Below are 123,032 nucleotides of genomic sequence, written 5' to 3' on the forward strand. Positions count from 1 at the left end.
CATAAATGCAATGCAGATCCACAGTGAAAGGCAAATGTGCCTTACATAGGCAATCTGAAAAGGTCAGCAGAATGTTTGTGGCAAGGATACAAGAATTTCTAACTTTGAACAATGAGACCAAAAGGTGGACAAGGAAACCACTGTGATAGCACCCCAGGGAGTGAATAAATACTGCCCCAGACCATGAATTAACTCTAAACCAATTGTGTTCTCATGAAACCCTCGACAATACAGACACCAATTCACACACCTCAGCATCATCAGTAGAACAGGCTGTTAATTAATGTTTTTCTGGAACACTTTTAAAAGCTGAGCTCTCAAACCATCATTCCTCTCCTGCTCCCTCTGGACAGCCTTTACAAGGGATGAAAGGGAACATCCTGTCCCCAACCACACAGCACTGGAGGAGATTTCAAAGACAAAGATCAATGCCTCATCTTCTGATTTTTGGCATTAATCTTATAATTCAGGGTTATTTCTTACTTGACAATTCCCAACAGCATATTTTACTTATTTACAGAAAGACAGGAATTAACAACAGCTCATGACATTTTTATTTTAATGAAATTTAAAAAGGCAGTTATTAGTTATACATACACACAACTGATTCTGTACTTGTTAGTCATAAATATAGAACATTCAGAAGTACAAAATACACTTTATCCACAGCACAATTTCACATCAATATGAAGAGTTTAAACAGATACGTAGCCAAGTGCCTAACAATGACAGAAGCCCATTTTTGGAGTTGTTTTTTTTTTTTTTTTTTTTTTTTTGTTCCCTCTCCCTTTTTTTTTTTAAAGACCATTAATCTACACAAAGTAATCAGTGCCCACAGTCATCAATATCATGAAATGCACTCTGGTTTAGAGTAGGAAAAGACTGACCTTTTAAAGACAATTAGATGCCATCACCTTTTCTTTGCTCCATTAACAGCAACAAGCCCAAGCCCACATTCTCTTCTTCTCACAGTTAACAACTGTGAAAAATGGGGCTCTGGCAAAAATGACCTGAAGCCAAACTTGAGCACTGCCAGGAAAAGTGAAAATATCTGAACTAGAAATTAGTCCACTCGATACCTTGCAAACAAAGAGCAACAGCAGTATGACACCAATAAGGCATTAATGACAAAATGGCTGTATTATTCTCGAAAAAAGAGTACACCTATGTATAAAAATATATGTCATAGCAATTGGGTAAATCCAACACTATTTAACACTGTGCCAGAAGTAATTAAGAGTTAAAAAGGCAGTTCTGCAAGAAGTATTTACAGTTTCATACTGTACTTCAAAAGAAAAGAAAAGGCAACAAAGCTACAAATGGAACTATCTGGTTAAAGCATCACTGTAGGTACTGCCAGTAGCACTTGTACAAGTAATGTGATGGAGTCTTGGATTGCTTGTCTGAATAAATGAACAAAATATTTTAGTATCTAAAATTGTCTCAGTCTACATGTCTGCTCCTTGAAATAACTCACCCAGACCATCACTATTTGCAGTTTCTTGCTCCATTAGTTTAAAACCCAAAAGACTCAGTTTCAAGAAACACCGTCTTTGCAACAGTCCGATCAGAAACCACAGCTTTATTTCCAGCTTAGGAAAAAAAAAAAAACCACGAAAGAAATCAGAAATCCACCACCTATGAAATTCTGGAAATTGGAAGCCAAAGTGCCAACAAAGCTACACTGACAGCACGTAATAAAAACATCAGCATTCCCAATGCACCTTATAACTGCAGCTATAGGATAAGTTAAGTCGCTTTAGTAACCAAACACGAGATACAGCACAGCCAAGGCTACACAGCTCTGTCAGCCACAGGACCTGGAGCAGCTGTTTGGGAGCAGCAGGCGCGGACACGGCCAGGGCAGCGCACGGCGCCCCGCAGCACGAGCAAAGCCTCACCCGCAGCGTTTGCTTGCTCAGAAGCACAAAGTTGCCAGACTCACTGATTGCTCCCTCCTCGCTGGCTCTGGAATGGCAGCCCAACGCCTCCCACCCAGGGTGGGAGAGATGGGCTGGCCAGGAATGGGAGAGGAGCAGGGGAAGGGTGGAAATGCCGAGAATAAAGCGCTGGCTTGGGATGGCACAACAGAAATGGGGGATGGTAAGGGCTGACAGGGAAAACCCAAACCTGGCACTATCCACACTGCCCTTAACAGAGCAGCCATCGCCTTTCCCAACCAGAAAGGCAGGAGGAGTCCACAAGGTGAGAAGGAGTCCATGCTCTGATCCCTCAGGCGTACTGACTTCAAAAAAACAACAAGAAGAAGAGAGATGTGCTTAAAATTCTTCTAACAGTGCACTTCTAACGGCACAACCAAAATCTGTACACGGGAAGCCTTCTCCAGTAGTATAAAACCCACGACACGCTGAGGAAGTTATCATTGCTGATGTCAGGAGAAAGAAAATTACTTTAAAAACCTTATTTTTAAATTGAATTCAGGAAGCAAAATAAACTATAAATATACTTAGAGCAGTTTGTTGGATAAAATAAAGCAGAGGAACAGCACTTTTTCACTGAATTCATTACTCACTTTACGGAGAAATTTATAAAAATTTCAGAAGAACTGACATTTATCATGTCAACCATCTTCTGTGCAGAGACAAACTGCTCACCTACTGCTCCCTCCCTCACAATCAGCCCGTTTCAAAACCCTGCACAGACACTGAGCACCTCACTCACTGGTGCAGCATCCAGGCACATCTTACAGACACCAGTGAATTTTACTCTGAGGCAGCAGAGCTTTGCCTATCCAATTCCATGAGCAGTCACTCATTTGAGCAGCGTGAGGGGAAAGGGAGATGGCTCCAAGAGAGTAAACATCCATGTATTTAAAAGAAGAGTGCATAAGCACATGGCTTGCTCACCTAAGATGGTATTTTCCTGATCTCTGGGGGAGACGAGATAGGACGATTTTTGTTTGTTCTCAGTGTGATTTGGTGAGGCAAGTGCAGACCAGGAGATCTGAGGCCTCTCCAGTACTTCATCTAGAAATATACAAAACTGTCCTAAAAAAAAAGACTCCCTAGCCCCACTTGCACATAGGGTAAGAGATTGGTCCCAGATTTAGTGAGAGAAATAGTAAGGGCTCTTCCTGGCTACTGAACACTGCATGCTGATCTGGGAGAAGGCTGGGACAGCAGTGTGTCAGATGGGCACAGCCCCACCTGTGCCAGCCATGTCCCTGGGCCACGATCGCCTGAAACCTGCATGGCCAGAGCGGGCTGTGGGGGCAGGGCCTGCCTGCTCTCCAGCACGTTATCCCAAAAATATGGACTGTGGTGATATGCACCATGTCCCCCCTCCTCAGAGACACCCCAGAGAGGGGCTATGAGAAGGCAGAGCTTAATCCTGTGAAGCCTAAGAATCGCCGCACACACTGAGATCTTCTGGATGGGGGCTACACCCTGGGGCTGCTCTTTCAAGGTCCGTGATGGCCCCTGAACGTCCAAAAGCTGAGGCAAGCTGCCCACTCCTCCTCTGCAGAGGCTGGCTACCACCACCCAACCTCAAGGTTATGAACAACCTGCATGTAGGAACTCGGGGCATCGTGAGCAATTCTTTCTCCTCCCATCCCAGAAGACATGATCAAGATAAAATCCTTACAATCCAGCCTCTGTAAAGTCATCATGCATATGAAATAGTGAACAAAAAGATTCCGACCACATCTCTGATGAAGACATAAGGCAGGTGACTTGCCCAAGAGGAAGGTGATTAACTTACCTCTCTGGAAAAGCATACGGCATTCAGAGCAGCCAAGACTCCTCAACAAACTTGGTAAGCTGAAAATCCCATATTTAACGGAATAGGGTTAACAGGGTTTAACAGAAGCATTTGCTTGGGAATCCAAGCAAAAATTCAAGTTATCACTGTGTATGCAGTGGACAACAGTCCAATCAATATCTATTACCAACTCACTCTAAAAAAATTACACACTACAAAACCTTCTCATTGCTTGCAGCAAATGAGCTTGAATGATTTCCTAGTAACAGGCCACCACCCTGCACTGTTAAAATGTGAGGTTTCACAGTATAAAAAAGTACTTCACAGAAAGGAAATGCAGCTAATATAGAAAATGCAATCTCGATGTGTTTACAGTCATTTTTTAAGAGGCAATATTTTTGGGAAAGCAAGAACAATAATAGTTAAAGCAGCCAGTGAGAAATGTACAAGGTTATAGGCCTCAATTCAGTGCAAAACCAGACTAATAGCTTATGTAAGTAAATGTTTGTTCTGAATAGAGAACCACCTGAATTAAAAGTAAGAACACCTATGTGAAGTGATGGAGACTTCCACGATATTCAAATCCTTCACATACATCATCAACCTTTTCAGTACACTCCAGAATGGACCCTTTGTAAAGGCAAAAGAAACCAGTACAGGAAATCACTTCATACAGCACAAGATATACATAAAGTACCAAAATGTACACACATTCAAGTTTAAGTTAGAAAAGGCAGAGCTGAATCTTCTGGTGAGAGAGGCCTACATTATGTTGCTTAATCTCAACATTTAAAGTGACCTAAAACCTACAAGAATCGAAGAAAACAGAATATTGTGTCTGCTTTCAGAAACTTAAGCTTAAAGCAAGGCATCGAAATTGAGCGGTAGGCACTGTAACGAGACATGAGCTTACCTTTTCTCTGTTAGTCTTTGTTACTTTGTTATCTATTGAAAAATTACCATTCAAAGGAAATATTATGTATCATTCACATTCAAATATTTGAGACTCAGAGATTTTTTTTTTTTTAAAAAACAAGCAAAATTTTTATCTCTGAGGTAGATGACAATAAAATAAAAAAAAAATAATGCAGCTGTCAACGAACACTACCAAGTGCTGGAGCTCCTCTGTCGGCACTGATACACCCCAAGGAGGAGAGAGCAAGCCCTACACCACTATCTGAAACATGAGAAATGTGTCTTCTGGTTTAGTAGCTTCTATAGAAATGCAACACAGAAAAAGCAGCGCCAAAATTACACTGAAATGGCCTTGGAGAAGAAGAACTTCCATTTCTGCTTCGCAAGCTACTCGGAAAATGGTGGAAACATGCCCAGGTCAGCAAAATCTTCAATGTTGTAATTGCCAGTACCCTGTGTGGGATCCCCCGGCATCGGCAGCATGTCCTGCACGATAAGGAAAAATCAAAGTGAAGTGTCACTTGCCAACACATTATCCAGACACAAACTGTTTCCCGTTCATCTTTTCAGTGTAAAACCAGAAAAGGCCAAGTTTAGATAAGTAAGGTGAAAACCAGACCTGTGCAGGGGGCTGGGCTAAGGTTTATGTGCTACTTCTGTTTTGCTGCAGTGTTTTTGAACAAGAGGTGGGACTTAAGTAGGACAGAAGTTTTGGATTGCTCCTCTGAATAAAATATATTTGAGCTGCCTCCTACTCCTCCCAGAGTGAAACAGCTCCCCTTGGAATGGGCAGCTACGTACGGAGAGAAGCAAACTCTCTGGTTTCACTGCATGGGGAGTACACAACATCTCACACACTGGAGCTCCAGCTGTGTCAGGATGGCCTTGGGCAAGGTCTCATCTCCTCACCAGCCCTCTCTAGGTGAACGCTGCTCTGTGGAACACCCAACACTGGACATCCACCCCAGCTAACAAGGTGCCCAAGCAGCCTTCATGAATGTACAGAGGCAGAGGAAATAGCAGGAACTCAGGAGAAATGGGATTTCGTGGTAATTGCTCTCAAGGGTCTTGAGCCAAGTGAGGTCTCTGCAGGAGCCTTCAAAAAACACTCAACCTTTCCTCTCAGCTGGAGACTGAAGCCACAGGGAAAAGATATCCCTTGCTGAGAAAACCCGAGTTTACGCTTGCTTTTCCTGTCAGTCCTTACAATAATAAGCTCTTACCACAAAGCCAAGTCTTGTCAGGGATGGCTCATTATCCTTACAATAAAACAAAACCAAAAGAACAAGTAAGAAAGCTCACAGGATCTGCTTTGTGAAAGAACAACCAAGAGCTGCTGCATACTGTGAAGTTCCCCCAAAATAAAGACTGATCAAAATCCATCTGAAGTCTTCACAGCATCCCTGTCAACGTGGTGAGAGAGACGGTGAACACGCCTGGCAGAGTCTGAGCTGCCAGGGTCAGCCTCCATTTTCTGACCAAAACTTGCATTTATTTCATTTTTCCCACATTCCCTCACAGCCAAAGGTAAGCTGTAGATGCCCCCTCCTGTCTACATTTCCATCTCTGAAGGCATTTCTGCTGCTGGGGCCTCTGCGGCAAAGTCTCCTCAGGCACAGATTCAGCAAGGTCTCCTCTCGAGTCTGCCTCTCTCCTTAAGCCCAGCTAACCCACGGCTGGCTTTGGGCACAAACAATCCAAGCAACTTCTTGGAGGCCTTTAAACTCATCCAAGTTTCTTATCACATCCAGCTATTATCCTACTTCCCTCCAAATGCACGCTCGCCTCCAAGAGCTCTGCAGATGAGCCCAGTTCTCCTTTTATCCCACGGTCCTCCTTTCCACTAACTCCATGAGAAGTTTGTTAAGAAACAAGCAAGACACTGTCTCTGCTGGCCATCAAACCATGCTGTCCTCAGCTCCACTGGAATTACCCTGCATATCCTCTTGGATAGCAACTAAACTTTGCTAACACAAAGAGATGCAACAGACCAATCCACCAATCCTGCCTGGGCCATGGCTTAGAGCACGCAGACAGGCAGTTATTCCAGATGAAGTGCTGTTGTTTGATCTTGTGTGGAAGCATTGGTTCATGCACACAGGAATATTCCCATGCTCACATCTCTTCTGCAGCGTTCCTGCGAGCAGCTGCACACGAGCCCAATCTTGCAGGTGAATTTACTTTCCGAAAGATAAGGAGATGCCCCACTTCTAAACCTTGCTTGGGGCTTGAACTGTCTTTCCTGCATTTATCTGCATTGTATTCTTGTAAACTGTCTTCTTCATCTAATTTAAAAACCAGTTAGGCAAGGACAAGTATGTTATTAGCCAACTTCTGAAAGCCTACTCTATATAGGACTTCACTATGTGTAGTCAAGGCTCAGAATTATAGCTAATTAGGTAGATGAAGACGACTGTTTACCACCTATCTGATATCTGACTGGGTTTAACCTTAAAAAATTATTGGTCACTATCTGCTATGCAGTATCAGACTCCTTTCCTGCATGAACTGTCAAAGAGAATGACATTGATACCTAATTGAACCTGAGAAGTCAGAGGCCAGCACCAGAATGAAAAAGACACTTCACTTGGGAATACTTCACGGGTTCTCTGCAAAAGATGCAAGCCCTAAGTACAGGGTGCAAAGAGAAGGGAAAACAGTGTTTTACATCAGCAAAGATGCTGCTGTGTGGCAGAAACCCAAGCCACCTCAGTAGCTAAGGGCAGCTAAGAGCAGTGCAGGCCTATGGCAGCAGACAGCAGCAGGGAAGTGCTCCAGGCCCTGCTGCACCCTGATTCTTGAGGGCCACGGCTCTTCTCTCAGAACTGAAGGGCTCTCAGAGGGACTCTGGGCTCGCTGAGCGCTCCTCACCTGGAACACCTCGGTCTGGCTGGGCTGCGGGTGCGAGTGCTGGTCGCCGCTCTGCTGGTTGTGGTGCTGGCTCTGCCACTGGGACCACACTTCAGAAGGTCTTCCCTGGAACTGCCCACTGCTCTGGCCACCTTCAGCTGCATGGGGAAGGAAAGGGCAGAAGTCAGAGAGCAGCTCCTCCGAAACATCTGCCAGCTTTGGTGCGGCATCCATCAGTGCCTGGATTTGCAAAGGAGCCTTGGAGAAAGGCCCTGAGTTACACCAGCCCCATGAGGAGGAAGCTGGAGGGCATTTCAGCCCCAGAGCAAAGCTCAGGGCCATGGCTGCACAGCCATGAACTGCCCAGAGCAAAACACACAGTGACAAGGTGAGCCAGGCACTGGAAGACAGTTTTCAAGCATCTCCCTGTTGTTTTTTAATCAATAATAAGGAGTGTTTTTTCATTTCACTTAAAAACCAAACTTGACCATCTGAATGCTCTTTCTCTTCAAAAAACTGAATGCTTGCAGAGCAGTGGGTGCATAGTTTGCTACTCATCTAAAAAGCATGTAAGCAGATCCAGGATTTTTTTAAGCAGATGTAGAAACACTATGATCAACAGACAACAGCCTCACTGATTAAATACAGGCATGGCTGGACTGTCTTGTCCTCCAATGATACAGCTGCAAAGTGATTTATTTAATATGCATTTCATAGCAAATTATTATCCTGTCAGTATGGTGATACTTTCTTAGAAGTCTGAGGCCATTTACATTTGACAGAGTAACAAGAATAGCAAGGCTTTATTGTAAATACACTTAAAGTGATGATTTCCAGGAGATTAATTTCTTCTAAGTAGTCTACCAGAAAAAAACCATGTTGCCACACATTAATTTGGTTACCTATTACACATACATTTTTCATGAGTACACAGTAACAGATTACACTTAAGGTGGACTCATTTTACCTTGCATTTCTACAGACTGCCACTGAATTACAATATTTTTGGACAATTTTCCATTCATTAGTTACAGTATCTCCTTCTAAGAATTAGCATTTTAGAAAGCTTGCCACCAGGCTCATGCTTTTCTTCCAAACATTTCCTCCTCTTTCTTCTTCATGTTTTTTTCTCTATAACTGCTCCAGCTATTTTTGCCTGTTTCCCTCTCACAGCAGAGGATCAAGCTGTGTATCTCTGGTTCTTCCTGATCACCAGCATCCTCTGCCAAGGGTGCCAAATTTCCTGTGCCGAGCTTCCACACCTGTGCTGTGCCACACAAGTCTTTGATAGCCAGACTCCATCACGTCAAATCAGCCACTACTCACAGTCCCGACTTCAGAAAATACAGCCACACGTGTTCAACCCCATCCCTCTGGGTACCAGCAAAGCCATGCAAAACTGATAAAGTTTTACAGGAAAGTAAACAGGCTGCAGTGATGCACTTCTATCACATCCGAAGTAGATGACTACAGTTCTTCCCTTACTGACATTACCACAACCAGTAATTCAGCTGACTCAAAAACCCTGCAGACATTTTAAGGGCCAAAATACAATTCATCTAAGCTACGCCATAAAAGAAAGCTGCAAGTTTGTTTTGGATTTTTTTCCCCCTCAGAACAACACTTTGAAATTAACTGAGGGAAACAAATGATGCTTCTTTTCAGCAGAACAGCTCCTGCCAGCCGGCGGTCGAAGCCATTCGTCTCCGTGAGGGCTGTGTTATTAATAGCACCCAAACTGATGTAGGTCAGGAGATGTTTCTCATTAAGTGAAAGGGTTCTTGCCAAGTAGCTTAAGCCTGAAATACAAGGCTGTCTCATAAACAAATGTACAATGCCTGGTGCAAATGGAAATGGAGGCAGGAATAAGCTGTGTGGGAAGAATTCCATCTCAATGCCCTTTTTCTAGGCACCAGCAGGGCCCATCTGCAACAGGTTTGTGCCAGATCTGCTCCCCAGGGACAGGAGGAAACACCACACATTAGCACACTGCTACCTGTGCTTTTTGGAATTGCACATTATCATCAGCCAGTGACATTTTTCATGGAATCCATTAAATTTTTTGCTCTCGAATATTACTATTCTGGTGGAGTGCAGAAAACTTACCAAGGGGTCACCTACTGGGTCACGGTCTGAAAGCCACTAAATTAGCACATAATAGGAAAAGAAAACCATTTCAAAATCTGGCACCTACTCTGAATAGGTTAGTAGCAGTGGGGGTACAAAATAAATCCCGTTTCCAGCCAAACACCAACACGCAATCTCTGTGCAAGAGGACATCACCATGAAAAAGAAGACAAAAACCGAAAAAAATGCAAATTTGTGCCTTTTAAGTGTTATCCTGAGAAGTAGAAAGAAATTGAAGAAGCTGACCACAATTTGGGAGGATGGTTACTAGTGATACGAGCAACTTCTGAATCTTTCAGGACACCATTTACTGGGAAAACATAAAAAAATTCCCTCATACCACAAAATGACACAATATTCTGAAGTGTATTGGATGTGGGGGAGATGCAGCGTGGAGGGAACAGGTCAGCTCTGTCCTCTCTACTCAGCAGCAGAAAGCAAAACCCTTTCACTACCTGGGTTTCCCACCCGACCCACCAAAAGAACCTGCTGGAGGATTTTTAATGGAGTTAATGCTGAAGAGTTTCGTTTTTATGAGCATTTCTGTGTCACACCGTTTAAAACTTACCAAAGCCTGCACTTCGGTTTGCTAAGCTGGAGTAGGCATTCCCACTTGGAGAAGAGGTGGCTGGGCTGGACAGGGGGCTGTAGGATGATGGATCAGCTGGGTAGGTGTGACTTGTTCCAATGCCAAAGGGAGACGACTGAGCCTTGCCAGACTGAGATGGAATTTGCTGCAGAGTAAAGGGTAGAAGAAGGAAAAAGTTTTATTGTTGAGGAACAGCACAGCAGAATCACCTTTTACAACATAAAGCAAAGACTAAATAAACTCTGTGGATGCCAGCAGGCATGTTTTTCCTCTCTCAGCCATATTTCATTTCTGTCCAAGCCAGCTTACTGCTGCAGAAGGAATACAACAGACTATAAACCAACATTTACAGCTCTCCTGCTGATTAGCTCACATGTACTCTATCAGAGGTACTTGGAACACCAGGATTTCCTTCACCACTGTTATGAGGATTAATCTCAAACAGAACAGGTATGAGGAATTCATCCTTATTTTCCAGGTGTATTGATTTTGCAGTGCCACAGTAAAATCAGTTACCTGAATGTCTAGCAGGACACATGCAGGTCTTACATGACCAGAGTATCCAGTGCTTGGGACTAAATGGCCAAAGAAGTTTCAAAACTAATGAGCTGCTTTCTCTTCCTGCCTATGAAATACAGGCAGCAGTTATTTTGCTTTGCAAAAGGCCTGGAAGGGTGAATCACCAAGTCCTGGTAGAAGAGAAGAAACAGTCTAACATTGCTTTAATTGGGCAGCTGAGTTAATTCAAAGGTACTAAAATCCAGCTTGCTGTCATTTCACCTACATAATGGCTCTGTCACAGGATCTTCCAGAATGTTATACAAATGATGAAACACTGCAGAGGCTGCTTTGAGACATGTACAGCTTGAGACTAAAGGGAGTGAAGTGTTCCATCCCAAGTCATGTGCTAACGCACAGACAGAATCTGCTTATAAACCATTTCCCACATTATGAGTAAGTCCAGCAGTCCCAAGAAAAACTCACTAACCAATCCCACAAACAGAAATTAAAAGTGATTACATCTCTGGATGCCTGTAATGATGTGCACTGTTACTGGCAATCAGTGCATGCAAATGAAGCTGGTTTTCCCTGGAAGAGAGGGATAGAACGAAGCCCCCACAATCCAAGGGGAAAAGGTCAGTGACCTGCTACACCACTCATATTACCGCAGGCCTGGGCCCTAGGGTATATCACCGTGTCCCACAGCTGTAGGGAGGAGGAGGAGAGAAGATCCAGCAGGCAGGAACTGTGCAGCAAGATTGATTGATTTAATTATTTTACAAACTCTTTTATAGACTTTTTTCTTCATAATCTAATTGGACAAAGGATCAGCCACCCCTTGGGGGTGATTGGCCAAAATCCTAAGACATCCATTGTCAAAATATTTTTCTACTGTACCATAAACAAGACTTTTCAAGGCTGCAGGTGTTTGGTCGTTTACATAACTCTGCTGCCTCTTCTGTGAGAGAGAAAAGTCTCTCATGGACTTAGAAAATAGCAAGAAAATCCTTGCTAGCAGCACTTTTGTATCCACACACTCAGACACACACAAGTGCATGGGTTGGGCAGGGTCCACCCAAGGGCACTGAGGGAGCTGGCAGAAGTGCTCACTGAGCCACTTCCCATCATTTCTTAGCAGGAAAAATTCCTTCACCAAAAGGGTTGTCGAGAACAGGAAGAGGCTGCCCAGGGAAGAGATTGAGTCACCATCCCTGGAGGTGTTTAAAGGATGTGCAGATGTGGCACGTGGGGATGTGGGTTAGTGGTGGAATTGGCAGCAGTGGGTTAATGGTTGGACTGGGTGATCATAAAGGTCTTTTCCAAATTTAACGACTCCACAATTTTTGGGCAAATGCAGGGGAGCTGGGGGAGGAAAACAGATCCCAATAGGCATATAACGTGGAAGATGCTATTAAATCTTCAGTTCCAAGCTAAGAAATTGTACATTTCTGAAGGTTCCACAATGGCAGTGGGCGCTCTGCATGTCACTTCTGCAAGGCCTAACTCTATTTTACTTTATTTAAGATGGATGAATGAATTCCAATTTCCTTACACTCATATACAAACTCAGTTGACTTGGACAGAATTTGTGCAGTAAGAGGGATGAGTAATTTGTTTTAGTCATTTTCAGCACCTTCCATATGATTTAAAGAAACGAGTTAATGTTATGACTGGATTTGATTAACCAGGTGTGACAGATAACCATGACACACACTGAGGGCTGGGAATAATCAGTGATTAATGTGGAAACACTTCAGTTACTGAAACATTATTTAGTGACCACCCCAATATGCCATTCTGGCCTGCCAAACAATGGGAACTCAGGAGTGATTAAGAGCAGCATTATTAAGATCAAGCTTGATTATTTCATATTATTTGTCTTTTAATAGCATTTCAAAGCATTTTTTAAATTGTTACACAGAACAAGAAATGATTTCTGGGCTAACACTGACAAGCACAGCGCATCTGATGGAGGTACGTGCTGTTTCCTCCAGCACACAACAGTGTGAGCTACACTGGGCAGTGCTAACAGAGGGGCAACAGGCTGAGCAGCCTCTGCTCTGAATCCATGCCTGGATTTGTATGTGCCCCTTCTGCCCACCCTGATAACAGTGGGTAACATTGCCGGGTGCAAGATGCTGCTCCAAGAAAGATTTAATTCACAGGCTTAATACTAAAGCAGAAGATTTGTCCTTTTTTCCTTTATCCAGTGCACACATAAAACAAATGCAGGACAAGACCTTGCACTGGGGTTTGGGTCAGTGCAGCAGCTGCCACCTCAATGAACACCATCCCAAACCAAATGTGGCTGCACGTGGGGCAGCTGCTCACCCCGCCAAGGAACAGAAGCGAGAGACCAGCTCCACCCCAACCACAAATTAATTACACTGACATTATAAATGGGTTTACGAACACTTCTGTAAAAAGCACAGAAAATGCAAATCTTTAATGACCATGAAAATAAAGCACTTGAAACCAGTACCTGTCCTGGAAATGGTGGGCGATTTCCTGTCCAGGCCACCTGGCTCTGGTTGAGCTGCCGGGATATCTGTGTCAGGTTCTGGCCTGTTGAGGAGGAAGACTGGATGTCGTTGACACCAGGCACGTGCACCACAGAGGAACTAAGGGTTCAGAACACAGACAGAGCCTCATTCGTAGGGCGTATTCTCAAGGCACAAATCCCAGATACAGAAATAGCGATGATACATAAAAACGAATTATTCGCTCTATCCTGATGAAAAAATGACTGAAACCATTACAAAACTATGAAACATATTGGCATTCTAAAATGTCAGTTCTAATAGACACAGCAGGCAAAATTACTTTGATTTAGACTTCAGTAATCTCTTCGAAAGGGCTTCTAAGAATAAAAAGTCTCACACACAGTGTGTGCACACTTAGCCCCACACCAGTTTAACATTTAATGCATTAAAAATCCTGCTTGCAGAGAGTATTTGAGCAGGTACTTCATCATAAATTTGTGCCTAAAGTCAACAGTATTTAAGCATTTGCTTAAATGCCATTTTAAATGAAGATGGGCACAAAAGATGATACTTATAAGCACTTCCTTATTTGTTTCCTGCCTGGGAAATGAAGTATGTGCTACATATTAAAAAGAAGGGCTTTTAATTCCTTTTTTCACCAACTGATGCTGAAGAAGAACAGGCAGTTATATACCCAGACAAAAGAATAATCAAGACAGGAAGTTAAACTCATGTAGTAACTTTAGAACACTAATAATAATAAAAAAATAATGTTTTTAAGGAACTTTTTTATATGTTAGCTGTTTCCTAATTACTGAATTTCACTAGAGAGAAATACCCAGAAATTCCTAATTATAAGAAAAAATTTATGAAGGAACAGCTCCACATCACTATTTTATTCTCATGGAAGTCTTGAGCAACAGAATCTACACAACCACACATTGTGACTGTACTTTTATACATAAAACCATACTTTTTACATGTCATATATAGATGAATAAAAATGAAGACAGTACACAAAACCACTTTTGTGCATCCACTGAAACAGCTTGTTCTTTTCTCCAATCCCTTCCCTATTGTTTATTTTCACAATCTTACACAGAAAGAAGAGAGCAGATTGGGGAAAGGAAGTAAACAAGGCTGAACAGAGAGAAAGCAGGAATCTGAATCCTCGGAGAAGGCTGACAGAATCCCTCCCAGAGTGTAAGCAAAACGTGGCAGGCATTTGAATATTGGAGTTGTTATTCTGGATTTCTTAGGCTGCCTAAAAGCAAAGTGTATGTTCAGAAATTCTTTGCAGAGTTTTTCTAATTTTTTAAAAATTTATTTTATTTTTATTTTTTTACTATCACAGAGTCTCCAAAGAGGGAAACGTAGACCAGAAAGTCCATCTAAATCTGGCTGGAGCACACAGCAGCTGCAGGGGAGGGCTGGCCCTACTGCCAACATCTTCTCAGCTGGACTGGTAAGTCCCATCATCTAAGGAGCTTGGACTGTATAAGGAACACGTACTTTGAGAGCAGGATTCTGCAGAATAGTGCCTAGAGACTGCCCAGGCTCAGTGACTGCACGGGCCAGGCTGGAGATTATTCAAAGGGGCCAGTTCATTGAGAGTGGAAGTGCTGGCAGAAATGCAAGCCATTACTTGATGTAACAGAATAGCATTAGGAAAAAAGCTATAGTTAAACATCAGGAATTCACACAGGAAACGAACAGAACACACACCAAACCCCACGATGGCAAGTCAGCCACCCAGTAGTACACAACAGCCAATTAAAAGACATTTTAATTTACTGTCATCTCCCCAAGTTATACTTGGCTCTAATTTGACAAAACACACTCACATGGATCTTACTTCTCCCCACTGAGATTATTAGCAATTACAACTTTAAGAGCACATTGGTTTAAACAAAGTCAGTGTTTGCCAATGTTTTCCAGTTCCTGGAACTGAGAGGCTCTGAATGGCTGTTCCCTCACTTTCACAGCCTTGGCTGGTCTGAACAGGAGAATGAAACTCCAGTAAGACAGTGGTGGTATCGCAAGGCACTAAGGTAAGTACAGTTGCTGTTATCACACTCTCCAGAAGCGACCAGAAACGAAGACAAACTTCAGATTAGGCAAACCTGTACTGCCAGCTGGTAGGCAGTGACACACACAGTAATTCAAAAAAGCCTTGGAACATGCCAGACCACCACCTTATGTGTATTTGGAAGCTGCCTTAGAAAAGCATTCATGCCTCTGTCCCAGTCCTCACCCAGGACTATGGATGCAGCATCCCTCTGTTCCCTTTGATGAGGTACCCACATCAATGCCCTTCAAGGCAGCCTGCAGGAGCAGTGACAGCTGTGAGTGCAAAGCAAATCTTTGCACCTTCCTAGGTTGGCTGAATGTTCCTCAGATCTCTGACCCTGTCACCTCTCAAGAGTTATTTCCCTTCAGGATTTGTTGATGCTTCTTAGCTTTTTTCCAATTACATTATCACAGCAAGAAATACCTACTTACCAGACAATATTTTTAAGAGAGATACCCAAATCATCTCAGCTTGTAAGCCCAGAGTAAGTGATAAGATACCTGCAGCAGTGAAGTGTACACAGAGTAAAATTCATTCATGTAAAGAAAGCTCTTGCACCTTGGGTTGGTTTTGTTTCCACCACACTGAAGGGGGACAGTCCCCCACTCTCAGACAGAAACTGATACACTCAGGATCTGGACTAAATACCTGAAAGTCTTTCCTGAGTGTCCTGGCTGAAATGGGCTTCCCTGTGAGTAAAGCTGCTGGTTTCCAGCTGTGGATGCAGAGGCCATCATTTTTTTATCTGCTACAAGAGAAAAACAAATTACAGAAAAAGAATTTATTTAGGGGAGGAGATAATGAAGAAAAAATTATTTAAAGACAATCGCAGTGTATATATGCAGCAGGAAGTTTTCTTTCCTTCTTCAAGCTCCATGAAGAAGCCCTGTGGAACACATTAGCAATGACACAAAAGGGCTGTATGACAATTCAGTGTGAAACCAGAGGCACAGCTGGTTTGTGTCTCCTCTATACCCTCCTCACAGGCTGTGCCTCGTTAATGCCATTGTTTGCATGGAACGCTGCGCTGCTTGTGCCCTCTGGCCACACAGCCCAGACCTGCTGGAAGCTGCTCCTAACTGGACAGAGCACAACTCTGGCCAGAGTGGGGAGTGAGTGGTGCATGGCCCCCAGCCACAGAGTGGAAAGGGCAACAAAGCTTTTCTGGAAGAAAGGTGTGAGCGTCTGCCCAGGGGGATGGAGGGATGGCACATGAAACAAGCCTGGTCTGAGAAAGGTGTGATGCACGTGCACCTCCGTGGCTCAGGTGAGGGCACATTTCTGGCACCAGGAAAAGCCCTCCAGCCTCACTGCTGTTACCACAGACTGACACCCCACTGGGTTAGAGAACCCAAGGAAGGGTGTCCAAGAGCTCTCTCCTAACCAGCTGCTGATCTTCTTCCCTCGGGACAGCCCAAGCAGCACCCACCTCCCTGGCAGCCTGGTGGCACTGCCTGCTCATCTTGGGGTGACAACCTGCAGCCCCACCTGCATCGCAGCCCCACAGGTGGCTGGAGGCACTCTGCCTCTGAGTGTCACAAGACCTGCATACCTGAGCTGTGGCAAGGCAAAACACAAGTCTCTCGTGGAATGTGCTGTCCTTTTGTGGCTTGGGGGAGCCATGAAATAGGATGGGGAGCCATGAAACAGGATGGAAGCACCCCAGAGGGGTGGAAGACAAAGGAGTATAGTGAGTAACATGCACAAAGAAATGGCATTAACTTTTATAGTCTACCCTTAATGTGGCAACTGGAGATCAATCTCTGATTGAATGAAACAAGATTGGGTGAACAGCACCTTAATTTAATTTTCTGGCACTGGATTATTCCAAAGCCCAGGGAAATCTCACTATTAGTTTTCTTAAAATAATTTACATCACCCTTTATTCACTTTCTCCATCTCCCCTCCAAGTGCAAAACACCCTGCAACTCACTGATGGTTTTGCAACCATGTGTTGCTATGTACCTGACAGGCCTAGAAATCAAGTCTGCCTCCTCATTTTCCCCTTTGCTCTTTTCAGATTCCCACTCATTTCACAAGATGCTCTCTTGGACAAAAGGCCCACTCAACTCATATGTAACAGAAGTATTTTTTAGGTGTTTAAAATTTTTTTAGCTTTCCCTAGCTTTTAGAGACCTCCTGAGCGTGACTCACCAAGGGCCTCCAACACACACCAGCTCTTCTCTGTTACCTAAGTTGTTCTTACATTATGTTCCTAACAAGAATCTAAGCCTGCCTCCCAAAAGAAAAAAGTCACCTCAAATTCCCTCAGAGGAGCCTCGGGGAGGGCTTGTGGATGCCACTGATGCAAGCTGTCATTGCTTGTCCTTTGTAATGCAGAAATTTGTAGAAATTCCTCCCTGGCTACCTACTGGCCAGCACAGAAACCAAGGCTGGGCTGCAAAACTGTGCTCTTGTATTAAAAAAAAAACAACAGGGAGAAATGGGCACAAACCTAGAGAAGGTTGTATATATAGTAGGAAGAACTGAGAATGGGTTGGGATAGCTCTGAGAAGAAGGACAGATGAATCTGTCTTTTTCTGCAGTAATGTCATTCTTGCATGAGATGTCCCATTTTCTAAGTCCACCCTTTGCAGGGACACCAAACTCTCAGGGTTGGAAGAGACTGAGCCAAAATCCTGTGGGTGCTTTAGATATTTGACAACAACTCACCAGAGAAATTGAGAGTGCCCCAAATGAACTGGAATTCCTCAAGTGCAGCAGAGTTGCCATGGCAGCTACCAGGGTCTGTGCCACAGGATGAGGCCAAGACAAAGTGAACAGCTAAACTAATAGCAAGCAGCTAATTCTCCTTCCTGAGTTACCCTGAATGCTCTTTACCCTGAATACCTCTGAATCCGGCCCACATCTCTCCCAGCTGTATTCCTACTCAGCATTTTACACACAATCCTCTGCTCTCACCTTTGGTACAGCACTGAATTTTTTTTTTTTCTTTGGTATGTTCTACTTGTTTCTCTTTAAACTCTACCACTGTACTGGTCAGTGATGTCCCTTCTCCCAGCAGGACCAGTATTTCCAACATTTCTGCCCCTTGACTGAATCCCTCTCTATGAACTGCATCATCCTGTGCTTCAAAGCACTTGCATGAATCAGTAAAGCCAGGCTTCCTCTCCCAGCTTTTAGGGTTTTAATTATGTGTGGCCACTACATGCAATTATGGCAGCAATCTCCCCGTGTTAGCCCATGTTCTTACAGAATGAGATCAGGTATCAACATAATGCAAATGTCTGGCAGGCAGCATGCAGTCTTGTCAATATTGGTTTTGGACAGGGTATCTCATCCCTGACCGTGAACCATCCTTTATCATTCAGAGGAGACCTTGATCACAGCTCCCATGAGAAATTCAGAGAGGGAGAACGTCCCAAAAAAAGCACAGCCTGTAAATTGATAAGAATGAAAAGAGAAATGGCATTTCCAGGAACATAACCTCCCAGCTACCTCACAGCTTGTGACACCCTTAACCTTAACCCCTCCCCACAAACAGCTGAGAGCTGCCTGAAAAAGAGCCAATAAGGCAGCCAAAAAGCAAGATGTTCTTGCTTGGAAAAACATATTCTGGTGTTTAGGGTTGGAGTCCTGCTACCTTCTAATGGACCCCTTTTATGGCCTCAGCTATTGACTCCACTGTTAAACAGACAAGGATGAACAGGAACAGCAGAGAAGTCCTAGCAACAGGAGGACAGAATATCAAGTATATATTGCAGTTACAATGTCTTCTCTCCATTTGAAAAAGCCAATCCAGACATAAGAAACCAATGGAGCGAGGTCACTTTCCAACACCCCTGGAGTCAAACCCTGTGGGTTGTTTCCTCCCTGCACTGCATGACACTTGCACATTGATTTATTTAAAACAAATGTAAAAATTCCTCTTTTTCAGTGAGGACAGTTAAGAACAATAAACAATCAATGAATTCTTCCACAAGCAGTGGAATTAATGAGCCTGGTTTCCTACAGATATATTTCAGATGATCCCTTCAGCTGCCAGCCTTAGTGATTTCTGTCTGTTAGGACAACAGGCAGCACAGGCTGGGGCTACTTTGAGACAGCTCCATCTGTCTGACTGGCAATGGCTGTCAAGCTGGCTGTTTCTTCTTAGAACAGGGCTGGGAAATCCTTTGGTGAGGGCATTATTGAGGACTCTGTCCTCACAGTAATTTCCAAGGAATATAGAACAACATACTGTTCCTGAGACTCCTATCTCTCTTAGTAGAACTTGCTAACAAGTTCAAAAGTTGTGGGAAAAAGAGTAGGGACTCCTCACAACCAGGTAACATGACTGGAGGTGCCTCAACTGACCAGACAACAAGTATATTATGACACTTCAAGGCACCATATGCCCCTGAAAGCACTGATACAAAAGCTGGTGATTTGATAAAAACCTGCAGCCTATCTTAAGACTATATGGTAAGTTTCTTGTCCCTATTTAGAGAAATACATCCCTATTTAGAGAAATAAATTTATATATCCTGTTTAAGAAGTCAAATATACACACTTAGAAATGGAAAGTTCTGCTCAGTATATTTAATATCTAAGAGCAGTGCCTAAGGTGTCCCTGTGAAGCGAAAAGAGAAACAAAACCAGGTGGCCCTGATGACACAAAAGCCATCCTTCCCTCCTTTAATTTGCTGCTATCATCTTTAGGGGAAGCACCAACTAATGACAGATCCTAGGAAATGTCCCAAAGACTGATGCTGCTTAGAAAATTCCCTGCCATGTTGCAGTTTCTCTTCAGTCTCTTGAAGCTGTGCTCTACATCATGTAACCAAGCTTAACACAGTATTAAAAATTAAACATCAAGGACATTCACTTACAAGCAGTTATTCCAGCAAACATCTCAGCAAATCTAGGATCTCTCTCTTGGGAGAAGATAGCATCAGGCTTTTCCACAGACTTTCCACCCTCGTGAACATTAGCTGGTATACTTGGAACAGGCACCTGTTGAGATACACAGAGGAAGGTAATTCCCTCTACTGTATTTGACTAAAAGGAATTCAGGGGGAGTCACAATGTACTTTCAGTATGGCTGAAATCTGCTATTGTTTTACATTTCAAATGATCAGAGGCACAAAGAGAAAAATCTGAGAAATTTCACCTGAGATAAGTCATAGGATGACAGCCCATCTCTTTGATGTACTTCAAGTTCTGCTTGCTGTTGCTGAAGTTGTCTGCAAGGGAGACAAAGTGACTTTCTTACAAAAACCAATTAAGATACAAAAAGGAATAGTCACAGTCCCCTATTTTACAATCCCAGTGAAACGTCTCTCAGATGATTTACTAAATCCTTTCCTGTGAGATCCATCTGGTTTTACAGCTTCCTCACTGAGAAAACCTGCACCACAGAAAGCAAAAGGGCACAGGAAGAATTTTGCTGTGAGAGCACAGAAATGTACGTGGGTAATGGAGGATGGCACACAATCTCTTGAGAAAGGATTTTTAAATTCACTATTCTTCATTCATCGTCTTCCTCGTGTTAACGTCGAACACACCAGACCCCCTCTCTGATTCTGCTGAAGGAAACAGTAAGCTTGCTCTCCAGGAAGATGCCTAATGACAGAACACCTCAGCAGCTGGAAGGTTATCCAGATGTTTTGCACCTCCCATTAACAGTTGCTTTCTGCTGCTTGGTCACAACAAGCAAGAAACCTTCTGGCCTGGAGATGCACAGGTAGAACACTCAGCTCAATTAGCAAAGAACATATAAACCCCTCCAGTCATGCTAGAGCTCAGAGATTAGGATAAGATTGAACTGACAAAATACTTGGATTTGATACTTGTAAATGATCCTTGACATTGCTCACAGTTTGTGTATGTTTCTGGCCTCCTTCTGGAGGACAAATCACCCCAAAAAATGGGAATGACACACTGTGTGCATCTTCCCCCAGAGAGACATGATACTTGGACAGCCAGGAATAGATGAGATTTTGCAAAACAGCAAGATTGTGGATTTGAAACTCTGGAAAATTGCAATATATTTTTAGCCACAGGCTTAAATTTTAGATCTTCATCCAAATCTTCTTTTAAATTTTGAAATAGATTCAAATGCCAAGGGATTGAGAGACAAATTTGCAGACGAAGTCAAATGACGAATTAGACACAAACTGATGGAAACGTGAGGAATCACTCAAACAAGTTAGGGAAGTAAGTAATGGATTTTGCCATCCCTTGAATCTATTCCAGAAGACACTTTGGTCAGTTACTATGCTTCATGGCACAAATCTGTGATCTGCAACACACAGCAGGTCGGAGTAAGTGGCCAAAAGCCTTCTGCAAGCCTTACAGTGTGAGAACACATAACACAAGGAATCTCTTTTGTCCTAGCAGTAACATGCAAAAAAAGGCAGTCCTCCAGGTCATTAGAGAGCCATGGATTTTCCCTATTATTTTAGCTAACAGAAAATTCCTAAAAATTACATCTGGAATGCAAAGACATTCTTTGTTCACAAGCATAAAATGCATACTTTTCCAACAGAACTACGGGAGGCAATTTAATCCTGGGGAATCTATGGGGAAGTTTCTAAATACCACCCCGTGGACAATAAACACTCATTAAATCCCGTTGTTAACGTGAAAGCTAATTACACTGTTTCATTTGTTTTTATTACCACCGACTCGGTGCGTGTGTCAATAAACAGCACATTAGGTCTCCTCTGTTCCCTATAAAGAATGTTTTCTTGATTCAGCCATATACATACAAATGAGCCAAACCAAACAGCACACTCACTCCTTATTTGTTTTGTAGGCACTTCTCTAACTTAGTGCTCCTTCACCCTTCTCTATCTTTCATCTCTAATACTCATTAAGCTGCAGTACAATATAAACACCACATTGTGTTAACAGCACTGAACTTTGGGAACAACCTCCCCAAATCCACTTCCTATAAAAACCACATAGTTGCATGTATCTTTACTGAACTCTGTGCAAGCTATGCTGCACTTAATTAAGACTGAAATGCAAAGCCAGGATAGCATCTTCTGTTGTTGTTGGCTGCTGCTGTATAAATAGTTTAAATGGTGCTTGAAACCTGAAAGGAAATGTGCAGCAAGTCATGGAGCAGCCAACCAGGGAGAGCTCAGTGCTGCTGCTGTGGCTGCTTCAGACCCTGCCCTTCTGACAGCCAACACAGGCAGGTCCCTTCAGTCACCCAACTGCTGGACAGTAAAAATGAAACAGAACAAGGGATTATTACCAGTTTGGGGCAAAACTCAAAGTGCCTTCTGACTTTGAACCCAAAAATTGTCCTTGGTTTCAATTTCAGTTTCAGGGGTTCAAGGAGTAAATGAAAAATTTTTTGGCTATACAGGATAGCCAACACAGCAAGTGAGGCATTGTCTGGGTCAACAGAGGATTCTGCAGTAACTCACTCACAGGTAAATATGAAACTGGAAAAGCCCCTGGCTTGGACAAGGAATGGTTCAGTAAATCAGAAGGCTTTGATAGTTACTTCAAATTTACTTTAGTAAATACACATGGAGGAAAAAGGAAGATATTGTGCAAGTTCTTTTTACATTCGAGATGATGTTAAGCCCTCTCTATGAAGTCACTGGTTCCCTTTTCAAGCATCAGAGTAAAGAAAAACAATTTGAACTTTAAAATTAACAGGCTCTTTGGTGGGAGATAAACAACACTACTGCATCCCTACCAAGCTATTTTTATGTAATACAGGCACACGTGCTTCCTGTGGCTGATTTGGACAAAAGCAGAGTAGTAAAAGCCTTGGGGCTGTGGTTGTAAAATCCTCTTTCAGAAATTCTCAGTATCTCCCTCTATTAGCCTAGAGCTTCAACTCACTCCTGTGAAAGGGTCTGTCTAACACCAGTATCAGACAGACCACAGATGGCACGAGAGCATGAGAAAGTCTTTACCACCACTACCACCAACTGGAATTTCATCAGGATAGTTGATCTCTTTAGTATTTTGGCCCACGAGAATCCAGACCAGAAAGCATCTCTCCCAGAGGCTGATTCATCCAGCAGGCTGCTTCCAGCAGTGACCTGTGCCAGCTCACTCCGACACAGAAAGTCTCAAGACTCAGGACAACCACAGGATTCATAAATTCATACAGTGCAGTGCAGGATTTGGGGCTTCCGAAAATGAAAGATCAGATATTCCACTAAGGTCATAAAACTATGTCTCTTCTTTATTTTGATGTATATACATATAAATAAATAAATAAATAAATATATCTATATAAAAGACCCTTATATAATCTGCCACCACGGCATTATCATATTCAAACACTGTTCTATCTGTATATTAAATAAATGCTGATAACAATTATTTTTTCTCTTTGGAAATCAAACAGTCCCAACTACACAGGAAGACGTGGTCAAACAGGGGACTCTTCAGCTGAACACAGCACAAATGCAAAAAGTTAAATGGTTCATTTCTCCAGGAAGTTTCTCTTGGATGACTACACCCAAGTGAAACTGAGAAAAGTTTTCTTTTCTTTCTTTCTTTTTTTTTTGCAAAGAACTAAGTGAACATTTGAACCTAATGTTTCCTCATCCTTCTGTACCAAAGGCAAGTTTGGACATTTGACTGTGTGAAGCTCCAAAGAAGTATCTTTATTTAAAAAAAAAGGAAAAAAGAAAAAGAAACAAACAGAAAAAGAAACAGAACAACCAAACCAAGCCAACAAATAACAGCAAAAATCAATTAATCCCTCCACAACTGGAATCATCACTGCCCTCTACAGTCTTTTGGGAAAATGCTGTTCACTGACCAACTTGAGCTGTTCCATTAACAGACACACACTGTGTGTGTTATGTTCTGTGGCTTTAGGCTATCTTAAGTTAAACACTGATTTAAACCTAGATTTTTCAGCTACATTGTCTTTACAATTCCATGCTGAATTTTTAACTGCCTCAAGCCTGTATTTTATGGGGCTGCCTCGGTTACCACAGTGATGGGCAGATCAAACCTGTCTCTGTGCCTTCAGCTGGGCAGAGCAAGGCAGCCCTGCCTGGTCTCCATGGGAAGCACCTCACTGGACCCAGAACACCTTCCAGGAACACACAGGGATGGCCACACACACCTGGGCTGGTGCCAAACCACCAGTCCCAGCAGCAGCTTAACGAGGAGTCGGAAATCACCAGCTACACCGTGACGTACAACTCTTCAGGGCAGCTGGAAATCAGAAGTCAAAACATGACCCCAAACTTGGAAAAAAAAAAAAAAACAGGCAGGAACTTCAGTAACAGGCAGGAACTTTACAGTAAGTCCTCTTTGGAAATCTGAGAAGGGGGAGAGAATAAGGGGAAAAACAAAACCAGTCTGAATGATGCATTCTTTCTACTATTCAAAAGCAGGAGTATAATGGGCTGTATCTTGCCCATTTCAGAACATTTTCAACATGACAGGAAAGAGGGAACATCCTCTGTCAAAGTAGCAGCAGGCAACTTCCATATTAGGTCAGCATTTCTGGGTTGTTATTCAAAGCTAGCAAGAGAGAGGGAAGCAGAGCCAGGAGCTGGCACAGTCCTACTCATCACAGCGAGTGCTGTGGTGCCAAGCTGAACTGTACAGTGCAGGCTCAGGAAAAAGCATTCCCAGAGTCAACACAGCATAAGCCTCCAGCCCCACTTTTTCATCCGTGGCTTCTCGGGAACAAAGCACAATTAAGCCAGCCTGGGACAAACCTCAGAAGATGTTTTATACTTTGCAGGCCTGTTTTTGCATATACAAATTATTTGGGAAAATATTATGGGACAGCAGAAATGTGGAAATAGCTATTTTGATGCACAGTGCAGACAAGCTGTCTGATTTCAAGACACAATTGCCTGTTTTCCATGAGCTTAACTATTCGGTTTAAGCTCAACTTTCTGGGTATGCAGGAAAAAAGTGAGGAAAACAATTGTGATGCTGGGTTTCATGTAAGTGAATGCACAGCCCTTCCTTCCACTCCAGGTATGTGCCATGTCCAAAGAAGCAAGACAAGGAACACCCAGAGGCACTTCCAAACTCCAGTGCCAAAGCCCCAGGGGCTTGTTTTTGCAGTGGAGCTCTCAGCAGGCACCTCCACCAGTAGACTGCTCGTTCAGCATTTCTGATATATGGTCTAACAGGCTGAGATCTCAAACCCAATAACTTCCTCTCAGCTGAAGACCTCGCAAAAAATCTCTGGTCAGACCAGAAGCAGATTTAATTTTAGGAATAGATTAAGTTTATATTGGAAAGAAGAAATGTTTATTAAAAAACCCCACACTATAAAGCAATCAAGGCCAGATTAGCTTCTGCAGTTACTGGCTGAGAACTCAGCAGGCTCCAAAAGCATCTCTGCTCAGTCCACAGGGATGAACCTCCACCACACTCTGTTACCTCCTCCTAAGACGCCAAATGAAAGATTTTTGACAATACTAATTCCAAGACAGAATGATTTCATTTCTCTCTTAAGATAAGGAGTTGGATCACCCCCATACTTGGGGATATTCCATCAGACCTAAACTATCAGGAACCCTTCCCACTCAAACCTACTAAGAAATAATTTTGCCAGCTTCATTAGGTCCTAAGAGTAGACACAGCTCAAGCAGAAGAGCCCAGAACTACAGAATGGTATGGTCACAATGAACATGGACATGGAATTTTCTTCTGGCTCAGGAGTCAGGCTAACCTTCCTCCAGTATCAGGACAGCTGCTGTGCTGCTGGAAGCTCTGTGTTAGCTCAAGGTAGCCTGGATTGAGATCAATGGCCTTGTTTAATGACATAACAGATAAGTGACGTTTCCCCCCAGCACAGCCAGGTCCTGGAAGCATCACGGGGTAACGACACAGAGGAACAGCTACACTGGGAGATGTCCTGATGCAGAAAAGCCCTGTTACAGAAACAAAGGTACCTGTTAAAAAATTGGGATGTGCTTCACAGCGGAAAAGAATGGTTACAATTCCCTCAAAAGCACACGGCTGAGCACCCAGGAAGGCACATACTTTACGTTAGTGTTGGTGCAGATGATGTACTCGATCTCATCCGAGTAAGGATTCTGAAACGTGAAGCTGCTGGTTCTGATCAACATCCATTCCCGGTTCTTGGTGCGAAAACGATACATCACAGACAGGACTTGACCTTTCAGTTTCACCACCTGCAAAGCCATTTGGAAAGGTTAATAACAGGAGATTGCTACCTGCTGTGCAAATGAACAGTCAACAGCAGCAACTGGTATGTTTTAAACTTGAATTACAGAAAGCTAAGGACACAGCAGAGGAACTCTTAATTTGGAGAGAATACGCAAAATCCTATCCATGTTTACAGCTATTTCCTTCAGAATGAAATCCTCGTGCTTTGTCATATAAATGCCAATTTCCAGCCTGCTTATTTAAAGAATACAGGACAATCATCAGGTTGTGCTGTTATCCCAGCACAGAAACTTTTAAGAATGTTTAAATGTGAAACACTCATCGAGAGATTGACAGAAACCAAACTGAGGATCTTTTAAATGTTTGTATGTAAACCATAAACCAATCACTGCAGCTGAACAAAAGCCTACAAGAAACACCATTTTGAGGTTGACTTCTTTTCTGCTTGGATACCCAGCTATACAATTAATACATGTGATAAATCAGCATCAAATTTTAGGACAATGCTTAAACACAATGGTGTTTATGTTTTGGTTTTTTAGAAACCATCAGGTTCCCCCTACCCCAAACATATAAAAAGACTCTCTAGGATAGGAAATTGCTAACAAGCAACACTTGGTTCTGGCTTTCAGAAGAAAAAAAAGAGTGAGACAGTGTTTGAATGGAGAGAACACTGATAAGCCACTGTCCATTTTAATACTATGAATTCCTTGCTTGCACAGCCTATTTGTTTGTAACTAAGACTTCAGAAGTCTGGGTTTGGTAGCTGAAGTTTTGTTCAAGTCAACAGTTGGGCACCAAGTGAGCATTAAGATGCAGCCAACTGAAGCACATTCAGAGCAATCTCCACACACTGGCCCTGCAACTGCATTTCACGTGTCATCCAGCAATCTGGGGTTATGCCAGAAGGAAAATTTCATGGGTTTAAGTCATTCAGCTGGCACTTACCTGGCCTATCTCTGTTTATATTTTACAGCTTTTCCATCAAGCTATCTCAGGGCTGCCTCAAGGAAGGAAAGGGAAGGTCTACTGCAAATAAATGCCACATCTTGTGGGTTCTTAATCCTTCACATCTGGAATTTACTTTTTATTAGCTATCTGCAGCCCGTATTCTCTAAAAGTAGAAGTCCCACTATGTACTTTCTGTCTTTACTGACAAGCAATTGGATTAAGAAAAATGTTCCAATCCTGTTTTCTTCAGAGGTTTGCACTTCACATTAATCAATTGGATATAGGATTAAATGGGAAGAATGCAAATAGAACGACAATTCAAATAGGAGACACAAAAAGCTTTAGCAAAGCCCAGGAAAGTTCAAAATCATCCTGAAGTAAATGACTTTCGGTTGGTTTTGTTGGGAGTTTTTTAATGCTTTTATAGGGTTTTTCTGAGTTTACTGAGCGACATTCTTTTATCAGCAATTTTTTACTACCACACCCAGGGTAGAAACCACAGAGCTGGTGTAAAAGTGTGCAATCTGAATAGTATCCTACTGGGTATCCAATAGTTGTATTCTGGACCCTTTGATATTAACCTGTATTTGTTGGCCTTAGCCTTGAGACTATCTTATTCTGGCCTGATTTTTCCCACCCTGATGAATGAATTTATCTTACCAAGGAAGTAAAGCCCTGAGATAGATACTGGCAATTGACCAAAAATTGCAAAACCCTCCCTCCCTTCTCTCTTATGCACCAGCCTGGTTCTGATGCTGTCAGCAAATTAGAAGTGTCAGGTTTTCAGGTTTTAATAAAAAAAAGAAGAGTTTATTCACAATCACAGTTACCTTTTTAATTAAGAGATTTTTAAGTCCAAACTAATAATAATAAAACAAATGGCAGTGATCTATTACCCTGAAACCTTGATTAAGCAAACAGTAATTCTGTAATAATATATAAAGCAGAGAGATTGCTGCTGGGAAAATCCTGAACTGCCTTAAGACAGAGCACCCAAACAAACCAGCACAAAAATTTTCAAAGCTAGTGATTAAACTCTACTTTCTTGTATTCTTTGGAAATAAAGACCACCTGGTGCAAAACTTAACTGTTTATTTCAGTCTTTTACTGCATGATGGGAGTAACAGCCCCAATCACACTGCTACTGTACCCAACAAAAATATACCAAAAAAGGCATAGCCTGCTGAAGAAACAGCACAGTATTGTCACAGACTGGACATAGACTGAGTGGGCAGGAACTTTCACTTCTAACTGCACTTTTTCCTGCTGTCTTCCTGTATGACCTTAAGCAGATCATGAAGGTCCCTGATCCAGCTAATCACTTATGCACATGCCTAGCAGTGAGTGGTGACAGTGGAGTCCCCAGCAGCCGAGCTCAGGGACACACTGGCAGCCTCCTACAGCCTGATCTCCCTCCCGGTGAACACAGGGAGGCCCAAGTCATTAACTGCAATGTTCATTAGTCAGCCCTGCTGAGACCCAGGCAATCCCAGGATGGATTCACTGTAGGCGGATGTTTGATGGGCCATTATCCAGCAGCTCTCTGCCACTGTCTCTTGGACAGATGAGTGGAATCAATCATTTGGGCACCAGTGAAAAAACAGCATATGTGTTCTCACTGCTCCCGCACCGCTGACGCCATCAGGCACCAGCTCAGGGAGCTGAACCAGCCGAAAGCTGAAAGATCCATGCAAAAGGAATTAGTGCCTTAGCCTTCCCAGCAAGTCCATCTGTGCCAGCACCAAGGCAGCAGGAAGGGTGGGGAGGAGGGCAGGCAGGAGAGAAGAGGGGAAGCAGGACCTGACTCCAGGTGACAGGTTGGGAAGGTTCAGCTGCAGTATCACACCCCCAACCAAGGTGGGGCAGAGGAGATGTCTGGGTGTGGTGACCTGTTTAAAGCATTGAACTCTCTCACAGCCTGTGAAAATCAACATCTTGAATTTTAAAAGGCTGCTGTTTGTACTCAGTGTGTGCAAGGGAACAGCTCAGGAGCACTGATATCTTACACTGTCTCCAACGCTTCTGCAGAGACCATAACCTCAGTTTCACAGTCTGTTCTAGGGACACAGCATTTAGTTGTTTTTCCCCAAGAGGCTGTGTTTGTGCATGCTATGCCTGAACAAACAGTTGGCTATACGAATTATTTAGAAGTCACTTCATATTCACGTTTCACAGCTGAAAATACATCTCAGCATCCAACGCAAGGTGGATCAACACAACTTGGTTGAGCTGTTGGCTGTTGTTAGAAAATCTGGAACCACTTAGATCAACTGAGCCTCAGCAGTCGGTTAAACATCCTGTGCTGGGCATTCTGGCGCAGCAGGAAAGGCACTGAAAAGCCCAGCAGTAAGGAGGCAGCTCAGGGAAAGCACTGCTCCTGCATGTCCCAGCCCAAGCTGGAACAGTGAGCTCTGAACGGAATAAATGCCATGGATACAGCTGATGTAAATGTGGCCCATGGTAAAAACATATCCAAACCAGTAGCTCTTCCTGTATGTTGTATTTCTTTTGTTACTTCCCTCCACATTTCAATTTCTAATTGGGAAAAAGGGCCAAATTACACGTTGATGTAAAGTGGCGTAACTCCATGGAAGTACATGAAAAAGCAAATCATCTGTGCTAGCAGAAAACTCAGTTACAAACAATCCAGTGTCACAGAGGGATGTAACACTACTTCCAAAACAACAGCACATCTTGGAAGGCAAATCATTTTGGTTACCACTTAACATAGTGGGATCAATTCAGGCATCTCCAAAACAGCTCACCCTGTGCAGCAAAAAACCGAATATATAACGAGAAGATTTATTTCTGAAAACACTGTCAACCCATGCTGCAGTTTCAACTACCATTTAATATGCAGCTTAACTGATTGCTAACTGACCAACAAATTGATTTGTATCTTGCCACTCCTTCTCCTGCATAACAGAAAAAAGTACCTTGAACTATAAAATAAAAACTACTTCTGTGGTCAAAATAATAACAAAATAATGAAGTGTGGAACAAAAGGAGCAGGACACAGCACCTGTTGGAAACTCTCTCTCAAATGGCTTTGATCTTCAGGATGGCAGAACTCTAAAATATCTTTCCCCAGAAGATCCTAGAATAAAACATAAAGCTATGTAAAAAACCCAAACCACAATACAATTCCACATGCAGACCTGCAAGTAATTCTTGCGAACACAAGATCTACCACCCTTAATGGGGCTACTCAGTTAATCAGGGATGAGCCACACAAACAAGGTTTGTAGGCATCATGCCCCATGTTTTTACAAAAAAAGTTTAAGTGATTTTCTAACACCTGTGAAATGGTATCTTGAAAAGACTGACATCTACTACTACAGCTCATTTTATGGCACTATTTTTTGTAAAAACATTTGTAAATTTAAAATAAAAAAGATATGAATTAGCAAATGAGCAAGGAATTACTTTTGCCTCTAAATCGCAACTGTTGGGAGTTATCTGAGGGAGAGCTGTGGTTCATTTACTATTCTGCTCAGTTCTGCACTAGCCTCCTGTTCAGAGGAGCAGATGTAAGCCTAAAGGAAAATAGATGCTGTAAATTATGTTTGCTTACTGTTCAAGAGATTGGCAGAATCAAAGGTCTACAGGACTAAAACTCTCTCCAAGCACTGTTAACTTTCTATCACAGAAATGTCTTCATTGGAAAGCTGTGCAAGGTTCAGAACACTCTGCTGTTAGCATTTTAATCAGATCTAAAGGTATATAAAGACACCCCACACAGAGGCATGGACAGCAAAGAAAAACGAACAGCATTTAGTGCATGATGCATGAACTACCAGCTACAAATAATTCATGTTTGCAAATGGGATTTTCTCCATTAGCTCAACCCACTCTGCACATTCCCAGTGGTCACAGACCTGGGGCTGGTAGCCAATGACGCTGATGCACCTTGGGTCCACGAAGGTGATGACCCCATCAGAGTTGTGCCTGGACAGGAACTCCGTGGGAACCGACATGCCGTTCATGTCCATGCACACGGGAGAGCTGGTCACCTAGGGCCAAGCAAGTCCACACCACAGTCACCTACAGCCAAATGGGACTCCACAGCTAAAGAACAGAGTCTGCTGGCAGACTGCTAACTGCTAAAGGAGGTCATAAATAAAACAACAGCACAGATAAATGACAGAACAGCCTTTAGGGCAGTTTGCAGGGCAAGCATCTCACCCCATGGCATCTATCAAGGCTCAACAGCACAGCGGAAAAACAAACACACCACAAGTTCCCAAGAAGGGGGGATACAGTGAGGACAGAAGTCCAGCTGGATTCACCTCACTTTGCAGCACATCAGGCATCATGGTTCCTATCTTTGTCAACCAAGAATGAAAGACTTGCAGAGGACAATACTGGCCACTCATTTTAGGATAGGAAGCCAACCCATTATCTGTAAACATAACCAACAGGACTGTTCAGACTAAACACTCATGTTTCAGGTAACATGAACCCCACCTGAAACACCTACAGAACATGAACCAAGTCCTCCAGAGGCTGAGGTAGGAGACACTAGACCAGCAAGTGGCTGCTTATAATGAAAAACACAGTTCTCTAAGTATTTCTCAAATCTCACCAGAGAGAACAATGTGTTTTCAGCTCTCTGCCTGAAATCTGTGCTATAAGGCCACTTCATACCCATTCTTTCCCACTGGAGCTACAAAGGAGACCACTGATTTTCTTACAACTTCCAGAGCTATCTCTGCTAACAATGCAAAATGAGCAAAATCTCATTTTTTTGCTAACTTGGAGTTGATTAGCCAGTTAACTGTACGCAAGATTTCAAGTTGCTGTTACAGAACAAGAGTTTCTAATTTGTGCACCCTGACTCCTTTCTGATTTAAGCCACCCACAGAGCTTCCTCCTGCCCTCCCTCACATACCCCAATGGCTCCTCTCAAGTAACAGACATTTTGACACCACTTGGAAATCATCTTTCTTTGGAAGCTGTAACACACAAACCCCCATAACTTCCTTCTTTCCATTAGTGGAAGATATTACTCTTGATTATGAAAGCATGATTAACCTAAAAACCATCCCAGAGTACTTCTGTAGCTCTTGCATGGCCATGGAGAGCCACTCTGCAGACGTGCTAACGCTTGCAGGCTGTTCACCTTGGGTAAGACAGGTTTGGCACCTGTGAAAGGGTCAATCCACCTTGTCAGGAGGAGTGATCCCCTCCTAGCAGATGGCAGCGAGTGCAGGGGATCATGCAAGAGGCTCAAACATGTTCACCCATGGCAGAATTCCCAGACCAGGAAGATAAAATCTGTCCTCCCTGCTGTGGTGAAGGAGACTCACCACGACTGCTTTAGCTCAGAGCTCTGAACTCTGCTCAGCAATGCACAAAGGAAGGAAATGCACTACAACAATTGCAACTGTCTGCACAAAAAGGAAGGAAAATTCTGTTCTCCCAGTTCCTTCAGCTCGCATCTGATCTGAATGCACAACACAATACAGGCTGAGAAGAAAGCTATGGTTCCTGAAGTGCCTCTTGACTACCTTATCTTTACCATTTTCAGAACAACTCCTGCAATCACAGTTTTTCAAGTAGTTGATTAGCTGGAGAGAGAATGAATGGAAAAATGGCAGGGAGCGCATCACTGGCTTTGGGGGCCACTTTAACCCAGCATCTGCAGCACCTGTACTGCCACGTTTGTCACTACCCACAGTATCCCAGCCCTACACATCCTAAAGACTGGCAGGTCTGTACACACTCATCTTCAGGAGCATCTCTGCTGTTGTTACTGGATTAAGTACACATATGCACCAAAATCAGCTTCATTTTGCTCTGCTGACAAGTTCTAGACAAGTCACTGACTGCACAGACATCAAGGCACTTTATAAACTGGAGGTATATTACAAGTTACAGTCTAGTAGCAAAACAGCGTGCAGATCTTTTACAACTACACCAGAACAATGATCATGCTTTCAGAAATAGTTTGTATATGGAAAGACTGGCATTACCTGAAGCCTTCCTATTGCCACGAGGCAGTATTTACTACCTTGTCCCACATCAGCATCTTCTTCTGGTATCGTCATTCCTGGAGCAAATGATAACAAATACTGTTATAATTAGGAAATTGTGATAAATAGAGATGCTGCTGTCCTGGCTCTGTACTTTTCTAGATGTTCTAACTCTTACACAATAACCTTATTTTCCCCTCTAAGATTCAGTCATTATTTCTGGGTTCAGATCAGATGATCCTTCTCAGTTGTGCTCAATCCTACATACCTCACATGTATATACACAGTACCCATAGCAGCAATTTTGATTGCTGCAGACAAAGCAGATGTTAAAATCCCATCATACACTGAGATGGCCAGTAACACTTCCACGAGTGCTGCTGCACCAGCAGGAACCATGGGGTCACTTAATATGGTCAGTGAATGCATACTATGTTCAGTTTTCTTCGTGAATAATATCTTATAATGAGCCTTAAAAACAAGGCACAGCCTAAATTAATCATTAATTCTGTGCTCATATTTAACAGCTGGTTTTACTTTTTTCTATAATGGCCCAAACGTGCGTCGTTACGTTGGAAGACTGAAAAAATGTGGATGCTTTGCTGACACTGCTCGTTCCAGCTGTGTAACAGGAGTAACTACCATAAACACAGGAACAGTTTCAAAACATACATGTGTACTATTTTCCATCTCAGCATTTCACAAATAGGAACATTCAGATTAGCACTGTTTGCTTGCTTGTTGGCTAAGCCTTGAGTTAAGGCTATTTCCCAACTCCAGTACTGAGATACCAAGCTCGTATGAAACACTTGAAAAAACATCCTCCAGGACTGACACCACTGACCTATTTTAAGTGATCTATAAAACTCTTTCACAAGGGTTTTTAAGGAACTCAGTCATAACAGGCAGTGAATCATTTAAAAGACACTTAAAAGCATTAATGGAATTAATTGCAAAGCAGCTACCATTTCTGAAACAACAGCCACTTCATTCTCTAAATGTATAATCCCCAGTAGAAGTCAATCTCTGGACAGTGCAGAGGATGACAGCACACCACTTTCTTAAATGACACCTCTAAAAACAGCTAAAAATGCTGCTGAATGAACTGAAGTCATATCTAAGGATGTTATTTTGTATCAAAACAGTGGAATCTTATCTGACAATCAGTGTCTAAATAGCACTTTACAGGTGTTTTTTGGTCCTCTGATGCCATGAAGATTTTTTGCCTTTTTATACCCCTGTCATACCTTTTTACAACTTCTGTATTCTTAGTGCTTTTTGCCTCCATTCTTGGACTTGTTTGTTCAGCTAGGAGACTAAACATTTTAGAAGCTTCACAGGTAGGGGTTAGTGTGCCCCAGAGCCCAAGGTCCTCTCCAGAACACATTCTGTAAACCAAGATAGAACCATCCAGGGGAAGGTTCCTTGGGGAGGGGGGCTCACTTGAGCCTCTCATTGGGGAATCTCTGATAGATCTGCTAATTAGTAACACCTATAATGTTATACCCGATCTTTTGGGGGTGCATTGCAGTGTGCACTGAGGTGCATATGACCTGGACGTGTGCACCTGAGGATCCTTAAAATAAATACCAAGGTAAAATCCCTTTTTCCCTTCTAACCGTGTATGACTCTTGATTTTAAGACCAGGAAAAGGCATCACTCACTGAACTATAATAAAATAAAATAAAATACAACAAGTCTGAAAGAAACCCCCCCCATGTTTTTGTATAATATATTGAAAGTTGTTGTGCAATAATTTCACAGTCTGGGGGGCACAACATTATTTACAGTCCCCTGCTGGCAACCAGAATTTTATCAAGGGTTCTCAAGAGCTTTACAAAGGAGGAGCATTATCGTCCCATCTAACAAGTGTTGTGTTAAGGACGCAACTCCTGGCATTTTAGCTGGATAACCTTAACCAAAACATCCCTTTCAAATGGAGTTTTCCATTTGAGAAGGACAAATTTTAGGAATACTCCTTTCATTTCAAAAGCTTTTCCAGTCATTTCCTTAGTGGCACAGAGTATTGCAAAGGACAGCAAAGACAGAGCTGGACAGCTTCCACTTTGCATAATCTTTTTTTCTCTTCAGCTTTCAACAATGCTTTCCTTTTTGGGAACTTGGTCCATGCTTGCTACTGCTCAAATAAAATCAAAGTAACATGAACAACCTCCAAAATTAAACCTAGCTAAGAAACATTATTTCTGATGTCACTCTGTTGACAAAGGGAGGCTGTTGTCCTAATTTTCATCTTTTTTTTTTTCTCTTTTGCCCAAGATGGATTACATTTGGTCTGTATAGCACATTGGAAAATGTATTAGTTGGGTTATGCCACAAGAGACTCTATGAATAAAAACCAATCTGCCTGGAATTAATCAATACATGACCCAGTGGATTGCTAACCCCTTCCCAAAGTGCCTAGAGGAGAAAATATGCAAAATAATTGTCTGCTTCTCTGCAATGTAGGTGCTATTACTGGCAGCATTCCATATAGAGAAATTATTTTCTTTACTCTTCAGCTGATATTTCCAAAGATTCAACTCTGGGTGTCTTTATATGGGAGGGTGCATTTGCAGACGAGATTTACTTTTGCTTTAGCCCATTTCCTACTGAACACACTCCAGTATGGACAGGTAAATAAAGATGTGCACTGCACTTAATACCAGTTTGTCCAGCTCTTAACACAATGTAATATTGCTCCTTAACATCACCAAGTACCATCATTATCTCCAAAAAAAGTTGTAAGAGCTTGGAGGAAAACAGCCACGAAACTGATCTTTAGGGGGCACCAACAAAATAAACACACTCCAGTTATTCACATTCTTTATGTGTAACCCTGCAAGAAGCTTTATTTCTCAACACCAAATATGCACCCCTCTTGAATAATAAATACAGCACTGTGCTTCCTGAGTTCATATCAACAATTGGCACAGCTAAGCCACAACTGAGCATCACAAATAAAACGCTGTGCCGTCAGAGGCTATATTTAATTTCCAAGTGTCCTTCACACCAGCAAACAGTTTCCCACAGGGCAACAGCATGTGTTGGTGTGGACACAAGGAACTTTTCAGTTTTCCCAATGAGCTTCCAGTTGGCTCTAACAACAGAAAAGCTTCATTTTCTGCTTTCTTTCTCTACCCTTCTGCCCCAAATTTTCTGCGAGCCACAGAACAGCATTAGTTGATTTATACTTTTATTTCACTACACTAAGAAAGAAATTATTTCTAATTCTTTGGAAAGATGGAATTTAAGTGTCCAGTGGTCACTGGCAATCCCCTGATAATGCCTGTCTCCATTAGAACCATTTCTGATAGTTACTTGCCAGGGAAGGAACTACACTGCCTGACTTTATCTCCCATAGAAAACAATGGAAAAAGTCTTCCACAAAAAAGGCTGTGGATAGCATACCAAGGATAAAAATCTCATGAAAAATCCCAATAAAAACTAAATTAATCACTCGTTCAAAAAAAATAAATAAAGCCTTAAAAATGACAGCATTGCAAGCAATATTCAAGCAACTATTTTGTTTTGTATTGGAAGAGGGAGTACTTTGCACAAATGTCCAGATTCTGGCCAAAACTTTAAAATAACCTAACAGCTTTGGCATGCTGTGGTTAAGATGTTACCGTAAGTCTGACTTGGAAGACTAAAATGTTTCTTTTTTAACTAAAGGAAAAAAAAAAAAAGATTTCAACATTATCTGAATTTAACATTATTCTGTGACTTTTTATTTGAAGTTTTTGAAACATGTATCTATCTCTTTTCTTCACTATGTGCTTTCTGCAGATCCTTGCTTTGATTTACAGAAAACTACCAACATCCTGACAGACTTTATCTTCTCTCTCCACCAAATCCTATGGCATGAAAAAAAAAAAGCAAAACAAACCTATTAGGAAAGTATCATATGGACCACAGAGGACTCATTTCCTTCCAGGAATGAGATCTTCAGAGGGGAGAAAAACACAGAAGAAAAGCAAATCTTGCTTAAGTTGTAAATGGGAAGAAAAACCCAGAAGAAGGTCAGCACTTCTCAGTTTTATGACTGGTTATGAACTTGAAGCACTGTCTAGGCTGAGGATCACAAATTCTACCTGTGCTGCTTTGCTGGGAGCTGAGGGACAAAGGCTGGACTCGCTGCTCAGCCAGTTTCACACAAGGGGTCCTTTGACCTCATTTAGAATAACCCAACACCACACTCATTATTTAACCAAACACACAACATGACTGGCTGCAACATCCATCTGAAATATCTGACTCCTTTTTGCTTTGACTTCCACACCAAGTTCACCCTGATTACTTGAGGCCAACACATAATCCATGGGGATATGTGTGTAGGTATCTTATGCCAGGTTTTGCACTTGATCTTAATTTCACCTGTCTTTTTAGCCACAATGGAGGAAAAGGAACAGACCATTAACATATAGCCTGAACGGAGGGCAAGGCATGATGCTTCCTGTGTTTTCTCTCCCTTTTCTCAGTGAAGAAGGGGCTGAGGACAGTCTGTCAGTACATGAGCCTTGCTGCTCCACACAGGTGAGAAAAAACACAAAGGTAGGCTGGATGTGCAAAAGTGTTTTCACACTGAACATAGATCTGAGCCACAACACAACAAACCCAGTCCTTAAAATATGCCACCAGCTGTCTGTAGCTTATTCATTTTCACCTCTTTGAAGTACTCAAATGACTTCAGATTTGCACACACTCCTCACTGCAGCAGCACACAGTCTGTCACACCAATAATGATCACAGAACAGTTCTTCTCTGGATACATCTGTATCAACACTGATTGTTTTATTCAGTGCGGGACTAAAAAAACTGAACAGTGGCCACAGAAAATGCAATTCATCCCAGAAAGAGAAAATACCAAGTGCTAAATAAATGAGACTAAGTACAGATTAAGGGCATTTGGTAAGATTTGTTGTTTTGCTTATGAACAAATTGTATCGTGTATTAGCTATATAATGCACATGCCACACTGCATGTTTTGAAAGAAAAGGATCTGGAGTTTATATTAGAGTGTCCACTTGGCAATTGAAAAATAAATGCAAATTATCTTTTCAACTGCTGAATTTTTAAACAGCTGTGATTTAGCACAAGCCCATTTATTCCCAAGAATCCAGAGATGACGCAGGGCTTGCTGATTCGAACAAAGTAATTTTATTACAGGGTAGAGAAGCCTTGGCAAATTCCATTACTGCTGTGGTTATCTCATTTGCTTTGCAGATTATGGTTGAATTACCACTGGAAATCAGAACAAATGCAGTGATGTTGTCACTTATTTACTCAAACATATAGGGGAACAATTCAGCCTATGGATATTCCCATTCAACTTTGAAAGTCAATGGATACATGACAATCACCAATACAAAGTGGGGAAGACTGGGAGGGCAAATAAACACTCATGAAAAAGGCCTCGATTCAGTTCTATGTGCCCTGAAAAAGGCACTCAGACATGACTAATAGGAGTAACAATTTCGATGGTAACATAAAAGACCACTGAAATTCCACATAAGGCTGCCAAAATCAAAAACATCTCCTAGGATTGTGCTATAGTTTGGAGGCATGAACATTGTGAAGGAGCACTGGGATATCATAAGGGAGCACCATGTGATTTTGAGGAGTGGAGTAATAGAAATGGGATGAAATCCAACATTACTAAATGCATAAGCATGCACTGGGGGAACAGTAACAGTCATAAGCTAAAGCAACAGAAATAGGATGGAACTTGGTATTACTAATTGAAACATCACACAATTCAAAGCAAGATTTGCAGTTGAGAAGTGAGAAGAAGGCAGCCTGGAAGATATATATATATTTATATCAGATGTCTTAGGATGCCTGCAGGATGCAGCACACCAAAGAGAAGGATGCTGTATCCTACACTGCCAGGCAAGACAGGAAATATTGTTTGTGTAATCCATCTCTACAATCTCATCTGAAACAGGAATGTATAGTGCCAGCGACCTACATTTTGAGAAGGGGAGTGAAAACAAGAACAATTGCAGAGAAAAGTCACAAGGGTAAAGAGAATGAATTTTGAGAATGGAAAGTAGAAGTGGGCTGGATTGTCTTTGCAGAGTCCAGGCTGACAGGGTATAACCTCCTTCTGGAAATGCACCAGAACACTGGAGAGACACAGAGGCACAAGGCAGGAAAATTCCCATAAAGTAACTGACCTTCAGTGAAATAAAATCTCCCCATAAAGCAATGAGGATTGAAAATTAAAGAAGCTGTTAGGCATGGGAAAGCAGTGATGTTTTGGAAGAGCTGAGATGGGGAAAAGACCTCACCAATACCAGCTGGGATTTGCAATGTGATTGATACCTGGGCACTCAAAGACCCAGAAGATCCTTTTAATCCCATGCTGCTGTCCTGCAGAACTGGTGGCTGAAGGGCACACACTGCCAACGTCAGGACCTAATGCTGACATGAGCTCTTGCATCTGCAGCTCTGCACCAGCAACACACACCCCTGAAGAGTCAGATCTCTTTAAACCTCCCACAACATGCAGCAAGATTCTCATTCAAGCTAAACAAAATCTTATTTGACCTCCACCTTCCTGAGGAGACATCCCATATATCAAGGTTGAAATTCCATTATGTTTGGAATTACCAATAGAAAAGTAAGTCTTTTTGTAGAAGAAAACAGAACAGAAAAAAACATCCATTTTCAGAGCACTTTACAGACACTGTGCTCTCACACTTTTGAGATAGAAGCAAAATTGAAACATCTTGACTCCTATTAAATCCTATTAGCAACAAGAGGGGAAGTTTTCCTCTGCTTCCGAAACTGCCTTGCAGCAGAAAACCAACAAGAAGTTCACATCTGCATGCTGGTTGCACCCATTTGGTACAAACCACCTCGCAGGACTCATAATCCCTGGATCAATGTGATTTATGGCCGTGGTATACAACCACAAAAGGGCAGGACAGCTCCTGGTTAGATTCACGCCAGCAGGCGCTGTCGCATTGCAAACAACCTCTTCAACTCCTGCCAACGCCAAGGTCAAGGAACCCCGCTCATAACGAGGTCTGGATGAGCTCCACTGTCTCCTCCTGGAATTTTTCAAAGGTAAATATTCCCACATGTAACACCGAGTTCCAGCAGGTAAATGTTTTTCTCCGTAGATCAAAGCAATATGCCAAGACTTGATTCCCAGAAAAACAGCCTCAAACCAGAATTTATCACAAATACTGAACGTTCTCGAATAACACCATCACTGTGAACATCCATGTGCCTAAACTGAAACGACATGTTTTCATAGAGAGGTGCTTGCAACTCAGCACTTAAGTACAAAAGCATTAACTGGTGTTTTCTAGAGGTACACATGCTTTGCATCCACCTTTTTAAAATCAGACCATTTCTATGTTGGTTTATCAACATAAGTTGAAAACTTTTGGCCCCAGTTTCTGGAATCCTGCATTACTGGTAATTCCTACAGGCTGCTCTGTGACAGTGAAATTGAGAAGGGTGCCACGTGGAAAAAGGGCACTGAGTAACCTCAGCTGATTTTTTCTTACCAAAAGCTTCTCAAGGTAAGCTTTAATTGGTTACCACACTACAGTTCTCCCTGTTTTTCTTGCAGCATGCAAACTTGAGCCAGGTTTTCAGCTGTCCTAAGGACAGTTTGGTGCACACCGCCTTCCACGAGGGATACAAACCTGCTGGTGGCCAAGCCTTGATATAGCCAGTGCAATGGACAACAGCATACTGTGCTTCACCTTCTTTCACCGGGCCCAGGCCATTCCTGAATGAACAAGAAACACAAAAACATCCACGTTGATTGATATGAAGAATAGCTTTATGCTTTCAAACTATGAGTACTAGTGATTTACCAGTATTTGCAAGTTATGTTGGAACCACCCAAGCGTCAGCCTAGGGTCCTGTACACTGCCAGCTCTGTTATGTTGCTACTCAAGCTGTACCTGTTTTCTTGTAATATTTCTCTGAGAAAGATATTGAAGATTGATTCAGAGATGGAGCTGGTGTAAGACAAAGAATTGGAGTGACACTTGCAAAGACATTTTGTTTGCAAAAAGATCCAGTGGGTGCAGGACCAGGTAACACTCCTGGAGTGGGCATTAACCCAGTGGCAAGTGAGAGGGCCGAGGGCAACTACAGCTGCTTTGTGGTAAATCAAGTAATAGTACCTGTATCTTTTTCTCATGGTGGTTATTCTGTTCAGAGGTAAATGATCCAGAGGAGCATTTCCACACCTAAAAGTAAATTAATACTTTAAAAAGCTAAAAAATTAATATAAATACACACAATGAAAATTTTGAGATCTTTATTACCATATGTAAGTAGGCAATTATGGATACTTATTTCTGGCAAAAAGTTGCATGTTCATGTTTTTTTAGAACGTGCTGCTTCCATAGGCTGAGCTTTTTAGGTGTGCTACAAATATTTTCTTTGAGAAAAATAAAAGAGACTAGGAAAAGATTCCCTTCCAAACTTCCCCAGCCTAAAGACTATTTGAAATTGATATCCCACATGTGGCTAAAGAACAGACACACTTCAAAATGCCATAAAACGAGTGTGAAAACTAGAGAAAAGTATGTCAGGTATCCCAAATATCCACACAGATCAATCTCAGTCTTCCTACAGCTTCCCTGAACAGAAAAATTCCACTGCCATCCACCAGCTACAATGTCTGTAGACATTAGGATAATGTTTGCAAGATCAAACTATTTACACTGTCAAGTAACTTTGCTGAAGACTTGTTCATGTGTATTTTGTGATATTTGTAAGTATGCCTAACTGTATAATTTCAACAATCCATCTGAAGCTGAGTAAATAGTTTGAAGGGTAAAAGCAGTTCATTTTTAATGGAAAAATAATAACAATGAAAGAAGCAACCACAACGAAAGTTCACATTATCTGAGGCTCATTCCTCCCAGAAGGTTTTCTTTTTATTCCTTGAATTTTTTTTTGCTTAGCAGTCACTGCCAAGGAGAAGAAATGAACAACTAAAATAAGATTTAGAAATACAAAAACAGTGGGGTTACTGGCACGTGTAAAATCACTCTCATGTACTGGAGTTTATAGAATCAGGGTGCTAGGAAATAACTGCAATCTGAATTGTTTTGAAAGCTGGGGAACAACTGCAAACAGGACACTAAGCCTGGTTTTCTTTGCACAAACAAGTCCTCTTAATATGATGTGCAGCTTGGAGGAAGAAAAAGCAGTGTTCTCAGTGCTGCTCTGCTGGGCTGTATTTCTTCCATCCCAGTTAAGAGGGGGAAAAGGTTCTATAGCTCTGAAGTCTGATCTTACAGATATAAAGCATATAAACACCTCAGAAAGGCACCCAGGAGCCAAACATTCAGCATCCTCACAGGACTGGAAAAAATCCACCACATAACCAGAGTACAGGTATCTGTACTTTAATATGTCAAGTATTTTGCTTTGTGTGTTTCATTCTGTCATGAATTTTGCATTTGCTGTTTTCAGCATTTATACTGGACATAGCCTACAGATGATGTACTTTCATCAGTCTGTAGTTGATGTACAGCTGTGTACTTTCCCCTCCTAACCACTGACAAAAATTTATTGCAATAGAAACAGGGGTTTTAGCCTGCTAGCACTAAAACAAAAGAAGTGCTCATGAGCCCCCCCAAAATAGCACTGGGCAGACAGATCTCTTAAAAGCCCAAACAATGCAGGAGAAGTTGGAAAACTGCAAATTAAAAACCCTCTAACAATTACTCATTTATCTAGCATCAGCCAGCTGACATCTGGTTAATTCATACCAGGCTTAGGTTAATTCCTACATAGCTGGCAGGTTTGCAACTGAATTCCTGTTTATCTTCAAGATTCTTCTAATATTCTTGGTTTGCTGAACAAATACACAGAGCTGGGCATTCGTTACCCTTGCAAAAGCTTTGTTTCCAAATTGTCAATTTGAGTAACTTTACTAGAAAAGACAATGGTTAACAGTCCAGGGGTGAAGCTGTCATGAAGTTCCCTGGAAAAAGGAACCCACACCCCACACTGACAATACTAACTACAACAGAAATGAGGTGCTGTTTCGCCTTTAACTGTGAAGGAAGACTAGGTTCAGTTTCACTCCAGTTGCTGAAGTAGTATTCTAGAAATACATCATGGGAGCGTGTCATTCCAGCTTTAGCTTGTAATCAAGGTCAAATTAGTGCAACAAAATGTCTGAAGTCTAAGCTGAGGACTGGAACCATTATGGGAATACAGGGTAAATGCATACCTCATCCTGCAAATGAAAGAGCGCCTGGATCCCATGCACATTCTCATTGAGGACTGCTGACCCTCTTTCTTTACTGTCCCAGTCTTCAAGTCCAGGATTCGTCCTAGAAATGCCAGGGAGAGCAACTGGTGTTGAGTACATAAATTTAATTCCATTTACTAGAAACTAAGATAACAAAAGTTCACGAGCTGAATGCCATTAGCCCAGTTAGGGGAAAAAATACCAACAAAAAAAATCTTGATCCTGGGTCTCACAGGGGAGGATCAGTTATGTGCTGGTTTAACTAAGGATTTCAGCAAGGCTGACTCTGAGTCACAAGAGTGATGGCTCCTTCCTTGGCTGGCCCAAGACCAGCTTCCAGGGCAGAGTCAAATGCCTGGAGGCAAACAAGGCAATGACAGCAGGCACAGCTTTTGACTTGATCCGCTTGCTCCACTCTTTACCAGAACTGTGGATAAAGCAATATTTATCAATCCCCTGACAGCTGCTCCTCTTTCCCTTTACTTGTGCCTATCTAGAACACTCTCACCACAGCACCACCTCACAGTGGGAGCTGTCAGGATGGTGAGATGCACAAAAGACCAACCTTTTCTCCTTGATGATGAGATACAGGATTTGTCACAACAGCACTTATGGTGGGGGTCTTTCAAAGCTGATAAAGAACTGATGTCAACAGCATTTCTAATTTTCAGACAGATCAGTGAGATGATCTGATTCACCACACAGCAACACAAGCCTGCGCAAGGTCCAGGGCCAGACCCTGCTCCCTACAACCCTCAGAAGCACACACCACAGGCACAGCTTGGAAAAGGGACAACAGCCACCCAGTCAGCTCAAGAGAGGACAAGACAGAGGGAATGCAAAGGTAGGAAGGGGGCAACAGATTAATTTTTTCATTTAAAACAGAAGACTGATTACTACAGACAGGTTCAGATCAGGGACTTCAGGACACTGGGTATCACCCAGAATCCTTCTGCTTATCACCAAAGAACTAAGAAAATGGACTTTCACATCTACAGCTCAAATGCTAAGAGACGACTACAAAACCCAGCACAGACTAGAAATGAATCACTGGCCCAGATCCACAATGCTCAAGGGCTGGATGCAGCCACAAAAGTGACAGTGGGCAAGAGAAATGCAGTGGGAACAGCTGCCAGGCAATTAAACGCCGGCCACCAGTGCTGACAACACACGGCCATGAGCAAACCCACATGTTTAAGGTGGGTATCTTTCAGTAACTGAAACTATACAAGCCTGAGTCTTCACTGTGGTAAAAGTAGCCAGGTTTACAGCAATATAAGGTGCCTATTCTGTCTGTACTGAATTGAAGACAACATGCAGAATACATTCAAAGTCTCCCTCACCAGACCGACCTAAAAGTCTCTGTCCAAAAATTCAGTTCTGAAATAAACCTACTGCCAAACACTAAGTTCAGAATTACTCTACCTCTAAATATTTACTTCCATCCATGAATGGGAATGAAATCATTACATAATAGTTTAAAGATTAACATTTTACATAAGGAATTAGGCAGCAGCATTTTAGTTTTAAGGTATACTCCAGAAAACTCCTTCCGGAGGAAAGCCACCCCTGCCAACAGAAGGTCAGACCTCACTTGGTGTCATGTCCAAGGTGCATCTCAGATGGTTAAGAAGTCAGCATGACTGGGGAACAATTCCTAGGGGTGCTTCAGTTTAAAGCACTGGTCTATATATTAATCCTGGTCTATGATTCAGGTGTGAGCTGGGAAGAAATCACACCAGACTTCCCAGCTCAGCTGTGCTGACCCCACAGCGTAGGATGGATCTGAAGTTCTAACACTCTTCCCTTCCCTGCACTGGACAGTCTCTCTCTGTCTCTATAGCCAAAGTCACAGTCTACTTCCCCATCCCTTCAACTAATCAGACAATTGAGAGAAATAAAATACCATCGGGCAGGAGGCAAACTTGTTCTCAAACCATGGCAATATATGATAAAGCACATAAAGACAGAATATATGTGCAGGACCCAACGGCTGTCCACGTGAACAGGCCAGTGAAATCAAACCATTAAAAGCAATTTTCTCCCAGGGCACAATAGCTTTGTCATACACACAAACAAAAGAAAAGTTGTTTTCTGTGCACATTCTTTTTTCATTCCAATACAAATTCTTGAAGAGACACTAATATTAATCAAAAAACAGTGACAGTAAATGTAACTCAAATAGCTAATAGGAATTTCTGGTTTTATCATCCAAGAGCATCTATTAAAAAAAAAAAAAAAGAAGGATATTTCACAATTACGTGGCCACTAAGTCTAAAACTGCTGACACATGTTCCTTTGGCATGTCTGGAACCCCCAACAACAAGTGTCAGAGTTTTTAAATTTAGCTTTTTGTTTGGCAATGTCTTTGAAATATGTACCAGATAACAAATAGAGTTCTAAATTTTGCCCTGACTTACAAAATCACTGCAGGGGGTATGTGAGTCAGAGAAATGCTTGCTGTCCTGATATTATGACAAAGCTCTCTCAGCAGCTTGTTTCAATAGTCCAGTAACTATTAGTCCATGTGTCAACCTTGTAGAGCTCTAACAATGTGCTACAGATTTTTATACAGAACAAGCAGTTTGTGTCTCATTTGTTATTAGAATCTTATGATCACATTATATTAAAAAGAGGAAGAGTTATAAGAGTGTAAGATTAATCATAGCTACATATAGACATATAGAATTATAATTAATTATAGATTAATAGACTAAATCAAGGAAACTGACATAAATTGCACCTAAGAGTCACACAGGCAGCTCAGTTCAAGAAGGTGGAATGTCCCAATGATAGCTCTGTCACAGAACCATAAAATATTCCTATCTCTGTTTGTTCCAGCATCCTTGGCGATAAATGTTCATTTAGGTTTCTCCACGGACAAACACAAAGCACATCTGATGTCAAACTTGGCAATTATATTCTTATTAATAAGAAATATTAATAGGATGCTCTGACAACTTCTGTTAACTGAACAGTGCATGTGTGTCTTTTTTTAATTTCTCCTTCTAGTTTCTTCAGAAGAGCCATTTAACAGCCCAGTGCCATCACCAGCTGGATCCCTTATGAGCTTCCCCATAAACTGCTAATTGCATGTAGCTCATTTTCGTGTTAAACTTTTCCCCTCACCAGCTCCAGACACAACCCTGTGTGCAGCAGCACTGCTGTGACTGACACTGCTGTCTTATTGCTCTTTACAGCAGCTGCACAGCTCAGAGGAAACCAGAGTTTGCTCTGCTGAAAGGAGAAAGCAAACAAATGAGCACAATGCTGATTAGAATGGGCACATAAATCTCTCTGGCTGGTCTGGGTAGAACTGATAATCTGCTGAAATCTCCCCACTACAGTTCCCATCCAGAAGGCAGTATTGACTCAACCTGTAATAAACCAGTTGTTCTCTGAGCAGGAAAACCACTGTGTGATCCAGGAACCTGATGTCAGCTGCTGTGACAGGCAAGGGCTGGCACACAGAGACATGGAGGTGAGGACAATGGGCAAGTTCATTATTTGGGCACAATCAGAGAAGCCACATAAAGCTCTTACCAGTAAAAAGATAAGTTGGTAACAGATTCAAGTACTGAGCACATATGCCAGAAACACTCCCTGCAGGGTGTTTGCAAAGATGCTCTAAAAACATTCTCATGATGATCAAGGGAGCAAATGTTCATGTTGGCACTGATGTGCCCCTTGCGTGTGCAAACACTGACTGGATTATGCACAAACCTTCCCCTTTTGGATCTCCAGTTGCTACTGAGAATGTTCAAACTTGTTTTCTGTGCTTGCAATGTTTTGAGATGAAGCTAAGCCAAGGATTGGCCTGGGCCTACTGAAGTTCATGGGGTTTCAAATCTGGGCGTTTGGCTCAGATCCACCTTCACACAATAGTACCAGCCTGTTGGAAGATTTGTTCCTCCACGTTTATGCACTGCATGCTAAGGTTTATAGCTCGGTAATCAAACACAGTCTGCTCTTTTCACTTTTTTCAGTTTCTCTCTTTTTTTTTTTTTTTTTTTTTGTGGATTCAAAACTCCATAAACTTCAACGCCTAACTCTACCACAAATGGATTTCTCTGCTGGATTTCCAGCTCCTAAGAATGCTGCAGTCTGCAGCTATAAAGAAGGGTGGTTGCATAAGGGCATTCTTCTGCAAAAATTTCAGTGCAAGTTGGAATGGTTGGGTCTGAAACAACCATACAGTGCTCACATCCAGTTTGCAGCATGGAAACACCCAGCTCACAGATCTCAAAAGAAATTTGTTTTGGCCTCATGTGCACAAATATACTGTTGGCAAAGTACATGATACAATTTTCCATTTCCTTCTAGCTCATCAGTAGATGGACTTTTGTCTTGCACAGAATCATGGGCCTGATAGGGAAACAGTCTGAATTAATATATGGACTCTCACCTCGACCTCAACACCTTCACCAACCCAGCAAGTTTCACCTTTCAGATGATAACATCTTGTCTTAAAAAGTCAGATATTTCATAATTATTCTCAGCCACTGATTGTTCACGTATTTCTTTCCAGGCAAAATAAAATAAAGGATAAACTAAGTTTGGTTTGGCCAAGGTAACAAAAGATGACTTTGTGCTCATCAAAAATACTCCACAGGCTGCTCAAGGAAGACAAACAGAACACAGGAATACTGCACCCAAAAATCCTTATGAAAACTAAAACCATCTTTATCTTACTATGAAACCGGAAAAAGCAAGACAAGGATGGAGGAAAACAAGAGGAAATAATTAAAAATAAAAACAAAGTGATGGTCAAGGTACTGTTGCTGCTGAACACAGCTCCAAGTGTGAGCTCACCCTCAAACTAAAGGGTCAGGGAACAAAGGACTTCTGTGGTGATGCTCTGTATTAGTACATTAAATCTTTAGAAATTAGCAGAAAAGATCAGCTTAAAAATCTTTGACTGTTCTACAGTTTGTAGAGAATCAAGATACAGGTCACTGCTTGGGATAAACAGTCAAATTCAACAAGACAAGGTGAAACTCTTCTTGAAACTGCCATTTATCAGTTTACACATATGCACTGACTACAGCTGAGGTGCTCAGCTGACCGAGTTCCTCTTCAAAACAACAGATGCATTACAAATGCATAAACAAAATGTCTCCAGTAAGATTAAAGAGCCTAAATTTGATCAATTTATGTTAAATTACTCTTGATAAGCTTATGCCAGAGCAATTATTCTGCATTAATTCAACAAGTAAAACGAAAGAAAAAAAACTTTACAATGTACGCCTTACTAATGTAAGGGATACAATTTTACCTCGTGTTTAGTGCAGCTCAGCAAGAGCTTTATGCTCTATTAAGTGTAATAAATATACATCCACCCTGTGGATTCCAATATAAAAAAAAAAAATTACAGAACACATTAGGAATCACAACTGCCATGCAAACACAGTACTGGAAGGCTCTCCTTCCAGGAACTCATATTTACATAAACCAGAAGACGTTTGCAATATACAAATAGAACAATCTGAAAATGAGCACGGACAGTCTTTTTCTTAGCATTCTGGGGTTTTATTATTTACATAAAGGCAAGGCTCATAAAAGCAAAGATGTACCTACCATGCACATACCCATATCAGAGTACACACCAAACAGTGCAATCCCAATAAAACTGTACTGACAAGAAGTGCATCTCTCTGCCCCCTCAGCGAGAGGAAAGCAAACACATGAGCAATAGGAATAGCATCAATACTCAAAACACAGGTGAACTTAAGACCATCCTAACTTAAAATTACAAAGTTAGGGCAGAACCACAAGACTGGCATCAGTTACCCAGTGCACCCAGAACCAGTGCTGATTTTTACAGCCTGCCTCTCTTGCTCACATCAAGGTTACAGCGCAGCTCCCAAAGCAATACTCACTGTCCTGCTGTTTACTGTAACATTCCTCTTTCACATTCCTCAATGAGTAAATGGTCTGTTCTCCAGACTGTCTCCCCTGTGGTGCAGGAGCCCCTGGTTCTGCCTGGCAGGTGCCTGGTAGCACAGGTCATCCCTTACTGGTACCACAGCCTTTATGGACCAGAATCACCACCTCCATCCCTGGCTTGTGGGAAACTGAGGACCAGGCAGAGGGCAAGGTGGGGGGGACAATGACAAAAATGGACACGTTCCTACCATGTGGAGATTGTTGATGCAATCTAAATCTTCCATGATATTAAAATCATGATCCTTTCAGAGGTTTCAAGGAGAAAGAACCACTGCAGGTGGAAATAAGGTCTCCCCATGCACACTGCCCACTCTTGCTTCCCAGCTGGCCTGACTCTACAGAGAGGATGGGATCTGCCCACGTGGGACTGCACCCTACCAACCTGCTGTACAGCAGCACATTTACACCTCTCTCCTCTGCCATTCAGGATTTTGCGCCTGGCAAATCCTCCACAAGAACAAAGCCAAGGGGACATTGGTATACTAATATCCATTGAGAATACAGTAGAACTGTAAAATCAGCCAGCCTCAACACAGCCTGGAACAACATCAGGGACCACACAGGACTTCCCAGCTGTGATTATACTGCACACATACCAACCAAGACACTTGTGGGGTGGCAGGGATAAAATGCAGTTGCTCTTGCTCCAAAGCTGGCACTGCCTTCCACCCGAATGTTATGAGACCGCTTCAGATCTTCCAGGCTGGGGCTTCCCTGCCCTCACATCCTTGTTTTGTCCTGCAGCAGGAAGCAGCCCCATAACCCTACCCCACTGCACACACCACTACATTGCAAAGCACTGTTAATACACTGAGAAATAAATGTGTTGACATACAAAATAGACAACTGGCTTGGAGCACATGTGCTGTCAGCAGACATCACAGCAACTTCCAGAGGACTTCTACACCTTTACTGTTATTTTGAACATGAGGACACTGAACCCAAAGGAATGGTTTCTCCTGCCTGCAGTCAGCCAGCAGCAGAGGTGCAGCTAGGAACAGGGTCCAAGCTCACATGACTAATATGAGTTCTCAACATGCTGTAGATAAAAATACTCAGTAATGTAATGCACACTGATTCTCAGTAAGTCCATATAAATCCCATGACACCTATATGCTTAACAGGGCATAATCAGCTTCAATTTATGCTTCCAAGAGAAGACTACAGGCTGAGTGTCTTATTTATCTTTATATGCAGTGGTAACCTCTGGATGTATCAGCATAAAACCTGAAATAAATTAACCCAAAGGTCACAAAGATGCTCAGAGGGCAGGAGCTGGGAGAGCTGGATTGTTCAGCCTGGAGAAGAGAAGGCTCTGGGGTGACCTTAGAGCCCCTTCCAGTACCCAAAGGGAGCCTCCAGGACAGACGGAGAGAGATTTTTTACGAGGGCATTCAGCGAAAGGGCAAGGACGAACGGCCTTCAGCTGAGGAAGGGCAGGTTTAGATTAGACATGAGGAAGAAATTCTTCACTCTGAGGGTGGTGAGGCCCTGCCACAGGCTGTTCAGAGAAGCTGTGGATGCCCCTTCCGTGGAAGCATTCAAGGCCAGGTTGGATGGAGCTCTGAGAAACCTGGTCCAGTGGAAGGTGTCCCTGCCCATGGCAGGGGGGGAGAGTGGAACGTGGAGATGATCTTTAAGGTCCTTTCCAAGCAAAACTATTTCATGATTATAAATATAAACCATGAAAGCTCACTCTCCTCACTAGCTTAGCTTCTCGGGGGGATTACTTGAACCTCTCTAAATATGTTAAGGTTTACATCATCTAATTGCAAAAGGCGTTGTATAAGCATTAGAGTCAAGTTATGACATTCCCACAATAGAATGAAGAGTTGATCCAATCAACAGCAAAGTTAAAAAAATAAAAAAGAAGTAATGCAATTGAAATGCACCTATTTTTAAATATCTGTCTGCTTCCTACTTACCAGCTGGAGACACTGACCCACAAGGGGGAAATTGAAAAGCTTTCTCACCCCCTCTTGTTTTTCAATAAGAAACCCCTCATGTTACACAGTTGTTTGCTTAATACAACTTGTTATTATAAAAGCTCACGAGGCCAAAAGGTCCCTGCTGTGCCTGCCTTCATGTTTGAGTAACCAGTCTGCATCATGTCATTCTCCACAGTGTTGGGCAAATATGCATCATTTTAATTAAATTAAAAAGGAAACTATGTGGGCTTTTGAGCCTTGCTATTCAGTTAATTTTAAGGGACTATCTGAAGGGATAGTGTTACAGATCACATGCAAGTCTCTCTGCTGATGGACCTGGAAAAACTGGACTTGAAACTGGAGCAAATAATTCAAAGCATATGTTGAATGTTCATTTATAACACAAAAAAAAAACCCCTCAAAAATCAACCCACAAAACACTTTAACTAAATGTATGTTGAACTCCCAAGAATGGTTACTTAAAGCATGGGACACTTTCAGAATACTAAATAAAATAGCTTATAGAAGCCCATACAGATGTGTAAGCTCTCCCTAGACATAAATACACAGCATCTATCTGTGATCTCTGCAGGTGTTTTTGGCACCTAAACAAGCACCTATGACAAAGTTCATGGTTCCATGATTTGGGCATCTGGGATTTGGGCATCCCTTCTGTCACAAATATCAGATCCACCTGAAGGAAAGACTGAGCTGGAGAAAACCATCATAGTAAGGCCTGCCAGTGATCCAAGGTACAAACAGCTCCTCAAAAGACAGTTGGACTTTCTCTAACTAGAAAAAGGGATGGAAACCCCAGAAACTCCAAAGCACCGTCAGCAGACACTCCCAGGACAGAACAGCTATCCAAAATAACACTGGAATACATAATTTATTTTTCTACCATTCACAGCTGCATAATAAATCAATAGATAAAGGTTGTAAGTAGCTCCTAAATTAACCTATTTGTTTCACTTGGATGCTCAGCAAGAAGCTTTACTGAAAAGCCCTTTTGCCAAAAAAGCCTCAGCTCCTGGCATTCTATATTATTTGTACTTCATTATCAAACTCAAGTAACTGGGATTTATATGCTTTATTAGTAAATACTAGTATTGTCTGGTTCTGAAATCTGGCTCTAGTGACACACCATGGAATAGCTCATTAGAGGAAATAAATAATGACCACAAGATGACCTTGTAAGATATTTTGCTGTGGACAGAATTAAATTTAAACACATGAGAAGGGAAAGAGAGGGAGGAGAAAAAGGCTCAAGGATGCTGTCTGGTTGTTTTTACAGACTACTTCTTTAGTTCAATTAAAATAAGGTGTGAGGGGCAAAATATATCATTATAGTATAGTATTATATGTACGTATACATACATCATTTAATTCTCTTTTCAAAGACTCAAGACACTTAAAAATTCCAGGCAAAAGTCTCCATATTGCAAAAATAGAAAGAAGAATGTTTGATGATGTAAGTTCACATCCAAGGGACTGCAATAAAACAGCTCAAACTGAAGAACACTGCCCATGGGCCACGTTCCCACCCTGGTTGTGAGCTGCCACACAGGAGGCTTTTCCCTCCATGGCTCCATGCAGGGTATCAGAGAGGAACAAGTGGGAGCTGTGGAAGGCCACGGAAGGATCAAAGACCTAGAAGTGCTGCCTTTGCTGCCACAGAGCTGAGCCTCAGCTAAGGATGGAGAGATGACAGCAGCACAGGATAAATCAATTATGGGTGGAATACTACCACACACAAGGCACCCCTCCTCCCCACGCCTCCCTAGGCTGCTACTACAACTCATCACAAATAATAAAATATTTTAGTGCCTTGTATTGACTTCACTGAGACAACACAACATTCAAAGCTCCTGTTCCACAAGGCAGATGTTAAGGCTGAGCTCTCCCAGCATCTGTTGCCATCAAAGCACAGAAGCACCTGAGAGGGTTGCAAGTTTGCCAGCGCCAAAACCCTCCAAGAGGCACACTTGGACTGTTTTATTGCCAATGTGTTAACCAAAGAAGTTGTTTGGGTATTTGAAAACACCAGTATTTTTGAAAGGCGGGAAAAAACCCCACTAACTCCATATATCTCATCATGTTTAACAAAACAGAGCAGGTTGAACAAATACTGACCATTAAAGAAGTACCTACCACCCTTGAAATCCAGCAAGAGAAAGTGATCCAGTCCAACATCTGTGATAACAGACCCAAGAATGCAGCAGTTTCTGAGTGGGAAACTCAAGGTGAAGACGGAAAAGAAATGGTAACCACAAAACCCACTTACACGCGCATGTCCAAACACCTGAAAATTCACCCTAGAAGCATTCCCTAATGCTAATCAGGTGTAGTAAGTTTGTCTCAGGAGTACTAGGCTAAAGTTCTTTCCCTGTTTTGGAAAAAGCATGTACTGACCTCTTTAAACCACCATTATAATTACCAAAGTAATTTTTAAAAAATGCCATTTATTATCACTGATTTTCCTTCCAGTACTATCCACCCAAATGGAATGTGTGAGCAGCAGGGAGACCACTGGACCACTGTGTTTGTGTAGGAGTTGCTTTTGAACTCTTTTATACATAGTTGGCTTCTCCGAGCATTTGGGATTTTTTTTTCCCCCCAGAAACAGTCCTAGAGACCAAAGGAAAACAAAATTCTCTTGGAATGTTTGAGAGATTAAATGTACCATACATTTAAAATATGATCACTTGGAAGTACATATTTTTTGAGGGCAGACCATGTGTTTTCCTATTTCTTTGTTACCGTCTAGTGTGTCAAAGGGCAGGAATGGCACCCGAGGATGCCCTACAGTCACAGGCTCCTCGTTTCCTGCACTCATTCATTTACTTGCAAACAGAATGGGGATGGAAGAAGCAGGACATTCATTTCCTCCAGTAAAAAACCTGCAGGCTGAACAGACTGAAGTTGAAAATCCACAAATTCCTATGCTTGGCACTGCCCAAGTTCTAAGGCCATCTCTGGCTGGCACTGTGACCCTCCTGCTATGAGAACAAACAGTCCAAAAAAATGTGGGCAGGTCTTTTTCTCTGGAACAACGGCACAGCAATGGGCTGGTGTGGACGGAAAGTCTCACATCTGAAACATCCTCTTCACTCTCTGCAATGCCAGTGGGACCACATAACTTTAACTGAAAAACAGGTATCACATGATGATTTGGTAGCTGTCAACAACAAGGCAAGTCTCTTTCCAGATTTCACACTTAAAAAGACAAAAAGATGCCTTGCCAAAATGGGCTTTTTCTACAGTAAAAACAGACTGGAACCTGATATATTCTGTTCACATCAATCACACATATATATTCTATACATGGCAGTATGTTGCAAGAATTGTCCCTTGTTCAGGGCAACCACAGTCTTGAAGCATCTATTTTCAAAAATCTCTCTGTTACCTTCCTTTGCAGGTACAATAATCCTGACACAGCTGCCTCCAGCCTCCACCCCTCCAAGGAATAAAGTGGGGGCTGTGTGGGTATGTGTGTGTGGGTGGAAAATCCCATAAAATACTGAGTCAAGTCTTGGACAGTTCTGCAGAGACATAAAAGAATTCAGGACATATCATGTCTATGGAAACTTTCTCTCCTTCCCATCCCACCAGCTTTGCTGTGTGTTGTTTACTGGGTGCCTTGCTTGTCTTCACTCTACAGGTTGTGGTGCTTCCTGGACATTCAGTGAAAACAGCTGATGAGGAACCTCTGTTTTTTCCTGGGATAAAAAGCATGAGTAGCTATTAACTCCCTATAAACAAAACATTATACAACTCATTCCCTACCTGCCCTGAGGCAACAGTCTTACTAGTCAGTCATTCTGTACTAAGATGTTAAAATCAAAAATACTGGGATCTGGTTTTAATTCTCTGTTCTCTGACTTCCTGATCTGCTGGGCTGGGCACGTTTCAGAGACAGATGGTTCTTTAGGATTCATGTACTTAAAAGAGCTCACAGACAGAAATGAAAAAAAAAATAAAGAAATCAAGTGCTGTCAGTTGAAACAGCCCTCCACACGCAGAGTACCTTTCTGATGCATAAACCTCTGATAAATGTGCTCTTCAGAACCAAAGGCTACAGAACAAAGTCCCAAAGGAGCTCTACGACAGCTTCTTGTTTAGTCAACTGTCTCAGCAAGAACACACTTCCCTGAAAAAAGGGATTTTTTACTTCTTTTCTTTTTTTTTCAAGGAGTGTTAAGAGCTCTGAGTAGAAGAGTATCAATCTTTGACAAGTCTACAAAAGACAGAGGAAAGACAGACCTTCTGACAATATATTTTTGGTATAGAACTTCTGGCACAAATACCTACAATAGACTTTCTTGCCCTTTTTTGTTTTTTTTAATAAATAGGCTGATACAATTTGTAAGTGGATGTGGAGAAACTAATATGGTGATTTGCCAGTATAGTGCAGAACTCAACCCATACATTGTTTTGATAATGTATTACTTTTCCATTAGACATAAGTTTTACTGTTACTGATGATGACATTTAAGGCAGGACAGAACTGTATTTGCCAGGGCTGTGTTTCTTGTCATGCCTCAATTCAGTCTTTGAATTTCTTTGGAGAATTTTATATGGGAAGCCAAATAGGAGTCTCATCCAGCTCTTCTCTGTATCAGCTGGAGTTCTAAATAATTCATGGAAAGTCAGAGTTCAAAACACATTTGCATTCCCTTGGCTGGTTGTCAGTATGAGAACCACCCCCTTTCTTCTAAGAAAGATCATGCAGAAATCAGAGCTGGGAAACAGACATGGCAGTGAAAGACAGCTCACAGACCAAAAAATCCTGTGCTGATCTTCAGGAAGAGTATGTGTTGAGGAGAAAAGTCATCCCTAATCTTCACTTTCACATGGTTATTTATTATCTGTTCAGTGCTGTGGAATGCTTTACTCTGCTTCTCCACTGGTGAGCCTCTGGTCTCTGGCACTTCCCTCTTTCGAGCTGAACACTAATTTTCTCGTTTTCACAATTTGAGTATCTACAACATCTGGATTTTGTGGCTGCTTGGTAACAAGGGTTTGCAGCTGGACAGAAAACTGCCTAAGCTGAAATCATCACTGCAAGACAACGTGTTATTAGAAGGTTCTGTGAGACAGGTTCCCCAGTCCAAATCTCTGCTTGTGTAACATGGAATGATGCTTCCATACTACACATGAACCACAGAAAACTGTCACACAATGCTCTTTTCTTCTCAAGGGACACCTATCAGCTCAACGTTTGCTGTGGTCAGTCACCATTTCCATCACGAAGTTCTACTTTGTCGCACTTATAAAATATGGCAATAAAAGATCACGCCAAGACTAAACTTGGCATACAAGTTCTGCCCAGAAGTAACCTCAACTAATCTCTTTCAGTTAGCAAGCGAAGTGACTTAGTCATTTTTGAATCACTTGAAAATGAAAGCTGTAGAGGTTCTGGTTCCCATCATTTTCTTGCAGCCGCTGCTCTGCACTTTCAGCACCCCTTAAATGTTCCGCTGAAATGGTTTGCAAGGACTCCTGGGGAACCTGACTGTCCTGAGGAGCCTTTGTCATGGGTGGGATTACATATCCTGCTGCCTGCCTCGTCTAAGCAGAGAGGGTGAGGCTGAAGGGAGATGTTATAGCTGGATTTCTATGTGCCATGCTGCCTGCAGCCCAGAATTGAAGGTGACAAACCTGGGTGTTTCCCACTTGCACCACTGGAGATGCTGGGTGCAGGAACAGGGATCTTACAGCCCTGACACATCTCAAGACACATCATGGAATCATTTGGGATACTTCCAGGCAACCATACAGAGGTGTCTGTATTCATCACTATTCTCTTTCATGAACTACTTATGGAGAATTAGATTTGTAGAAATCAGTCTTGCAAAGTGCTCTGGAACACTGTATTTTAATAGATGGACAGTCTACAATACTTGCTCAGTGGTTTTTTTGGAAGTTAATGTAGCAGGGGAATTCTTCAAAAGTGTTTTTTCTCTGCACTTAAATCTAAGTTCTGTCTGTTCCCTGCACCATTAGACATTTTCTGTCTGTTCCCTGCACCATTAGACATTTTCTGTCTGCAAATGTTGAGGCTCTCACTTGTACTAGGACTGAGCCTGCACCTGAACCCAACATCCACCAAGTTCCACTGGTGCACCCTAAGTGCAAAGAGGTCTCTGTTAACAGATCCTCCTGTGGGATCTGATCTTCATCCGTATTTGAAGTGATTTATTTTGACATCTGCAGATTTTCAAGAACAAAGAAAAAGTGAAAAGAAAGAAAAGGAAAATGAATTATCACTCTGAATAACTGCCCCGTTCCGATTAATCATGCACATGACGCACATAAAGACTTCTTGGGAGTGCTATTTGTTGCCATCATCACGGCTCAGCTGCTCTTTGCTAGATCATTTCAAATCTTTCATACATTTCACAGTTGAGCTTTCCTGTTGCTACAATGTGTTAGCAATTAATGCACCATAAACAAGCAGACAATTGTTCCATTTCCAGGGAATAAAATCTCCAAGGACACACAATGAAATAGCAACTATCCATCCTTCCCCATATCCTAAGACTTCAAAGAAGAGCAAGCAATGAACTCCCCAAACACACCACATGGTTGAGGCCATGATTAACAGGCACTTCAATCTGACACACATTTTACAACTCCTGAAGTCCTGTCTCCTCCGAACTATCCACTTCCTGCTTCTCCTTGGTGTTAGGACTCAGAAGACTTCAAGAAACCCCAGGATAAGGTGGGCCAAAGAGTTGTCTCTACCAAAACCAAGAGGTTTTAGCTTAGTTCAGCTTTCAGCTGGATCAGACCCTTGATGTGACTCATATGTAGTACCACATAAATGCCAAAGGAGGAGAGGGTGAAATGAGGTGAGGATTGCATAAGCTGTGTGACTGCCAAAGAAATGCTCATGTGAGCACAGCCCCAGTCCCAGTCTTATTCCTGGGGGCAGAAATGTGAGCAGCAGCCTGCTTCCTCCACTGGCTTGTTCCCTGTCGCTCCCCTTTGGCAGTGGCAGCCTCCCAAGTTCTCAGGGTCTGGAGCAGCATCTCTGCGTAGCAGGACTGCTAAGAGGTGCTGGGAAAATCCCAGCATCACTGCACTAATGATCAGCACTCACAACAAGACAAATACAACCAAGGGACACTGCTCGGATCTGCAGCAAGGCAAGTGAAGTTTCTCCTTTCTGTCACTGCTTCCCCAGCTCAAGGGCTGAAGGGGGAGGTTATGGCATTGAGAAAATGGACCCTGAGAAATTGAGGAAGAGAGTAAAATTAAAAACCATAACATAGTGTTACACTTTCACTTGAAAACCTAGGCAGATCCTGTGCTCAACAGCCAGAGGTCACTAAAAGATGAGGATGTTCCTGATGCCTGAAGGGAACTTCACTTTGAGCAAAAACCATTTCACATGCAGATGACTGGCTTGTGGTTTCCATCACTTTCAAGGTCTACATTGCTCTTTGTTCTGCATGAAACATGCCTTTGGAAAGCCAATGAAAACGTGGTTTAATAAACACCGAATCAGAGGATATGAATCTGCCTCCTTGACATCTTCTAAAATGTCACTAAGGCACACATTATTCCAGGTCACTGCAGTATTTCACTCAGGACCTGTTACAAAGCTGCTACTCTCAGTGTGGCCTGTGTTACAGCAAGGGAAGTGTAACTGGCTGAATTGACTCTAGAATCAGCTCTCTCCTAGAAAGGTATCTCAGAGGAGCAAGAGTGGAGTGATGGTGCTGAAGTCCTGCTGCATGCTGCTTATGAACAAATTGAGGCTGGACTGACAGTCCCTATAGAAGACTGCTTCTCTTATTTAATGGTACCTTATGGAGCCAAGGAAATACAAGTTTAAAATAATAAATCTAGAGCTTTCTGGTCATCTATATGCTCCACAGACTGACAGAACTACTTGTATACGAAATTACTGCACTTCACCAGCCACACCTTTAAAACAAAACGACTCAAAAAGCTGAGCAGGCGACCCTACTTTGCTCACACTGGGAAAATGTTCAGCTCTCCATGTACACCAGATTTACAGGCCTTCTGTGTCAATCTGACAACTCCAAAACACTCAGGCAGGGAAAAGATTTCGCTCTATAAATACTACTGAACTTCTCTTTCCACTGGCTACGGATCAATTCAGTGCAGAAGAAAAGCCCATAGCTAAGGCTGGAAAAAATACAGAGCTGGGTTTTCAGAAGTGCTCTGCATTTGTCTAGTCCAGCTCTAGTTTGAGCAGGTTAAGTCCCATAACTGAGCACTTCTGGAAGTCAAAACATGACTGCTCACTGAGGCTCTGGAGCAATCACTTCTTGGACAAGATGGTACGTACGTTAAAATGTATTCCAGGCTACATAATAAAAACAGAGGTTGTGCTCTTTAGCAAGTCTCGTGGTATGAAACTCAGCTGTTCTGCCCTGCACAGGTTCCCCTGTTAACTTGGTTTCTATCCATCTGGATTTTCACCACAGAATTTTGCTTTGAGCTTCCAATTTGAATACATGAGAGCTCTGCCAAAACCACATCACATTCAAACCACAGGAAATCATGAATTTGGCACTGTTTTGACATGGAAGCTGTAAACAGTGTGCAGGTTCACTCAAAACGGGATCACTGTCCTCTGAGTTATGAAACACAACAAAACTTCCAGCAAACCAGGTCAGAAATCTTAACTACTAAAGCAAAAAGAAATTATGTGACTTTTGTAAGGATCAGGGCTTTTTAATATTATCCCCTACATTTTTTCCTTCAGCTATAAGCATAATACATGAAGAATAAAAAGAGAAGTTAGGTTTCCTCCTTTCAAAGTTGAGTTACAACAGGATTTAGCTAATTCTCAGCTCTAGCACACACATATCCTATTAAAGACAAGGTAGTTTCCTATTGGCAGCTTTGAGCATGTATAACTGTAAAAGCCAGAGTTGCAGAGGAGATATGAATATGGTTTAGTTTTACGTGCAACATGATAGGTAATTAACTTACAAGTAACTTACACTACTGCACAGGAGCCTCATGATTAAAATCCAGTATATTTTCAGTTGCCAAACACTGGATTTTTTCCTCGCAAGACTCTGATTAGCAAACCACAAGGAACTTGTATGAAAACAGAAAAGTCTAAAGTATGATTTTTGACTTCAAATTAAACACTGCCCTAAAGAAACACATACTTGTAAAGAAGTCACAAGTTCATTGAGGATGAAATGAAAACAATCTAGATTTCCAAACCAAGCCTGAGAACAATCCAGATTCCAAACCAGAGTTTGAATGTAGAGCTAACATGAAGATGGCTTGACTGAAGTCAGATGAATAGGAAGCAAAATGCAGTCACTCAAAAGATTTATGTTACTGCATTGCCTGCAAGAAAACACAGTTTAATCTTGCTGAGTTTCACTTTAAGCAGATTTTTAAACCAGGCACTCCAAATGTCAGGAAAAGCTCTCCAGGGATGTTGAACACATAGAACCATACATCAGACATATCTGACCTGTCATAGAGTTTTCAGATGTACACAGTTGCTCTCGCAGCTTTTCCACATCGTCTGGATGAACCTGTTCATACAAAGTGCTGCCAAACCACTCAGACTGAGGCTGGTTTAGCACAGGAGTCACAGAATCTGATACGTAGATCACTCTTCCCGTCTCAGCTGCAACTACAAACAGGAACCCATCTGCAGCCTCCAGGATAAGATGTTTCAGTTCCTTCCAAAGAAATAATTTGATTAGAATGCCAGCCAGGAAAGGGAATTAAATATAACATTTGTCACTGTTACAGAATATTGTTTTCTTGTGATCTTAGTAGCTGATCAAAACCCAGACAGAAATTTTCACTGATGTAACAATACAACCAAACTCGCAGCAAGGCATAAATTGCCCATCTCAATAACAAACAACATTTTGTTTTCCCTCACTGCCTTTCATCTGGTGATCTCCACGCACTTTAGGAAAATAAACAACTAATACTCACTGCATATACTGTGATAGGCATCTAACATTAAAAACAAAAAAGATATTTCAGAGTACAAACAGAGGAAATGAACAGCTCTAACTCATGGCAAACTCATCCCTTAATTAAAAGTACTGAATAATTTAATTGGAAAGAAACCAGTAAGACTTTCTAGTTTGGTTCCCCCTGGCCCTGCTCAAGATGAGCTCTGTTTGTAAATCAAACAGTCACTGGATAAAAGGCAGAAAACCTAATGGGAACAAGGAAAGAATCCCCAGGCTCTTCTTCCATTAGGGGGCCTGAGCCACTACACAAGAAGATTCCATCGCTTTTTGCTTTCTTTTTCCAGCCTGTGAGTACAAAGCCTCAGCATCACCCAGAAGTTCTACCTTTCCTTAACAGAGCTTGAAAACCTCTCACAGCAAAGGATGGCAACTACCACTCCTGGAAAACAAGTGTGAACAGCCTTTGGTGGCTCCAGTGACCACCAGAGCTTCTTAAGATACTGCACCTGGAACTCAAACACAGAGCTCTGGACAACCCCAGTCCCATTCCAGGCGAGAAAGCTCAGCAGGGTTAGTGTGCAAGTGGTAGGTATTAGCTGATAAAGTGAGGATAAAAACCTGGCAAGCTACTAAGAAATGGATAACTCATCTCAATAAACAACAGATTGTCAACTTCTGCTGCTGTGCTATAGAGAAAGCACACTGATCCTGAACCACTGACTAAACCAAAAACTTCATAGCACAGCTGGCCACACTATACTGAGGATAATAGAAACAGTTTTGCACAAATTATTAAAAAAGAGGGGAAAAAACTCTGTAATTCTGCAAGAATTTAAAAAATTTTTAAAAATAATTTAAAAATTAAAAAAAAAAACCCCAAAGAAATTGCAATGAGAAGTGACTAGGGTGTGCCACCAGCAGAATGGCACAGTCCCTCCAGAAACACACCTCAGGAGAGCTGGAATAAGCAGCAGTGAGCACAGAGAGGTCAGCAGCAGCTGCTGTTTATCTAAGAGAAAGAAGTATTGCCTCCAGCCATAACTTCCATGTGTAAGTGCTTAAATCACTTCAGACCACAAAAATGAACATTAGACCCATAGGACTCCAAAAACAATGGAGGTGGTAGGAATTTTCAATGCACTCAGTAAACACAGGTTTCCTTCAAGCACTGGGTGCATCCTCCTTCTTCCATCAAAAATGCAACCAAGCACAGCCAGCACAGATGGGATTCATCTCTGCCCAGTTCAGCTGCTGGGAACGCCAGCATTAAGACTAAACAAAGTTTTTAACCTTCCTCTAATCCCCAGAGGGAGAGGCAGGTCTTTCCAGACTCATTTTTACTTATTTTAGAGAATCTTTGTTAGGATGGGAAGAACCCAGATCTGGAGGTGAAAATTCCTTTCTGCGAGGCAGCGAGTGACTTGTTCTTCAGGTGGACAGACCACGATAAGAATGCCAATTTGATTCTCCTAAAAGAAAGATCTGTCACAGTCACAAAGATCAAGTTCAAACAGTCACAAAAAACTCTCTGTATTCACACCTTGGATATGTAACTGGTACCAGCTGCTACGCTACAGGACGGATCAAGGCTCTACTCCTCTCAGCATTTCCTCACATCTTTTAAGACCAAAAAAACAGAGAAAACCAACATTTTTGTAAATTCTACCTGCTCTGTAAGAAAGGAAGGCTTGTAAGCTCCATCAGTAGATTTGTTTCCAGTGCCCCTCATGGATTTCATGTGGGAAACAGCCATCCGAAGAATGGTCAGCTTGTCAGGCTTACGAGCCAGGGCGCTGCACGTGGGCACCATGTCCGACAGCTCGGTGATGTACTGGGTCATCTTATTCCTCCTGCGCCTCTCGATCTCACTGTGATTCTCCCTGAGCATTTAAAGAAACACCAAAGCAACAGAAAAGAGACATGAGTGGTGTAAATATCTGAATTGGAGGTAGTGAATCATAATGATTCGCATTTGTTTCGCTGCTTGCACCCCAGGAGAGCAAAGTGCTTTACAAAGCCAACAACTGTTATCTCTCAGTTTACAGACAGAAAATCCAGGCCACAGACAGATAAATATGATTTGCCCATAGCTGTGAAAAGAACCCGTATTCCTACTTATTGGCTCGCGGCCCTAATCTCTTAACCAGTTTAATCTCCTTTGGTTTAAGGACAAAAATGAAGTAGAAATGTGTGAGGAACTGACATCTGCCAACTCCAGTCAAACTCCCAAATTTGCTGTGATGCATCTCTCAGCTGCTTATGAAAGGTGTGCTTTAGAGGAAAGCTCTCACTAACAACTGGATCAGGTCAGCAGGAAGCATCAGCACTGACTTATGAAAAAAAACCCCACTCAACGACAACACAGATCCCCAACAATGCTGTTTGGAACATCCCATATCCCTGCAGGGAGTCACTACATGCCTGCAGGATCAGGATGCAGCACTGGGACCATATATGGGATAACAGTACATACCGAAAAAAAAAAAAATCCCAATAAGTAAATAAAATGAGTACAAAAGACAGCAAGTAAACATCTGGCTCATCAGACATAGACTGGAATTTATGTTCAGGGACAATTTAGCACAGCAGGGAAGCAACAATGACAGTACTTGATGCTGCCCCAAGTTGGGCTGGGCTGCAATGTTGTCATCCTTTAGAGGAATCATATGGCTGAGGTGGTGAGTCAAATTTGAGAAATCCCAAAATGGACACCCAACAAAACCTTTCAGAAACAAAGATCTCAGAGTTCAGTTTTCCCATTCTGGACATCACCATTGCTTGACTGGCATTAAGGAATCACACCAATATATACATTTGAAATGGCCCAAATGGACCTAGAATGCTTCAGTGCCCAGCACTTATTCTTCTCATACTGTACCTGTCAGGTGGCAGCTAAATACAAGTACACGACAGGTAGATGATGCTTCAGTTGTCAAAGCAGCATCTTCCACTGATTTCAATGAGCTGTGCATGGCATTGTCTTGTGGGATCGCTGGCTGATCCAACAAGATGTGAGAGGTGATCACTTGGAGAGTCCACCAGCATTGACTGATGTGATAACACAACATTAAAAGAAACTGCAACATTCTTTGGAGCTGACTGCTATGAAGACTGACCATGAAAGCAGAAGCAGGGCTTGGCACACTTTTGGGACACTTTTAGGAATGAAGCCTTTTCTTAAAATGCAGGAAAGAATTGTATGCTGCCTCCTGAAACGAAGGAAGGCACGGCTTGCCCTGCTTTGGGTATCCTGCCCCTGCACATACAGGTGTTACATGCATGAGGCACTGTCTGCAGAAATACCACTTGTTAGGGCTACATGCAGAGTAGTTATTACTGTGTGGTAAGCAGAAAATCCAGCTGTGACAGCCCATGGCTGCTCAGTAAATTACAGCCAAGCCTTGCCTGAGGTCACTGTCTATGGCTCTGTAATAGTGAACCTTTCATTTCACCTGGCTGAGGAACAGCCCTTGTGTGGGGGTCTGCACAGATGTAGGAGGGAACAGGGCCTGTGGGCGTTGGATCATACACACACCACACAGAGCAGCTGGTGTGACAGTGCACGTGTACACAGAGCACACGTGTGCACAAGTCAGCTGGGACACGCAGATAAAGATGGACATGGGGAAGAAAAAAGTGTTTTTACATGATGAAAGCTTGCTCTAAGTTCAGCATTCTCACAGAAGCGGTGATTAAGAAAAAAAGAGAGAGAGACAAAGAACAGACATATTCAACATACATTTTACACTTAAAAGTACATATTACATTGTCTACCACTCAAGTATTTTAGTACTTCTGGACATTGAAAACAACCATTATAGAGAGTAAACAGACTGTAAAACTTCCTGAGAGAAAAAGAGTAGCCCAACAGTCCATTTCATTTATGATTTTAAAAGCTAGGAAGTAATAGCATGTTAATCTACTGGCTGTGAAAATGTTCAAGCAGACAACAGCCCAAAAGTTTCCTGAAACTAGTTCAAATTTAAATCCTTAAAAGAAAAAGAGGGGCTGTGCTCCTCTTCCAAAGTGTGTGTCCTAGGAATCCTGGCATTCATAAACTTGAACAGAACAATGTCCTAACTCTGTCATTTCTAAATTTTTTTTTTATATACGGAAATTAATTTATATGGAAATTACAGAGGGACATAAAATTTTGGGATACTGGTAAGCTGATCCAAAACCACTTAGGGTTTGTAATTCTGATTTCAAGCAGTTTTGGAACAGCCAAAAGATTAGTATGAACAGCATCATATAAAAGAAAAATGGGGGCAAACTATGTTTGACTTCCCTTTTTCCTACCTGTCCCTTCTGTGTTAGCAATACTTTGATCATCCCACCTACAGCAAAATAACCATCTCTCTAAGCTAAGGCACACGTACTGAGATTTTTTGGACACGAACATCCCCCTCTTTTCTCTCAGCAGCAGAGCTCTACAGGACACGCCTACCTTGCAAACTTTTCCTTATCACCAGTGATTTGATCACCATCATACCTAGAAACAAAAGATAGTACATCAATCAACAAGGGTTATGCATTGCATGATAGCCAACACACAGCAGAAAGCAAAAAAATTCACAACTGCAAACAGTTACAAAGAGCAGCAAGAAAAACGAGGGAATGAGAATGATACAGCAAAGAAAACACAGAGTCTGATGATACTTCCAAGCCATGCCAATTCAGAAGCTTCATTTGTATATTTAAAAAAATAGAAGACACATTTCAGTGGATTTAAGCAAACACTTTGACATACACTGATTTCTTGGGAAACTTAACAAGCAGCACCAGTACAGAAAACACCAGTGAGCTTTAATCCACGGCAGCCCATGAAATATTCATTGCTGTGCTGGAAGTGAACGGGCTGTATCTGTTCCAGCTTGCAACCACAGCTCCCTCCATTCAGCAGAGGGCACTGATGGTCTACAGATAACACAGGAGGGCAGAGACACGGCTGAAGGGTGATGCCTTATGTAAGGGAACCTTCAGGAAAAAGTTCTGTAGGTACAGACACTGTACTGACTGCTGTGGAGGCTGGCAAGAGGCAGCCAGGCAGGTGAAAATGCTGGGTAAATAGAAGTGAAATTTAAACTGGCTTAATTCCCTAGAAGTAAACAGGTACCTCATTCCTACACAACTCAACAGAAGCTGGATGCCCAGCCAGGTATGTGTGGTGTTTGAGCAGCACCTTCATGGAAGAAATCCAAACCAATGGCATTTTTGTCCTGTGGGACTAAAGCTTCACTGTTTCTGAAGCATTGTCCCAAAGACAGGCAGCAATGTGACATTTCAGTAAAAAATTAAATGCTGCTCCTCTTTCTCTTTCCTAAAAAACACACTAATCATTTGAAATTAGATTTTGAGGACGACTCATTTGTTTGAAATCAAACTGCTAGTTCCAAAACACAAAATGTACGTTTTGGAAAACACAAAAATAAGGTAATGGCTTTTCTAGAAGTGAAGAGTGTAAGTGCTCAAGAACAGTTAAATGAGATGTTGTACTAGACTCACACCTTTCCAAAATGATGTAATTTATTGCAACAGACAGCCTGTGAAGGTCCCAGGTATTAGCTAAAAAAGTAGTACAGCCTAAACAAGCATGTTTTTCCTCTTCTAACAAATCAATAGTGAACTTTTTCTTTATTTCTGTCTGAAACAAATTAAAACTAATCTTAAGTAATCCACCTATGCAAGTTCCTCACTCAAACACTGAAGACAAAGCTTGAACGAGTCTTGAGCCGTGTTTCTTTAAGTTGTGTTTTAACACCAGCACCCTCAAAACATTCAAGTGACAGCACCACTTTACTCCCCTTAACTCTGCCCAGAGAACAGGCTGAATCCGAGTAATTTTCAGCAAAAAGACCAATTCAGTAAGGAATGGGCACATTACAGGGGAAGCACATGCACAGGCTCCGTGTGAGGATGAGGTGCCATGCAGGGATACCTGAGCTGAGCTGGAAGCCCTGGGAAGCAGAGTGTGTTACCTCCTGTGGAGCACTGAGCTAACACCACTGCTCCTGCACTCCCATGAGCCTGGAGCTTCTCTCCTCATCCATCTCTGCTTGACTGGGCTGAAGATGTTATTGCCTGCAACTACTGGTTTTTCTCTTCCAGGCTCCCAGCTGAGCTCTGCACACATGCTCCTTCAGGCACTCCAGTCAAAGCCAGCTGGGTTAGCTTCAATATTTAAACAGCAGTTCTTTGATAAATTTGACCGAATTATTATTATTAATCAAATAATTTTGACCGAAACAAGCTAGGAATAAGTCATGGGAGCAATGTGGAGAAGGGAATAACTCGAAGAGGATGTCTGAACATAGCTCTGGGTGTCTCTGCATGGGTTTTCTGTACTCTCTAAAAACAGAACAATCTCGGGTCTATACAACATTTACAATGTAAATATCAGATTTTGATCTGACACCTAAAATCAGCTGTATCTAAGCATAGCACAGCATACCTCTCCATTAAAAGCAATGGAATTATTGGCTCAACACACCACCAAAGTTTGAAAGGCCAAAACCAGAATGGGGAAGCACCAATACACGTGTCCCCATGTGCCCAGAAACCCTGCTGCTTGTGCAGGCACAAATCAGGTCCCATTCCTCACAAATCTTGTTCCCATAACATGTGTCTTCTAGCAAATACTAGGACTAAGCCCTCAAATCACCAGTTTTAACACCAGGGACTGGAATAGCCTTTCTGTAAATGACATCAACCAAACAGGAGTGCTGTTGGTATTATCCAGTAAATTATGATATGGTGTCACAGTGTATCTTCAGCACACTTCTCCTTCGGACTGACTGGGATAACCTTGTTAATAAACCCTACAGTGACAGCTGTGTTTCAACAGGGCTGCTGCTACAGAGCTGCAATTACAACTTGGATAATCAGCAGTTACCCACAGGCTTCAAAGTACCTACACCCCTCACTGCAGCTGCTTGGTTTCTAATGAAAAAATGCAAACAGTGTGACCAGAAAAAAAAAAAAGGAAAAGTGAAAAAATGGCAATGAGGCTTTACTGTTTATTTCTAGCTTTGAATATTCCGTGTGAATTAACATTTTTTTGTCAATTTTTACTATTCAGTTACACTTAACGGTACATAATGTAAAGCTCATTAACTTTAAAAAAACAATCCACCTCTAGGATCTGTCAAATTGTCTTAACAAGCAATTAACATCTGAAAAAACTTAGAAATGAAATTTCATTTTCAGTGGCCGAAAGACAACTTCAGCAACGTCAAATAACCAAAGTTCATCTACAGCAGTTGAAATAATAAGCTAAAAATCACAAATTTTCTCATTTGATATAGCTGCAGAGTGAAACTGTGACACACACACTGTCAGCTTTATAAGCCAATAACTACATCAGGCACATTTCTGCCAGAATGCCTAATTTTCAGAGGAAGCTGATAAAAAGAGTAACTAGTATTTGGGTCAAGATGTTGGCAAGTTCTTCACTCGTATTTATATTGCTTTTAAAACATCAGTAATATGACAGCTGTCTTTCCCCACTGAAAGAAGTCAGTGATTTGGCCAACTCTTTGTACATGCTCACCTTGAAAATTTGCTGGGCCCCTCCCCATCTTCATCATCAAAGTCCATTCTGTAAAAGCAAGATTTCCAAATCAGCAATCAAGTCCTTGGCAATGGTGGCATGAACATTCAAGCCAGCTGTTCTCAATATTGCTGGATTTGTGCTTTGACTAGAGGTGTTAACGACTGAGGAATCCAGTCTTGCTCACACTCTCCAGTCCGAGGAGCAGCTCATTAGTTGATTTATGTCCCAGACCTTCTCTAGGCAGTGGAAGAGAGGAGTCCTTCCTTGGGCCAAATCCCAGCCTACCAGTTTGGCTCCTCCAGGGAGCCACAAAAAGCAGGAACCTCTTTCTTCACGCCTTACACAGACAGACTAGGAAGATTATCTTCTTAATTTAGACATCTAAATTAGATTCCTATATTAGGCAGTGTTATTGTCTCATTCTCATAGATATTATCACTACAAAGTTATACGACAGTATAATTTACAAAGCATTTTAGACATTTTTATACCTCTAAAAAGAGGTGGATAAATATACATATCCCAAATTACAAGGCTGTAACTCTGCCATTTAAGTAGACAATCAAGTTGATATAAAACTATCATATACAGTTATTGTGTTAGTGTATTTATTTTAATAAAAAAATACATTAGTATGATATACAGACCTTGATTAATCACTTTTAATTTGTGTAGACAGGAAATCACAGTTTTGTTTTGCAAACACTTTCTCAGATTTTTTCAACACTCTAAGCTTTCTAACCTTTCAGTGTAATAAAACTTCCTACAACTGCAGATTCCATGTCTCCAGCACTGTTCATATTAACAGGTGTAAGTCCTGTTAAAGGCAAAACTCCTTCAAAGTGACAATAACATTTATCTCAGTATTAAAAGAAGTCCTGCCAATTACAAATTGAAATTTGTATGTCCAGAGCACAGGAACAAAGATACCAAAACACTCTCTGAAACTACAACAGCACAGAGAAGTACGAGTGCCAGTCAGGCATGCCCTTCCTTCCTAAATTCTGACAACCAAGACAGACTGGCCCATAAAGGATGTGTCTGAGTCACAGCAACCTCTGTACAATTGGGATGAGGGCAGCAAGTCAGCACAGGAACTGGACATGGCACTAGAAAAGTTACAATAATATTTTCCAGATGGCAACAGTGATTATTCATTTCTGGAGGAAGCAAAGAGAAGACCATTTTCCCAAAAGAGCTCTAAGAAAAGCTGTGTATTTAACTTGCTTAACTTTGATGCAATCACCATTTTCACTACCAATTACGTCTTTGCTCACCTCATTACCACCAAATCCGGTTCCAAGGTCCGTGACCCCTCAGCTGCCTTGTGCAGAACACCACCGGCCCCCAGTGGCCAGTGCCCCCACCTCTGCCACAGGGCTGCAGCTAAGACAGGACCCTGCTGCTGCTGGCACCCCAAATGCAGCCTTCAGTGCTGGCACCAGCAGCCTGGATCCCCCCTGACCTGCAGCACATGCAGCACTCCCAGGAATTTAACATTTACACACCATGGTCCAGCCCAGGGTCTCCTCTCACCTACCTGCTTCCTCCTCACATGTAATAATGTGCCTGCAGGTGACATTCCAGAACAAACTTCCCAGTTATTTTAACTGCAAAGTTTCTACCTGCACTGAAAATGTGAAAGTCAGTGTTACAGGAGAGCTGTTGGTTTACAAGTGGAGGGCACTCACAAAAGCATCACATCCTTACTTGGTTTCACTGGCAACTGAAACACAACTGAGAGAAACCCAGTTTCAAACTGGGGGGAAAGGGCTGCAGAAAAAATTATACACCTGTGGGGGAAAGCCTTTTCTTCAGGGATTTTATGAGACACTGGTTTAATCTGGGACAGATTAATTTTGTAACTCCTTTCCTTCTCCAGTACACTGAGATCTCATGCCTTGGTGGATATGGTTCTATGATTTACTTTGCTTCCAGCCAAATACTCCAGCTGAGTGCTAAGGGATGGATTTTCCCCAAAATCAAGTATTAGCTGTACTGCATTTAATCTAGTTCATTATTACTGCAATACAATGCAGAGAATTAGAGAAGATGGTAACCGTTTAAGGCTTGATCCTGCTGCCTGCACTGTATCCCCACCTCTGAAGGAGTAAGGGGGACTAACACACCTATCTATTTAGATGGTTGGATATCAGCTTCTCACTTTAGGAGATCCTTGATGGGTTAATATCCACAGGTAACACCTCCCACATTAACTGTGGGCTCATCAGAGCAGAACCTGAATGCATACGGTATAACATCAGTCTGCACCAGACTAAGTCTTTAAATAACAGCTTTGCTGTGTCAAACTACCCAAACCCCTTTATTCCACATGAAAATTGAACATAAATTCCATTGAAAATATCAATACTTTTTAAAAATGCAACAGCAAATGCATCTCTGTCCCATCTTTGTTAATAAACACATTTCCTAATTTCACTGTGCAAAATGAGAAAACCCTTTGAAACATTTAAAAAAAACCCTTCAGGTATAAAGTCATTGATTCCAATGTCCTGTCTGATCCACCGTGTCTGCTTTACAGCGAGGCAAAGACAGTGAATCAGTTGTAACCTTTAGCAGAACACAGCAGAACACATAAAAATAATATTCCATCAACCTCCTCATACCCTGACAGATAAGATCTTCTGTTTAGATAGAATATACTGCACATTAGCAAAACAGTAGAAGCAGCCTCCAAGAAGACAAATGACATCATTTCAGAAGATTCAGAAAGACTATCTTTTATCTTCATTTAAAATTCCCATTAAAAAGAGGCTTTAAAAAAGAGCTGCACTATGCTCTTTTGTTTTGAAGAGACAGCATAAATCTTGTTTTCCTCTTTCATACTGTTCACATCAATCGCAAAAAGGCCTGATGCATGAGGTACTTATTAAAATATATTTTCCTTAGAAGATGTGGGGCTACCATAAATACAGCGATAAAAGTATTTTTTAAAATTTAATTATTCTCAATTACACACATTTACATAAAAAACCTCAACAAACCAAAACCAGAACTCCTCCAACAAGACGGACCTGCAAAGGTTAAAAAGATTGACATGCAAGAGGATTTCAACACTGCAACAAAATTAGTATGTAAAATTCCCAAGAAATGTCAAAAGATGCTTGCCGTGATTACACAGTGTAGGAAGGGGGCAGGCAGGAATGGTCAGGAGCAAATGCAGCTGAGAAGCAGATGGGGATCTGTATTACAGCCTTTTATTCAGCACAATATTGGGGGGTAGAATGATGGGATGAGGTCTCTTTTCCCCAGATCTTTTCTCTGGTTCAGAGAAAAGGCAAGACTACACAGTGAACCAAAACAAAACCAATGCAACTGAAACCAACTCATCAAAAAACCCCCAACCCTCCCTGCCCAAGTACAGACAGCCCAGGAAGGTGAAAGAGCCCCTTATCCTCTAATACAGCAAAGCCTAAATTAAAAACACATTAAATAAAGAAGTGAGAATGCATTAATCTAAGCTAGTCATTGACCACTGCAGTGCATTATCTTATGCTGTCACTTTTTTCTTTGAAGTAGTTGGTATAATTTATAGAAAGGAAAAATATTTTTCCAAGCTGTCAATGAAGCCAAGTGCCGACACGGCAGAAACACCTTCTGGATAGCCAATGAGTTTAAACTGATCTACATTCAAGTCCACACAGCAATTATTCTGCCAGCTTGCCTCAGCAATTATGAGAAAAGAAACAATTTTCAGAGATAACCAAAACTGGGAAAGCTGGCTGTGTACGCAAGCTCCGCTCCTTTATGTTTGACACAAAACATTCACTTCTAAAATGCCCAAGGATTGAGGTGTACGAAGATGTATCACCAGCAATGAAAGGATCGAGTGTTAGCTGCAACTTTGTTCAAAGAGAAGCTCAGAGGAATTAGACACAGCAGGCATTCTTTCCCTCAAGGTCTGAATACACACACACTGAACATAAAAAAAAAAAAGAAGCACTCTCAGCTCAGGCTTGGAGAAGGGCTATTAGTTCAGAGCTATGCTGCACAGATGAAATACCATGGTCTGGGTATAAAATGGAATCTGTACTAATTTATTCACTGAATTTACATGTTAAGTACATTTAAAATAATTTGATTTTATGTTCCTCCCACCCTTCCCTCACCTTCTCACAAATAGATGACAATATTTTAAATGCAACAGTTAAAGCATTTCAATTAATATCAAGTCAGTATTTAATATAATCAGAATATTTCACAGTCAGCAGCATCAACCCTTGGCAACAGTAAATTGCGAACTGATATTCAGAGCTGACATGGTTTATGATCAAAAAAGAGATCAAATATCCTGAAACTCAAGTACAAAACCTTATCTGTGTTAGGTAGCAATGAAAAGATGTTAATGCCTTGTCTTTTCTTTTGAGCTCAAGTTTAAAAAGGTTTTCCCACTGAGCAGCTTGAAAATAAAAATGTGATGCCTGTCAAAGACAGATTTTAGGAGTTTCTCAAACCAATTTCATACAGTTAGCTCAGCATAAGAAGGGCACTTAGTGGGGGGAGATATTCAAACTGTTCTGTCCAAAGGAACACCCCTCACACAACCACCCGGAGTGTTCAGTCACACCAACTTAGCTCCACGTTCCAAGGTCAGCCTTCTCCCTTGTTAATTCACTCCGAGACTGAGACTCCAGCACTGACACTGGAGCAGACACAGAGAACTGGCAACGTACCTTGCTGAACAACTCCCAGAGCAGCTCTTGCAAGGAATAATATCCTCCTTAGGTGTTCGCCAGTGAAGGTTTTACTCACACTGTCGATCCTGTTAAGCCCTACCACTGTTTTATTTAGGGCTAAATATAAGACTAATCAATCTCTTTCGAAGACACTCTCAGATCAGGTATCTCTGAGAAAGCATCACCCAAAAACCATTATTATTTGTGATCAACCTTTGATAAAAACAGGGTGGTTGTCAACACTAGAGAGTAGTTTTCTGCTCTTCCCAAGCTCTTGCTACACTGTTCTTCTAACACAGAGAACTACTACGAGTTGCCACAGAGCAATCTGGTGTGGGAAACTACCCCTACACCACATCAACCTCTGAAGCTAGGTAAAACAAATTTTCTTCTTTAGCAGAGCCCTCAGGCTTGTGTAAGGGCTGATTTTGATTCAGGCCCTTCTCCCAGAAGAACATCGTGCCGCACTTCCAGTGAGACCTAGAATATCGTAGTCCACAAGCTCTGAAGAGTGAGTGCTCATGTTATTTCTGTACCTGGAACTATTAAGAAAACATCTTTAACTAACAGGCCTATCTTTAAGAGATTCCAAGTGTAACCCTCAGAGGAAGTTGATCAAGTCTGCATGTGCAGTCTTGCTACCTTATTCACATGATAAATCAGTGTGAGGTTAAACAGATGTAGGCAATATGCATCTACAACAGCCACAGGATCCAAACTCCTTTCTGGATGCTTTGCCAAACCTGAAAGTCTTTTGAAACAAGCAAAACAACAAGCCATACACTGATCAGCAAGTTTCATCTTGCAGAAAGAACAGATGCATTGAAGAGAAAAACAATACATCAGTGACTAATATCATAATGCAGTTTACATAAATAAAACATTACATAATAAACATACACATATATACAGGTACATTTGGAGTTTTACAACACAAGTAATTTCCAGTTTTGGACCTGAAAAGAAGGAAAAAAAAAAAAAAAAAAAAAGAGAGAGACAGCTTACCCAGAGCGACGCTTTCCTCCCCTGGAGGGCATGGATCCTGCCATCCTCACTTGTCCACTCGCCATTGGAGCCACTGGCAAGGCCACCGAGCCAGGAATATCTGATGCCATTTCTGTAAGGCAGAGGCAGGGGAAGAGGTGGGAGAAATCCTTTAATCCACTACCTTCAAGGAGAAACCTCTGCTGATAACATTAGAGACAGGTCCTTCCCAAAACAAACAGAGAAAGCTTTCCTTTTTATTTCTAAGGAAAAGTAAAGCCCCGCAGATTCACAGATCCTTTACAAGAAGCCGAGTTGGGTCAACAGCCATTACAGTGCCTGGGAGACAGAGAGAATTGCAGGTAGGTACCTCTGTAATTCCACTGACCTAATGGTTCTCATTTTAGGTCTCAAAGGGGCTTGTCAGATGAAGGCAAACAACTTTCTACAAGTTAAAGTGCCCTATACAGAAACGCAGAGCTGAATTCCCAAGGCAAATGAAGCTGCGGATCATGGTACCAGGGCACCAAGAAAAATAAAAGTTCAAGAACTCAGTTTGCCAGAGAGGCCAAGAGTTGAGAGCAGAGATGAATGATCAGGTGATACTGGTTTTTACTATTTATATTCTGGAGGCATTCAGAGGGCCAGACTGAACTTAGAAGAGCTCAAAGGCTTCCTGCATTTCTGTGTGGTGTCTTGCAGAACAGAACTGAGCCCAAAATCCAGGCTGATATTCATCCCTTTGCCAGGGCTCGAGGTATAGACACAGGTTAATGAGAACCTCAAACCTCAAAACTCTGATGTGAGGACTGCAAAAGCTCACCTTATGAAACAGTTTTCAGACTGCTAATGGCAAGTACTTCTGAAGTCTGTTAATTATAGTTCATTACACTTCAAAAAAGAAAAGTGGAATATAACATATTTATACCCTTTTCTTCTATCCCATTATTAAACATGGGACTAAGAATATTTTTCCTCTGTGTAACTCTCACAAACTATATGAGCAATTAAAACTTTTTTCTAATGCACATATACTTTATTCACTCCGGAGGCAAAATCTACAGTCAAAACATTTAATTATCTTGAAAGAAAATGCATCTTCCTTCCAACTTTTTTTTAAAAAAATATTGGCAAGGTGTCTGGAGCTACAGCTAAATATAATTACTAATGGAAAGCAAATCTGTTTTAAAAATCTTGCTATTTTTTCCCCAACAGATAAGTATGAAATAACTTCAATTATGGAAACAGGAATCCATGCTCTTTCACTATGTCTGGAGAGCACTTCCATTTCTGCCACACTTTACATACATCCATTATGCAACATTATGTATTTCAAATAATAACATTTTATCTGTTCACTGATTTCACGAATTTCTTCTAGTACATTTAGTTTTATTAACTCCTTTTCAACTAAAAAGCAGAAGAGCACAAGTCTGCAAGGCCAAAAAATGAGACCTCTGCCTATGCCCCCACACCACAGAAAGTTCCACAGTGGCTAAAGCTGCAGCTGTGTGTGGAAACACAGCATTAATGCACATTAGCATATCTCCAGACAAATAAAAGCATCAGCATGCAAACAACTGGTAAATCACTATTTCCAGAATAAGTACCCTTAGCTGTCTAGTGCCCATAATTCACTCAGAACATTCAAACTCATCTCTCATGGGTAGAACCGAAGGTCATTTTGAAATGCTCTGCTCACTCATTTATTAAAGCAGATGGTAAAAACCATAATAAATCTATCTGCAAAGTGTCCCTGTCACTCAGAAACACACTTCAGTATAGATCATCAAGGAGATCAGATTTTTTTAAAGTAGTTCCTGTAATACAAAACTGTATTTTAAGAGTAAGAACAACACCATATTTGATACTGTGACGAGAAACTCTTGTAACCTCATTTTCCTCAATCTAAACCAAAGATGATGAAGGCCAAGGGATGGATTCATCTACTCTTACAAGTCCAAGAGCCAAAGCTAATTATTTAAGGTAACTTTACCAAAAAAAGGAAACAAAGCCCCCTTGCCCTCCTTTATGCATTCCATGCTTAGAGGTACATCCAAAACAGATTGAGCAAACCTCTTTCTGTAGGGCCCTTGCTCTCACCACTGACAAGTCAGGGAGACCCAGACAGATAGCTTTGATCATTGTCCAATTTAGGTGGTTGTGGACAGGCAGAAGGAGTTGTTTTTCTGCACTTACATTCAGCCTTCCTTGTATGCATATATAAGAAGCAAGGGCAGCTAGCAAGATTCAAGCAGGAAGGACAAACAGAACTGTGTATTTTTTAGAAGGGGGGAAAAAAAAGGGTTAAAGGAATGGCCAAACCAGAGGCATTTTACAACAAACAAATCATCTGTCTAACAGGGTATAAGCTAAAGAATTACTGTGTAGATATCTGGATTCTATAGAATGGCACATCCAAAACAGTGCAATACAGAAAGGGACTTCTTAGACAAATCAGCCTTCAGATACGTCTTCACAGTCCTGGGAGAATGAAATCAAGCTCATTGTGCTGACTGCTCTAAAAGGCGGTCTTCAAAAATTTCCATTTGCAAGCTATGAGCACAAGAAGAAAACAAAATTTAATCAGGGGATGCACCGACACTCATCCACATGAAAGCTCATCTAAGAGGGAGGAAAGGTTCAGGCCCTTCCAATCACAAGACTTTCCATTATGCAGCAGTGTGGTGAAGTTGTGACAGACCTGCACTCAGATCAGTGTGTAAGACACCCAATTTACCCTTCCATTTCAGAGCTTCCCATGCCAGGGATACCACCATTCTGTGAGCTATTGCAGCTCTTGTGAGGTGCTCAAGGGTGGACAAACACTGCTGAGAAAAGCACTCAGCTTTCCAGGCTCTCTCTCCTCACACTACAGAAATACGAGATCTGCAGATGGAGAAACCAAGAGGCTTTGGTCTCTTTGAGGCCACACAGCAAAGGAAACAACTCCAAGGGCAACAGCACCATGGAGCACGAACACCCTGAAGCTGACCCACCTCAGCCAGGGCAGCAGCAGAGCTCCTCACACACTATCCTGGTGGGCCAACAGTGACACCAGAGCACTACAGGAGGACTTCAGAGATGACAAAGTGACCTCAGTGCTCAGCTGCAGCCAGCTGGGTGTCAGGAGCCCTATCCAAGTTGTATGGCTGTGCAGAAATGTAAGCAATAGATTGTGGCTGTAAAGACTTAACTCACACGAGCTGAAGGCCGCAAGAACATCTAGAAAGACGAAGGAATGGAACTGAACTGCTTCCCAAATTATGTTCCTCTCTACTCATTCATGAGAATATCAAAAAAAGAAGCAGATCTTGATGATATTTTTACATCTATAAAATATGCCTGGTGAGAAGCCAAAAGCAAAATCTGATGGAACAATCAGCTGCTTCTCTGACTAAGCATCTGTGAAGTTACCTGTCTGTGTGTGCTCTGGAAAGAAAACAAGAGAAAGAAGAAAAACAACACTCATAAACTGGAGTCTCAGATAGAAATACTGTGCTAGAGAGGCATTCCAGGGAGCCTATTAGCATAAACAAAACAAAAAGCAGCATACATCAGATACAGACCAAAAGAAAAAAAATAACATGAAAAGTCTTGAGAGCAGCCCACAATTCTGTATAGTTACATAAATTTAGGGCAGTCCCAGTTACTCCGTTGGAGCATAAAATCATATGGAAGCACAGACCTGCAGCGTCAAATTGGTTACAGATATATTTAAAAAAAAAAAAAAAAAAAAAAAAAAGACATGCTGGGTCAACAATCATAAAGATCATGTTTTCAGGCAAGAAAAATGCAGAACTAAACCCACATCCAAGATACATGTTAACACTGATGTTCACAGAAGTGTTTCAGCAGCAACAAGTGTTGCGAAACAAGCTGTGCTCTTTCTGAGATTGAATGTTCAAAGAGAGGACTTCCCTTCTGCCAATGAAAATAAAACTAGTGTTGCTTACTTTACCCAAAATTAAAACACCAACATAAGGGTATAATTCTCAGGAAGTAAAACAAGGTCAGGCTGAACATTCATGAAAATCATCTGTAACCATCAAGGCAACGTTCTGAACAAATTTCTTTAAAATCTTTAAAAGGTGTTCCTCAGTGTCAAATAGAAATTCTTTTTTTTTTTTCTGAAAAAAATGCATGCAGTATTTCATCTGGAGGTTACAAAGTTCCTAGAGATCTGCCAAAGAACACAGAAATGTTATTAGAACAAAACCCAGCACAAGACTCGCAATCTTTAGTGAACATTCGTCCAGCTGGACAACACTTAACAGCTCCTGTCTTATCACTGTCATGTCTGCAAGCAGGCCAGATCCTGCCACTAACATTTATGTTCATCTTGGGGATCCCTGAGGAGCTACACTAACCCAGAACCATGTTAGTGCTCAATGTAAAAGCAGAATTAGTCCCTCCATTTCTGCCCAGACTTAATTTCATTGCTGAACGTTCCAAGTTTGGACATTACACTTTACTTCAGTGCCACATGTAGGTCAACCCCAAAATATTCACTGATGTTTCTGAAATAAAAGACAATCTGCAAACGTACATTGACAATACTGGGATAAAATAGAGGGATTTATGCCCCAAAAATCGACGTTCATCTCAAGCTGTTACATAGATCTGCAAAAGATATAGCTGCTTCACAAAGCAAAGCACAAAGAGCAAGCTAAATGCTGCACAAGGATACCATGAAACTGCATGAGAACCCAGATCATGGCAGAATTACTAAAAAGTGCAGCATGCCAGGATGAACCTGGACTTCTCTTTTATGGCAGGGAATCATTAAACCACAGCTCTTAAGCCCAAACTTTAAATCCCGAGCCCCACCCCAGATCCGCTGCCTGAAATGCAGCTCTATCTTGTTTCTGACACAAATTTGGGACTTGCTGAGGTACCCCCCAGAGAAGGGCAGCTCTTGGGCCAGGTATCCTCACAGGGAGCATCACACAGCTCTGGAGATGGTGGCCCCTGCTCTGCTCCTCTGCACAAACCACATCCATGCATCCTGCTGGGAAGCTTTGAAATACAACCAGATGCTGTGCATGACAAGACTTTCTGACAAAAAGTCCTGTTAACTACACTATTTTCAGCCACTCGAGCTATATTCCCCTCACCTAAATACAGCAGACACAGACAGGGCCAGGTTAAAAACCCAAAGTCTACCGGGGAAATGTTTTTGCCAACTCCCAGAGACTTTGAATCCCTGACATTAACTGTAAGGATCAATTCCAGGTTTGCTATTCCATGTCAGGTACCACTGAGCATGCTCTCCACAGGGCTCTTTTATCCTTCAGCATCTACTGTAATAAACAGGATTAAAGTCAGATACCAGCATTTGACTAAACGAGAGAAAATTCTACTTTTATCAATACAAATGTGACAGATTTCCAGCCACTAATCCATAGAACGATTGAGATGTCAATCACTTCCAAGTAAATGTGAATCTAAGGCTAAACACAGAATTATGAACATGCCCATTCCCATCAACAGCATCGTACACAGTGATTTCAAAATGTTCTTTTAAATATTCTAAGAAAGCAGATTTCAAAAACTTCTTTAGAAACTGTATTTTTCATTACCCTGAAGTCATACGGGAGTTAGATGCATCTCAGTTAAATGGTTTTGATTGCAGTCAGTTGCAAGGGGGATTTTCTGCCTAGCGCAGAGACATTTAAGAATATATCATAGCTCTTACTTTAGATATGCCAACAAAAATACAAAGCCATCATGTAGTCAAAAATATTTCACAGAAACACTAATGCTAAAAATCTAGCTGTATATTTAGTCATTGCTTTTACGTGTTAACTACGGAGATGATAAAACAGAGCTCACTCTCAATATAAAAACCCCACATTTTCATTGTTCCTGATAACTCTGTTAATACTGTTTTACTTGCATTCCTTTGCCAGACACTTTAAATAGACTCCACATCAAAAACATCTACTGTACAGAGAGGATATGCAGAAAAGCAAAAACATTCCTTTCCATGCTCTCGACAGAATTACGATTACAAAGAAACCACAAAATATAAGAAATCCCACCTTTAAGGAAGACTCTTACAAAGATGCTATTTCTTTCCTGCAAACAAAACCTTCTTGGAGAGAAATTTTATCCGCATATAAGAAGAGTCAGAAACCTCTGGGAAGAAATGTAGCAGCATTGGTATTCTGCTCAGAAAATGTCATCACAGATCTGTTTACCTTAACTGTGGACCATGATTCAGCCGGTGACAACCGTCTTGCATACTGATCAATTTATTTGCAGCAAAATTACTAACATTTTCTACTTTAACCATTTAGGTTCTGGAAAGAGCTACTAAGACAGGAATAATATAAAAATCCTAATTAACTAAAAACTTTCCCCTCCACCACAATGCCCTGTGCTTTGGGGTGTCTCCACCCGTAATCCTGAAGATAAATTAGGGCATATGGTGAGCAGTTACTAGAGAAACGTTCTCTTTTTTAAAATGAAAATCAGAGCTTTACCCTCTGTCTGCATCACAGGTGAATGTTAAGCACACTTGAAGGGGGGGTGGAGATGATGTGATTGAGCTGCTCAGTTGAGGGGGCACGGTCTGTTCAGCAGGGATGGAGACCAAGCATTTAAGAGAGTGGCCTAACTGGTGTTCCAGAGGCCAAATCCAGGTACCTTGCTCCCTGCCTTCTCTGCTGTGACTCTGGAGGAGATGCCAGAGTCAGTGCTATCTATCACATGCCCCATCAGGAAACTGAAGAGCAGGTTTCGAAGTCAAAGAAGTGAAATCCTCTATGGTGCCTCCACACTTGAATGTTGTGTTCACACAGGCCATGCATGTGGGATGCCCTGGGATCTCACCGCAATCCAGACCTTTCTGCGTGCCCCATAGTTCAACATCACCACCTGGATGTGCAAAAGAAGGTGGGATGCAGACACTGAATTGGAAGTAAACTGTGACAAAAGAGAGTTTTGGTCTACTTTAGGGGAATTCTTGCCGCAAGTGCTCAGCTTAAGGGACAAGGTGAGACCAATCACTGCAGGATGAGAAGTCAGTGCTGAAAACCAGGATCCAATCCTCTGAAGCATCCAAAATTAGACATGCCGTGCAGAAACCACAGTACCCAAAAACCCCACTGTGGAAACATCAGTCTTATGATTTGTAAAATGAAAAATTATTTCATACATTACTACATGATTTTGAATGGTTTTTTGACAGTACTTCTTATGTTTATTTCCAATTTTCATGTTAATCACCTTATTCATTCCAGTCATATTGGTAATTCCATTTATCCATACCTACCCTGTGGTCAAGGCACAAAAATTTCCAGAGACATCATGGAGTAAGGGAAGGATGTGGATATTCACTGCCAAAATGACCAACACAGCCCATATACAACTGAATAAACTCAGAATGCTCTTCAGCACAATCCAGAAGAAGACCTGGAGTCACATCTCTGCACCGACTGCACAGAATGTTATAGACTAAAAACTAAACCTGGAGCGCAGACAAAAAAATGCACTTTGCTACTTAAAGTTAGGCTGGGAAGAAGGGAAAGGGTAGCTGCTTCCTCATTCCTCCCATCTTCCTGACAAATGGCATGGAAACTATGCCTCTGCATTTTTCCCTGGCTATTTTTCCACTTCTTATTCCTAATTCCTTATTATCTCTTCTTGACCTATTCAGCCTCTGACTGAGGTGAAATATTTCTTGTACTCTTCAATAAGCCAATACATCCAACAGCTGACAAGTCCTGCAAAACTATGACCATTTCCCTCAAAAGAGGTTGCTGAAATTCAAAACAGAGAGCAAAGGTTAAAAAAGAAGCCTTAACGGCTCCTGTTCTGAAAGCATGTCTCTAGTCTTGGAAAACAACAAACCCTCTCAGAATTAAAACAAGGCTTGTATCTGCACTGAAGAATGAATGTGAAAACTGACCTGAACCTAAGCCTACCCCTAAAATTTGATAATCTTTCCCACTGCAGATGTGGGGGCTTTAGCTCAAGCAGAAGAGTACCCAGGTCTCCACCATGACTATGATGGATTGACACATTAGAAGAAAAGTACTTCTCACATGCGAAGTCTGGAAGTGCATGAAGGAGTGAGCCAGAAGCAAATCCAAGGACCTGGGGTAGACTCACGCTGAAAACACAACCTGAGCCTCCAACACTTGGCAAATGTCTCAGGTATAAATAGTCACAAGTGGGAAAGTGCACATGCAAATCGGGCAGGGAAGTAGGGCAGCTACTGTAAAAGGCCAGTTTACAGAGAGGATGAAAATCTGACTTTGAAAGGCTGTTTCAGGATTGATGTAAACATTATTAAAAGAAGAGAGGCGGGTGCTTAGCTTACGTGAAGGGTCACAGTAAAACAGCAGACAACAGCAGCAGGACCATTTAAGGTGTCTGAATGTGACCCTACCTGGTCTTTGGCCATTATATACATGATAATGCACTCACACAATGTAATTCCACACATAATTGTCTCTGCATTAATTTGCCCTGGTTTTATTGACATCATTTTGGCTGACATTACTGACATGTGGCAAAAGCACTAAGCAAATCACCAAAAAAACAAGGCTCCCCAAACTGTGCATCATTTCCATTTGAAAAGAATGGTGATTCTCCCTTCTTCTCTGACATTTCGTATTTGCCAAAAGTAACTGCATAATTACAAGTTATGTGCAAGAAACAGAAGGTAACATTCAATGTTATTTTCCATACTTTTTACTTAGCATCAGACCCAGCAAATAGCATATATGGCTGTTCTGTTACGTACAACTGCCCACAGCTGACCCATTGATGAACTCACAAAAACTGTGCAAGCACACGCCCAGCCTGGGCAAACAAGCACCAGGAAAAAATAATAAACTCCAATGACTTTCTTTTAAGTTTCTCAGACACAGATCATGCTCAGTCCATTAATTCTTCATTTAACAAGTCTGTTCCATTTAGCTTGTTTTGGTAGGCATTCAATTAGAAATTTATGTACAGGACAATTTTTTCCCTTTTTAAAACAGAACACTTGCTGTATTTCATCCAGTAAAACATTAGGAGGTAAAGTGAAAGCTCCAAGACCAGCTAAAGCTACACTAAAGCCAGGCACAATAATCCTGAATTAGGGAAAACGCCTGCACATGGCCCTCTCCACAGGATTACCACTAATTGTTACAAGGGCCTGGTAAAATTTGTTTCTCAGTAAATAAGCAAAGAGAACAAACTGAGAGTTACCCAGATGGCAACTGCAAGTTAAAAAAAAATAACCCTCATGGCCATACTATCAGCTTTGCCATCAGTTATGGATGAGTTTTGTCATATCTGCCTCTACATTCTTAAGATTTATTGAGATCAGGACTTCTGTCTACACAGAAAGAAAAGCCCTCTCATCCAAACACTTCGCATTTCCTGCCTTGCAGACCATCAAGCCTCTTGCTGGCCACCCTCATGACTATATAGACATATATATATATATAAACCAGAAGAGTTAAGCCTGGATTCCTCCTCCCACTACATTGCTTGTCCCCTCTCTGGAGTCACCCCAAGCCAGTCCACTCCTCAAAGGCAATGTCAAACTGCTTCAGCCACTGTCACACTATCCCACCACTTCCCCCTTCTCATCTTTCTTACCTTCCCACACCTTTAGTGCTTTTGCCAAGCTTTCCAGACCAATCACAACTATCTCTGGATGCCCCAAACTCCCTGCAATGGGCAACTGTGGATGCCAAAAAACTATATGGGTTCTATGCAGAGCCTATCCAAAACTGTGGAAAAGAAATTCACTGAGCTCTATAAATCAAACATCATGCCTGGCTCAGGAAACCTCTGAGTCACACATGGCTGGAGGGTGGGACAGTAGCCAGGGGAAGCACCACATATGCTTATTCTGATTTTTATACTCCTTCAAGCACTTGCTTTTGGTCAGTGCTAAAAAAGATATGCTGGGCTCAAAAAATTTTACTTTCAGGACAAAACAGCATGTTTTTACATCAGGAGCAGCAGACATGGCATTTCTTAAGGGTGTTTCTTCTATAAAGGCAAGAAAGAAAGGAAATTAGCCAATTACCGCTCTTACTTTATTTCATTAACAATGAAATCAAGCATTTTCCATTGTATGCCCTTGCTCTAGATCACCAATTATAGTTTTATACCATCACTGCTACTTTTTCTTTCCTAAATTCATCTTGTTTCCTTTCCCTCTTCTATAATCATCAAAATATATTTGCAAGCAAATTTCCTTTTAGAAATTCCTATGTAACTGTTTTACGATAAAGAAATAACAGTGACAGTAACTGCTCAATAGTTTATCTGCACTGTGTCACCATTTGAGGTTTCATTTTTGTTCATCCATCTTCAAACTATTTCTTTTAAAATAACATTTCTGCAATCTTCTAGCAAGTAGTCTGGCTTCTTACTACCTATCTAGCACTTATTTTCCAGCGATAGAAGCTGGTTGAGATTTCAAGCAGTTTCAGTGCTTGATCACAAATCTATTTCGTTCATGTACAAGTTCAACTGCCAATTTGTGGAAATTATTTTGAAGCTGCTATTAAAATACTTGCAATGGTATACATAAGAAAAAAATTCCACTGAGATCAATACTCCAGAGTTTACATCATAACAAGATGACAGCACTCTAAACTCCTATCAACTACATAAAACATAGTCAATAGCTGTATAAAGGCAAAGAAATAAAGCTAATTGGTAATAAATCTGTCTAGAACATTCACCAGAATGGATTTTAACTAAATGCAGATCAGGGGAAGCCTAGCTTTCTCACAAACCCAATGTCTTCTCTCAACTATTTCATTTTTTCCTCTACCCAGAAATGCACAGAAAGTCATTGCCAACATCGCTTGTCCATATTTTCTGTTAATTACAGGAGAAATCAGCTATCAGATTTCATGAGCATGCGAGGCAGTATTTATGACTATAACTTCTGGTTCACATCCGAAGAAATTTGACAAGATACTTCTTAAATAATGAGCAGAAATATTCACGTGAATTAATAAATTCTTGGTCCCCTCATATAATCGTTTCATAAAAACATTCTTATACCACACTTTCATTGAGATAGCACTGTCTAGGTTCACAGGTGCAAGCAGTTATACAAGTAGTTTATCCCAAATGCAGACATTTGAAAATCCACGGAGCCAGACCAAAGCAGAAGTGTTATCCTGCCCCTGACCTGCCCACTACAACAGAGCACGGGGCAATCACCAGGAGGAATCTTCTCTACAGTCACTTTATTGAGCCAAGTCACCAAGGGGCTGGCAAGGAAGACCATGAAGGATTTGTACATCCTTTTTCCAAGGAAGTGGCCACTGTCAAACTCCATCACACCAAACCCAGCACTGCTCTGGCAGTGGCCCACGAGCTGCCCTGCAAGCCACTGACCACGCTGGGGTCACAGACCTGAGGTCTTTGTGGTGTTCCCACACAGCCCAAGACATTTACTCCCCATCAGCTGCAGAAAGCTCGGGAACAACACAGTCCAAGTACAAAGATGTAAAACATGGACCACTCTGATTCAAAGTATTCATTGAAAATTACTGACTTGTGTCCTTCAAATGCCTTTATTATTTATTACAAAGATTTTTAAGTGTGCCTCAGAAGGGTATGTTAATTTTAAATTTCATTCAGAACAGCAACTTGCATTACCAAATACTTAATTATCAGTAAATTTACAGTGTCCTTGGGCACTGTTGGGTAATCAGAATGCTATTGTTTTCATTAAACAGCATTCTATTGATAGCACTAATGACTTCAGTTCTGCTTGATCAACAAGCAAATGATGCTTATTTGATGTTATGATAATTAATTGGCCTTTCAGGTGTTTTCACACCCCAATTCATTACTAAGAATAAGAATTTTAATGTGAAACACCTTAAAAATAATATCAGCATTCATCAAAAATACATTCTAAAAAGTGGTTTAATACTTTTTCCTTTTCTCATGATTTCTAATACAACATTCTCTGCCTAACAACTGCAGGGGGAAAAAGCCACACTTAACTCCATTTCAAAAACCCAGGCTGAGCCTGAGCATTGTAAATATTCAGTTCATTTTATGCCTGTCTGAAATTCCAATAAGTCTAAGGAGATTTTCTGATTGAAACTTCTTTTGTTTTTTCTCCTCTGAAGATTGAAGAAAACAGCCAACCTCACTTTCCCATAGTAGCAAGAAGGATCAAAAAATATGACTTAAATAGATTGTAGAAGTGAACAGACTGCTCGTGCAACCCAGCCATTCCTGCTCCAAACTCCACACCTGGTGGATGAAATACTGTAGTCCAGCCTTCAGACCATGGAAGAGGGCTGTGGATAAGAAAATTCCAGATTCAAATTGAACTGCACCTTGAAAAGCCACCTGAAAAGAGTGCACCAGTCTTCCCACCTGTCACCAATGTGGATGTGTTCAGTTTAACCTCCCAACAAGGACAACATTCAGAACATCTTCCCATGTCTTAACTAATCTGATATACCAACCCACATCAGCAGTTACCCTCTTCTTTGCAGATGAGTTTCTCAAACCCTGGATTTTTTCTGCAAGCAAAAAAGCCCCAACATTTCAAATAAAGGTCTTAGTGATTTTTCTACTTTTCACTGCCCCTTCACTTCACTAAATATTTTTAGAACATTCTGCCTTTTAGGTCATTTCAAAGATTATATCTTTCATGTCTGCAAATTAAAAAATAAATACTAGAAGTTCACAAGCTTTTGGGTGCTCAAAGGTAACTGTTATTTGCTGCTGTTGTTGTTACTTTCTAGAATTTTTTGTTCCCACAAATGTTCCAAATGGCACACCCCAATGTTATGGCATAAGGGAAACCTTCATGGGCATGTAGAAAATACAGAATACTACTAAGCTCTACTGAAGAATATTCCTTAGTGTTACTTTAGGTTTACTACACTCCCAAGAATTTGTCATGAATTTTTGGAACACTTTTTTTTCTGCTTAACTTCTTCCCAGAGCTACTTCCTGAACATATCTCATAAAACTGAATCTCATGCTTTGCTTTTAAAAATTACCAGTTTTTAAAGAGAGAAAATGCTGTTTCCAGGTAGGCTGTGCTAGATTTTCTGACATGATCAGCTGTAATGGCGATGCTCTTACTTGCTTTTTCAGAATTACAGAATACAAGATTTTCTGGATGTTCTACCAGTGAACTATCAAACAACAACAACAAAAAAGCATACAACAACAACAAAGCATTATTTTTCTATGTCCCCATATTCATATTAAACATGATTTGACAGCCATTACAAGCCACTTGTTCCCAAAAGCATACAGACAGTTCTGTGGATATATCAAAGGCAGAAGTGAAGAATGATACTGAAAAAAACCTCACTGTAAACAAACTGGATGTTTGTCAAAAAACAAGCTGATTGTTTGTCTGTAAATATTGACCAAACTAAGGTTTTAGCTTTGCTATTTGCTGACTGAAGAGTAGCACAGGCAAGTACACAGGACACACAAGATTAGTCTGAATTCCAAACCTGGCAATCAGGTTCCAGCTACTACAGGGACTCTACGCAACAAAGCAAACAACCAGTGGCAGCCACATGCATTTACCAAGAAATCACTACAAATATTTTATCATTATACTTCAACATTAGAAAGAATCACGATTTGGTTGCTGAGAATGTATTTACTTCCAGGGGCAGCTCATTGATTTGATTTAAAGAGCAGTTTGAGTTAACCCACTAATCAAATACCCACATATGATACATTTTCCTGCTTTTTAAATTTAACTTGCAAATGCACAATGAACACTTGAAAAGTACCTCATAATTTTCACTTAGTGTAACTGTGTTTTTCATATAGTCTGATCATCTCTTTGCTGCATGAAGCAATGTACATTTTGTTCTCAATCTTAATAGAAACTGTAACTGGATGAGAATGAACTAACACATTTTTAAAGGCAAATTTAAGCACCAAAAGCAACCGTAAGACAGCAAGACATAAGTTGTAAAACCCATACTAATACTTTAAAGCCAGGTGGATTGTTGCTAGTTCAGCACTGAAATAACTATCTATCGTGTATATTCTGCCAAGACACTTAAAAAGCACATTATCCAAATATCCTACCTACTCCGTAAAGAAAATACAAATTAATGGTGATTCATGTGCTCAGAATAAATAATAACTGCTGTTTCCAGAGAGAAAGGAGCTGTATATTTTCCTTTTGTCTCTGTTTCTTCCCAAAGGGAGAAAAATTTTTTGCTAATCCAACATCAACATGGTTGCAATAAAAGTCTATTAATAAAATATTATCAATTAGTACATCACAATGAAACACATTCTCTTCTTGTTCCAGCATAGGCATTTTACACTCTCTTACAAATATGCCCTTTTTACAAAAGATACGTATGAGAAAAGTATCTCAAATTAAGCAGGCTTATAAACAGGATTTGCAAACTGGTGCTAAGATAAATAAAAACAAAATTCAGACGACTTAATTATGGCATGTGAATGTTATTTGTCAGAGATTCAGTAGAAAGCCTGTAGTAAACGTGAACCCTGTCCAATGCCTGTACCACGAGGCTGCCTTCCTGCCCTGGTCAATTCTCAGACATGAGACAGCCAGGGATACACGAGAAATATGCAGCCAGCATGCAACAGCCAGGAATTTTCCTGCACAGCGACAATTTACTGGTCTCTGAAATTCTTATTCATAATTACCACATTCATTTTAAATTCAGCAATGACGAAAGAGTATTTTGTCCTTAGGACCATCTTGAAAAACCAAGAGAGGGGCGTAGGTGGAGACACAACGAACTCCGGAGCCAAACTCGGATACAACATCATTAACCTCCACACGTAACACTCAGAGATGGAGCCAAGGCTCCTCCAACCCTGAACCATTTACCACATGCATGCCCTTCCTAGAGCAAAGTGAGGATTGGCATGCTGCCTGTGTCTCAGTTCTGCCAAGGGCAGAAAGGCTTTTGCACATCAGTAGATGAGGCAGAACCAATTCCTTAATGTCATATCAACCTTTTCATCAAAGTCGTCAGATACTACTTTAGAGAAGGAATAAAGAGGCATGTGCCAGCTATGAGACTAATGAATAGCTTTCCTCCAGCAAAACATAATTCAGCATGAACTTCACGTTACTGTTCTTTCCACCCACTCACACATCTCCAGCTGATACTACTCAACCACAATGCCAACAAGTAAAACCACACACCTTTTAATTCAGCTATTGTACACCAGCACTAGGATTTCATTTTACAGTGCCATCCTATAGCTGCCTAACCTCAAACATTATTTACATTATTTACGTGCCTCCTTTTTTTAAAACATGCATGGAACCTGGAGGGAGAAACACAAGTGACAAAAGAGAACACTTTGGAGAGCAAAGATATTGAGACTGGTAGCTTTCATTAAAACATTAAAGACCATTATAAGCCTCAGTCCCATTTACAGCTCAGAACCAAAGAGTTCTGAAGCAGAAGGAGGACACCACTAAAACAAAGTATGATTGAGTCAGGAAATGGTTTGGAAACATATAATATTAGCTTGTCTGAAGAGTGAAAGAGTATCAAGATATATTTAAGCAAAAGACTAATACATCTCAGAAAGGCACATGTTCACTGAGTGTATCAGGAAGAGATCAGAGAGTACAGAAAGTCCAGGAACATTCGGGTTTTATTTAGAAGAAAAACAACTCAACATCTGTGATCATTCAAGAACCAAGCCTCAAGTATGCATAAACTGTAAGGAGCCCAAAGACACATATACACCCAAGTACCTCACAGTGATCATCAACAACAAAGAAGGAAGAAAATTCCCCACTGCTGTCTTATTCTGTAAGTATCCACAATGGAAATGTTATACTTAAAGTGTCTGTAATGGGCTATTTTTGATAGGGGTTCCATGTAGTCTGATCTAGAACATTTTGTTCTTAGTGAGCATCCAGTTCCAGAGAAATAGTTTCACTTGGACCGACCCTAACCCATAGATGTCAGGGAATATACAGAGGCATTACACATTTTTAAGGACTTGGTTTGGAAAACTGGGAAATTTGGATTCTGCACGCCTCCACACGCTGCATTTGGGGAAGCTTGTTATGTTCACTTAAAACATTCTTAATTCCAGCAGTCCACTGTCCCCTTTGCTGGTGATGCAGTTAGAAAGTATTCTTATTTTCCAGTCCTCATAAGAGAGTCTGGAAACCCTCCTGTGCTTTTCTTAGTGATGGCTCATTTACTTTAATTTCAACAATGAAAATGCATATTTCAAACCTTCACTGGTAAGCAAAAACATACTGCAATGACTGCTCCAACAAACCTGATTGCACAGCAAAATAAAGTTACTTTCTTTCTCTTTTTTCCATAAACCAGAAATATTGCCTATTTTAGATGAAAACATAACAAAAATTAGCAGAGGAGCTCTTATCTCTGAAACACTGAAATCTTTACATAGCTTCAATAATTTGCTATTATATTCCTACACTGAAACTCTCATTAAAATAAAGAAAAGTTTTTATTATGCAGCCTTACTTTCTACTGGTCAAACCACTACTTATTAGAGAAAGAGCAAAACATTCCCAGGATGAGACATCTATATGCACATGGCCAGGGTATCTCTTATAGATGCTTTAAAAAAAAGAATAATTGAAAACCAAGGAAAACATTGGTGTCCCCATATACTATGACATGAACATGACTCACAGGAGTAGACAACAGACCAACCACATTTTTCCCAAACCTTCTCAAAGGGCAACCTCCACAGACTGATGCTAAATGAGCCACCTCTCAGTGACTGGGAACACAAGAACTCAGCATTTCAAACTCAGCTTTTCTAGCTATCACTACTTTCAGTATTTAAAGCTGGGCTCAAAATTGAGCTAGGAACTTGGCTAGTAACTTCACTGGACACAACACAACGGAAACCCAGCTCATTCATGGCCCTGCAGTACGAACAGCAATACAAGTTTTTGTCCATGAAAGGATGAAACATGATGCAGAGGGCAGTGACACACAGCAGCTAGTGCGTTTTAATAGCTAATTTTACAGCTATAATCCACTTCCCACGGCTACTGTTAACAATCAGCACCTCATTTCAGGAGCTGACTTCTGCTACGTGTTGAGGGGTCACTGTGTGCTGGGCTGATTAACCACCCTCCATGTGGCACAAGCTCAGGAAATTGAAATACCAGCCTCATTCTCACACGCTGGTCACAGCAAACTTGCCACATAACTTTAGCAGCCTGTCCTTCTTCAGGATGTTACTGAATGACCTGCAGGCACACCAGGTGCAGCCTGTTTTTACTTACTGCAGTAGTTATGTGGATATTGGGGATGCACTCTGCAAAGCACAGTCCAGGAAACAGGAGACAATGTTCTCAAAAGAATTAGACAGTAAATTGAGTAAGATCTGAGACTACTGCTGTGATCTATTCATAAGAAGTTACTTTTAACTCTTCTTGCATTCAAAATAATCGGTTCTATCCCAGGTTTTAAAAGCATTTCCAGCTCAGTATGAATTTTCCATCCAATATTACAGATATTACAGGCAATACAATTTTAAAATATATGCATTTCAAGGGCATTTAACAGCACCCAGATGTCCAGCTACCTTCACTAATAGAAAGAGCCAGCAGTAACAAGTTCCTAAAATTACCTACTTGGATAGAATTGTGTTCTGGATTAGTACTGGGAAAGTATTAAAGACCATTTTTCAAAATCAGGCCTGAAGGTTCCTCAGAAACAGGTTTTGCTTTTACCTCTGAGGAATACAAATATGCAGTGTTTTTGTTCTTTGCAGCTCAGTGATTTACTGGCATGCCTCTTCCCATAAAATATTTGCATATATCTGAGAGTCAAACTGTTCTGATACATTCTGCATTTGCCAGGAAGTGAACGCTTCAGTTCAGTGTAACTGAACATTTAAAGAACGACAGGCACCAGGACAAATGGCAGCATAATTAACATACCAATGAAGAGCCAGTTGTTAATTACTATCCATTTTAGGCATTTTGTATGAGCAACTTACCTGAAAAGCCTTTCCATCTGCATGCTGGCAAAGCCAGTAATTAAACAATTCAACACTCCTTTTGCTTGATTAGAGAAAAAATTACAATTATTTTATATTATTCTGCTTGTCACATGCAGTTGACATTCAGATGAGAAAAACCTGCAGCAGCCCAGATCCAGGCATTTGAAATGAATACTATGAGCTGTACTTGAACAAAACAGCAACACATACACATCCAGGGCAGATGCAAGCTAACAGAGGCTCCTAAATTGACCCAGCTGATTACACCTCACAGTACCTGCTGGGCTGCAGGGAAGGCAGCACAGTTGCTACTCCTAACAGAGAAAGTACCACTTTCCTCTAAGGGGGACTTCAGATGCTCCCTACAGAAAGGAATCTGAATTTATAAGCTGTTGAAAGACTTGGGAGTAGCACCAGCACAATGCCAGGATTCATTTACATTTCAACAACACTAACTGAGAAGTCAACACAAAGCTCAGCACAGCTCCACAGAGAAAAAACAGTAGTTACAGGAGTTGTGAGAAAGGTAGAGGCACCTAGGTGTGAAAAGCAGGATTGAAACCATGGGATAGAAATACTAAAGATAGGCACAATGGAAACAAACGCTGACAAAAAAGAGAGAGGAAGCAGAAAGTTTAGAAACATTCATCAGTATGTAGAGTATCCAAAACAAAGGATTTCTCTTTCTCCCTGTGCAGATGGCTTTGCTCAAGGAAAACCAGCGTGCTTTGGGTACAAAAAAAAAGGAAATTACATCTATCTTGAAAACAGCTTCTAATTCATTACACATCGCATGACTATGGCCACTAATCCATGTAAACAATAAAACTGAGATCCATTTGAAATTCTGACTATCCAAAATAAACTCTGAATCAGCCCTTGCTAAAAAATTGTCATTCCCCATTTCATCCTGCATTTTCAAACCATGTAATTTCTGCACATTAAAGGGCAGATCTTGCCAAAATCCTGTAACGTTTTGTGACAAAGTAGTCTTCCTGGAACAGACAAAAAGTGCATGGTCCATGGGGGTTTACTCAATCTATTAATTTTCATGGGGATTTTTATTTGAAACAATAGAAGACGATGAATGATTTTTTTAAAAGTTTTTTCTTTAATAACAATGTGCACCTATCACACTTGGGTTATAATCAGAAGGTAAATAAAATGTACAAATGCAGCCTCATAGAATTTTTCCTTTCCTCACTTGACAGAATGATTGATGCAGATGGGGTGACAGGAAATGCTTTAGAGCTGAACAAAGAAAACACTGTTAGCAAGAAGTAAACTGTACCAATGGTTTGTAGAGCAAGCATCCACCCACGATTTCTGGAACGTCACATTTTTAGCCCGTGCCGTCCAGCAAATGTGATGTTTTGCATGAAATAAGTTACAGAATGGTGAAGGAGCACCTCTGACTCCGCAGATTTCTTTCTCACACAACCTTTATTGAGCACACCCCTACAGTCAGAGAAGTAGCTTGGGTTGCTATCTGCTATCTGCACCCAGGGCAGCATCTCTGCTCTCCCCAGAGCTGGCGAGACAGAACAGCTCATCCTGAGCTGATTCATCCATCTCTAAGTACTGCTGGCCAGCCAAAGACACTTTGCTATAGATAGACTGGAAAATCTGCCAGAGATCTACAAGAGCCGCGATCTAAATTCCCATCTCTTAAACTCAAGATCCCTCTTTCTCTTTTCTACTGCAAATTTTAATAACATTGTAATTTCTGCAGGTAGCACTGAATTAACATCTTTTCCATTCCTGCTTGTCAGTTATGAAGCAGTAAGCCCCCCAAAATTACTCTGAACGACACACATATCTGATCTTCACAACCATTTAAGCATAATCTGTGAATACATCTTCATAATGACAGCCCCATTTCTGTCCTCTTAATAACAATAATCACTACATCAACAGGGTTATTTTGCCTTGACTATTTTGAAAAGACTATTTTTTTTCTTTTCTACCTAATCTCTATTGCAATTTTCCTTACTGCTAAGAAATATCAGCAACACCATATGGTATTACAGAAATCAGCAATATCTCTTTTGTTTTGCGTTTTTATTAGAGGCATGGGGAAACATCATTCTATTGAAAAAAAATACTTGGAACTAACCACAAGCTACATATGCAAATTTTAAACAACTATTTTGTGATAGAAGAGACGAAATCTTTTGTATGCCCTATACCTATATATTAGAAATATAAAAATGACACTTTTTCAATGCCAATTACTGCTCAGTACACAGTCCTGAAGGACAAAACATAATCACAGAACAATTCAAGAGGCATTGGCATCTCATACCACAGTTTGACTGAATTAAGGACCAATTCTGCAGTACAAGAGCTATGAAAACACAAGAAGAAAAAGATCTGCAATGTACACCTCCCATTAGCTAATGAGTGTTCTAATTTTGAAACCTTTTTTTTTTTTAACTTTATCTTAGAATGATGACTACTTTTTTGCATACCAGAAACATCAGAGCTCATTATAACCTCCATCACTACAACACTCCATTTACTCCCCAGGATGCTGTTAAATTGATTTTTTAGTTTACTGGATAGCCTGTATTGTAATGAAGGGCAGAGCAGCAGCAATAAAACACAACTTTTGGGCTTTGAGTTGAACAATTCTGAAATCTGAAACATTGAAGTAGATTCTTTTTTTAAAATCACCAATTTCAAAGCTTGATGAAATCTAAAGAAAAGAATGGCCAGATTGTCAGAAAGCCAATTCCTTTCGGGAATATGGACTGAGCAGCATCAAAAAAATTCTTCCACAGCCCTTAATACCTTAGTAACTTCAGCCCAAATGTAAGAATGGGTAACAAATTATTTGGTTCTCAGAATATCTAGTTCAAGTAGGAGAATGATTTATCTCCACTTAACTCCCAAGCCAAACAAACACATAAAAACCAAAACCACCTCCCAGAACCCACTGCACTTGCCTAAACCAAGAGCCCAGATGCAGGGCTGAGTTACAAGTCTTCACAAATAGGATGGAAAATTTGCTGTTAACTCATTACAAAGTGAAAGTAAAGAGAGCTTATTTAATAACCTTTCTTCAAGTTAAAACACCAGGCTTTTTTTATCTTGGATTAGCCACAGGCTCAAAGTATCCCTCATGAGCTGCTGTGGTTGCAGTAGTAATGTCCTAAGCCCCAGCAACCCCTTTCTCTCGTGTCACACCACCTCTCTCTACACATTTCTAGCAGATGCCCTTTTGAGGACATGTTGCTCCCCATACCTTTGTATTTTGGGCTCTCTGCTTAAACAGAAATCTCTAAAAGGAGCTTCAGAGATTACATGAACAAGTCAGTTACCTTTTTTTTTTTTTCAATTAAATATAAAAATACAACCCTAAGGATTCATAAAATCTTAAAACATAGCCAAAAATGCATCCTATGGGATCTTGTCTCTAAAGGAACTCCAGATAAACTCCAAAATCTCATGATACTTGACTTATGAGTTCGTGCCATTTTGGCAATACAGCTGTGTGTACTACTTTCCATCTAGGGGTATCTCACTGGGAAGAACTGAAAGGATGCCAACAATTCATTTCGCATCACCTGACCACAACAGAAAGTTGGGTCAGACTGGAACTCCTCACCCAAAACCAGGTAATGTCTCAGGAAAAAAAAATTCCTAAACTCATTAAGAGCTTTATGTTTTCATCCCACCCTGGTTAATACAAGAATCACCACTCCATGGATCACACTCAGGTTAAGTAAAAACTGAACCCAGAGTACCAACAGTTACGGACAAAGTTTGCATTCCAAAAATAATACATTTAAAACAGACGTGGCACTAAGTTACTCTGCTGCAAGCAGTAATTTACAAAATGCTTGCTACACCTCCACACTTTTTTTGTTCTTAAATCCCATTTAATATGCCAATCTTATTGCAGGAGGAAATAAATTAACTGTGATGCTTTGTGCCAATGCAGATGAGCTTCCCACACACCTGTATTGTGTTTCGCACTCCAGTTCGTCATCCAGAGTACGAGAAGCCAACAAAGTGCTCCTAACCAGACCCGCTCCCAAGGCTGAGCGTGCAGGAAGAGGAAGCAGCTTAGCCCACACAGCCCCTCACTGTGTCAGGGTGATGTCCAGCTGCAGCTATGCACAAACACCTTCACCAAAAAGAACCATCAGCGTAGATCTAACGCAGCCCAGGAAACCCACAGAGGTGGCCTTACCCACACCACAGATTTGGTCCCTGACACCGCAGTTCCTGTGAGCTTCAGACGGGTACGGATGCAAACTGCCCCCACTTCTATGAACTTCCCTAACTCAAACTCTCCATTAAAAAGAGATCAGCGGGAAAACAGATAACTCTGCATCTAACACAAGAGAGAAGATGCTGCCACGGAGCAGTGCATGGTTCTGTAGCAGGAGATCCCACACTGAAAGACCTTCACATGGTTAGAGAACACCCAGCTTTTCTCTCTCTCTGCTAATCCCCATTCCACTATCTAGAATATGAATAAAACCACATGTATTTGTATTGTGGTAGATGCAAGTTAATGTCCTGCCTAAATTACCAACTGTTATTAGAACCCCAGACAATTGCTCAATAAAAATTTAATCATATTGTAATTTCTAATCATCATTAAAGATGTTTAATAAGTTAATCTCTCTATTGTGCTCCCCTAACATTGCAGATCAGAAAGTCAACTGGTGCAAGGTGGCACAGCTTCACCAGTACTAATAGGGCTACTTTCATGTTACTCCAGCTGAGGATCTGTCCCCAAGAGAAAACAACAGGATTAAAATCATTGCACTACAGATTTTGACTGGTTTCTCTGCATTGCTTTGCAGCTACTTAAAAAAAAAAAAAAATAAGAACAGCAACAAATTATGATTTTAAAAAGCCACAGTACAAGTCAAGGTATTTCACACAGCTCTATCTTCTGCTGTCCGTGGTAGAGCAGAGGCAGCATTATGCTACAGATCGAGGGTCCCCTTTCCTCACAGCTCCCCACTTCGACTTCGCCCCTGGTGTCTGACAACAACGCTCACGCATGGAAAACGTGGGAGGATCATTAACAGGCAGCGAGTTTGTCATTCAGCTCAGAGCCGCTCCAACCGCCCAGACAGGGAGCAGAATGATGCTCTGTAACCTCAGCCTTGCAGAAGGTGATCTTGGTTCACTTCAGGAAACCAACACGTCTCCTCATCCTTCCCACGGACCGGCAATCTGTGCTTCAGAGAGTTTGAGGACCACACTGCAAGTCAACTTTCACCGTGTCACGTGCACAGAGATGCACACAGACAACACGCTTGGCTCTTCTTTCCCTTTTTTTATGTTTCCTCAATGACCCCATTACACTCCCTCAATTCACGAAGCGGTCACAGGAGAACAGTGGTGAAGCCCTACTCAGAGGCAGGAGCAGTCCGTGCATGCCGTACCTCCTGCAACCACATCTTTTTGTGGCTTCAGCTGCAGGCAGGTGGGTACAGAAAGTGGAAAAGGTTGGTGCAAAAGGGGCACTGGGCTCTGCTGTAACTCAGCAGTTTCAGCACTGATGTCTAAGCGGACAGGGCCGTTCCTTCAGTGTGTAACTTGGAGAGCAGATGGGAGAACGGCAAACCAAACCCAAGTCAAAAATGTTGTTTGTATCCTCCTCTGTCTGCAAAACTGATTGTAGCTGTGAGTGCACACAGTGAAACTCTCTGCTACGGTGCACAACATGGCACCCTGAAAGCTAAATAGTATTAATTTAATAACCTTCCATTAAATATTTATTTTCATTTAATATGTAGAATTCTGATATTAAAACTTAATCTGACTGACAAATATCAGTTTCTGCTCACTGTATTGGCGCCTACTGAACCAAATTCATTGTTTATATCATAATATTTACTTTCAGCATGACAACTACACTACCAACTACAGCAGGATTTAATCTAATGAACAAGCTTTAAACATTAATTGGCATTTACTCAAATAAGCCTTTAATTGTCAGAACTCAATCTGACTCCACAATAAAAAATGACACAATGCAAGCACATATTAAAACAAGTAAAACTGGGATTGACCTTTAATAGCAATATACTTCCTTAGCATCGAGCCCAGTGTAACATCTGTTGTTCCACTTATTTTTAGTGTCAGATACTTGTTGATCCACAACAAGTTGACCCAATACCTCTCCAAAATATCACTCTGCCCTTTCATCCAAACTCACTTTATTCCATCACGCACTAATGAAAACAGATGTCGCGTCTCACAGACACGTAACACAACGTCGGTGAACGCATTCCCTCAAGAAAATTTCAATGGGAAAATGTTTGTAAGTTGCTTTTGTCAATTACTCTAGTACTAACAGCAAATATTTACTGCATCCTTTGGAAAGCAAACAAACACAGGGCACATGCCGAGGTGCCCTTGGTCAGTTTCAACACCCTGTCCTGGCTTCACGAGCCGACAATAACGCTGACAAACGCAGAGGCAGGGAAAGCCAATGTTCCTACTCATGCCCAGGGCAGGCACGGCTCCGCACTGCCCGTCCCCGCTGCTCTCCTGCCCTATGCCCGCGAATGCTTATGCACAACTCTTCATTTCTGCAGGGCTGCACCCAGCGCCGGCAGCCGGGGCGACAAGGGCGGCGTGTCCCGAGGAAGCCCCACGGGCTCCCGGCTATGCTGGCCCGGCTCTGCCCGGCCCGTGGCCCCGCGGGGGCGGCGGGAGGAGCGGCGGAACCGCCCCGGGGCTGCGGGGACTGCGCCGGGCCGGGCCGGGCCGGGCGGGGGGAGCGGCGGCGGGGGCGTGTTGTGCGGCGGGGCCACTTGGGGCGAGACGGCAGCTACTCACCGGGAGGGTTTACCGCCGCCGGCGTTGCCATCTTGTCTCTGAGAAGGATTAAGACAAATGCAAGAGGGGCGGAGGGATGCTCAGAGCAGCCCGGGGGAGGCGCGGGAGGGGGCAGGCAGCTGGCGCCAGGGCGGGCGGGCCGGGCGGCGCGGGGGCGGCGGCTGCTCCCGCCCCGGGACCGGCGGCGCTGCCCGCTCCGTGCCCAAGATGTCCGATGGCCCCGCGCCGCCTCTGCTCATGCGCCGCGCTCAGTGAGCATGTGCCGGGCGGCCGCACATGTGCGCTGGGCCCGCGGCCGCCGCTGCCCGCCCGGGACCCCCCGCAAGAACCGGCGGGAGCGGCTCCCGACACGGCCCCGGAGCGGCCGCCCCCGTCGGGGCTCGAACCTGCGGCCCCGGGGCGCGAACTTCCCTGAGGCAGGGGCAGCCGGCGCGGCCCGCGGGCGGTGGGGGCGCGGCGCCCTGGGTGGGTGCGGCCCGGCGCTCCCGAAAGCAGCGGGGGAATGGGTGCTGCCCGTGACCTGCGGCACTGAGGGGGAAGGTTGGGATGCTGTGTATCGCCCTTAGATTGAGGGAGAAGACTGGGGTGCTGTCCGTGACCTGCGGCACTGAGGGGGAAGGTTGGGATGCTGTGTATCGCCCTTAGATTGAGGGAGAAGATTGGGGTGCTGTCCGTGACCTCCGGCACTGAGGGGGAAGGTTGGGATGCTGTGTATCGCCCTTAGATTGAGGGAGAAGACTGGGGTGCTGTCCGTGACCTGCGGCACTGAGGGGGAAGGTTGGGATGCTGTGTATCGCCCTTAGATTGAGGGAGAAGATTGGGGTGCTGTCCGTGACCTCCGGCACTGAGGGGGAAGGTTGGGATGCTGTGTATCGCCCTTAGATTGAGGGAGAAGATTGGGGTGCTGTCGGTGACCTCCGGCACTGAGGGGAAAGGTTGGGATGCTGTGTATCACCCTTAGATTGAGGGAGAAGATTGGGGTGCTGCCCGTGACCTGCGGCACTGAGGGGAAAGGTTGGGATGCTGTCACTCAGCCCCTAAATTGAGGGGAAAGGTTGGGGTGCTGCCAGCTGCCCCCTAAACCGAGGGGGGAGATTGTGGGGCAGGTCACCACCACCCAGAGCTGAGGCTATGCCAAAGGGGAGCTGTAGAACAATGTTACCGCCATCCGTGGTGTTCCGAGACAATGACATCCCTTCTCCCCTGAGGTGATAATGTATTTTGGGAGGTGGAAGGGGGATGGAGCCCCATGAGTTCACACTTACCAAGTGTACAGAAGTATCCAGGAATTCAGACATTCTGTGCCCTTCCAGGTGGAGTATATGAATGGTATCATATTCCTCTGAAAACCTTAGTTTGGCTCACAGTGCGCTTGCTCTCACACTATCAATTGCAATCAAACAGTTGATCCTTTGTAACTCAGCTCACATTTCAAGGCTTTGCATCACAAACACAAGGACAAAAAATACGCTTTCAATGAAATGGGAGATTTTTCTCATAATCTCATAACTCAGGTCTTCGAGGGGAAAAAAACTCCCAGAATTAAACTGTAAGATTTCTGAAAAGCCACTGGTGTGATAACTGCAGCAGTCACGTGTAATGTGTGTGAAATACTGGAAAAAAAATAATGAATTTTGATGGCTTTGTCATCCCCCTGGAATGCTGCAAAGTCCTGTTAATCTTTAAATGCCTGCCCATGGCTGTGCGCAGTTGCCCTGAACAGCCCTGCAGAAGTTGATGGGAGCAGTCAAAATGAAAAGTTGCAAATCAATCCCTTGCTTTGCCAAATGAGTAACCTGAACCAGTTTATCCATTAAGATGTAAATTGGCAGAAAGACGGGGAAAGCATGGAGGCTGTGTTTACTCATTTCCTGTAGAGGAGTTAATCAGAACGGCACTAAACGCCCCTGGTTATCTAGAAAGTTTACTTTATCTTTGATTTATTGTGCTTTTCCCTATCAGATGTGGAGCTGTTTTTCTAAGCATCTTACTGCTTTAGTGCCTGCTGATGCTGTCGAGTTTTGGATGCTCAGCAGGCAATCTTAATTCTTATCTCAAGGCATTTACCCTGCTAATATTAGACTGTTAATATCAGCAGTTTTGTAAATGCAACTTGTTTCTGTTCAGATAAAACATCGTAATTTGAGGGAATCTTGGTCACAGTTTTTCTAGACCCTCACATTTTATGAGGAAGGCAACATTTGGACTGACCCTGCTAGAGAGTCATAGCTCAATTCCTTTAAGTTTCTGCAAAGTCTGGTGTTCAGATTGCCCAGGTAATGCTGGTCATGAAAGCTTTTCCATGAGCTTCCATTATGTAGGTGAAATATATGCATAAAGGTTAAAAGATCAAGCTCCTAATACTATAATGATTGTAAAATACCTTCTAAAACCAGAATTTATAGCATTAGGCACTTCTGAAGTGTCCTCCAAAGACCTTTACAAGTGTTCAGAGGTTAAACTTTATCTCTCCCTTACCAGAAAAGCCTTAATATTTCTTATTTCGTTCCTATTTTAGAGATAAGGAAGCCACCCCAAAAACCCTGAGAGATATGATGGTGCACTATCATAGCTTTCAACGGATGGAATGAGTCCTGCAAAGACTGAATATAAACCAACAAAACCACTCAAGTGCCTGTGCTGTCCCCTTGTGTGGTATCCCGTGAGATGTTAGATTAGCCCAGAAAAAGCACATTAGAATGTATTTCATACTGTGTTCTGCCTAAATAAGACCTTGGGGCTTAGAATAGAACAGGTTCTGTCAAACCTTCTGTGATTCAGACACAATTATGCAAAATAAAACTGCTTTCCTTTTTTTGTTTGGTGTCAGCTTTGTTGACTCGCTCTGTTCGGTTTCACATGCAATTCTTTGTTCGCTTAAATAGATTGAGAAATGAATTGATTTTCTCTCCTCCCCATCTTCTCTATCTTAAAAGACAGTATTAGCAGATTCTTTCAGAACCCCGGAAACAATCCATAAATTAATGGAATTATTCTCTGTTTATCTGAAATACACTACTTCCTTGCTATCTCGTCCTGAGCCTTTCCAGATCTGTGGGGAGATCCATAACACTGGCAACTGGAGAGAGAAACCATCGCTGCTCTTAAAATTGTTTTCTAGCTATGGAGAAAGTGCACGCTCCGTATTTTACTTGCACTGTAATTTAAGAAACACGTACACAGTAAAGCAGGAAATCAATTTAGTTACTGAATGAATTCATGTTTTGTTAAGTTCGTGCTGAGCTATGTACCTTGAAAGCCTAATTCCTGTTGAATGGGGCTCCTCACAACAAAAGCAGGGACAGCGCTAGACTCTACCCTGGTACTTGCAGAGAGATTAAAGAGGGCTGTATCAATACCAAGCACAAAATATGATGGATATGCAAGATAGCAATATGCAAACGTTTCACTGTTCCTGCGTCACAACAGGCGGGCACGTCACCTTTTTAATAAAATTACAAACAAGTGTTGACATCATGTGTAGCAACGGGAAAGTAAACGAATTAAGAGAAGTGATTTTTATCTCAATCTTGTTATTATGTACCAGAGAATGTCTGTTAGGTGTCTTTTCAATGATTGCTTCCAATTTAGAGGGCTATTACCACTGATAGCAGTGCTCAGCACACATGTGTATTCTGTTTCTTGGCTGGAGAGGCAGAAATAGATCAGCACACTGAAACTGCTCCCCATTAATGCCTTTCCCTGGAAAGCTCATCACTGCTCTTCCAGTTGCAAAAAACTGGACTTTGTACCTTTCTATGTGTTCATCCCATGCTTTAAACTAGTAATTTCTAAACGTTTTTATTTCTTTTAAATAGAGGAAAAGTAGGGGGATTTAAATTATTATTTCCTTTGAAAAACTGAAGTCTTTCCAAGATGGATGTGAATGAGTAAAAGCCAGAAACAAAAAATCATAAAAAAAAAAAAGGAAATAAATTGAAGCAAATGAGATTATATATTCAGTGTCAAAAATGGATTCAAAAAAATCTTTAGTGTTTTTTACCAATTTATGAAAAGTCCACTTTAATAACAACACTGAAAAACAAGGTCTGAAACCTTGAACTTACAGTTGCCCAGTAGAATTTTCTTTTCTGGGAACATGAAGAAGTTAAGTGAAATTTCAGACACTTTAATCCAGTGTAATCAAAACCAGTGACATTTTAATGAAGTCTCATACTTTAATAAGACCTCCCAGCTACATTCTTTGATCTGTGTTTCCATTGTAATTGAGTTAATATATTGTACCCAATTCATCCAAAGGTCTTTGATAGTTTGGAAGAGCATGATATATGTATATTAAGCAACCCCATCCATCCAAGTACTTGAAACTGGAACATTATGTGCCCTTTTTAATTTGTTTCGTCACATATGGGTGACCACACTTGCCTAAATAAGCTATAGAAAAAATGATGAAATTTAAAACATGAACTATCATAGGAAGGTCTTAAAAGCATTTGTTAAGGAAATTACAACCTTGTTCTTTAAACTATCCCATATAATTTAAGAGAAAATTGTATTCTTCCTGTAAAATGCAATAAAACACCTCAATAGGAATGTGCAAGTTATATTAATCTCTCTTCAGTCCTGCAGCTATAGAAATGTAATTTCTATGATGTTCTCTACAGCTATTGCTGTTAAATTCTGCAGTGGCTTTCCTTGAGGGAAAATGACATTGAGTATTAGAGGAAACCCTTCTAAAGGTGAAATGTGTGTGGCAGGTGTCTCTTACCTAGGAAATGTAACTGAGATCAGACAAGTGTTCCTATGCTAGTGGAAGCATGGACTAGGAGCCAAACACCTGACAGACATCTTTTATCTCTTAAATTCAGCTCTATCATTTCAAGCTTCTTCAAATTTTGTATAAATTTAACCCCATGTGAACAGCCAAAATTTAAACAACGAAACTTGAAAATAAAGCCTCAGAGAGGAATAGCTGGTGCAAGCACATTAACACCTAACCTGTTTTCTTTACAGTGTTTACTAAGCAGATTTTATTTTATTTCCTGCCATTAACCTCACTCTCTGGCAGAACCACTGCCAACAGTAGACATCATTAAGCTGATAGAGGCTGTTGGTGGTTACCTCAGGCAGAACTGACCACGAAGCATCTGGGAATACACTTTCCACAGTGCATACCTAATTATATCCCTGAAACCATTCTCTAAAGCAAATGGGTAAAAAACTAAAATATTATAAACAATACTGGTCTACTTACATAAACCCAAGACATGAGCAAAAAGATACATCCCAGAAACAGCACTGAATCAGCAACTGAGATCAGAACTATGCAAGTCAAGCTTTTTTCTCCCAAATGGCATATATCTCATTTTGAACTAAAAGCTTTTTCTTCTGAAGGGATGTGTGGCTGGTATATTTTAATTCGGATATAATGATTTAAAGCACGACGTGAGTGAGACCTGTTGGATTGGAGAGACAGAAATGGAGTTCCACATCAGTGGAGAGTCCTGAATATCTTTATCTCTTTTGACCTTCAGAAATAAGAAACTAAATTCTGCAGAAACAAACATGCACCTCAGTCGTAGCGGCAATAAGGTGAAGGCTTTTTCTTCAACAATTTTTCCGCTGTGTGACATCACCCTACTCACTAGTGCTATAGTACTAGCTGGAGTAAAAGATCAGCCAGTTTAGTAAAAATGAGCAGTAAAACCAGAGCTGGTCTTTTGCAGGGAAAAGGGCCTTTTTCTCCCACTGCTCAGTGTGGCACCAAACTGCCATTTTCCCAGCTTCCCGCTGCCCCATCTGCTCTACTGCACAGTCTATGAGTGTAATAAAATATAAAGACTCAAGTAATGCAGCGTCCACACTACACATCTTGAAAAAAGTGTTTCATTCCTTGGTTTGTGATTTCTAGTTTTACAATATTTCTAGACTTGACCTGTTTGTAACCAACAAAACATTGATAAGTTGTGACGTACAATAAAGCCAGTGGTAGGACCAGGACACGTTTACATTTATGGCAATGCAGTTTAAAAAGCATACTTTAAGAACATGGTACATTAGAAAAATACTGCTGCTAACTTAAGGGATGCCTTTGCCTTGTTTGAAATGAGAATTTATGAAGAGTGTTTTGGTAAGTTTTATAAACTATATTCTATCATCTTTACAGGGTTTTCTTTACCTGATCAGAGAGATTTACTGAGTATCATAAACTGCAAAGAGACTAAAATAGCAGAAAACCTCTCACAGTTAATTGCAGCAAAACCATCTGAGTCCCATGAGACATAGAAAGCAAAATAAGAAATTCTGAGGAATGTGGAGCATGCTGTGCTATTTCAGTTGAGCTCAGGACAGCTAGAAAAAACAAATATGTGAAGGAAGTGACTGTCTGATATTTGCCCTCTGTTCTAATGCTAGTTAGTCTAATTCTTCTCTGCTTTCTTTAGCCTACATTCTCCAGCTATGCAAGATAATGATTTCCAAGAACCATAAAAGAGAAACACATGCATTTAATTGTCTTATAAATTGAATTATGATTTATGACAGTTTTTACATTTCACAAGTAAGATATTATGCAAATTTTCAGCAGACCCTTCTATTCAAAGAGCTTGCACGAAATATTTTTGGTAGCTTGCTACTTGATTTTATTTCTGAAAACAAGCTGAACGCATGTACCTGTGTCTCAAAGACCAGGCAGTACATGCTTAATTATGTTCAAAAATCTAATCCCTGAATGATGGAATGCAGCATAAGTCATTTCTACATTAGCTAAAGCATGCTTTAGAAGTGATGGAGCATCCCTTGCCATATGCTGTATGGTTCTGGCATTTGCATTAAAAAGAAGGAACAACCATCTTGAATAGCTGGATATATAGCCGTAGATAATTCTTCTTTCTTATCTCTTCTTCCAGATCACCTTGAATACGACACAATTCTTTTACCATATCTGCTAACATATAAAAATAAGATTGTGTTAGTGTGTACTTATATTAAAAACAGTTGCCAACATGTAACAGCTAATCAGACCAAAGATCCACCTGGCTGAGCATTTTGTTTCTGTCAATGTCCACTAACTCTGCAACAATTGAGGAAAGAAGGCAGAGACAAGGCAAATACTGAGCTATACTTCCCTCTGCTGTACTCTTGCAGCTTCCAGCAAACTGCAACTACAAGAATTCATGCAGTAGGAGGTTTCATTTGCAAAATAAACCCGCTCTGAGCATTAGCCCAGTGCTCTGAATTTATTGTAAAATGTCACATTGATTAATTTCTATCTATCCGAGCTGGATCCTGTACTGATTCCCCTCAAACAGGAGGCTGTCAGGATTTTAAGCAGTGCAGTGATAGAGTTGGCACACAGATTCCTGTTTGGTAGCTGCATCTTTTGAGGTAGGAAGTAATGGTACAGTGCAGATAGCACTGCAAGGCAACTGAGATGAATGCTTGTAAAGAAAAGACAAGCAAATAGCAATGCCTGAGGTGTGTGCTTTGAACTGGACAAAATAGTGAGGAAATTTCTCACTAAATGTCCTGGGTATCCAGAGGTTGAAATGCATTTTTACTGTGTTTATCTCATCTGAATTCACAACATCAGAGTATTCACATCCACAGAGTTTTGAGGATAAGGCTTCCGGACAGTATTAGGCAAATGAATTTTGGGGTATTTGGAAGCTAGAAAATCAGCGTCTTCCTTTCCCACTCATCCTGGTCTAAGAAAACAAGAATAAAAAGTAGTTAGCTGTTTCACAGTTGTCACCATATTGCAAAATGGAATGTGATGAGGGCTGAGATGTTATGTTGGGCTTCTCCTGTTTGGCTCGTGGGACAATTCACACTTTTGGAAGAGCCACTTACTGCCACTCCAGAGGAACATTTTTCCCTGATTACACATGGATTTCACTCCAGGGCTGCATGCTCACAGCTAAGTTGGAAAGGACATAGCTTTAAAGCTTTGTTGGTAGAGGGTAAGCTGGGCACAGTTTTTTTACATACTGCCTCTTTCATGATGTATTTTATTCTGCCCATTGGTGTGAGGCAGAAAGACAAAGCCAAAAAGACCAGAAGAATGGTGGGTTATGGACTGATTCCTCAGAGCCTGAGCTACCCTTTTGTAATGTGATGTTTACAGGTTTTGTCAGGGATTTCCCATTCTAAGCACGTTGTGCTTCACCTCAAAGTTACCATCTATCAATTAGAGTATTGAGCGGTGATGGAAGGCAAAATCAGAGAACAGGATTTTCCAGAAATGCCCTTGCTGCATCAGAGCCACAGAGGACCACAGAGATTATGCTAATTCCCAAGCCCCGGGAGGGAATTAGGATGTTAAGGTTCTGCAGCTCTGTCTGGACAGGGCCCCACGTTTCCCCCCATGTTACAATTACATGGGCAGGGTGCACGATGGAGGCAGAGCAGAGCACTGAGCAAGTGCAGGTGGGAGCGGTGTGAAATGGGATTAGTCAGGGCATAAGCAATAATATGGGATCACAGGAAGGGACTTCCCCCAGTGCTTCCTGGAATGGTGCTGGACACAGCTGGTCCTTGTCTAAATTTGCCTTTAATCATTCTCAGCATCAGGGTAATGTTTCCTTCTGCTGCTCCTGTTGCCTGAAACAGATTATTTCCAGGGAGAACAGTAAGACTTCCCAGTCATTATCTGACTGCCTGAGAGCTGCTGAATGTTCCAGAGGCACGTGGGTAGAGTCACCTCTGGAATGGCCAAGGTCTGGGAATGAGAAACATGTACATGGTTTAGACATTTTCCAGTGCCAAAATGTGGATTGGCTAAGTTCTGCAACCCCCTGTTTACCCTCAGCCACCTTACTGAATTTGCAATCTTCAAGAGGCCTCAGCAAATCAGGTCTTTGGGATTCTCCTCCTGAAATGAAAGGTAGTAATTAAAAATAGGATGGAATACTCTGTGTCTCATTCCCAATGAACACAATCTTCGGTATGTGTTTGGGGTATTTGTTGTACCTCTCGCTGCCTTACCCCTGAGCACAGGTGATTGAATAGTAGGGATGTGTCCTGAAGACCAGAATCTGCAAAATGCATCTTTTCTTGCAGTATTTTCCATGGAAAAAATATTGACACGACGTTTTCATATGACCATGACTAATATCAAGTGCTGTTCTCAGACATTTTTCAAATACTTTAAAAAAAAGAAATGAACTTCTATTACTACCATATGGAATCAGATTAGCCCTGCTGTTAAGGTATTCACAAGGAAGGCAAATCCTTCTATTTTCTCCTGCCCAAAGCAATAGCAAAATAGAAATAAGCTGTGTGATTACCAGTCTGTGGGTGATGGAATTCAAGGTCATGTTTTATTACTAATCATCTAAGCATCACTTGGAGCACAAAGCTGCACATGCAAAGCTGACTCTGCGCTACAACAGCATGGAGGTAACAGGGAAGAAAAAGAATTTCTTAAAATACCAATGATTTTTCTGGCACTCACACTATATGTACCCCACATTTTTATCTACAAATTAACTTTCATCTTTCTGCTTTTCTGTATTGTGTTTTCAGAAACAAAACTCTGCCGCTGACAAATGAAGGTTCAAGTACCCACAATTAAATGGCATGATTCAGTGTTTTTAAATTCTTAAGTGTGGTGCTGTGGGTCATGTCACAGGATTTAAATAGAGGAGAAGAACTCATCAGTAACTGCTCATTTATTCCTGTCTTCACTGCCAGGCAGCAGAAATAACACTCAGAAAATTCCTGTCTTTCCCTCACCACGGGATCACTTGGGGCTGGAGCTTCACTCCCAAATCGCCTGACATCCATTGCATAGCTCATCACCATTTTCATCCAGAGGAGCACAGGAACATGTTCTCTACCCACCTGGGCTTTCTGCTAATGCTTGGGGCTGTTACAGCCTAAGATTAATGAACTCTGAGCTTCTGTTCTACCAGGATTTGGGTGTTAGACATCTGCCTCTTGCTAGTGAGGTGCGACCATTTGTAGGAATGGTTTTAAGGGGCTCCTTTAGCATCCAGTCCTGCATAGAGCTTCCCTGGGTTCATCACTTTTCAGGCATACATGCCCACATAAAGAATGAGAATTTGAGTGCCAATTAACAGCTAATATCAAGTACTTGGCATGATGCCACAGACATCCTACAGTGTTAGAGTTCTAGTGTTTTCCAAAATTAATTTCCCTTTAAAAAATGTATCACCAGTCCTTCTTGATTACAAGTGTTAGCTTTTGTATTCATTAAATTGCCTGAATGAGCCCCAAGATAGAGGTTGATGACATTTCTTCAGTGCAACAGCTTTTTCCAGAATCTGCAGTTTGATCAAAGTGTTCCTTTGGAACATGGTGCCTTTTTTTTTTTTTCCCCTACCCCAAAAAAAGGTTTTTGCAAAAAGGTGGAAGCCTTTTTTACTTACAAATTTTATTTCAGTCATCTCAAAATCATTAATTTCAAAAGTCAGCATCGAATACTTCTGTCCTGTTAAATGAAGCAAGTCATGACAGCTTTCTGGACTTGAATGCATTGCTGCCACACCAGCCCCTCACCTAAAAGTTAGGGGTTTTAAACACATACCAAGGAAAGTCCTAGAGATGCTATAATACCCTAAGGAACTGCAAATTTATTTTATGATCAGCTTTTTGAAAATAATATTTTGGCTATCTTTCCAAATGCCTAGATTTGGAATTGGTGGTGTTATTGAATTGTTGACAATATTGACATTTTTAATTAGTGCCATTAGGTTTCAGAGTAAACAATTAAATTGCTGTTACTTTCAACAGGTTTACCTGGCTGCTCTGCTTGTCCAATGGTCCCAGGTGCCTCCAAACTCTGTCTATTGCAGAAAAACAACAGACATACCTGAGACAACAGCCAAAGGGTCTACAGAAATTACCAATATGAAAACCTGCACGATAATGAAATGCTGAGATGGTGGCTATAGCTGTAAAATATTAAAAAAGGAAAATGGAAGTACATACAAGCGCAGTATACACATTACATCATTCATCTGCATTCGGTGAGATTCTCAGTTTTAAATACATGTATTAAGCTGCTGCACAATTTCCTTTTTACCAGACCAGATTGTGAAAGAACGTCTAAATTCTTCCGCAAAATTTATGTTTCATCCCGCTGCAGAGCATGAGGTGCTCTAATGCACAGCACACAAATTGTCATGTTCTTGTCTGGGGAGCAGTCTTGAACTCATTAGTCAGTTTGCCAGCATAAGGAACATAACACAGAACCTGTGAGATGCATATGGTAACAACTTAGAGTCTTATGACCAATCTGGAATTACAACAGTTTGTGAATACCTCTGAAGTGAATTAGATCTATTAATCTATCTGATTTTGGATGGTTTTTTTAATCTCATGTCAAATGTTTCTTTGCAGATTTGGATGTTTTCCATTTTGAACGTGTGTGCTGTGATTAGAATACCAGAGTGATATGGATCATTAAAATAACATTTATCATCTCAAACTGTTATTGTTGGGTTTGGTACATATCTGGCCATTTTAATGGGTTCTCCTTAAAGAGAAACAAATTACTTCGTTTTCCTGGGATAGTCCAACGTGGTTTTGCAAAAGCCTTGCTTCAAGGCTGCCTGGACTGTCTGCTTGGTTCTCATAATGCTTATTGTTGCTGTGTTTTGGTTTGGCACTGTCCATCTCCAGGAAGCAAGTTTTGCCTCTGGAAGAAGCCTGGCACGTGGCACACTGCAGGGAAATGTGCTCCTTGCCAGAAAGGCTGAGTCCCACAAGAAAAATTGTTTGTGTAAAAGTGGGCAGCACAGCTTTCATTTGCTCTAATTAAAGCATAAATGTCATTGTTCTCAGGTTCTTTAAATTAGGTTTATTTGGGTCTATGCCACATTTTGGAATGCAATTAATGCGTGCCTCAGCTTTCTGTTCCCTTTAATGTCACAGGGGATGTATTTGATATGATGCTATTAATATTTTAACAGAAGCTAAAGAAACTGAGATTAGGCAAGTTTGTTATAAATTAAAAGCTAAATAGAACTCAGTGAATCAATCTTTTTTTCCTGGCAAGAGTAATTTCTTCTGCATGTTATATTCCTTCTATATATAACTTACATTTCAGAATCCTATCCCTGACATCAAGGATTTATACACAGTTCACCCAGTTATGGGCAAGATAATTTTTGTTGGTAATTACATGAACACTAGCATTCACACAAGGGTCATGGGAGGTTATTTAAATTATACAAATGTCATACAGATGTAAATGAATGCCCAGATACTGCTTTCATTGTGCAGGGTGGACTGTTTATTAGTCCATCAGCTGAGCACTGGAATCGAGCTATTACTCTGAACACAAGGTGTAAATGCTTAAGTAGAAGAATCAGGTCCCAGAAAATTGCTTAGATTTGTCATTTTAAAGGGCTAACTAAGAAGAATTCACAGACCAGTTTTAAAGCAGGTTAGCACAAGTTCTTGCAGAATCCCATGCCGTGAAATGCTTTCATTAAAAAGAAAATGTAAGGATGAAATGCCAAACTGTACCGTGACAGGCTGGGGTGTGGCTCTCCCACACTCACCTGTGGATGGAAGCAGCAGGATGGAAATGGAGTTCATAGAAGCACTGGACAGACTCCAAATCCCTCAGTGATGGGAACAAGTAGATCTTCAGGATCAATTCCTTTGGACCTCCAGGAGTTCTGAGAGAACCAAATTACCCAAAGATAATATTACATCAATTTTTGTACCCTTGGTACAAAGGATGAAGATAAGGCAAATAAAAGAACTAAGATGCAAAGGTAAATACAGTCCCAGTGCAAGGATTTCTGACTGATCACTAATTCATATTTGTAATGAAAAAGGAGTTTTGGATCCACAAAAGTAAAGTCTGGCATTGGTTATGTCACCTCTCATATGCTTCTTGGAGACAAATAGCAGCCTGTTAGTTGTAAGAGCTTGCTGAACCAGTGATCCCTAAATATGAGGAATGCAGAGACAGTGGTATTGCTGTATCACTGTTTTATCTGGGAAAAGAAGGAAATAATGTCTCCCCAGACACGAATTTGGCTTTGACACAGAACTGCACAAAGTCAAAAAACATTTTTTACAGTCCAGTGGAATTACATCTGACCAGCATTTCCAGAAATGCCTTCTAAAAATCCCCTAATAAGCTCAGTGGGTTATGAAGTAATGTTGGATAGCAGACCCAGAACAGCAAGAAACAATAATATATGTTGTTGGATTTATTTACTTATCACACAAGATTACTGAAATATGTGCTGGGAGAAGAAAAGGCAAGGACAGATACAGAGACACCATGTTTCTATCCTGTGGATCATGTTAGAACAATCTGGGGATAAAACAGGGAGCCAGATTGTCAAAATAGGGTAAGTGGATGAAAGCAGTTGCTTTCTGTGAGTACCTTCTTTGAGAATGACTGTCAGGAGACAGAACAAATACAATTTTACCTTGATATTCAGTAAGTGTGAGTAGTATTAGATAACTGTGTGAAAAGATATTTTAGAATTTCATTGGAGCAGCCTTCCATAGGACAGCCTTCCTTCTGTCCTGCAGTAAAAGTAGAGATCAAAATGGAGAAATTTTTGTTTCATACATATTAAGGTGCTGTGTTTAGTGAGGTAAAGGAACATAAAAGTAGACCCTCCTGATCATGTGCTGTCTCCTGGACAATATATTGTTCCTCCTGTCAAAATCTGAAATTAAATTTTTGAGTGGATTGTTAGTCTTAAATATCTTCAGCAAGCTGTTTTGAAGTTCCTGATAACTCCTCTTACCTATTTAAGCATATTACCATTATTTTATCTATTCAGATAATTATTTAACCTTTATCTCTGCCTCCCATGTTCTATGTCACTTCTCAACAAGGCACAGATTTAAAAAAAATGTATATTTAACCATTGTGCATAACTTCCTGTCCATTGTCCAGCTATAAATGACAACAGTGTCAATGAGAAGACTCCAAGTGACATCAGTGAGAGATGCTGAGCATTTTTGATGATTAAGAGTGTTTCATTATTTATTTGTAATCCCTTTTTTCCCCAAGGAAGAAAGTGGTGAGTTTGAACAATTAATTACATTTTAAAACAAAACACAATTCCTGTTATGCAGAAGAAGAGTAGAAAAAAACCAAGAGAATTCATGGGAAAGGGTCAAGAGCTGGAGCCAAAACAAAATTGCAGCAGAAATCCTGAAAATCACTGTTGAGAGAACACAACGAACTGCCCTGAAACCAGATGTGCTGCTCCCAGTTCCCACACCCCTGAACTGACATCCACTGGTGCTGCAGAGGAGATTCCCATGTTTGCAGCCCCTGCACAAATGTCTGTCTTCGTGGGCAAAGGTGCCTGAGCCTCACAGCTGCTTCAGGGCATTTGAGTATTGAGGTACCAAAGTCACAGGTGACTCCCCAGCCCTACCCCCCTCACTGGATGCCCTGGGCAGGTGCCAGAGAAGGCTCTCTCTGGGTACTCTGCAGAGCCACAACCATCTCTTTTTTTCAGTCACACTTCAAGGCTCACTTTTTCCTAGCCCATGTTTCTTCCAGCGAGGATCCTGTTGAGTAACAAATCAAAGCTGTAAATCTGTGATGATTTAAGACCTGGCCTTCCCCTGGGTTTCAGGAGGCTGTCAATGCCTCCACTGGGATGGCAGTTTCTTGGGAGCAGTCTGAGCCTTCCTTTTCCCTGCCTTGGGTTGAGAACATGCTTGGCCCTTAGCCAAGATGCAGAGAGTTGCTCAGGTGGATGTTAATTTTGGGGAGGCAGATGAGCAAGGATAATGCATCGCTCAGAAAACTCAGTGGCACACGATTTCTGATAGACTTTATAATCCCCTGCTGCATGAGCTGCGTGGTTTTATCATCAGTGGAAGCTTTAGGCTACTTCTCTACAGAGGTGGAAAAACCCTAGCCCCTGCACTGCTCAGTATTCCACGCTAACATTAATCCCTGGGTGGACCTGGACATGGAGAGCACACTGGCACAAACTGGCTCTGACACAACATCCATTTCCCCGAGGAGAGAGGGAATGGACTCGGCTACACCATAAGGGCCTGTAAGCAACTGCACAGCAAACTGGGTTATTGGTAGGGTCCACTAGCAGAACCTTAAGCACCCATAAAAAACCAATATTTATTCCAATGGTCAGCAAATATTCAATATAAAATGCTGATCATTTGACACAGTTTAGGAGTATATTTACAGTTTTATTTTCCAACAGCACAACGTGGAAGTCACCATCTAGTAGTCCCATTCTGCTGTGGGCTATGGATGTTTACTGCAGAGGAATTTCCTCTCAGAAAACGTAATATTTTCCTGAAGATCTGAATAAGAAATGCCAAATTCAAAAGCAATAACTCAATACTTAAGTGAATACCACTTGGATGAGCTGTTATTACTATTTTATAGCAAATATCTTTGTAGCATGTAGTGGCCAGCTCATTGAAACATGAAGATAATGACAATTCATGGAGCCTGAAGCTTGGCTGGCAAGCCATAGCAGACAGACAACACAAATCTGTGGGATGGGGTGGGAGGCAGGCACGATGAGATTTCAAAAAAATTCCCAAACAAACCCCAGTCGGGGAAACAGCTTCCAAAATATTTATTAAGGTTTTCAAGGCTTCAAAGATAAAAGAGTCATTCCAAACATAAACTCTCATCCCACACAGACAGTGCTTGCACTTACACGCTATTGTCTCAGCAAGGTTTTGTTTTCAGTAGAAAACCTTACTGTTTCTGAATATAACTGCCAGGAGATGAATTTGGAGATGTGGCATTGAGTGCAGGGAAGTGCTGCATGTGGATGATCACAAGTTACCAAAGGCCTGAGTGTGGCTGTCCTGTGGCATAAGAGCAGTGTTAGAGGAAGGAAAGAAGGAGAAAGAGAGGGGAAAACAAAGTATGTCACAATCATGGGCAAACAAAATGTGTTATCCAGAGATGTTCAACTTAAAGGCACTCACTTCCTAGACAGTTTCAACAAAATACATTATTTTACTTACTTAATTTAAGCATATCTTGAAGACTTTTTTTTTTTTTCCAATAATGGATAGAAACACCAGCTCAGCCAACATGTGGTGGTTGATGAGCATTATTTGATGAACAAAGATATTAACACTCTACAGATCCTTTTCAGTAGAGCTGACAAGAAGTTTCTCCACTGTGTAGAAAGAACAGTCTTGCTAATTCAGAGAAATATTAGCACAAGAAGGGTGAATTCCAAACTACAAGGGAATTCCAGCTCCAAAGTCCAGTTTTAGTTTGCCTTCCTCCACTGAAAACCAAACTCCACCAAACCCCTGGTTATCAGTGCAAGTTCCTGTGGTAATCAGGTGTTTCTGGTTACTGTGTGCCCAGGTGCACTAGGACTTACTTCCACCTGCTGCTGAGATAAGTTCTCTGCAGGAGTGAGGTTTCAGCCCACATTTGCCCAGTCTGTTCAGTTACTTCCATCTTTGGGCTCAGCTGCATTCCCTTCCTTTTTCAGACCCTTCCTCTCATGCCCAGGCAGCTGCTCACAGCTCACTCCTCCCTTTCTTGTTCCAACACAGTCCTTTTAAGATTCATTTTCTTTTTGATCTCCAGGCTCTCAGACTTGGCAAGCCAGCTGTGTAACTGCCTGGGGCCTGGAAAACAGCATTTTCTCAACTGATTATTGAATTATTGCTGTTTTAACTCCCTTGAAGTTGTTTATCCCAGGTATCATGTCTCGATCGCTGCTTTGTTGGTTTCCATCTTCTCCCAGACTAAACAGCTTTCTTGGACTTAACTCTATAAATAATCTTCACATGCACAGGCTGAAGCACATAAACTCTTCATGAAAGCAGTACAATTAATTCCCCTGGTTCTCCAAACCATAGGAGTTAGGATTAGCTATCTAGAACGTTATACTAACAATTCCCAGATTTATAGCTTAGGTCAGCGGTGGAAAAGGCTCCTGTGCTGCAGTCTCCAACTGCTGAATTTGCTTTCCTTTGTAGCTTTTCTCAGCTATTCACATGAATAGGGAGGTGAGGGGGTAGGTGAGTTGCTACCTGAGGTATTTTATGAGCAAGTATCTTCCTTCCAAAAAATTCCTAGCAACCAGATCTGTCATGCTTTGTACATTCACTTGCTAAAATTGTTCCTTTCTTTAATATTTTCTAGTGTTCCAAAACTTCTGTTTCCTTACCTTTCTTTTCTCCTCCCCTCCAACTCATATTTTCGTACCCCTTCTTTTTATAAACCATTTTATACGAAGAATGTTTTTGCAATATAGCCTGAGGTTTCTTAATTTGTTTGTATTCCTTTTAAAAAGTGGTGGGAACTCCTAGGAGAAAACAGAAAATATTTTTCAAGGCTTCCTAAAATATACTGTTTGTGGGTAGAGCGATGCACTGAAAACAGAAAACACTGCATCCTACTTGTTTGCCTAATTCCCCACTTCTGCTAGTTACAATTAAGATGGCATGCACTTAAAACCTCAGGAAATGAGCATCAATGCCTGGAAGAAGAAAAATAACTTCCAAATGTATTTCCAGTTTTCTGGAAAGATTTAGCTTCAACCAGTGTGTGTGACATATTTATCAGCTGTCATGTACCCGGAGCCAGCTCATATGGTGAACACCTCTGACATGATGCCACAGAAAGCTGCAATGGGAATGAAAGAGGAGATAGAGCTGCACCAATTGTCATTGATTCCATCCTGTCAGGTCCAGGCCACACAGTATTAAAATCTCCTGTGTCTTTTGAAACCTTGAATATGCCTGTGTCCCCAGTCTCTGCTAACAGGGTGGCACTGAGAGAAAGTCTTCCTTAAGTAGCCTGGATCCATCTGCAGTCAACTTCTACTAATGCCTGGGGCTCTCTTCATACTTGGGGCAAGGGTAACACTTTTCTCCAATTTTAGCACTGAGCTGGAATTGCAACAGCAGGAGTTTTGTGGTACTCTGTGAGAAACTTTTGGAGCCACTGCAAAATCCACCCAGACAAAACATCCAACTGCTAGATAAAATGTAGTATCCCATTGCAGAATTAGGAAATGTTCCTTTGCAATGCAGGAAAAGCATTCAGCATGCTGGTATTTGTAAACAGCCACACATCACAGTCATGAGCTTCTGGAGGATGCATTGTTTCCAAGAGGAATGTCAGTGTTAATCCACTGAGGAGGGAGTGGGTGAGTGTGAGACACGGTGGGAACATGTGGGCACAGTGGCATTCGGAGGGATGAAGCCTGACTCTCCTGTTGGAGAAGGAGTGAAATTTAGCTCTTCACACAGCCAGCTGCCAGGGCTTGCTCATCCCCTAGCCCCCATGAGGTCCAGCAGCTGAACCCCTGGCATTGGTACAGTTGGAAGCCTCAGGCATTTGATGAACTGTTCTATCTTGATACAAAAGAGATGGATGAGAACTGCAGCACTTAGGGAGTTTCAGGACCATTTCTGTGCACTGGTGCTATGGCAGGGGAAAGTCCTCTTCCAGCCTTTGAAGGCTTTCATTTGAGAAACGTTTGGGATAGGATGTGGAAACAGATTTTGGAATGTCCTTAAGTCTATCCTACGTCTCCAGATTATCCTAGACAAAGGGACTCTTTGAGAAGAATTCATTCTCTTTTCCCTGGCAGATGATGAAAAAAATCCATCAGTGTGGGATGAGTAGCAGAAAGAAATAAAAGTTGGTATTATCAATGGGAAAGGCTCCTCAGGAAAGGTCACAACAAGTCTGATTCCCTTTTTAGCTGAATAGTGAATGAGAAAGTCTGTGAAGGGATTCCCATTAATATTTCCATCAGTCACACTAGGATGGCTACTCTGGTGCAAACTCAACTGAGAAAGGACTCAGATTTTCTGGACTCTGTATTTTCACTATACTGAAATATTTAGCAGCACTAAATAAATCACAAACATCACTTGTATTTTCAAAAAGATTGCAGGTCACTAAAAAAACTAAAAGCTCAAAAGCCTAAAAGACATTGTATTACAATAACAAGGCTGAGGTCTTTTGGCAGAGATCTAAAAGCTGTTTTAGTAAAGGACAGATAATTCCAATATGAGCAAAAAATAAAAGAAATTTGTTCAGTACTGAGCCATTCACAGACACTTGGTCATAAAACAGCAAACAACTCGTCATTCTTAATGTTATTTTTCTCTGGGGAACTGAGTTTCTTGTTTGCTGTAATGAACTGTTATAATTGAGCTCAGTTTTACTGGAGTAGAGCTTTTTTCTAAAACAGCTGAGAGATAGAGATTTATTTTGATTAAAAAAGATGTTTGCAGCAGAATAAATATACAGGCAATATAACCAGGACCTTCTAAGTATGAAAACCCCCCTACATTCAGTTAATTTTATTTTCTGTTTTATTTTTCAAGGAAAGGCATTTAATTTTCATGGCTGATATATGCTGGCATAGAAGATCAGCTGGCAGATATTATAATGAAGCGTTCTTTGTTTACAGAAAAAAAATTGTGTTCATGATTTTTTAATAATGTTTGACAGTCTGATCAGAAAGAAATGGAGGTCTCAACTGGAATCGTTGTTCGTCATATGCCTGAGGCCTGAGGTTGATTTATTTTGTCCCCAAGCTGAGCTGATTTTATTTGAACTCGTAACTGAAAGTTTTCTGTGCATCTTTTGCTATGACAGTGCAATGAATGCAGTCCTAATGAATGAGCTGCATTTCTCAGAAAACTCCTCATTGTCTTGATGCAGCTTTTCCCTACACTGCCTGGTCATTTTTAAGGCTGTCCTGTTTTATAAGGAGACACGGGTAGTAGGTAAATCAAGATGCAGAGGTAACTTTGCTCTTCCTTCTATGTCTGCAGCTCTAATCAGAGCTGATCATTTGTGCCAAATCGAGCACTGACTTATGGAACAGACTAATGCATAATGGGTACAACAGTGAAATGAAAATCCTATTCCTGCAGCTTCATCTCAGGCCCACAGTGAGGTTTGTGGTGTGGCTGGATAATAAGCCCACAGGTGCAATTTAAGTATCTTACCAAGCACATCAGCAGGAAAACCTCAGCGATAATAGTTCTTATCTAAATTGGGCTTGGCATACTGTTTTACTGCACCCCTTGGAAATCACAGAGGATGAGCCTGGAAAATTATTTTGTCTAATCAACAAAGCTGGGAGCATTAAGTGATGCCTTTTATAGAACCAAAAAATGCTCTGCAGAAGAAACAGGACCATGACAGCAAAACACAGACATGTCCCACCCAAAGCCCATCACCTCTCAGCTCACTAACTCAAGGCCAGTTCCTGGCTTCATTCCACTTCCAGCGGAGCATCAGCTCCACTGAAGGGCATTCCAAAACGACCAGTCAGTTTGGGGTTTTTAACCATTTGGATCCTAGGTTTTTACATATTCCCTTTGGCAATAGGGCATACTGGAAGGTTTCTGTTTGAAGATATTTTCCCTGCAGTTCTCCGACCTGTATCAAGATGCCTGCTTCCTGCACAGAAACCCCGAAGCATCCATGGCAGGAATGCATGATTTGCTCTCGAGAAAAAAAATCAAAAACCAAACAACTTTCATTTGGCATGATGAACCGTTTTGTGTTCCAAGTCCATATTTTCATTTTGGTTCTCCTGGTCATAAACGTCTTGTGATGCTGAGTAACAACAACATAATCTGAAAATTATGCCCAGCTGAATGAGATCATTCGTAGCTGTTACTCCTCATCTATGACTTACACATTCCAGATATGATTCATTTTTTACCTGCATGCTGTTCCAAGGAATACATGCCATGGACAATGGCAAACACTTGAAGGGAGCCTGGCATAATGTATGACCCTATTACCCACATTCTTATGATCCATCCTTTAATAACCCATTTTTGGTTTGAGATTCTTCCCATCTCTTAAGAAGGTCTAACTTGCTGTAATTATATTTTGATTTAGTTTTGTTCCCTTGACATCTTAATTCACAAGTTTTAAGTTGTTGCTTAATACAAAGCATTAAAAACAGATTCACACCCAACTATTAACTGCTTGATGTATTCAGACATTAGCTAATAAGCTAAAATTCATGTGTTGAAACAAATTCTAGTAGTCAGTGTCTGCCGACAGACACCATCTGAGATGACAGATGAGTCCTTCCCATCACTGTAACATCAAGTCCCAGGTCACCAACCTCCCAGAGTAGGACCCACACTCATTTTGACTGTTCCACTGAGAGACTGAGCACAGGTTCTGCAAAGCAGCAGGAGCTCTCAGCTTTCATGAGGGCTCATTAACTCTCTGCTCAGCGCTCACAGCCCCACCACACACAGACTGTAAAGACAGGAGCAGTCCCGTTCTGCCCTGGATCAACACTGGGCTGTGAATGTAACTCACAGGTGTTGCTTCTAAATATTTCTTAGTAGATTCTTCAAAGCATTACTGGCACGAGACCACCATCAGCCATGTCAGACAGCTTCAGAGAGCATCATGGACCCTCAGACCCAAACTCCTCTCTCATCCCAGCTCCTGACTAAATTAAGTCAGAAGAATATTAACGGGCCAGCACAGGCACTGCACTTGCCTTTCTCTTTGCAGAAGATGGCTGCATAAAAGACCCATTTTGCTAACGCTTTCATTTTCAGCCAGATTGCTTTCTCTGCTACTGCAATTCTTTTGACCCAGCCTTTTGAGTGTTTGACTTCATCTCTGAGGAGAATAAGAATAAAGATGCACAGATAAGGAGGTCATCAGATCATACAGTTCCCCAAAGGCACAGGAGAAAGAGAAAAAAATATTTCTCAGAAGATCCCATTCAATTTTTATTCTCTTGGAGACTTTTGGGAACTGGATACATAAAATAATTTGTTTTATTCCTTTGAATTTTCAATACCAAAGGAAGTTTGATAGGTGGAATTAATATTGTTCAAATGGGAAAGGAACTTCATTTTCTCTCACTGCTGTGCAATGAATAACTATCACAGAAGAACAGTAAGAGACCAGTGGCCTGTCCCAGCTTCATCCCATGGCCTGTATCAGGGCTGTGAATTCCCAGCCTCTGTCCTGGCACAGTCTGGGATAGCTGGGGTTTGTTCACAGACTCCAGGTCTCGCTTTCTTTTTTATTTCAGCGTATTGAAGGGGCAGCTAAGCCACTCTCTCCCACATCCCCAGCCCTCTCCTCAGCTGCTGTTCAGGGCTCTCAGTAGCTCCCGTCTCTTGCCACAACCACCTCAAGTTCTCCTCCCCAAGCTGGCAAAATCAAACCTGCACCACGTAACCTAGTCTTCAGCCTGTGACTGTCTCATTTCAAGTCGAAACCACCTCCAAAATGAACACATGAGCCTTCAGGGTCAGTTCCCCAAAAATTCCAGTGGCAAGATCCAAGTGCAAAATGTGTTTGGAGAAAAGACACTCTCTGATCTCATGGACAATCAGGGCTCTCTGCATACCTCTCTGTTCACATCATCTGCTTTCCTTGGTAACATTCTGCTCTTTTTCCTCTCATCCTGAAATTCAAAACCACAGCTTCCCACGGCTCCAGAGCACATCCTCTCAGAGCACATACCTTCACCAAACTGAAGGACGTTTTAGGGCTGGGCTTCCCGTCAACTGTGAAGGTTCTAATGCATTTTTGGGCACAGAGACTACAATTTATGTAAATTGATCTTAAATATTCTATTAGATGAAGTTCAAATTCCATGATCCCACTTTCAGTTTTACTGAGGACTGGATTTTCCCATGTGACAGGAGAGTTTCTCCTCATTCTTGACCTGAGAGAGAACAACTGTGTAGAAAGGGTAAGGAAAGTAAAGTTGAACTCATGGGTTTATCTGGAAAACATTATGGATGAAAAGTTGTTAATTAAATAATGCATTTTATTTGTACAGTAGGAGTAAGAGCATCCAGAGAAGCTAAAGAAGAAAAGCTGAAACAGATTATAGAAGAGTGTGGAATCTGTTAATTTAAGAGAAAAATATAAGCTAATTAAGATATTGATCCCCACAGTTAAGTGTCCCATTAAATTAGAAAGCACGTCTCTAATTCAAATGAGATGCTTTGCTGGCTAAATAGCAGTTCCTCTTTCTCCTCATCTTCAAGAACTGTAATATCTCAAAAGGAATACAAGGAAATCAGTTTAAGAAAGATTTGGGAATGTCCTGCTAGAGAAGACAAACATAATTCCCATGCATCCACTTTGACAGGGTCTGACTATGTAGACATATTCAGGAAAATTCATCCGAAATAAGTAGATTCCTAAATGATTAGTTTGTAGCTAAATGCTTATGTTGAAAATTAGGGTGTTTGTCATTCATCTTAGGTTAAATTATTCTGGAATAACAACATACAGATCATCAGCACTAAAGGTAGGGAACAGTGTCCCTCTCACACATTAAACACAATTTAACTGTGATAACTTAATTCAGTGTGGATGCACGTCTGATCTCACACATAAAAGAGACTAAGATTGTCCTAACTCCTAATGTGCAAATGTCTATTTTTTTATAACTACTTTTCTTCTAGGACACAATATCAGGCAGATTTTCCTCCAGTTACCATCATGAGATGACGTGTAGTAAGGAAGTCCGTTTCCCAGTCCTTGATTTCTATAGGTTGCAGTGAGCAGCTGATCACGGAGCCAGCTGAAAGATGACGAAGCAACAGAATAATTCAAATTTGAATTACACAGTTTATTTAAATATCTAAGGAAAAAGGATGATCTTTTGCCTAACTTTGGAAGGAGGCACAGAACACCCTTGGCTTTTTGTAACCTGAAGCTGTGCTCTCTGAGTCCTCTGAAGCCTCAAGTGACTTGAGCAACCTTTG

General features: G+C 41.5%; 1 protein-coding gene and 2 long non-coding RNA genes across 9 annotated transcripts; 1 reads left to right on the forward strand and 2 right to left on the reverse strand.

Annotated features, from left to right (window-relative positions):
• Window positions 1-531: 531 nt before the first annotated feature.
• On the reverse strand, window positions 532-99,485 carry ARNT2 (aryl hydrocarbon receptor nuclear translocator 2). Of its 6 annotated transcripts, none has more exons than XM_048317594.1 (20): window positions 99,354-99,485; window positions 74,583-74,694; window positions 68,878-68,925; window positions 65,776-65,820; window positions 62,995-63,208; window positions 60,866-61,079; window positions 43,496-43,598; window positions 41,427-41,492; window positions 40,938-41,023; window positions 33,277-33,353; window positions 31,180-31,314; window positions 30,324-30,398; window positions 26,204-26,355; window positions 20,373-20,445; window positions 20,092-20,215; window positions 15,908-16,004; window positions 13,188-13,326; window positions 10,184-10,349; window positions 7,510-7,646; window positions 532-5,124 (listed from the first exon to the last, which is right to left on the reverse strand). In XM_048317594.1, the coding sequence occupies exons 1-20, from the start codon at window positions 99,382-99,384 to the stop codon at window positions 5,026-5,028; spliced, it is 2,193 nt and encodes a 730-aa protein (XP_048173551.1). In that variant the 5' UTR covers window positions 99,385-99,485; the 3' UTR covers window positions 532-5,025. The 6 variants fall into 6 exon arrangements, with proteins under 6 accessions (XP_048173551.1, XP_048173549.1, XP_048173553.1 ...); XM_048317592.1 differs by having other exon boundaries at window positions 15,908-16,007; window positions 99,354-99,484; XM_048317596.1 differs by lacking the exon at window positions 99,354-99,485 and adding an exon at window positions 80,765-80,913 and having other exon boundaries at window positions 15,908-16,007.
• A 419-nt stretch (window positions 99,486-99,904) lies between these two features.
• LOC125332571 lies at window positions 99,905-102,170 on the forward strand. Of its 2 annotated transcripts, none has more exons than XR_007206555.1 (2): window positions 99,905-100,367; window positions 101,872-102,170. It is a non-coding gene; the product is annotated as an uncharacterized LOC125332571 (long non-coding RNA). The 2 variants fall into 2 exon arrangements; XR_007206556.1 differs by having other exon boundaries at window positions 99,905-100,288.
• Window positions 102,171-105,839: 3,669 nt separating this feature from the next.
• On the reverse strand, window positions 105,840-112,151 carry LOC125332714. The gene is made up of 4 exons (XR_007206592.1): window positions 111,845-112,151; window positions 110,076-110,122; window positions 108,300-108,459; window positions 105,840-108,186 (listed from the first exon to the last, which is right to left on the reverse strand). It is a non-coding gene; the product is annotated as an uncharacterized LOC125332714 (long non-coding RNA).
• Window positions 112,152-123,032: the final 10,881 nt, after the last annotated feature.

This window comes from Corvus hawaiiensis, chromosome 13 (genome assembly GCF_020740725.1).
Source record: "Corvus hawaiiensis isolate bCorHaw1 chromosome 13, bCorHaw1.pri.cur, whole genome shotgun sequence".
Classification (NCBI taxonomy): domain Eukaryota; kingdom Metazoa; phylum Chordata; class Aves; order Passeriformes; family Corvidae; genus Corvus; species Corvus hawaiiensis.

Coding starts and splice junctions, on each gene's coding strand:
- ARNT2 (XM_048317592.1), bottom strand. CDS start 99,384: ATGGCAACGCCGGCGGCGGTAAACCCTCCCG. Junction 41,493..43,495: donor TCTTTCATTTGCAGGATGAG/GTATGCATTTAC, acceptor ATTTACTTTTAG/GTGTGGAAATGCTCCTCTGG. Junction 26,356..30,323: donor TGAGAGAGAGTTTCCAACAG/GTGCTGTGTCCT, acceptor ATGGCTTTGCAG/GTGGTGAAACTGAAAGGTCA.